Source organism: Pagrus major, chromosome 15 (genome assembly GCF_040436345.1).
Source record: "Pagrus major chromosome 15, Pma_NU_1.0".
In the NCBI taxonomy this organism is placed as follows: Eukaryota; Metazoa; Chordata; class Actinopteri; order Spariformes; family Sparidae; genus Pagrus; species Pagrus major.
The window spans coordinates 21117944-21262122 of record NC_133229.1 but is presented as its reverse complement, the minus strand read 5'-3'; the positions used below and the strand labels follow the sequence as shown (position 1 = coordinate 21262122).

The 144179-nt window shown below is 40.8% G+C and overlaps 5 protein-coding genes across 8 annotated transcripts; 2 read left to right on the top strand and 3 right to left on the bottom strand.

Annotated features, from left to right (window-relative positions):
* Positions 1–6715: 6715 nt before the first annotated feature.
* LOC141009042 (amine sulfotransferase-like) lies at positions 6716–9004 on the bottom strand. The gene is made up of 6 exons (XM_073481451.1): positions 8851–9004; positions 8392–8606; positions 8142–8268; positions 7852–7946; positions 6915–7089; positions 6716–6834 (listed from the first exon to the last, which is right to left on the bottom strand). The coding sequence occupies exons 1-6, from the start codon at positions 9002–9004 to the stop codon at positions 6716–6718; spliced, it is 885 nt and encodes a 294-aa protein (XP_073337552.1).
* Positions 9005–49112: 40108 nt separating this feature from the next.
* LOC141009843 (atlastin-2-like) lies at positions 49113–70121 on the top strand. 2 transcript variants are annotated; one of them, XM_073482568.1, is made up of 15 exons: positions 49113–49272; positions 56153–56313; positions 57607–57819; positions 61437–61568; positions 61666–61770; positions 61863–61913; positions 62013–62069; positions 62976–63068; positions 63290–63428; positions 63513–63640; positions 63923–63979; positions 64101–64172; positions 64274–64705; positions 66176–66190; positions 66438–66641. In XM_073482568.1, the coding sequence occupies exons 1-15, from the start codon at positions 49200–49202 to the stop codon at positions 66573–66575; spliced, it is 1866 nt and encodes a 621-aa protein (XP_073338669.1). In that variant the 5' UTR covers positions 49113–49199; the 3' UTR covers positions 66576–66641. The 2 variants fall into 2 exon arrangements, with proteins under 2 accessions (XP_073338669.1, XP_073338668.1); XM_073482567.1 differs by lacking the exons at positions 66176–66190; positions 66438–66641 and adding an exon at positions 66964–70121 and having other exon boundaries at positions 49117–49272.
* A 1202-nt stretch (positions 70122–71323) lies between these two features.
* On the bottom strand, positions 71324–112800 carry LOC141009589 (equilibrative nucleoside transporter 1-like). Of its 3 annotated transcripts, none has more exons than XM_073482258.1 (13): positions 112747–112800; positions 85706–85796; positions 85499–85580; positions 84396–84577; positions 83225–83364; positions 81215–81349; positions 80183–80280; positions 79769–79850; positions 77999–78084; positions 77728–77836; positions 76277–76362; positions 74467–74666; positions 71324–73425 (listed from the first exon to the last, which is right to left on the bottom strand). In XM_073482258.1, the coding sequence occupies exons 2-13, from the start codon at positions 85732–85734 to the stop codon at positions 73314–73316; spliced, it is 1341 nt and encodes a 446-aa protein (XP_073338359.1). In that variant the 5' UTR covers positions 85735–85796; positions 112747–112800; the 3' UTR covers positions 71324–73313. The 3 variants fall into 3 exon arrangements, with proteins under 3 accessions (XP_073338359.1, XP_073338358.1, XP_073338357.1); XM_073482257.1 differs by lacking the exon at positions 112747–112800 and adding an exon at positions 96351–96425; XM_073482256.1 differs by lacking the exon at positions 112747–112800 and adding an exon at positions 86319–86403.
* Positions 112801–117648: 4848 nt separating this feature from the next.
* On the bottom strand, positions 117649–120821 carry LOC141009419 (uncharacterized). The gene is made up of 2 exons (XM_073482043.1): positions 120587–120821; positions 117649–119450 (listed from the first exon to the last, which is right to left on the bottom strand). The coding sequence occupies exons 1-2, from the start codon at positions 120759–120761 to the stop codon at positions 118450–118452; spliced, it is 1176 nt and encodes a 391-aa protein (XP_073338144.1). The 5' UTR covers positions 120762–120821; the 3' UTR covers positions 117649–118449.
* Positions 120822–123629: 2808 nt separating this feature from the next.
* Positions 123630–143593, top strand: adss2 (adenylosuccinate synthase 2). The gene is made up of 13 exons (XM_073482499.1): positions 123630–123885; positions 130517–130619; positions 133688–133756; positions 133852–133902; positions 134048–134114; positions 137452–137559; positions 138769–138850; positions 138931–139057; positions 140314–140468; positions 140811–140935; positions 141222–141319; positions 141595–141744; positions 142892–143593. The coding sequence occupies exons 1-13, from the start codon at positions 123658–123660 to the stop codon at positions 142942–142944; spliced, it is 1416 nt and encodes a 471-aa protein (XP_073338600.1). The 5' UTR covers positions 123630–123657; the 3' UTR covers positions 142945–143593.
* Positions 143594–144179: the final 586 nt, after the last annotated feature.

Here is a 144179-nt window from a genome sequence, read left to right as displayed (position 1 = left end):
TCGGAAGTCAGCAGCCCTGTCCTGCAGGCATTGTCCTCAGTCCCTCCCTCCTTGCTTCCAACCATTCGTCTCTTGTTCTGCTCATGCTCCTCACCTAGTCTGTGCTCCATGGAGCATTGCTTTTTGATCTCAGTGGGCTTCAAAGGAGTCTGGGGCCACAGGGTTTCAAGCATTGTGCACGCAGACTGCCGGCTTTATGAACAGCCTATCGTTAGCATTGTATTACCACGGCCTTCGCTCTTAGTGTTGAGGTGTATGTCCACAAAGCTGCATGCAGGACAATTAATGATTTAGAAGAAAAGTAAAACTAGCTCTCTGTTCAAGATAAATCATCCATTATCTGGACATAATTAGATTTTTCTGATCTGATAATGAACTGGAGTACAACCAAGAGTCTGTCACACTGGCGTTTTTTATTTGTGCTACCTGTGTGTGAATGTGTGTTTATGTTTGCGTGCTCTGACTGATGGAGCTGCACAGTCTGTTCATCAGGCTCTGGGGGTCTGCTGATGTGTCTATCACTGACAGAACGAGACTATGGATTACCTCGCTCATTAATCACCATCAACGTGGCAGCTCGCGCGCACACCCGCTCACTCGCGTAGACTCGTGTACCGTTGCGCTGGCGCAAGCTCACACAAGTACACCTTCATGCAAACACACACTCGCACATTAATCTCTCCACACACAGACAGAGTAGTTGTGACAGCTACTGGCCACCAACCTGTCCGCAGCCTAATCTCATTAGGGTCCTTCTGGCATCTGGGCCTGTTCTGCTGAGGGATGCTCTATGATGGAGTGAAGAAGACAAGGCGTTCAAGCGTATAATAGATGTCTAAATCATCTGGCCTCAGCCAGCGGGTCCTCTTGCTCTTTCATGTGATGCTCTGGAAGCAAGCAGGGGAAACCGTGAGGAACACGTGAGATAAAGGGAGACAGAAATGAAAACAGATACCAGGAATTTGATCTTAAAAATTTAAAGTTTAAACTCAAGTTGTTTAAACAAGGCAGCAAACACTTGGCAACAGAAACATGTAACCGTGCTTGGCGGAGTCACAGTGACACTCATCACACCTGTCTGCCACTCTCCAGTCTGCTGCAGGCCTGGCCTGTCCTGTCTGGTCCTGGAGTGCAGTGTTGTACCTGTCAGTGTTGTGCAGATGGGCTCCAGCTCCCCCAGGTACCTGGGCTAAATACCCGTCATTAATCACCACATAAAGCCTCCCCAGCGGGAGATGCCCCAGGTTAGACCGCATCAAGAAATAAATTGGCTGAAAAATGGCTCTGGACGAAAGCTCCATCCCTTGAGAGGAGAGGAGAGAGGAGAGGAGAGGAGAATCTGAAAGCCGCCTTCTCAAGCCCACTAAGTGATCTGTCAGCGAGTTAAGCGACATCATCATTCACACGGCCCCGATCGTGTTCCCGCGGTGCTGACAATCTCGGCTGTTTGCTTTCAGATTTGCACACATTCATCTTCTTTATTTGCCAAAGTGGCTACGCTTAGACGGAAGGCTGAGCTTTAACACTTCGAGTGCGGCGGCCTTCAGGTCCATCAGGCTTTGAATAAACACTCCTTCAAGAAAGGAAGATAACATGAAAGCATCAAGAGAGGAAACACAGACGGGGAAAAGACGAAGACGGATGGAGAATAGTAATGGGACAGGAAGTTCTGAACTCAGTGGTAATTACTGGATTCTTTGCTTTGTCATCCTTCTTTATTTCGGGCACATATGGTTAGACAACACAAGAACTGTTATTTTCTGACTTCGGATACCAACCTTTCTAGAATAATCCATATCAATCTTCCTGCGACCCACCTTGAGGGTCATGACCCAATCTTAGAACAACATTGCTTTAGGGCTCACACTGATTTAGGGGCCAATAACATCAGAAAAGCTAAATTGCGACAGTGCCCTCTGTGATCGGTGTCCTATCAGCAGAAGAGAGACCTGTCCTCTCTCAGCAGTTAATCAATCAATCAATCAAAATGTATCCCACACACGTTTTTACAGTGAAGACGCAATAAAATGTGCAACAAAAAAAAGGACTACAATCAAGAGCGTAAAGAGAAAGATAAGTTAAGAAAACCATGAAAATAGAAGATAAAAGTAGATAAGAGCTAAGATAAGGTCAAGGACGTGTTGTAGTCCAGTAGCCCAGACCTGTCCACCTCAGAGTAACATGTCTGTCCAGTCCTATGATTAATGACCACAGGGATTCCCCTGGTCAGCCACTGAACCTCTGCTCTATTGACACTGCTCCACCCTTCATCGTGCTGTTCTGCAGCACCTCAGGGCCTCGCAGAGACTTCAGTCTGCACTCAACCTCTCATCAGACATCCTGAAAATTAAATATGTGCTCATACAGCGAGCATCAGAGCTAAACTGATTACATATGTAGCGATAACTGGTAATTCTACTTTCTGCTGATTTAAAACACATCTCTCTGCCAGTGATGGAAAGTATACATCTTCTCAAGTACTCTACTTAAAGGGCAACTCCAGAGGAAGCTGCATGTAATCTGATAATCTTATTGCCTCCAGTGATGTCACTCAGTGACTAAGTTGCATTGTGGGTAATGTAGGCACCAGGTTTTGAATAATGTTGGACAGTTTAAATACAAATGATTAAAATCAGTACAGCAGAACCAGAAATATCACCTGTTATATTCCACACACTCCTCTTCAAAACCTGGTGCCTGCATTACCCACAATGCAACGTATTTACTGAGTGACATCACTAGAGGAAATTCACACACACATTCCTACACCAATGGCAGAGGCTGCCATGCAAGGTGCTGACGTGCTCATCAGGAGCAATTTTGGGGTTTAGTATCTTGCTCAAGAGTGCTTCCACTTGCAGCCAGGGGGGATCCGGGGAATCGAACCCGCTCTACCTCTTGAGCTACATCCGCCCCACAAAATCTCTCTGAAAACTGTTTAGAGTTCTTAACTTTTGATTTTCTTCGTAAAGGTGGAAAACATCTGCGAGGACCATGGCAAAATGAGGTTTAAGGACAGGAAGGTCTTCGTAAAACTGTGTTTTTTTTCACGTGAAACGATCCCAACAACAAACGAGCTGATAATTGTTCTATATTTTACTGGAGGAAGATTCTCAATTCGGGACTTGAACTTGTGCTAAAGTATTTTTACATTGTTGTATTACTACTTCTACTTAAGTAAAGCATCTGAGTGCTTTGGGGTCGGCAGTAGCTCAGTCCATAGAGACTCGAACTATGCATTTTACATTCACTCCTTGTTGTTTTTCATGTAATTGTTAATAAAATAATTACATCTGCTTACTGTTACATTGTAGTGCGCTATAAACTATTTATTAAACATGCTCAAAGTTCAGACTTAATTCTCTGAATGTTTCAGAGGCTTATTTGTTTGTATCACTTAACGTAAACTGAACATTAATGCACATCTAAATGTAAATGGAAGCACGACTCCCTGAAACTGTTGGAGTGACTTAACGAGAGAAAACTGCAGAGATCACAGCAACTCCCACAAGCAGAAATCCCACCATAATTCAGTGGCAGCATTGAGCTGAAACATGGCCTTTACCTCGACGTCTCTGCACATCTTGTCTCCAACACAACACACACTTAAAAGGCATAGCAGAGGACCACAGGCCATTATGTATTTTAAAAAGAGGGGCATGGTGAGCGGCCAGGTTATGCTCCTCTATTCTTCTTATTCTTCCTTCACCAGAGCGGTCGGTGTCAGTAGGAGATGGCGGGACAATGGAGGTGATCTCTCTGATCTCAGTGCTCCTATTGTGGCTCGTCATATTATTAATGTTCATCTCTGAGAAAAGCCACGGCCTCTGCCTCGCTGCTCCTGCGTCGCTTTCTCTCTGCTGGACTTTCTCTCTTCTCTCTGTCGTACTTTACCTCCACGCAGCTCTGACATCTCCGTGCTGTATTCTCGCTGTTGAACACAGAAACCCCCAAATAAAAACTACAAATAAAAAGAAAACTGAAGTCGTTATCAGGGAAAAATTGCTCGTTTTTCCAAGCAACGTTCATACTGTAATAATAAAACAGCGCATCAGACATATAGAGTCTCTGATAGCTACAATATGTGATGCTGCAGAGATGCAAAATTATCTCTAAATCCCTTCCCAACATGCCTTTACTTTCATTCCCAAAGTCTTTGTACTACTACAATTGTGCAAAAACAGCAACACTTTGAAGGTATGTTGCCCACTCTCCTTTCAAAACACACACAGATGAGAAAAGTAGCTGTCGCTCATTTATCAGCGGTGCCGTGGGCTGCCCATTCCTTGCTGTGCCGTGTTTGGGGTCAGGCTTCCTTCACTGTGGACTCAGAGTAATTATTAACCTACTGGGATTGTCCCGCAGTCCTGCGGTCATCTGGGACTGCTGAGTGTCAATCGGGAAAGGTCATGACAAGGCGACACAGTGATGAAGAAGGAGCGAGAGAGTGAAAATAGACTGACTGATGGATTTAAGTCCAACTGGAAAATTAGAGCACTTTCCTAACAAGAGGCGTGGATCATGGATTACACACTTCTTCTCTCTGTGCAAACATTTAAAGGATAAGTCTGGTTATGTATTTTTTCTTACTGTCAACAAATCTCATGAAAAGAGTCACCTTTTTCTCTGTTGATTCTCGTATTGATCACTGATCAGTTTTCTGTGTTGTTAAAAAGTAGGGCTACACCAAGCCCCCAGGAAGACCCCCGGCTTTGAGGCCAGTTTTCATAGAGGCCAAACCGTGTAATTACATCGTAAAGTGACGCACTGTGGCCCAAAAAGACTTTTTCCCATAAGCTAAGATTGTGAAAGAAGCGTCACAACCCCCGTGAAATGACTTGTTTCACTGTCATAGCTGGAGCCATTCGGTCCAGTAAAATTAGGAATGTCTAGAAGAGCCGCATGATTCAATTATTTTATCCCCATTCAAGTTAGCCGGGTGCTAAACCAGAAGTTAGCCAGCTCGGTCAGCGGAGGCCTGGAGTGCACAAGGTGGAAGATCTTGGTATTTTCATAGCCACTTTTATCTTGTGGCTTTTTTTGAAAAAATAATTAAAGATATCATCTGTAGATTAATTGATAATGAACATAATCATTACTTGCAGCCCTAATGGCAACTTAATAGTAAAAAATCACCTATTTTTTCTGTGCTCCAGAATTAATGAATTCATTATCGTTATCACTTTATTGTTCCCTTAATAACGTTCCTAAATATTCAGGTTTACTTTACCAACAGAGTTTTAAACATTACTTTGAGGAGTCTATAACCAGTCCTACCAAAACTAAACATAAGAAAAAATGACAGAATCAATGACATAGCTCCTGCTTCCCTCCCCTCACACTGCCAGACCCCCTGTGTGTGATATAACCTGGGAAAAAGTGCTTTTATTTATCATGGGAAGAGTAGGACATGGACGTTCTCTACATAAAACCACCTCAAACTGAAGGTAATTTATACCGCTGCTGTGGCATTGTGGCCTACAGAGCCTTTGTGAGGCAGCGCACAACACATCTTCTAAAGATGTTTGGGTTTTGTGGGGAATAAATCGTGCAGTTCGTCTGCGACCCGGCTCTATATCATATTCGGCTAGCTTGTCGGTGCCACTGGGGTGGTGAATGGGCCGCCAGAGGCCCAGCCACTAGCGGGTGGTCTGACACAGAAAGGTTAAATATGGTTCAGCCACGGACGCTCTCAAAGGGCCTCGCTGTTAAAAAAATAAGTTATGTGGGTTGTATGTCTTCACGCAGTCAGGAAATTGACAATACTGGCGCAGTGAGGCACAAGGCTGTCCCAGGGCTGAACTTCATGCTTGACCGTCCAATTGAAAAAAAGAGTCACAACATCACTTGTTTCCGGCGGATTTATTGACGGCTCATCAAAGCCCCGGCTAGACGAGAGGTGTAAAATCAACACAATGACCGTGCGTATATAATGGTTATATTCTTCAAACTTCTTTGTACTGAAAACTGTGAAACAAACTTGAACTCTTCAGAGAGGAAAAATGAAAGAAAATGCAGGAAAATAAATGATTGAAATATTAACGTAGTACAAGCATCAACTGGTGCTTTAAATACCAGTCAAGACAATGGACTGCTGATCTATTGTACCACTTGTATGGTTAACTGATCATTTATTTCTGCTTTTGTATCAGTGTCAGTCCAATTTACAGATTTACGCTCATCAGCGGGCAATTATCTTTTAATTTACCACAATTATTCTTTTAGGAACTCTCTTTTCTTTCTCTAACTACTCTAATCCTACAACTAAAGCTAATTAATTAAAATAGTATTTCAATTTCCTACTTCTTTACAGTATACTTCCACTTTATACTTTATTTATTTACCAGTTATTTTGCAGATTGCATGCTGCATCAGAGCCAAAGTAGCACATTTTTACATGAATTTATTTTTATATTTAGCCCCATTCACTTCCATTTTATAGAGTTGCCAAGTGGGAGGAGTTATTTTGGGCTCTGCTTGTGCTGGAAATAAAAGTCCCATTGATTTTTCCGATAAAAAGGTGATCCGACAGCGATTCGCAGCTGGATCAGCCTGAAGTTGAAGGTTGTGTACATAAAAGGGCCGGAGGAGGCATTCGCTAAGAATTAAGGTGTTGAGAAAAATGAAAACAAAATTAAACAGAAGAGGAGACTGTTTTTGAATCACTATTTCTGTGACCCTGAGCTCATGTTGAGGTCGACTCTCTAAGAGGCGGTTACTCGTTGATCTCCCAGGTGCAGCTGAGAGGCAGGTCGCTCATCCTGTCCTTGAACACACTGTCAAAATGTTCGTTCTGGGCAACTGTGAAGACATTCTTCCAGTCACCTGCTTTACCTGTTCAGACATAGAAAGAAAGTCAGAAATGATGTGTGTCTTTGCTGAGGTACAGAGGAGACATCAGCGTGGAGACAAACCTTTGCGCATGGTTTCCTTCTTGTAGCGGTTGATTTCAACTAAGTCCTTGTAGTTTGCTTTTGGGTTGGTCTTCATGTTTTTGAAGGTGGACATCTCCACAACACGATCAATGGCTTCATCTGTCAAGTCTTTTCCCAGAAAAGCACAAAGCTTCACAACTTCCCCTCTGAGGTCCTGAAACAGATGTTGATTCATATTTAAATATGGCATTATTTGCTGAATTTATAAAATTATGTTAAAGGTTCATTCTGCAGAAACATCCACTTATGAAGGGCAAAAATGTCTGAAATTTGACTTCCTTTTCTGACATTTAAAGGTGCTATTTTTGGGATTGTAGCATTTGGAAGGAGACTAAAAAATCTACTTTTTTTCCACAAATAGCTCCTTTAAACTGAGACCACATTATTCAATAACTCATTGACTCCATGAATAAACATAAGGAAAATAACGCCAGTGACAATATTCAAGAAAAAATACATTTTACAAAATGGCTGCTACAGGGCATCAAACCGCATGTTGTCGATCATGTAAAACTCACTAAATCATGTAATTCAACCCATTTGTAATCTACTCTTCCCCCTATAATAAAGCTAAAAGTAAAAGCTTCATATGAAATCTTGAGTTAATGTGAACATTTCTCATAACTGAAAAGACTCATTTCTTCATAGTTCTTCGGGAAATACGTCAAAGGAAGTAAAGTGATGTCATCCGTGTGATTTTTATTCCAAAATAATAGGCTTTTGTCACACGGTAACACGACTCCAAGGGATGATTACTTTCACTGTATGTTTTATAAATTTATAAAAAGGCTCGGGACAGAAAAATGGATGTTTACATTGAATGAAGCACAAAAATCTAACATCTGCATCTTAATCATAAATTCTTCTCATGTTCAAATGTCCTATTTACTTTTAACAGAAAAAGTAGATATCCGACCTTCGACATCTCCTCATACTGCACAAAATGGACGTCCAGTTCGTCTTGTGCTGCGCAATATTCTCTCACATGATCAAACCACGATCCCATGTAAACTGTTGAAGCAAAAATGTGAATGTCAGTGATAAATACAACCGCAAAAGGTGAGTGAGAGGTTTGGCGTATGTGAAGATGAAGGAAATTAGCTTGTGTTTTCCCCTTTGAAAAGACAAATAAAATCAGGCAATCCACGTACAAATGCAAAAAAAAAAAAAAAAAAACAGGTGTGATCGAGCTATCCTGTTACCTACCATCACCATCCAGGAACTGCTGATAAAAATCCTCAAAGCTCTCAGGTGTTTCCAGGAGGACCCAGCTATGGGCAAAGTGATACATGGACACCAAGATATCTTTGGGGTTCCTCCAAACATATACAACCTAAAGGAAAAATATGTGCATATGTCTAATTACAGTGTTATTTTAACCGCTCAAGAAAGGCTTCTTTATTTGTGTATTGGGTCACAGCTGGATGCTTGACTCAAGGCTGGAATAATAGTAAACTGATACCTTGACTCGCTTTTCTTTCACTCCGACAGGCAACATGTCAGGGGGGAGATGTGAGCCAAAGATTCGAGGCTCAGGCCTTTCTCGGAAAGGGTCGTCTATCAATCTCTCCTCCAGCCAAGGAATTTTAATCCTGTTGGTGGCATCTCCTCCCCAGCCAGGTAGCGCAGCTTCCATGATCTGGACCAGGATCTGCTGCATCCACACTGTTCCTACAAATAAAAAAAAAAATATCCAAGCACTACTAAGCATTTCCGATAAAGCAACACCCACCCCCCTGCACCAGAATGAACCTGAGGGGGCTCTGAAAAATTGCAAGGGGAAATTTATTTCATAAAACAAAATTCAAAACATAGAATAGAAACATCTCTGTAACGCTCATGCCTCGCTTTAATTCCAAACTAATCACGTGTTAATCTTTGTTGTACTTCACAGAAAATGATGCAAGCAACTGACCTGACTTGGGGTATGTGACGAGGAAAATATCAGTAGGATGGATGTCATCATGCAGGAGGGCGTCCAAGTCCTTCGGTAGCATTATGTCCTTCGTCAGAAAGTTTCTCCTTCTGTGCCTGAACAGGTAAGGGCTAACGTAGTCCAGAGAATCCATGGATGCTACAATGAGAGCAGATTCTTGAAAGTGTTTTTAGTCTGAATAGTCTGTACTGTATACTGTATATATATACAGTATATTTGATTTAAAACCTGGGAAACAGGTGAAAAAACTTGCTTCACAAGCCACACAAGCCACACCTTCACATGACTGTTTAAAGCCAGAGGATGTGAGCACGCTGCAGCTCTTTTTTCTCACGTTTATATGTGTTTAAACAAGTTTGTGGTGATGCCAAAGCAGTGAACAGCCTCATAAACACATCACAGTTCGCAATGTTTTCATTTACATCTGTACAATAGCTCCAAATTATGCGCTCATGTCGTTTAGCCATCATTTCCACACGACAGAACAGCAGTGGAGGCTTTCATCTGTTCAAGACACATTTTCGGACAGCTCTGCCCGTTGATAAAATACAAATATGTGAGTAAAAAGTAGAAGAGAAATACTGAAACTAATCCCTTTGTATTGATCCAATTGATGCTAGAATCGATCTTTAGTAGGCGGACGGAGTATAGAGTGGTGTAGGGATGACGTATTTGTGTAGGATAACCTGGAAGTTAGCATCGCCCTGGTTCCCTGGACAAAAAGGGATTTTTTAATTGTGATTTTGGATTATTGCCGAACACAAGTCTATGATACTTGATCTGAATCCACAAGTTATAAAGTTAAAGTTTGAATGGTTTTTATCTATAGTCGGCCTGTAAAGACGGGCTAGTGAGTAGATGAGTCTCCGTGTTCGGTGTAATTTCCCCGAAAGCTTCTGTTGTCTCATTTTGCCACTTGTTAGCAACCGCCATTTTTAAGACGCGTAAGCACTTTATAATTAAATTGTGGGACATTTAATGACGTATTTTATGTCGTAGAACAAAACATGTAAATATCTTAAGCCGGTGGTAACCACAGACCTTATTTCAGGCATTTAACCGAAAACTGAAGAGGGAGCTGAAGGCGCAAAAACGCTAACCGATATCCGGGTCTAAGGATGACAAACTACACCACTCTATTGGTAGTATCAATATTTTTGGACCCCTAAGAGAAAACACCTGCAGTGTGTTGTCTTCCAAACGGCTCTGTTGATTGTCGGCTCCCCACTCCCAAACATGAGGTATATCCACTCAAGCCGTTCACCACCCTCCCCTCAGGCAGGCTGAGTTAGGGTTGACTGACAGCTTTTCACCCCCGAGCTATGGACAAACTTCTAAACCCATGTCACTTCCTCACCTAATTTTTTCATTTACATTTCAAAAACCGTATAAGTTGTGTTTGTCTGTAAAGTATCAAAGACTTGTGTTTGCCACAGAGCTTTTTTTCTGCAATGATCCAAAATCAAGTGTAAAATCAGTGTTTTTTCATCCGTAACTTATACCTTACTTATACTCTCTTCTCTCTTCACAGTTTGCTTTGGATCTATTGTTAATAGTGTTGCATTTTTTTATATAGTGTTGTAAACAGTTTTGATCCTTTGGATAGACGTTAGCTAGCCAAACGCTAACATTAGGTCGCTATGGCTCTATTTTACACTCCACTTATAAGCCAAATATGCAATTGGCTGAAGTACATGATTTTGGGAAAGTAACCAGAAAAGCTCCGACCTCATCCCTGGATGAATAAGAAATGATGTCCCATAGAGCGCTAAAGTCACATCTCTTCTGGTTTGCTCCATGGGACCTTATTTCAGAAAAACTTCTTTGTAGTGAACAGAGAGAGACAAATCATGTTTGATCCTGCTTGAATTGTGACCTGAACTACACATATGATGTATAACTACACATACCAAAGTTTTTCTGAGGTTAAGGTCCCATGGGGTCCACCGGAAGGGGCCGGATTCAGCTCTCTATAAAAAGCAAGTGTTGGGCTGATTTCTGCTTTATGCAAAAAAAAAAGCTAAATTTGTAGGTTGTATGGGTTGTTTGCCTCTGACTTGACAGTGTAAAAGTTTTGTTTTGATATTTCCAAGAGTGGAAAGAGTTGAGAAGTGGAATGAGGGTGTGTTTTTGTTTTTTGTCCGGTTGGGGTGGGGGCGTTCTGAGAAGCAGTGACCAGGATGGGAAGGAGCTTCAAAGCCCGGGGAAGAGGTCCCTGGCCCCCCACTGCAGCCTTGTTCACATGAGAATCAATCTGGTGCCAGTGTTTGATGTGAACCGCAGATAAAAGAAAGGAAACAAAGAATGACAGCGGGGAGATATGGAAAGATGGGGCACAAACAGACAGAGAGATTAATGAGTAAGGCAGATAAAAAATGTAGAGGTATGAAGAAGATGCTAGAGGCAGGGACTAGGGAAGAGACTAAAAGGCAAACAAAAAATCCACCCAACTTATAGAAACATGTAAGTAGGAGGTCAGAGTGAAAGTCAGACATCCGCATCACCATTAATCTATCTTAGGAGGAAAAAAACAGCCACAGCATCACTGGTTTCCGGTGGATTTACTGATGGCTCATCAAAGCCTCGGCTAAACGGAGGCGGTTTGTTTGACCTTCCAGGTGCTACAACTACTTCACTAAAATTTTAATTGCTTTCAAGGATTTCCAGCACCCATGAGCCCAATAATGTGACGCAGTCAATGCGTCAAATTTGGTAGCGATTGATTAAAGTTGGCAGAGTTTGATACAAAAAAATCTAAGTTTCTAGACATTTCACATTCTATCCCATATTTCCTAAACCGTATTATTTTGAGTCATTGTCTAAAATCTGTCTTCTTGTTCAGAAAGAATAGAAGAGTTGATAAAAAGGTCTCATATAGTCATCTGAGCTGCCTTCATTCATTACCTTTGTTCTGCCTTTAAGGGTTAAAAAGTTAAAATGTTAAGTTAAAGTTCATACATTAAGCATTGAGCAGGTTTAAAAAGTCTATATTCTTTGGTTGTGAGAAACCGCATCAGAGTGAGTGGTCTTTTCTTTGGTTTAGAGAAACTGCGTCGGAGTGAGCGCTCTTTTCGTTAGTTCCAGCTATGTTGTGTTTTTCCGATGCATGCTCAGGTGAGCACACGCAAGCTAAACAGACTACTGAGATAACATTGTTGGAGTTTTTGACGCTTTTGCCTTGGAGAATATTTATCTGTAAGTATTATTTGAGGACAATTGTCAAATAATTGTGTATTTCCGCAAGGAATTTATTATGTTTTCCGACAATGTATCTGCTAGCTTTCAACAGACGCTAACTCTTTTAATTTTGTTAATTGATGGATGCTAATTGAAATGTACTTATGCAATGCTTTGCTTGTCCAGTGTTTAAGTAAATCGTGTTTATATCTCTGTATGATTTTCAGTTTTACGGATTGGATTGAAATAGAAGACTCCATTAAAGGACAAGAAAAGTCAAGCCTTGTGGTTTTTTGAAGGATTCTATCCGTTATCTGACTGTCTAGCTTTGCATAAGCACACGGCACTGCGAGGGCAGTACAGTAAAAAGATAAAACACGGCGGGCTCAAGCATTTAAACTCAACAATCAGCAATCATGAGTCTACGCTCAGGGAAAAAATATCTTAAAGATACAACTACACAGCAAGAAGAAGCTAGTGGGGAACAACAAACAGAGGTTGTAGATCAAGCAACCAAGAAGAAGGTGACTCATCAAGCACGTGATGCTAGGTCCCAGTCATCTAGAGCATCCACTAGATACTCATCAACAGCCTCTTCAGCCACAAAAGCCTACGCTAAGGCGAAAGCTGCTCAGGCTGAAGTAGCCTTCGCTGAACGAGAGGCTGAGATGATGAAGCAGAAAGCTGAACTGGAAGCAAACCTGCTGAAGCAGAAAGCTAGCTACGACGCTGATCTCCATCTTCTCCAGTGTCAGAGAGCTGCTGCTGCAGCTGACGCTGAGGCTACAGCCTTTAAGGAGGTTGAGGTTGAAAGCGGGGAGCGCAGCCAGCTTCCAGATGTGGAAGAAGAGCCCCTGAGTACAGTTCGACGTACTAGTGAGTACATCCTACAACACTCTGACATGTTTATGCAGGAACAGCCTTTGGAACCCACAGTTGTGGTGAAACATGAAAGAAAGATGGATAAACAGGAAACACTGGATACGCCTAGAGTTTTTCATGACATCCAAAGAAACACACAGCAAGTTTCCAAAGATTTGAAAAAAGAGCCAACTAGGAATATGGGTCTGAGTGACACTTACCCTCATGGTACTCAGCACGCAGCTAACCATGAAAGCAAGTACGTACCTGAGCCTAAAGGCACACAAGACTTTGCAAGATATCTCATCAGGAGAGAAATGGTGAGTGCTGGTCTTCTGCAATTCGACGACAAACCAGAAAATTATTGGGCGTGGAAAGCCTCATTTCTAAGTTCCACAAAGGACTTGAATCTGTCAGCCAGAGAAGAACTAGACCTGCTAACCAAATGGCTGGGAGCTGAATCGTCGGAACAGGCAAAGAGAATTCGTGCAGTGCACGTCCTCAATCCCAATGCAGGCGCTGCCATGGTTTGGCAACGTCTCGAAGAGTGTTATGGGGCTCCAGAGGTCATCGAAGACGCACTGTTTAAAAAGATTGAAAACTTTCCGAGGTTGACCAATAGAGATACTGTTAAGTTGAGAGAACTAAGTGACATTCTCCTTGAACTGGAGTGTGCTAAGCAAGATGGTGCACTACCAGGGCTTTCATATTTGGATACAGCTCGAGGGGTGAAACAGATAGTGGAGAAGCTCCCTTACAACCTCCAAGAGAGATGGATCAGTTTTGGAAGCAAGTACAAGGATGATTACAGAGTGGCCTTTCCTCCCTTCTCTGCCTTCTCAAGGTTTGTCGAACAACAGGCAAAGATAAAAAATGATCCAAGCTTCACTATAACCCCCAACAGCAGTCATGTCTCTTCCAGGACTGAAAAGCCTACAAAGTACAGTGGTAGAGGGTCTGTGGCTGTACATAAAACTGACATCCCTGTAGAGTCATCAGGCATTCAAGCCAATACTGCTCTGAAGAAGACGGACGAACCTGATCGTCAGTGTCCGATACATAAAAAGCCCCACCCACTGAAAAAATGCAAGCTCTTTAGAAACAAAACTCTAGAGGAGCGCAAATCATACCTCAGAGAGAATTATATCTGCTACAGATGTTGTGGGTCTACTCAACACATGGCAAGAGATTGTAAAATGACTGTCAAGTGTCTTGAGTGTAACAGTGACAAACACATTGCAGCTCTGCACCCGGGTCCTCCTCTTGTGACTACACTGAGTGTGGTGGACGACAGAGATGAAAGCGGGGAGCAAGGTGAAAGCCCACCTTCTCCAGTCACTTCTAAATGTACAGAGGTTTGTGGAAATGCAGACGGTGCACGGTCTTGTTCCAAAATCTGCTTGGTGAAAGCTTACCCTGAAGGGAGAAAGGAGAAAACTATCAAGATGTATGCGGTGCTAGACGAACAAAGTAATAAGTCTCTCGCCAAGACAGAGTTTTTCAGTCTCTTTGAAGTAGAAACTAGCTCCGCTCCGTACACCCTGAAAACCTGTGCTGGGAAATTGGAGACTTCAGGTCGGAGAGCTGCTAATTTCATCATTGAATCTATAGATGGAAAAGTAAAGCTTGCCTTACCCCCTTTAATAGAGTGTGACATGGTGCCAGACGATAGGACAGAAATCCCCTCCCCAGAGGTCGCACACTATCATCCCCACCTACGGTCAGTTGCTAGTAAAATTCTACCTGTGGACCAAGATGCACCAATCCTCCTGCTCTTAGGGAGGGACATCCTAAGGGTGCACAAGGTACGTGAGCAAATAAATGGGCCCCACAACGCACCTTATGCACAGCGGTTAGACCTAGGCTGGGTCATTGTGGGAGATGTGTGCTTGGGCACAGTACACAAACCATCAGAGGCGAACGTTTACAAGGCAAACGTCCTGAACAACGGCCGCGCATCCTTCCTTAGACCGTGTCCAAATAGTATCCACGTGAAGGAAGACTATGGTGGTATGATGCAGCATCACAGTGCAGCCTTCCCTGCATGTGCGGTGAACACAGGTCTCCATGTGAGTACAGACAACCTAGGGTGCTCTGTGTTTGACAGGTTCAAGGATGACAACAAACTAGCACTGTCCGTGGACGATAAAGCCTTCCTAGCTATTATGGATGCAGAAGTCTACCAAAATGAAGAAAATAGCTGGGTGGCTCCTTTACCATTCCGGGCTCCTAGACGACGCCTTCCAAGCAACAGAGAGCAAGCTTTAAAGCGTCTCTGCTCACTTCGGAGAACTCTGGAGAAAAAGCCAGAAATGAGAGAACATTATATCAAGTTCATGCAGAAGATGTTGGACAATGATCAAGCTGAGCTGGCTTCACCTTTGGACAAAGGGAAAGAGCACTGGTACTTGCCAACCTTTGGTGTGTATCATCCCAAAAAACCCAACCAGATACGTGTTGTTTTTGACTCAAGCGCTGAATGTGATGCAACCTCACTCAATGATGTCCTCCTTAGTGGACCAGATTTGAATAACACTCTGCTGGGAGTTCTCTTGCGGTTCCGTAAAGAACCAGTAGCTCTTACAGCAGACGTGGAGCAAATGTTTTATTGCTTTGTTGTCCAAGAAGAAGACAGGGATTATCTTCGGTACCTCTGGTATGAGGATAATGACATCACCAAGGATGTGACCGAGTACAGGATGAAGGTCCATGTTTTTGGAAACAGCCCTTCACCGGCTGTGGCCATCTACTGCATGAGACGGGCAGCGCAAAAAGGTGAACAAGACCATGGTTCGGATGCCAGACAGTTTGTTGAGAGGCAGTTTTACGTTGACGATGGTCTCGCTTCAGTTGCCACACCTGAAGAGGCAATAGACCTTCTCACACGAACCAGAGAAATGTTGGCGGAATCCAACCTACGACTGCACAAATTGGCATCAAACAGTAGACAGGTGGTGGAAGCGTTTCCAGTGGAGGACCGTGCCAAGGATCTGAAGGATCTGGACCTCGGAGTGGATCCTGTCCCTCTTCAGAGGAGTCTGGGCCTGTCTTGGAATTTGGAAACAGACAGTTTTACTTACCTGGTGTCCTGTGAAGAAAAGCCATACACTCGAAGAGGTGTGTTGTCAACAGTCAACAGTTTGTTTGACCCCTTGGGCTTTGTAGCTCCTATAACAATGCAAGGGAAAGCACTTCTCCGGGAATTGTCATCTGAAAACAGCGAGTGGGATGCTCCTCTCCTCCCGCAAAAGGAGGCAGAATGGAACTCATGGAGAGACTCTTTGAAGGCTCTGGAAGACTTGCATATAAAGAGGTGCTACATACCAGTTTCGCTGTCGTCAACACAGACGAAAGAACTGTGTATCTTCTCAGATGCTTCCACAGTAGCTATAGGAGCGGTGGCCTACCTGAGAGCTACAGACACTGAGGGACAATATCATGTCGGATTTGTCATGGGGAAGTCAAAATTGGCCCCTCGCCCTGCTCACACCATTCCGCGTCTGGAGCTCTGCGCAGCTGTGCTGGCTGTTGAGCTATATGAACTGATCAGTGATGAGATGGACATCGAGGTGGACACTGTAAAGTTCTTCACTGACAGTAAGATCGTTCTTGGCTACATTCATAACTCTACAAGAAGGTTTTACCTCTATGTCTCCAACCGGGTAACTCGGATCAGGCGATCTACACAACCCAACCAGTGGCACTATGTGCCAACAGATCTGAATCCCGCTGACTATGCAACCAGGTTTATGCCAGCATGCCAGCTCCAATACAGCAGCTGGTTGTCAGGGCCAGCTTTTCTCTACCACAACGAAGCAGCGGAGACATCCGTCTCTGATATCTTTGCCCTGATTGAACCTGAAGCTGATGATGAGATTCGTCTGGAGGCTACTACTCTGGCAACCAAGGCATCAGAGTTTCAGATGGGCTCCCAACACTTCCAGCGATGCTCAAGCTGGAGAACACTCAATCACACTATAGCCAGACTCATTCATGTTGTGGCATCCTTCAAAGGAAAGTCAGACAAGACTGAAAGGAAAGGTTGGAAGTGTTTTGGAGAAGCATCCAGCATAAGTGAGCTTTTAAAAGCCAAAGCTGTGATCATCCGTTCTGTGCAGAACAGTGTCTTTAAGGAGGAATTCAAATGTCTTGAAGGCAAACAGACCTTACCCAAGCAGAGCACACTCAAAAAGCTAAATCCAATTGTGGATCAAGATGGTCTGCTTCGTGTCGGAGGTCGTCTTTCCTGTGCCGACCTGTCAAAAGAAGAAAGACACCCACTGATCATTCCAAACACCCATCACATTGCCACACTACTTGTGAGACACTTTCACGAACAAGTAGCTCACCAAGGGCGACACATTACAGAAGGAGCTATCAGATCAGCTGGATACTGGATAATTGGAAGCAAGCGTCTGGTGTCTTCTGTCATTCACAAGTGTGTTACCTGCCGCAGACTGCGAGGGAGGTTGGAGGACCAGAAGATGGCTGATCTACCTGCTGACCGACTTACACCTGAGCCTCCATTCACTACTGTCGGCCTTGATGTCTTTGGGCCGTGGTCCATCATGACACGTCGGACTAGAGGAGGATATGCAGACAGCAAACGCTGGGCTGTGTTGTTTACGTGCATGTCAACCAGAGCAGTGCATATTGAGCTGATTGAAACCATGTCAACAGACAGCTTTATCAACGCTCTCCGGAGGTTTTTTGCGACTCGTGGTCCAGCCAAACGTCTGCGGTCTGACAGAGGGACCAATTTTGTGGGAGCTTGTAAGGAATTGAATATGAACACAGACGACACAACAGTCAGGAAGTACCTCCAGGAGAAAGGCTGCTCCTGGATGTTTAATCCCCCTCATGCTTCCCACATGGGTGGCTCCTGGGAAAGGCTCATCGGAGTTGCCAGGCACATCCTGGATGCAATGTTGCTTCAGGCAGGACCAACACGTCTCACACATGAAGTCCTGAACACTTTCATGGCAGAAGTCATGGCAATCATGAATGCAAGACCTCTTGTAAGCATATCCACTGACCCAGATATGCCTATGGTGCTCACTCCAGCGATGCTCCTTACTCAAAAGATGAGTGCAGTTTCAGCCCCCTGTGGAAACTTTGGCACGGCACAGTTGTATGGGAAACAATGGAAACAAGTCCAGTGTCTTGCTGACACGTTTTGGAAGAGATGGAAGGGAGAGTATCTGTCTACACTACAGAGCCGCAGGAAGTGGACAGAAGACAAGCCAAATGTCAAAGAAGGAGATGTTGTCTTGCTGAAAGACAGCCAAGCCCACAGAAATGAATGGCCAATGGGACTAGTTGTTAAGACTTTGCCAAGCAGCGACAACAGAGTCCGCAAAGTAGAGGTGCGGATCGTGAAGGATGGGACAGCTAAGGTGTTCTTAAGGCCGGTCTCAGAGATCGTAGTCCTTCTTTCAGAGACTTAACGTGTATTGTTTCTAGAAGGCATTCCCCTTTAAATGTGTGTATATCTGGAGTGATATAATGTAATTATATCAAGCGGGGAGTGTTCTGCCTTTAAGGGTTAAAAAGTTAAAATGTTAAGTTAAAGTTCATACATTAAGCATTGAGCAGGTTTAAAAAGTCTATATTCTTTGGTTGTGAGAAACCGCATCAGAGTGAGTGGTCTTTTCTTTGGTTTAGAGAAACTGCGTCGGAGTGAGCGCTCTTTTCGTTAGTTCCAGCTATGTTGTGTTTTTCCGATGCATGCTCAGGTGAGCACACGCAAGCTAAACAGACTACTGAGATAACATTGTTGGAGTTTTTGACGCTTTTGCCTTGGAGAATATTTATCTGTAAGTATTATTTGAGGACAATTGTCAAATAATTGTGTATTTCCGCAAGGAATTTATTATGTTTTCCGACAATGTATCTGCTAGCTTTCAACAGACGCTAACTCTTTTAATTTTGTTAATTGATGGATGCTAATTGAAATGTACTTATGCAATGCTTTGCTTGTCCAGTGTTTAAGTAAATCGTGTTTATATCTCTGTATGATTTTCAGTTTTACGGATTGGATTGAAATAGAAGACTCCATTAAAGGACAAGAAAAGTCAAGCCTTGTGGTTTTTTGAAGGATTCTATCCGTTATCTGACTGTCTAGCTTTGCATAAGCACACGGCACTGCGAGGGCAGTACAACCTTTATTTAATTCATCATGCTTTCACAACAATAGACCTTATTAACACGGCGGCCATTTTCCTCCAATGTCACGCACAGGGAGGGACACTTGAATGCTGGGATGATGTAACGCTGCCATGTTCCAGGTAACAAGTCGTTTAAAAATGGATAATCTGACAAATTATCATTTTAAAGCTTCCCAATTGATCAGCAACTGAAACGATGATTGACTGTGAACATTTGGAGGCACATTCGACCATATTTTAAGGTAAAAAAAAACCTATTCGACAACTCGCTAGCTGATGTTAGCATTCAACAACTTGAACAACATTATTTAGGTCCCATATTATACTGTTTTTCATCAATTTCACACAGCTGTCAGAGGTCCAACAACACTGTATTTGAAATGTATTGCCCCAAACCCATCCGTGGTCCTGAATTTCAGCTGTCTAAAAGTCGCTCAGGTGAGCTCTACTGACAGCAGGCTGTTTCTGTGCCTGCACCTTTAATACTAATGAGCTCCGTCCTGCTACGCGCCCCTCTCAGGGAGAGGATGCCGCTTACGCTAGCGGTAGCATGTGCTAATGTTTACAGTGGGTGTATCCTATGGCTCGCCGAGATGTTGTCGTTCAACCATACCAGTTTGACCCAGAATCGGACCCAGAAGGAGAGGCTCAGAAAAATACAGACTCTGCGGCTGCAGCAGGACTCCCCAACACAACCGCCCGGCTCCCATCCCCCACTGACCTGCAACAGGTAACATCTAAAAACAGCTAGCGAAAGCTGTGTTTGTCTCCAACACAGTCTCCAAACTCTTGGAGACTGTTCGCATAGTCTCTGTCTCCAGTCTGCACGTTTCCAGACTTTTTACTGTGACAACCGAGCTCCCTCGTAATATTATTAACATTAAACTCGCTTCAAACGCCATTGCATAGCGGACCGAAGCGGAGCTAACTAGTTAGCCAATTTCAAGCTGACTTCACCATACTCGTAGGCAGGGGCGTCGCACCCGTGGGGGATGTGGGTGTTTTAACACCCACACTTTTCCCGGTTAGAGGGTTCAACACCCACACTTTTTCTGCAGTTTTTCCGCAGTTTTGCACAAACGCCTTACTACAGTCGCTCAGTTTCTCTGGCCGCTCTCTGTCTGCGCTCGCTGCGGATGCCTCCTCTCCCCCTCCCGTTGTTGCTTCAAACATGACACCGGCTTTCAGTGTGACCGGCTGATGATTGGCTGTTCTGCCTTAAGTCCCGCCTCTCTTGTTGTGTTAAATCGTTCAGCTCATGCTGAGAAGGCGGGAACTAGCCATAGATATACATAGACGCTTCACTGAGCGCTGAATCGTACGTCGAAGTCAGTGGAGTGAACTTTATAAAGCTCCTTCTACAAAGTGCTACAAGTTAATGCCTCTCATTTACCCATTCACACACGTACGAATATATCTGGGAAACAGACAGGTACCAAAAACAATGTATGTAACGTTCTCTGATGATTATAAACGTTAACTACTCCTTATGTTTAGTAAACAGGTAGGCACCAAACCCACGTATGTATTTTTCTAATGTTTTTATGAGTGTTTACAGCTGCCAATGTATGTAACTCTGTTACTGTGATGATAAATATTGAATCTGTGTCTATAATAACCAGATCCTGACATGTAAATGTGTTGTCTGTGGGAATAAGCTGTACATATTTTATTTTTATTTTTATTTTTAGATCTATATTTCTATTTTATTTTATATTCTTATATTTCTTATTTCTGTCTGGACAGAGGGAAACACAATTTCAATTCTCTGTATGTCTTGTACATATTGCAGTTTTGACAATAAAGTCGACTTTGAACTTTTGAACTTTTTTAAAAAGCACTGATGTTTACATTACATTTTACATTTAACTGATTTTGATGAATCGTTTATATCCAGTGATTTTAACTAGTGATGGTATACTCGATTCCTTTTACTGACTCGAGTTTGTATGAGTCACTCACTAAAGTGAATCGGGTTTTCAAGTCACTTGAGTCACTTGAGTCAATCACCCAGAGTGTGCGCCACGGAGTGCGAGTCTCTCAGGTAAGGGAGGGGCTGTACGAGCTGGGAGGGAGAGCGAGTGAGCTGTGGGCCACGAGTTGCAGCAGCCGAGTCCTGAACGGTGTGGAGCAACAAGATGGTGTTGACATGCAGTTTAGAGAAAGATTTGAGCAGGAGGGAATGCAAATGTTAAGGCATCTGGAACAAGTTCTCTTAACTGGAAAGACCACATCCATCCCCCACACCTTTGAAAAGCTTGCTACGCCCCTGCTCATAGGCAACTGTAAATACTATCAAAACGTGGCGACACTTACCTGTGGCTCGGGTGCAGTTGCTGGGTCCCGTATGGTTGGGACTGATCCTTTTTACGAGGGTCGGTGTCGAGGCAAAGCCAGCTTTGTACTGACCCTTCAAAATGAAATGCAACCACTGTCTCTTCTGTTCTTCTGCAGCTGGGACAGAATATAGGCAATTATGTTGATTTTTAAGCAGCTTTCATAGGAATTAACACTCAAACTAGAATTACTGCCTTACCAGTCAAGTTGCTGTTCCTGAGCTTTGGCATTGAATAAGAGATTGAGAGAAGAATGGCGGTAGGTGTTTGCAGCAGCTCGGCAGGTACCGCTGCCACACCTCTCATAAAACAAACTAGGAGACCGCCTGATCGTATTTTATGTATAATTTGATACACATTAAATGTGCGCGTCATGGCGGTCGGGTTTGAAATGCATCAAAACCGAGGAGTCATCAAACCTGATTGTCTTTGCCCTGTGCCTGTTGGTTCTCACAACCACACAAATGTGGGGAAACTGCTCTGCTGCTTGTGAACGCTCTTCTCTGCACGTCACCTCACTGGGAAACCTCGCCGTACCACTTGATTCGTGGAAAAGTGGGAACTGAGGTTGCTATGAAATTGACTAAGGTTGTTTAACAGAAGGTTGTTGATGTTCTATTGTGCACTGTCCCTGTTCAAATAAAAGAAATAATAATAATAATAATAATACCGTTTGATTACATCCTGTGTGTTTCACTTCCTGTTTTTGAAAAATGTCCCAAAGGTGTGTGTTGATATTTCTGAATTATTTTACGCCTTTCTGAATCATATCGCATCAAAACAGTATCGAATCAAACAGTTACGTTAGCTAGAATGTGGTTGAATGCTGACGTTAGCTGTTGTCTAATGGAAACTAATCGGTTATCAAAACTGTTGTTTTACATTGAAATATGGTCCGATGTCTCTCTGGATTAAACCGTCAACAGTGTTTACAGTTAAAGATCAATCAGGAAGCAGTGAAATAATCACAGTTTGTCCGATTTCCTACATTTATATGCACCCTAGAACACAGCAGTACAGCATTCGAGCTTCCCACCCTAATTGTGATGTCAGAGGAAAATGGCCGCTATGTGAATATGGTCTATAGTTTTAAGCAAAGCAGTAATTGCTGCTTGGACGTTTTGCCCTGGGCATCGCCTGTGAGGCTACATACAAGCAGCCCTCACCCTCCTATTTGTGGTTGTTGTTCCTGTTTCCTGTTTGGTTGTCAGTCATTTCATTTATTCATGCTTGATATTTATGCTTTTTATTACAATTTATCATTGTGAGCATGTACTTTAAGCATGCTGTCTGCATTTAGGACTGTTGTGAATAAGTACAGCCTCACAGGGCGGCCAGCATGGCTGCAGGCTGTGCATGTCCCTGCTGATGATAGGTAATTGTTGCACATGTAATTAAAGGCACACCTTAATGTAAAGTAAGAGAGATTGCCTCTGATGTGGCAAAAGTAAATGTTTTGTTTTGACATTTCCCAGAGCTGACAGAGGTGAGAAGTAAAAAGAGGGTGTGTGCGTGTGTGTGTGTGTGTTGGGGTGGGGGGGTCCGAGAAGCAGTGAACAGGATGGGAAGGAGCTTCAAAGCCCGGGGAAGAGGTCCCTGGCCCCCCACTGCAGCCTTGTTCACATGAGAATCAATCTGGTGCCAGTGTTTGATGTGAACCGCAGATAAAAGAAAGGAAACAAAGAATGACAGCGGGGAGATATGGAAAGATGGGGCACAAACAGACAGAGAGATTAATGAGTAAGGCAGATAAAAAATGTAGAGGTATGAAGAAGTGCCAGAGGGAAGGAGGACAGTGATAAAGCACCTGAACAAGACGTGCACAGACATGGAAAGAGGAGGCATGAAGATGCTAGAAACACATTAGGGAAGAGGATAATCAAAAACTGATTGACAGAAACATGCAAGTAGGTGGACAAAGTGAAAGATGGACACAGTCTTTCCGTCAGACGGACACGATCCATCAGTCAGTCAGACGTTGAAGGGCAAAAGAAGGTTCAAAGCCAGCGTGGTGGACACCAGTGCAGCGTCTCCTCGCACCGTCGCCCCGTGACGCCAGGAACTCGCATTAGCATCACAATGCAAACTGCATTATCATCATCTCCATCACCATTATCATGAAAAATGAAAATCATATTGAGTTCAGAGCAAAGCCTTCAGCCAGACAGCTTTCGATAAAGGATTCACCCCTCTGGAATGTGGAGGTTCTCTGTCCACGTCTCTGGTGATTTGAAGCTGTAAATTCAAAGGAAGCACTCAAAAAATACTCTCATACTGACACTAAAATGCTAAGGTACTGTGTCAAAGGTAAGACAGCACAATAATGAATCAGAAACGATCTTTTTAAACCTGAGTCCCACACGATCAGAGCGAGAACTCCCCCCTTGCTGGTCCATCAGTCGGTCGTCATGCTCCTCATGGAACAGTGTAGGAATGTTGTTTTATTTGTACTAAGTTGAACAGAAAAGTCAGAGCTCTGTTATCACGGGACAATGAGAGGCGGAGAGAGCAGCTTTTGGGTCTTTTCTTGTTTTTATCTCAGTCGAAACAGGCTCTGACATTGTTGTTCTTTCTGCTAATTAAGCTGTTAGAGAGAGGGGCTGGTCTGACAGGGCCCTGCTTGGCGGGGAGGCAAAGAGTCAATGGGCCGAAGCTGAACAGGAGACATTTATGGGCTGCCTTAAGCCATTGTTTCCCCCCACCGAGGATCTTTTCAGGCCGGCCGCCTCTGTCTCGGTGACCTGTACAATGAGAAGAATGCCACTCCGAGAACCCAGAGCCGGCCACAAAGAGCAGCCCCGCAGAATGAGGATTTCACGGCACTGGGACGAATCCGGACTCTGCCAAGATTCCACGGATAGTTCTCACTTCTCCTGATCATCACACGCTCTGAGTCACTGTTTTTATCTCACAAAGGTGGAGAAATGCTTCGGTTGTAGGTGTTTTGCATTAAGTGGCAGAGGTAAATGAATAATAGGGGCGGAGCAACAGTGAATTCAAAGCTCAGTGTGTGAATGCATTCATGACGAGAATGGCACATAGTAGATCGCAACAGTCCCGTTTGATCCGTTCATTTGATCACGCCTAATCCGATGTCAAACTCAACAGCCCTGTATCACTCAACATTTGAGTGGGCAATTAAAGGGGCACTGTGTAGTTTTGGAGAAGAAATTCAATCTCAGAATTTTAATATTTACAATATTAATGAGGTAATAATACAAACTCTCAGTCCCCCAGAACAATGTTTGAAGCTAGAAAGGTGGCAGGGTCCACCAAATATAAACAAACAGTAAAACAGTATGAAATTGTGTCGTTCTTTAAGATCAGTTTGTTTATTCGGTCGTGAAAATGAGGAGAGTTTGTTTATTTAGTTTGTTAATGCATAAATAAATCAGTCAATGAAGATCTTAGAGTTTCTTCTCCAAAACTACATAGTGCACCTTTAATTCAATCAAGCCTAATCCAAATCCACTACATACGCCTGATTTTTTTCATCAAGATCCTGAGAAATGAATGAAAATGTTGAAAAACGCTCTGGCTCGCAATGTTAAAGAAAGTGAGGGAAAATTCCTGTAAATGTCGCTTTAGCCCGATCGGCATAAAATGTTCATGGGTTCTACTCTGGACCGAGACTCATTCTCCATCCAAGTTTCGTGGAAATCCGTTCAGTAGTTTTTGTGTAAACCTGCCAACAAACCAACCAATAAACGGACACGGGTGAAAAAATAACCTCCAATAATAACTAAACTGGATGTCTTCTAGACAAATTTTCTATTAAATAAACATCCATGATGGGTTATTTTCTACTGTCAGAACTGTGAAAAGTTTCTTTTCCATTTCAAAGAAGAAATTTCCAATTAATATGCTCCAAAAATCAGATTGGGGCTTTAATCAACTCTTACAGAATGGTGTCTCTAAGTTTGTCCAGCAGCAGTTGTTAGAGCCACCTGTTCCTGTTACTGAAGCTGTCGCCCAGCCTTGCAGATTAAACAGGTGAGATTAAGGCAAAGCTCTGGGCAGTTTGCAGAACATCCCCTAACACAGGCTACAAACACCCCTTCTGTGAGTGTGTACGTCTGCGTTTGTGTGTGTTTGTGTGCACGCTCTGGTCCATTTGATGGTCATCCAAGCGTCTCTGTGTGTTTACTTGGACTGCGAGGCAGAGCCTTCCTCTCTCGCCGAGTCACACAGCCCCGTCGCTGGCCTGAAGATGAATTTGTGATCTGCTTATTTGTTGCAGAAAACTTTCCCTTTTTTTCAGATTTTTCTAGCGACTTAAAACAAACCATTTCTGTGTCAACACCACCTGCTTATGTCTTATCAGCGTGCCAGTTTCTGCTCCTTTAGCAACTGCCATGTGTTGTCATAATGTAACTCCATTTACCACAAAGTGTTGAACGACACTTTCAGACGAGCCAGTACCTCGCACAACAAAGCGGCCCAATTATAGAGCCATTTATGTGTTTGTCAGGGGCTTCAAATGGGCACTGGTTTCTCGGGGTAGCCATATTGGCGAGGTCAGGCACAGCATCTGAAAAGGCAGCTTTATTACAGAACAACCCATCCCTCTCTTAGATGAACACCCAAGAAGAAGAAAAAAAATGACAAAAAGAGGAAGAAATAAAAAATGACAACTTTGTTCTTTATAACAGTTTGGCTGAGCCTGCCTGTCTGGCTGCTCTGCGGAGCGCAGCAGCATGTGTTTCAGGGATTGTCCTGGAAGCGGGAGTGCAGAAACAGCAGGGAGCAGAAGACAAACAGGCAATTCGTGACTCATTAAACACGGCGACGGTGGCCAGCACAGTGGAGGGGTGTGAGGACCCGCGTTCCAACCGGGCGATAAACCCCCCCTGTACCAGCTGGAGCAGGCATCTGTCAGCCGCACACCGCACCACGCCACGCCACCGATTATCAGCAACAAGCCATATCTGAGTTGCCGGCCGCAGCCATTTTCAAACACCCTACACTTACATAACAGCCCTGATTGGCTCACATGGGACCCGCAGGTCCACTGACAGGCTTCATGTTGGACAGTCGTTGCAGGCCGAGTCATGGAGGGAGGCAAAGCAAGTCTCTCTCTCGCTACACCAGAGGTCAGCTCGTGTCATTTTGTCATTTTATTATGAGCAGCAGGTTGGCAGTTTGGTTTGGAAGGCCCTCTGCTAACATGGCCCATAACACCAAAGCAAGGAAAGGACACCAAACCCAGAATAACAACCTGCTCCCAGGGCAAGAGAAGTCCAGGTAATTTCAACTATAAACTCACATACTGCACATACAGCTGAGACTTACTAGGCCATTGTCCTTTTATATGTCCTTTAAAAAAACAAAAGAAGTGCTAATACTATTGCACTGGGTGTGGGTTGAGACCCAGCTGTTTCTGAACTGGCAAACCGTGTGTGTAAAATTGTTGTAAAAGTATGGAAATGTTACATATTTCAGTGCAAAACAGAGATAAAGCAATATCTTAAAGGTCCAATATGTAAGAATTTTAGCTGAAAACATAAAAAATTGACTTAAATTATAAAGAATGTGAAGAAATAACAGCCTTGACATTACGACGTCTATGTATTGTGTTGCAGAGATATCTATTGCTTGTTCCGGCACTCTCTACTACAACTCTCCTGTACTCCAAGCTCTTAGTCTGAACTACTACATGCACGGCTAATCGAGCTAACTAGCTAACAGCAGCTACACTTAGCAGCAGTTGGCATTCATCAATTCACAGGTCGACAGTTCATATTGCTAACTTTCCCAATACAGCATGATCGTTGCGGTGTACCAGCGACAGGAATAGCAGACCGTTATCGTTACAGTTTGGTTGGGTTTAGGCATTTAAATTACTTGGTTAGGTTTAGAAAAACTCTGTGGTTTGGGTTAAAATAAGTACGTTACTTATGTGACTTAAAGGTGCAATATGTAAAAATAAATTGTAGTTTCTAACATTAAAAAATGATCAACAGAAGAAATAAAGAAATAGCAGCTTTTGACGCTATAACATCTATCTTCAACACACCGCTAGATGCATGGCTAACTGAGTTAACTAGCTAACCGCAGCTACAGTTAGCAGTTACTCTGGTGATATGTCTTCCTACCTATGCAGACTTTGTCGCTCTTCATGCAATTTCTCCTGACTTCCAACTTTGCAACCATATAATTATTTCAGCCACTAGAGGTCGCTGTCTTTACTCAAATGTAAATGTGGGTCATAATAAGCTGCTACCAAAAACACCAGACAAACTTAGCAACTAAATGGTGAACATAATGGAGCATTTAGCTGCTTTGGCCAAACATTTCCTCCAGGAGTTGGTGGAGACCAAAAACAGAGCTATAAGGAAAATAATTATTGGATTTATATTTATCAATTGGACAAAAAGATGACAACAAATTATGCTAACGTTCCTACTTGTTTGTTGAATGTATAAATAGGCAACTGTTTGCTCACAATTTTGCTTTAATATCCTAAAAGATGATAATATGTCAGTGTCTAGTTTACTGCAAGAACTCAAAATCTTAACAGGTATACTTTCAAATTTTTAGTCAAAAATATCTCAGTGTACTCACAATAGCCTAGGAAGTAGCATTTCAGTGAGATAAATACTTCTCAATTGCTTATTTTGAGCAAGAAACACCTTGTATTCATTGTTTTCTTACTTATTTTTCAGTGGAATTTTTCCAGTGCTGCCCCCAAGTGGCCAATCAGTCACTGCAGCGTCAGCAATTGCTAAATTCTTGCTTCTTCCAAGCTGTGATACCATCTTTAATCTGTACACAATTTCACACAGCAATGAGGTTGAAATATTCCTACAAAACAAGAGTGATCGATCGTAGACTCCAGTTTCTTTAACAACTATTTATTCCTCCATCTGTCTCAATGAGATGAAAAAAACGAAAATATTCTCTCTGATAAAATGAGGTGCTAAACCACTAAGACAACATAACTCAATAATAACTTATGACACTGTGAATGCAAGGTAATCAAATTCCTCCATCGCCTGGAAAAGCTCAACATCAGCACAACTTTGCAACGAGGTAAAAGTTTGCTCTCAATAGAATTTAACGAGCTGCTAACTGCCTAATTAAACGCTGAGAGCAGATAAAAGCATGAAATATAGATAAGCTGGAAACGCTGCCTATAGCTCTGCGGTCCGTGCCGAGGAAGCTGGTGATGTCTCCTAAAGCCACAATCAGCAGAGCGACTAAACCGCGCCTCGCCCTCCACCCGGTTGTGAATGTTTAATAAGAAAATGAAGCTAAACATGCTGCCTCACAAGCCATGAATAACGCTGAGTCGTCTGCCAATGGAGCAATGTTAAAAAAGTGTCTAACTTTCAATGAAAAGCCAGCGTTAATGTGGTGCTTTGGAAGCCCATGGCACTTTCCAGGACTGCGGGATCGGGGGCTTTAACAGCGCTCGTGGTGTGACAGAAGGGGCCTCTCCCTCTCCTCACCAGTGGTAGCCAGGGTTGTAATTCTGACTTTAGCAGTCTTTACGACTCCCTCTCCTCATTTCTCTGGAATATGAAAACATCAGCATATGGCCGCCGACAGCACCGAGGCTAAGGAGTCAATTTCCCCTAAGTAACATTGGGACGGGGGTGACATTCATTTCCGTACTGCCCCCCTGGCTCAAAAAGAGGACAGAGGAGAGACAGAAAGAGAGACAGAGCAAGAGGAGACAGATGGTGAGACGCGCAAGGACGGAGAAATTCAGAGGGAAAGAAAGAGACAAAGATGGTTTGACTCTCATTTTCTTGTAGCAGCAGGTCTTCATTGCCGCTCTGTCTCAGTGTGTTCAGTGTGCAGTTCACAGAGTTTCATGTGGCTACCAGGAACAGAAAATCTGTCCATCAGCTGCCAAAGGTTCCAGCTCTGCTCCGTTCCTCTGAGCGCTCTTAAAAACCCGCTGTTTCACACCCATGAATTACACTATTTATGGCCCTGGTTAAAATGGGCAGTTTCTGGGCACGCTGCATGTGTGTGCCTCTGTTTCTGTGTGTGTGTGCCATGTGGCAGATGGGAAGCAATATGGCACACCTCTGCCCAGACAGATGTGGCACAGCACATCACAGCGAGCTGGGAGAGGGATCGCAAACCTCAGGAACATCTGGACCTGTGGCAACCTTCACCCTCAGCCAACAAGCTAACTTTACCTAGCTGCTGAGGACCTGGGAGGAGGGAACACAGGCTCCTAACATGTCACCAGTCCCTGCGATCCCTCACATCGCATCTTCATCTCCAGCAGCATTTTGACTGACAGATGAGGAATCCCACCTCCCTCAGTGAGGGTTGTCAATCAATTGCTCTGTGGAGTGGAGCGCTGAGGCCTGTCCCAACATGGGCCTGTCATGGCCTGCTGCACAGGAGAACATTCCCACCACTCAGGGGGCAGCCTGGCCGGGGCAGACTGGGGCTTCTAGGAGGGTTAGGGTGGTGAGAAAAACGGGTAGGGCAAACCCAGAGAGAGATGATGGTGATGAGGACAGGAAACAGGGTTGTGAAAGGCGATGTCAGGCGATGTCTGAGTGTGTGCTTATGTATGGCGATGTAGCGACAGGTAATCAAGTTCTGATGTGATCCAAATCCATGGAAGTCTTTTCAAATCAAGCTAGGATCTCAGGACTTCTGGAGACCTGGATAACGCCAAACAAGCAGTGTGGAGCCGTTTTCTGTTTTTTCCTGAATTTTTATTTTTTGTTTGTTTGCGTAGCTGACAGATTTTTTTAAATAAAAAAAGTTGATGTAACCGAAAGACTCCGATGATCCCGTGACTTGTGGCATTTGTGTTTTTCAGAGAAATCTCTTCACAGCTATTGTTATGAACTTTGTTACATTCATGTCCACCTCAGGATGAATCATAATCCTCAGCTGTACTGTGCGTTTCATGCTAGTTAATTGTGACCTTAAAATGGAAAAAATCGAATCGAATCGAGGATTTGAAGAATTGTGACACCGCTTTAGCATAGTCATACCTATATTCATGCTAACATTAGCAAATAGCTCGAAAAGCACCGCACTGCAGCCTCACAAAGCTGATAGCGTGCCTGTACAATCTTAAGTCTTGCTCTTTAATGTGAAAGATCACTAAATATATGATATAAATATAATAAAATCATCAATAAATATTTTGGGAGTCCCTTGAACACAGTAAAAGTTGATGTAAACACGCTGTGTTCATACTTCTGACAATGAGTAGATATATAGAAAACACTAAAACAGGCTTTAATGTTGGAAAAACGTATTTTTACCAAACTTATTGTGGAAAAGACATCGGAAGCAATTTGTTGATAAAGGGCTCTAGCATGCCCCTAATCACGATGCATTAAAATAATTATTATTATTGACGCTGCAGTTTAATGAACCCAAAACTGTGGAAATGCAAAGTTTGTCAAATCGACTGGATCTGAAACTAATTCTGCGATTTGAGAAGAAGAATAAGCGGTGAAGTCATTTTGAAAACAAGTTTCCCTCCTGCCAAGACTGTGATGAAACATTAAAAGTATTTCAGTGCAGTGTGTTTCACAGATAATATTCAACATTAGGTAAACCATAATAACACACTGAAGCTCAATTAAACAATCAGAGAACAATTTCACAGTAGAGCAGGCAACAGTTAATTAGCTGACTTTCCAGGGTGAGAATAAAGCAAACAACTGTGTTTTGGTTAACTGTAACATACAGGACAGAGAGACGGGACAGCAGTGTGAGACGGTCAGAAAAGTAAAAGCTGTTTTCGTGATTTTTTGCATGAGTAATTAAATTGTTGTGTTTGCCTTTTCCTCTGTGACTTCCTGCCGTCTTATTGTTCTCTTTTTCGGAATAGACAAGAGAAGACCAGCTCTTCTGATTCATTCTGTTTATCTGCTGCTGCCAAACCCACTCATGAACAGCTCTTTTGATTCTAGATTTGTTTTATATTATACATTATTATTTATATTATCTCCTCTTAGCTTAGCTTACATTTCAGACACATTAATATGGATTCACTTACACATGCAGATTAACTTCCTCCTTAAGAGTCATTCAAAAAAGATTGACTGTACCGGTCCTTACATTACATTACATGCAGAGAGTGCAGTATTATTTGTGTTGTTTGCACTGTAGGTATTGCATGATCATTCAAGTACATTGAAATAAAAGAGCTAGAATCAACACATGCACGTACCTAACGACGAATAGGTTGATTGCCAGTCACTCGCTAAACAACATATATCACAGTTCCCAAACCCACATGACCCTCGCAGCACATGAGCGACAGGCGTAACAAACCTAAATAAAGTGACTTTATTTAGAGATGTAACTTAACGACGCTAGTAAGGTGAAATAACATTTTTTTATGTAGATGATGAGAAGAGTCTTTGAGGAATCCTTTTAACACCTTCTAGGTTTACAAAGAGGTGTTTATTTTTTTAGGAAAATCTCATGCCTTGCTTTGTGACTCGGTTATACGGGTGTTACATGAGTGGCACAAACTGTGGCGAGGTCGTTTGTTGCCTAACTGTTGCTACGCTAAAGCCTGTTTAAAGCACAACTGTTAGAGTTCGTTGGACCTGAGAGAGTTTATTCCTCACTGTTTAACCAACGAGAGCTCCTGATGGTTCCTGTAACGTGTTTTCAATGAGGATAAAGTTGTCGACAGTTGATAGAAGCTCTGTCAAGCTGATTCACACAGACAGAGAAAATCAGTCCGACTCATCCATATTATTACGTCAACCCTGCGTCTTGCTGCAGACCCCCAGTGTCAACACAAGTCCTTGGACAAAATAACACAATCAGTCTTAATCACAGAGTTTTTCTACCCGTGTAAGAATTAAAATGTGTGCATAAAGAAACAATTCGAAACAACAACAGATTGTCGATTGATTAAATTTTCTCTCTGCTTTTGTTTTCTTTTCCTCTGCAACATCAAAGATCGCGTCGTTTAAAGGCATTTTATTATTTCCTGTGCCATTAGGAAGCTCCTGTGGGAATAAAAACAGACATATGTTGGACAGAGATGTGCTGGATGCCTGTAGACTGCAGCACAGATGTCCTCCTGTTCCCACAAAACACAGTCAATATGGACCCCATCCTCTCGCTTCACACCAAAACATTGAAACTCTGAAACAGGAAATCTTTCCATTAACGGTGCGTCTTCATATGAATATATCAGTTAAACACCCTCTGCAGTCCGTTTGTAATATCCTAGACATGTTTCACTTACAGTAACATAACTTTATTTGTATATCAAGTGAGTAAATCAGTCTCTATCTCATTTCTGCATCTGAATTGATCATTTTTTAAATATATTTTATGTGATTTGGAGGCATACATAGATTTTAATGAGAAGGATTTGGCATAACATGTAAACAGACTGTATTATAGTTTTATTTCTTACATTGTTTAGCTGTGTTTGTGTGAATAAATAGTGAAACAACATTTTCTGCATCCTAGAATTGTAAAGTTTAGAGTGATCATGTCTAAATATTTTTAACATATTTTAGGGGCTTGTGTCATTGGCTTGTATTTTGGGTTCATTTGACAAAATGAGAAGTCAGACTTCAGACAGAAAGTCCCTGTGGTGTTTGTATACAAATCTTAAAAGTTGATTTTACTTTACCTCAAAATTACCAAGTAAATTTAAGATGTACAAGCTAAAAGTCAGTAATCAGTCTACTTTACTTTGTATTTTTTAAGTAATCTGTTGCTGTAATTTCTTTTAAGTAAAGTCCTTTTGTCATATTTTACAGTGTAATATCCCTTTCTTAATTCTAACATTGTAATCCTGTCAGTAATCCCCTTCTTTACTGAATGTATCTGTAATCTAATTACATCTTTTTTGTCTGTAACTTTACAAGAATACAGTTACCTTTTTTTTGTATCCTAATTATGTAATCCTGCTACATGTAGTCGATTACTCCCCACACTGTAAAATCTGACAAAGTGAAAAAAAACTGAGGAATCTGATTACCTCAAAATTACAAGCCTATGTCCATTTCATAGAGTCCTTATAGCTGGACTCTAAATACTTTTTAAGTTATGAATTTTTTAATTTAAAAATTAGATTTTTTTTAATTAGATTTTTTTGTTTGTGACCTAAAATCTGAGCGACAGATTAGCTCAAAATTATTAGTAAAGTAGACGAACAGTTTTAAATTGTTAAAACGTTTTAGCTCGTACAACTTAAATTTAATCATCTACTTTACCTGAGGTCAGCAGCCCTGACTTTTTTAAAGGGGCACTATGTAGTTTTGGAGAAGAAATTCAAACTCAGAACTTTAATATTTACGTAATACAAAATCAAAAATATGTATATTTTCCATAAGTGAATAAACACTGTTTGAGCTAGAAAGGTGGCAGGGTCCGCCAAATGTAAACAAGGCAAAACATTTGTTTATTGAGTTTATTCAGACATAAGAAAGTCACCTTTTAAATTTTTCAGTGCAAGCCTGCTTATAGCTGAGTATAAATGAATGCATAGAGAGTCAGTGAAGGCATACACACTTGTATAAGTCAGAGTGTAATCTCACATTACATTACAGAGAGAAATCCAACCGACAGACGCCTTCCTCCGCTCCCTCTCTCTCCTCTCTCTCAACTCTTTGAATAATTAGTGATGTGTGTCAATATTGTGGTCCATAGTAACCATATGGTGGGTGCAGGCAGACAGGCCATTGTTGGGAGCTGTGAAATATTGTGTATCCCTGCGAGGGCTGGAGCCAGCAGAGGCAGGAAGTGTTGTCGGGACTGACAGGGACATTGTGCGCTTGAATGGGCGAGTCCTCGGTGGCAGGGAGCACCGCGGACCCAGACAGAAAGTCTTGACCCTGGCGAGAAAGGCTGATTAGGCATGGTGCTGCAGGCCTCTCCTTCATCCACCCCCACCACCTCCACCGACAACCCCTCTCATCCACACCCCCCACTGGAAGCCGTTAGAGCCCGAGCAGAATACAACAAGGCCACTTAACTCAGCGGCGCCTTTTCACTGCGCACATAAAAACACTCATATATTCATGTCAGGGGTGGAGAGGAGAGGAGAGGGACGGGGTCTCGGGGCTGCTCAGTCAGTGTGTGAACTGATGAGAGTGTGTGTGAAACCGACAACTGATCTGATGCCTCTTAGGTGGAATATTTTCTTTCAGCAGTCCAGACGCACTTTTTAACATGCATCAAAACTAAGTGATGTCATTAGCGTGCTGTGTAGAGGACAGATTGGAAATGATGCTAAGCTTTTGTTTTACAGTCCTCATATCGCCACAGTATAATCACACAAACACATTAGTTCAGATGTAATAGAAGGAGGCCAACATTATCCTGTCACATTAACAAGCTGTGGAGTGCAGGAAAACCGAGCAGCCAGTGCATCCTGACGCTACACAAATCCTTAAAATACCATCTAACACCCCGGCAAATATCCGACTCTTAACTCTGCAAACACTTAAATTCGGGGAATCCTTCAAAACGTCGAGGAGAGACATTTCACTGGCAACCATCTGAGCTTTATGGCAAACATTTTATTTGCTAATTTGCTAATTTATTTAAACTTTATGTTGCAGAGAGAAAGTCCACGTCACTCACAAGATTACTGAATAAATCAATGTTGTAATTAATGATGCGTTTAAATGATTACAGGCAGTAAAGGTTAAGAGGATCCAGCAACTTTTAAAGTTTTAAAATCGAGCTCTGAAATGATGCTAATATGATAATTTCACCACAAAATTTACTACATTTTGGATTTTTACGAAGCAGCCGGGGCTCAGTTGTGTATATTGTAATTACAGTCGGGGGACTTATTTCCTTCCTGCAAAACAAGCTGGGTAGCTTCAACAGAGGAGCGAGTTCATCTGGTTCAGCTTCATTTCATCGTCCTCTGAGTCTTCTGCTCCTCTCTGCTCCATAACTGCCTGATCAAATACGCTTCCATCCGCGTCCCCTCTCCTCCTCGTCTCTCCATCCTTCTCCTCTTTCATCCCGTCCTCCTTTCCCCTCTCTGCCAATTATCTCTCCGTCAGTCTGTCACACTTTGTAGTCTAATAAAGGCGTCCTAAATTGATGCCCATCCCGCCTTTATCCCCCTGATAAAGCACAACAATTAAGGCTCATGTCTCTTTGCTCAGGGCCTTTGATGGCGCACAAAGCTGCACCCAGAAAGAGGGAGAGGTGGTGGAGCTGCACTCATGTTAGCGGGCAGTGCTCCGTCTCTCTTTCTCTCTCTCCAGTACATGAACACACGATGCAGGTATGAACAGATGCATGAAGACAAATGTGTGAGCAACATGCATATTAAAGGTTTAGAGTTGTCTGATGACTTTAAACTGGACTTGACATAATTATAAAAGACTTGGAGCTCAACTTTAACACCAGTGACTCTGGACTTCACTTGGACTTTAGAGCTTTGATTTGGATTAAGAGGTGAGCTGACAGATGTCAGAAAAAAACAACAACTCTTTAAAACTTCACAAACAATATCCACGAAGAACAGGATCTGATATGAAGGAGACATTATGCTCATTTTTAGGTTCATCATTTTATTTGAGGTTACTACAAGAATGAGTTTACATGCTTTAATGCTCAAAAACACTAAAACAGAGCGTTTCAGACAGACACCCAGTATTGGCTCCTGTCTCTTTAAGGTCCCCCCTCCCGAATACCCAGTCTGCTCTGATTGGTCAGCTCACACATGCCTGAGCCAGCACCGCTAACGACAAAAAAGCAGCTGTGCTAAATAAATTCTTACATGCCAAACTAGCTGCTTAGGTTATACAAATGCGTGACTCGGTGACGTAGCGTGATGTCACAATGTCACGGAATTAAATGCGGACTACTGACGAGGCGTTTCAGGAGCAGTGTTTTCTGTGGGAGAGAGGAGCTTCTGTTGGTGCGGATTTGGACCTTTTTACCTTTCAAGACATTTAAATGCACAAGAACTATGTAACACACTGAAGGGAAGGAAAAAAATCATTATATGTCTCCTTTAAATATGGAATAAGCATCGAAAACCCAGCTGCAAACCGCAGCTGTTTCTGCACCTTTACCTGCGTTAATATGAATCAGCAAGTATTTTAAACAATCTTTTCATGTTTATATTGCTTCTTCAAACGCACTTCGAACGCAGCTCATGTGTCCTGCCTCAGTGTCATGTATCACAGGATCACCAAAGTCAAGATACATCCTCTGGGAACCATTAATGTCTGAACAACACTTGGTGCATCCAACAGAAATGCTGAGCACCTCAAATGACTTCACAAATGTTCATTGCAATCCATCTAGTAGTTGTTGAGATATTTCAGACTGAACCAATGTGATGGATCGACTGACTGCATGCCACCAGCGTGGCTGAAACAATACCACTGAAGATAATCTATTATAAGCCCGATTCTCACGGGACTAGTATCATCAGGGGGCCTCATTTGATTTAGAAATGTAGAAGTCTGTTATTTACGTATATTTACCGACATAATCTCCAGCAAAAACAATGCCTCCGTCATTTGAGAAAGACGTCAAGCTACAGCCTAATTTTCATCCAAACGAGATGCACAAATTACATTGTTCTCTAGATGCAGCCAGCTGTCAAGCCAGTGTGCAGAAACCATCTACAAAGTGCAACACGGAAAAAGGGAAATATTCAATAATGTGTCACCAAAATCACTTCATACATCTGTGGTCTCCGGTTGGTTATTAAAACTGAATTTGAATTTGCATGTGAGGAGTGAATTTGGTGTCACTGTAGCTGTTCGGTGTTGCACTTTGTAGACAGACCCTGCACCGTCTGGCTGAACTTAGCGAGCTTTGGTTGCTCCCGACCTTCTCTGTCATCCTTTAAACATCAGTATAGCAGATCACACTGCTGAGCAGTTGAATGCTGTTCAACATGTTCTGAGCCAGGTTCAAAATTTCGTAACTGTTCAGTTGTCTGACAGCAGAAAACAGCTGTAAGTCAATTGACTTACAAGTCTACAAGTCAACATTGAGCATGTCTCCAGGGTGAAAGTCCTGTGTTTGACTCTTCCAACCTCCTCCCTACATGGACTCTTCATTCTCCAATAATAATTACTGTCTAACATTAATGTAGATATGGGTTGTAATAAGGTATGCAGCAGATTCTGTTGTTTAGGTATGAGGACGTGTTGTTTTGGGTCTGTTTTGCAAAAATAATAATACATCACGAGTAATTTCCTGCTCAAATAAGGATTAAATAAACCCTGCTGCTTACTTCCTGCCTTTGCTTAACGAACAACCGACATGTCAACGAGAGATGTGTGTGAAAGCAGTGATAATGATGTGAGTTTATGTAGTGTGATAATATGACAAATACAAGGAGATTGTGTCATTATATTCCCAGTTGTCCTGCTGTGAAATGTGAAAAACTGACAAACTCCTAACTTCCTTTTTGTGGGGAGAAACCAAAGTTTGTGTTTTTTAGGAAAAGAGAAAATTGTTTGGAAATGATTGATAAGACTCTTGAAACAGCAAAATGTGGTAAACAATCATATTTCCTCAGGGTATTTCAAATTTGGTTGATGAGAATTAAAGCATAGATAATTACTGAGTGAATGCAAAAACATTTAGAACAAAAAAAAAAAAAAGAAAAAAGGAGAACGTTTAAAAAACACAGCGTGATTCCTGCAAGAATGTTCAACATGTTTCCTCTTTGTTTATTGATTTTTTTTCTCTCTTTCTTTCCTTTGGTATATGCCATGACACCAGGGGGTACGCTGTGAATTTGAATAGTCGGTGGAAGTAAATGGAAAGGTGTGAAGGAAAGCAGAAGACACAACGTCATTTAAATCCATCTCCGGTCTGTGAAGGATTCAGATACACAAGAGTAGCTCTGCTGCTATGGTAGACAACTGAAATCAAATCTGCACCCTGTTATTATACCGCATCTTCTCACCAGAGATGGATCTGAGGAGAAGTGAACACAGTGAAACTTTTCTCCTCAAAGAAACACAAAATAATATTTGTCTGAATCATTCAAATGTTGGATTAGACATAGAAAGTTGAATTTATCTTACCTACAAGACTAGTCCGTGTCGTTAAGATTAAGATTAAGTGTCGTATTTCTTTTTTTTTTACATTGAAATTAAAGTTATTTATACAGGTATCTTGTATTAAATGTACTTAAAGTGGAAACAGTTAGCTTTTCCAGCCTGTTCTCACCCCAGACTCATCAAACAGCAGCCTGGTCAAGCCTTGGCTTCTAAGTTTGATGCTGTAGTTACCCCTCGAGTGTCACTTCTAGACACTAGAAGAGCCACTCTAGTGCAGTATTATAAAGAGCAAGAAAGTCTGAGTCAGGAGATGGATGGGGTGTTCAGGTGGGTTATTCCTAAGACTTTACCTCCAGAGACCTGAATTTATTTTGATTTTATGTAACGTAAGTAAATGAACGTACATAAATGACATAAGTGACATACGTAATTATGTTATGTTACTTATGTTAGCATGCTTTTTTAAAGTCTAACTGGACGTTGCATATAATGTATAAGTGTTAACTTGACTGTGGAGCCTTCACATCCAAAACTTACGCTACAGGGTTAGATATAGCGTCATACTTTGATAGTGATAGTTAGTGTGATAGTTCAGGTCTTTTGATGTGGGGTTGTATGAGGTACTTATCCCTAGTCGATGTGTTACCTGCAGTCGATGACCGTCAGCTCTCCCCCTGTGTGGAGAAGCAGCACATAGTGCTGGCTGGAAGCAGAGCATCGTACTGCTGTAAACCGAACCACCAGCAAGATGTATTCGAGCCACCTAAAATAAGTCTCCACTATGCCGTCAAACAGCATTTTCCCAATGGGACTGTATTCCCTCAACCAAACGTCCGTATTCCTACGCACAAGCAGAATGTAGTGCCAAAGAAAAAGGCTGTTTGACGGCAACGTAAAGCACCAAAAATGTTCAAAAACATAGCGTACACTTAAATGTATATATCATTTTTGGTTGGGACTTAACACAACACCGGCGCTCTCCATTGAGTGAATGCAGTAGCGGCACTCTCCATTGAGTGAATGCAGTAGCGGCACTCTCCACTGAGTGAATGCCCATCAGTTCACTCTTGTTTTACCTCGGTTTCTATCACTCTCCCTCTTTGCCTTCTCTGCCTCCTCCATCAGCTGGGTTCTTCTTTCTTATTTTTCTTATTTTTTCTTATGAGTGTCCACACTTATTCCAGTTGTTCCACCGTTACCTGGAGATGGCTACCAAACAATGCCTCTTAATGTTTTTCCGGTTGCCTCTCCCTGTTTTGGTTAGCAATGGCACACTCGCTTCCTTTGTGCTGTAATTTGTCCTTCGTTTTTGAAGGAAAAATTAAGCCCAGCGGCAGCTGAACAGCAGAGTGAAAGGGCGGTTTATAGGGAACCAATCTACACTCAGATGTCATTTTTTTTTACACTTTTCAATCAGTATTTACTTATTAGATAACAAAGTTTTGCAAAATTAGAAAAATTGAAAAATTATACATATATTTATATGTATGCTTATACTAGAGCCCGACTGATATATGGTTATATGCAGAAAAAGATGAGGATGCTTGAGATAATTTACATTTATGAGAATATCAGTTATTTTTTTTATTATCGCCGATCAAAGGAATGTATTGGAAAATCGTTATTTTGACTCTGACACAGCATTTAATCTGCAAAGTAGATCGTAACTAAAGTTATCAAATAAATGTAGTTGAGGAAAAATGCAATATTTGCCTCCAAAATGTTTTGGAGTGTATAAGGTAGCAGAAAATGTACCTCAAAATTGTACCTCAGTAAAGTACTTGAGTAAATATACTTAGTTACATTCCATCTTGCATACAGCGGGTGGTTTGGTCTTATGGCCAGGCTGTGGTCACTCTGTCTGTATTTTGTTTTTTCTGTTCACAGATAATCTCCCACTGAGTGCCTGAAAACATTTAGGTTTACTTTGAGTTTTTGCATAAAATGCTCAGTGGTCAATGTGTTTGTCTTCTTTATTCGATTGATCCACATTTTGTGAGTGCTGTGCTGCGTCTGTGTCCCGTCTGTCCCTCCCTCCAGCAGCACCAGCTCAGCAGTATAGTTACCTGGGAGGCAGGGCCCTGTGAGTGAGTAATGCTGCTGAAACAAAAGCCCTGACAGCAGAAGTGTGGAGAGAGTGATGAGACCCCCTGCTGGTGTGTTAGCTGGCCTGGCCTCGGAGACTCCTCCCCGGCTTTCCCTTTCACACTCCTGCCCCTGAGGGCTCGGAGTCCTGGAGACACCGGCATCCCGGAGAGGCCCGGGTCCTGGTTCACCAGTGGTCACCTCGTATGGGAATGTTGTAGCCAACTTTTGCTCGATTCCAAAACAAATTTCTGATTTAAGGAGATATGGACTGGATGTTTAAAATTATTATCAGAATGTATAATCTACTTTTACATATACTTTTGATACTTAAGTACATTTAATATCAGGTACTTTTAGACTTCTGCTCAAGTACAGTTCGTATTGGCGACTTTCACTAAACACAATATCTTTACTTTTACTCAAGTATTGTGGGTTCTGATGATGCAGTGTTGTGGATTAAACCCCCCAGAAGTAAATATAATACTTGAAGGTAGCTTCACTTTGACCAGCAGCAAAATCAACATGCCTCTTACATGAAAATGCATCAAAAATAATATTTAGATAACACAAAATTTCACTCTAAATCAGGAACAACTCGCATGACATGGATTACATTTTGCTGCTATACTTGTGTACATTTACTCAGTATTTACTAGTATTTTTACAGTGGGATTCTGATACTTTTACTTGAATAAATATTGAATAATTAAGCTTTAACTTTTGAGTCTAATGACCATTTCTCTGGTTGTTCTACACTCTCAAAACAAGCTTTAAAACACACTATATGGGACTTAATATTTCAAGCTTTGTCTGAGTACGAGAAGTACAAGTGTATGATTAAGTTTGCTTATAAAACATGACAGTCGAAGTATCTCTACACTTATAAGAACACCAAAAAACACTTATCAATTACCTCCAAATACAGAGCCTCAATGAAAATGTCTCAAAAATAACATATGGGACCCCGCTTTCTGTGGCTCTGACATGGGGTACCACAACACCACCAACTTCCCCCGGCTCCCCCGTCTCTGCCAGCCTCTCGTGGTTGCCAAGGTAAACGTCACGGGACCATGGGATCGGCTGCAGGCTCGGAGGGACGCCCGGCTGTGATGGGGCGCGTGACATGATACTCAACAATCAGACGCCATGACAACCTGGCAACAATGCTGTTGATTCAGCAACCCAAACCGTATGGAAAGCTGGAGAGAGGGGACGATAAACATGTTGCTGAGTGGAGGTGATGGGACGGGATGAGGCTGTGTTTTAATACCTGAAGTCTCTTCTCTGTTTCTCTCTCTGCGTCTCTCTTTGTTGTCCACACTTTTACATTTAGAAAGTAAAAGACATATATTTAGGTTTTTGAAATGTCTTGCAAATCTTTACTATATAATACAGGAATAATGTTTCATCAGAAAATGGAGACACCGGTCCTGGAGTTGGAAACACAGATTTTGTGTTTTATCAGGATATGTTGTCTCCTTTCCTCGCTTTGCTTCACAACAACCTGTTAAAGAAACAAAAAGGATGAATAAATTATTTACAATAAGATAACCATTACTTTTATGTGCATATCCAGGAAGACTTACCTAAAATATTAAGTCACAGAAGAAGTTTTTAATTTGTTTTTTTAAGTTTCCATCTGTGTGCAGCATCGTAGCTAAAAATCAGCTTCACCGTGTTTGATACTGCTTCTTGAAGAACCCGTTCTGTTTATATTCTTCAAACAGATCAGAGATGCGTATTGTCCCCAGGTTGTTAAGTGACTAATAAACCAGCATCACCACTAAAATCCACTCTATAACTAACAGGAAGCCGGTTTAAAGATTTAAGCTCAGGGGTCATGTGTGTCTTGTTAAAACTCTGGCAGCAGCGTTCAGACTGTGCTGAAGGTGTCTCATGGTATTTTTTGGGGAGAACAGAAAAGAGATCGTCACAATAGTCCACTCTGATGCAAATGAAGGCATCAGGGACTTTCTGTATAGGTCTTCTGGTTTAGTCATTGTCTTATTGTGACTGCTGAAGCTCAGACCTGAGTCTAAATGACAAATGTCATTTTAGAGAAAACACAAAATACATTTGAACAAGATCAAATTTGAGGTCCTGATAGAGTGAAGACAGAACAGGAGAAACAAACAGATAACATCAATGTAAGACTGCGAATGATTATTATCTTTACTCTGTACTTGCCATGAACAACCTTTACTTTGGCATGACTGGCTTCACAAACTCGACCAGGCTTGCACTGCCACCATGTGGCAGCAGTGGAAAGAGATAGTTTTCTAATATATTTCTGTACTCAGCAGTGTCCTGGAGATATTCTGTCTGTCGATAAGTACATACACAGCCAGATAACCATCACAAGTTTACACATTTTTGCCCAAAACTTGTGAACCTTAGGGGATTTTCTTTTTCTTGGCTCTGCGGCTGATTTCACATCTTTCTGAACAGAAACTCGTCTACTCTGAACAAGTAGATTTCTGCTATTGCTAATCTATCTAAAAACTTTAAAGGTTTTCAAAGCTTTTAAATTTGTTTCATCACCATATTTGACCCATGATGATCACGTATTGTCTCATTAATTACGATTGTTTGAGATATTATAACCAAATTTCAAGCTCCACCGCACATTCTGCCTCTACAGTGTGTAAAACGTTCTGGTCATGTCCCAGTCAGCAGATGAAATTTGTCTTGATTGATTAAAGTGCACAGGAGTTTATGAGATAGTGCTTAAAACTTAGTCACAATCAGCAGCACAATAATTCATAATGATGAGGTTTTACAGGTTATTAGTAAAGTTTGAAGTAAAGTTGTTAAATAAACTGTGTTGAAAGCAGCTGGGGAACCTTATCGTGTGCATGTAGACTGTTTTCACACACAGACATATGTACAGTATGTCAAACAACGTGCTTTGACCCCACTTATTGCCGTTTGTGGCTGTATTTGTTTCTCCAGCAGATGTACTTCATATTACATGCACTAGAGGGAGTCCTCTACTCAGTCTTCACCGCTTGCTGAGGTCAAAAAAGATGTACAGTAAATGTTAATTCTGTCCAGACTGACTGCACCATGAGGCCAAGGGTCCTGTGTCCAAATATGACGTGGATTTTGATGGGAGGGAAACATATAAATAGGACGCACGGGGGAAATTCCTTGAATGAGGTCCCACGTAGAGGAATTTGCACTCCTCCGCACCATCCAGACACACATCTGGAGTTCAGACCTGGTTCTGTGGTTCTGTCACTGTTCTGTGACCCTCTCTCTAAATTTACCAGAGCTCGTCATCACGTGTGTCTCTCATATTTCTGCCGGCCGGTGGGACCAGCTAAGAATAGAAGAGCACTGACACAGATTAACACGGCCGGTCTTGCTCTCCCTCTCACTCTTTCAAAAAACCAATTATTTTCCATCTGTCACTCTTGCGGGCATGAACTTCCTTGTCGGTCTTGGCCTTTAAGTGTGTTTAACCGCTCACCTCATCCACTGTAGTGTATGGAGGAAGGGGGAGGGAAGGAGATGACCACAACAACGCAGACAAACCAGAGAGTAGATACTGACTGGAGGTTTTGATCTGTATTAGGGGTACATTGGTTGTATATGGGACTTTCAAATACAGTTTTCAAGTTTACAACCACCGATTTTCCTTCACACAAAGCTTTAGCGGTGACTTTGAATGTGTAGCAGCACAGGAAAAGACGAGAGAGTCGTTCAGTGACTTCTAAATGTCACATGTAATCCCGGGATGGAGCAGGATCTCCTGCATATGAGGGGTTGTCCCTCAGGAAGAGACTGTTGATCCAGCACTCGTCAGACACCCAATCACAGTCAGCTGACTCCATCCTGATTGGCTCATGTTCGGGGTTACTTAGGGTGAGCTTTGAATGAGTCTTCTATTTCTCTCCTCCTCCATCTTTGTCTCTTTATGTAAACTGTGTTGATCTGTGTGTGCTTGGTTTCGTCCGGGTCACTCAGTTTGAGGTTAGAGTTTTAATGTTACAACAGTAGTTTTGTGAGGCAATGCTACTTGAATGAGTGTTTAGATCAGCTAAATGCCAGAGCAAACACACCTCACAGGTGCAGCTAATGCAAACAGACCAAACTGAGGCTAACAAATCATTAAAGGAAGCAATAAAGCTGCCGATGGACAAGTGGATGTTGGTTGCTCAATGTATGGAATGGATATAGAATTATGACACAATCTGTGTTTGAATTGGTTCCTTGTTATCCTCGCTTTCACTTTGTTATTTTGCCACTGGGCACGAAAATTAATTATTTATCTGTGTATTATTAACATGATATCCTAATTACACAGGCCAAGGAGGTTACATTTTCACCTGTGTCTGTTTGTTTGTTTGTTTGTTTGACACCAGGATTACACAAAATCTATTTCACAGATTTCCACGAAACTTGAATGAAGGATGGGTCTCAGGCCAGAATAGACACCATTAACTTTTGGTGCAGATCCACATGAAGTGATGGATCCAGGCAATGTTTTTCTGAGCTCTGGTGTTTTTTGAGGGAGAACAATTTAATGCAGGTTCTAGATCTGGTGAGCTTAAATTGTGGTTAAGGAGTTATGGGTGGTTTAAAATTAAGAGTCATACACGGCTATTGAGTTTGATATTGGATTCGGCTTGATTGAATTAACTATTGAGCCTCGGCGGATGTTTCATGTCTCCTTTCTAGACTATTGTCTATTGAAATAATTGTATTGTTGGTTGTTGCCACTCTGACAAAAACAGAAAGCGATTCGATCACGTCAACGACAATATTAAATAGATTGCCATGAAATTTTGTACTGACATTCAGAGGATGAAGTCTAATGAAACTGATGATCCTGACTTTTTACCCTTGCACCACCATTAGGTTGACTTTTATTGATTTTTATATGTCTCGACAACTATTAGATGGACATTTTAGGAATGCGGTAGAGACGTGTTCCCTTAGATGAATGTAAGAGATGTGTTGTAATTTGGTGACCCCTTACCTTTTAATGTAACACACTCAAAATTGTCCAATACTTTGATTTATGACCAAACGCCTGCAAAACGTATTCGATCAGCCTCAGTTGTAGCCCACTCAGTGTGTTTAGTGCTGATTAGCAAACTAAAATAATGAACATGGTAACACATCTGGTGCACATCAGACATGCATTGTCTTTGTTTACGTTAGCATGCTGGATAGAATAAGATAAGATAAAACTTTATTAATCCCTCATCGGGAAAATGCACGTGTTACAACAGCTTTAGAGCCATAGGCAGAGGGACAAGAACAACAGTGACTGAGTTATAGATACAAATGCAAAACAGAACAAGCAAGACAAAATGGAATAATATAAAGACAAAGTGAAAAAAGTAATAATGATAATAATAAGATAATATACACTATTTCCCTTTTGCTTACAGATATGACCAAGGATGTTGGTGTTGCTGGTGTTGGCGTTTACCTACAAGCACCACTGTGCCTAAATACACAACCACAGTACCATTAGCATCAAGATAAGACTCTTATCTCAAGATAAGACTCTTATCTTGATCAAATCACCACATACTTTATTGTAATGTGTTTATTGATGATTTCAAACTCATATCTTCCCCAACCAGCAAACTGAACACCAGGCCTCCACAGCCAAGAGGAATCTGACATAGGATTACAAAGGCTTGAAGAAAAGCTGCTCCTATTTATGCATCTCCGTCAGCAGATAGTCTTTCCACAATGTCAGTACATAATGTCGGACGTGAACAGCTGGGTAAACACATGAAGCTTATCCTCTGAGGTGAAGAGCTTTTACGACTTTTTGTCATAATCGCTCAGAGCAGTTAAAATGCCATAAAGCTGGTAAGTGGAGCGCCACTGCAGAGCAGATATCTGAATAAACACAGGAGAAAGGTGTTGTCTTTACTGTGGGCAGTCCACCTGTGAAAGCAAAAGTAACCTTCATCAAGGTAGTGAGTAAACAGAGGGAGGAAGTGTGGTTTAGTATACTCTGACTACTGGAGGCCACAAAAGGTATTGGGTAACGTGTGTGAATATATGAATGAATATTATATTATGTGTGTCATATATAAACAAACCTAAAGTCTACAAACATACTAGTAGCTCTGAGGCTCTTAAGCACAGCTATGTCTTGAGCTCAATGCTTATGTCAACATCACATGCTCAAAGAGGACAATGCTAAACTAGATTCATAAGTCATAGAAGAGATAATTCTGACTTTTCATTGTGATCAACAGATGAGAACCAGGAGAATATTAATGTCAGATTTGAGATACATGCTCTTGTTTCGTATGACTGAACCCAAACAAAACAGAGCAAAATGAGCATAGGCAGTCCAGAGACATATTGAGGAAATGGATCAAATTTCCTCTGAGATTCCTATCTCATATCCTTCGGATGGGAACCAGCATTGTTGATGATGATGAAATAAGTGGATGGGATACACGTGACAGACGTCTAGACAAAAGAAACATGAGGCCCAGTAGCATCAGCAATGGGGAAATGATTACGATGCTGTGGTCATAAGAGTGACGCTGCAGCTTCAAACGAACCAAGCAGTTTGTAGAAGAGTAGCACTAAATAGAGAGGATGGTAAACTATTACCTGGATTCAGTGATCATTTAATAGCACCAAAACCACCAATCTAAACAAAAATGAATAATAAACGAACTGCAAATAAGGTCAATTATGACTCATTCTGTAATGAATTTTTGATCCATGGAGGTTTTATGTTTGTAAATGATTTAAAACTGAGTGACGTTATCATAAGTCAAACGGGCTGAGCAGGAACTCGGGCTGTATAACCAACATTTTTTCAGGCCAATGGACCTCTTAGCTGATTGAGAGACATTAGCAGTTGTGGCATGGCTAATGTTAAAAGCTCTGCAATGGTTTCTGAGGTGGAGGGTATATCAGAGTCTTCTGCTCTGTAAGTAACAAAACAATCCACTGTGGCTCAAGAATGTCTGTATGCTTGGATAACTGAATTTCAATAATATGGTACTCAGTTAACCGACTAGTTTGTCATTATGGATAGGTCCCGCACAGTGACTTGGAGTATGGTTAGGTTGCCAGACAGCAAAATGGATTGATGGTATTGAATAAACCAGAACCATCCCACCACAATGGAATGAGCTGTGGCCCAGATTTGGGCCAGTTCTGGTTTATTCGGTTCACTCTTGGCTGACATCTGGCCAGGGTATGGCCAACCATCATTCCACGCGGTATGTGGGCCAGATGAAGGTATCTGGTGTAGGCCAGATCTGCACCACAACAATTTTGCTATCTGGGCCTGCACACATGATTGCATGAGGAATTATTTGTGGACTATTATCAGTGTTGTGTAAGTTAAATAATTTTTTTTTGTTTTTAAACAAATGTATCTTTGGTAATAATATGTTGGATTCATGCTAATGTGTATTTTACACAATACACAATAACTTGGCAGCCCCCCTGCAGTAACTTTGAAGACCTCTAGGGGGCACGGACCCCCTGGAGCTAGACACATTTTTAGCGAATGTGCCAGGTGAGAAATTCTCATTGGACTAAATAGCAGCCATCTTTGGATCCAGTAATTATTGCTATTCTAAATCTTTGGGTTTGACTGGTGCTAAGACTGTGAAAAAACACAATTATAAAGACTACACAGCCATCAGTCACATTAGTGACGTCATCTCGTCGTTTAAACCTTGGTCCTGTATATTAGCTTGTTCGTTGAACTAACTAACCGAAGTGAAGAGTTTATGGTTGTTTTTTAAAGAACCCATCCACACCAACATGACCATATCAATATAGGCTCTGTGTGTTTAATATAGCCGAGCCGATAAGTTCTTTGTATAGTCTCTGTGTGACTGAAATGAGCCGTATGTCGTAGGCCTAACAATGAAGCCTAATCCTTTTGAGCGAGTGTCATTATAGGCTACATTATAGAAGGTATAGGTCTGTTGTGTTTCATATGACTAAGCCTACAATTCAAAATATTTATTCCTATCTCATAATACATCAGACTTTGATCCTTTGTCTGCCTGCTTATCCCCGTGTCCAAGGCCATTTGTTTATTTATAAAGATCTAGGCTATTTAATTGTTCTATATAGGTTATTTGGGCATTTTGTTGAAAGTAACTAAAAAGTAGTGTAAAGTGGAAGTAGTAATATTGTAACGTAATATATAACTTTAAAATGAAAGTAACTGGTAAGTAGATGAATGATAAATGCACATTATAATAAGACGTAGTTCACCGAGCGGTTTAAACTTTATTTTACTTTATTTACGAGAAACTGAGACTTTCTTGACTTGGAAAATTATCTTTAAAATTGACAAACATATGTGTGATTCATGGCACAATTCAAACGGGATCCAAAAAATGATTAGTTTCCCTCCTTCACCATACAAAGTTTTTCAAAATAAGGTCGCATGCGGTCCACCGGAAGGGGCGTGGCTTCGGCTCTGTATTTTCTTGCAGGGGTCCAGAATCCTTTGCTGCGCCCCTGAGTCCAGACCACGAACTACCGTCAAATAAACGCACTTTTACATATGTTGAGGCAATATAAACTTACAAGGATGTGTGCCCTTTAAAAGAATATGACAAGAATAAGTGTTTGCTCCCGTGAAATTATAGAAATAGTTCGCATAGCATCGTGGGGTGGCCGAGCCAGCTGCGGCTGAAGTTCAGCAGACAGCGTGAGAAGAAAAAAGCTCCTTTGACGTCAGCCACGTTAGATTTCAGTAGTCCAAGATGGCGGAGGTGAGCGGGTTGAGGAGCAGAAATCACTTCGAGCCCAACTGCAAAAGCCGAGTCGTCGACGACGGTAAACCTTTGTTTATTTTGTCTAATCGGTGTGCGAGAGTTAGTCGACCTCGGCGCTGACGAGGGGGAACTGAATTTGGAGGTGTTTCGGTGTTTCTGTCGTCTTTTGTCTTTGTGAGTCGCAAACTCTCGCTTTTCCGTTAGCCAGACGCTTCTGTGTTCAGTCGGGGGGGACCCGCGGTGTCCTGCCAAATGTGGTACCCCTGCCAGAATATGTCTCCTGCAGCTGACAAACATAGCGACAACACGGTCCAAACTGTATGAAAATGAGCCAGAGGGGTATACGTGCTCATCGGCGTTTGTTTTCTCGCTTTTAAAAACATGTTTTCCCTCCGAAAGCTGTTGTTTGAAACCGATTCTGACCCGGATACGAACTCGACCGGGACACCTGTCGGTGGCTCATTTGTCCCGGGCCGTCACTTTCACCTGGCCCGCAGAGAGCCAGCGGGCTGTCCGGGGTGTTTGGTCTGTAAAACCCGGCTGTAGCTGCACAGTCACCGTGTGTTGGCTTCGGCTGCACCGGGTTTGAACTTTGAAACAGTCCGCGTTACACCAGTTTCCTGCAACGAGGTTTCGGCGTAACTACTCAGAGCACACACACGCACACACACACGTTAATCTTCTCATCCTGCTAATGACTCGGATATTTTTAAATACTCTTTAATTAACTTAGTCTGTTCAGTATGCCAGCAGACCTATACACGTAAATACGAAGCTAATGTTGTCCTCTGAATACAACTAGATACGCGAGGGCGTGTGTGCCTCGTACAGCCAGAAAAGTAAAAGTCATTGTAAAACGATAGGTTTACACTATTTGTGTTTGTCCCCGCATCACTTAAGTTGAAAGTGCTGTAGAAGTGGATCTTTTATTGGCCTGTATGAACAGGAGGTGTGACTAGAGCAAGTTAAACCTGTTTCAGTGTCTACATGTGTGCCTTGCTACTGCTTTAAGATGGACTTTAAAAAGTATGAACCTATAAATCACAACAAATGAACATTAATAAATCATGGGGTAATAATTTAAACCCAGAAATATGTATTTTTTCCCCCCATAATAGAGTAAACAAGCTGTTCTCAGAGGAAAGTAATGTCCCCAGAACACTGTTTCAAGCTAGAAAGGTGGCAGGGTCCGCCAAATATAAACAAAGTAAAACAGTATGAAATTGTGTCGTTCTTTTAAGATCAGTCTGTTTTATTCAGTCATGAAAACAAAGAGAGTTTGTCTAGGCATAAAAGAAACCTTTCTCTTCTGATTAAAATGTACATAGTGCACCTTTTTAACACTGAATATCTCTATCAGGATTCTTAATACCACAAAGCAAACAACATATATTGGCAAATTAGTAATGATCCATCCATCTCTTCACCTGTGACAACAGTGCTGTCTTTAAATTGGATTTAAAGCAGTATGTTGTTATTTGTAGTGCTGCAAGTAACAATTATTTTCATCGTTGATCCTTTTCTTGATTAACCGATCAGTTGTTCTGTCTATAAAATGTCAGGTGATTAAGTTAAAAGCTGACAATCGACAAATTGCAGCGGCTCGACTTGGTAGATAAGTTGATTGGCATCAGCGACAACTTTGATAGTCGATTAATCATTACATTTGTTTAAATTATGAAACATTATCTGGTTCAAGAAGCCTCTCACTTGTGAATATTTGCTGCTAAAAAACTCCTTTGGGTTTTGGTCTGTTGGTCAGATGGGACAAAGCAATTTTGGACATTTTATAACCAGAAAACTAAAAGACGTCTCCCACACTGCAGGGCTACAATATCCAAATTATTTAATGCACTGAAGCAGTGACTGTCTGATGAAGAGCAGGTTTGTGTGAAATGTCACTACTTTCTCGTTTCCTGTTTTGACTCTGCTCATTTTTTACTTGGCAACTACCCCTTTTGGCTTTGAAGTGTCATATTTTCGCATTTTATCATCCTAGATGATTATTGTTTTCATTTTCACCATCCTAAGAGAAAAACAATCTGATACATTTTTCCTTTGCTAGTAGAACAGCAGAAAGTGAATGGTCAAAATAAATTTACTTTGCACACTCTCAACTTAGGTTTATTTTTGTATGCTTCTGTAAACTTTGTATCGACTGGTAATCAAATTGTAAATTGTCCTAGGCTCATTACTGAAATATGATCAGGAGCCACTTATCATGATAACCCTTATGTCAACTTTCATACAGCTGACTCTGTGGCAACAACATCACGAACTGCAGCTGCTTTAATGTGCACTTTGTCCTCAGATCACAGACTCCCTTTGGTCTGCCTGCTGCAATAGAACATTTGCCCTCCTTGACTCTTGTCCAGGGAGGCCGTGTCAGGTTGTCGTTTGGCGCTGGTGTGCAGGGAAGTCAGTGTACCTGCATCTTAATGGGCTACAGTGAATTCCTCGTTCTCTTTTAAAAAATCTCGCCTCTGCATTCCTGTAGTCTCGACATTATAAACACATGTTGCTTGATCCCATAAAGAATAATTTCCGGGGTTATTTGTAATGCATGGCCTGGATCAGAGGGTGTTGAAATCCCCACTTTCCAAACACTTAAATTTCCAGGGTTCTCCCCTAGGGTTGAAATAAAAATTTGAAATGTCGTAAACCTGCAAAATCTTTTCATAATCATGCTTGCAGTATACTTGTCACTGTCTAACTTACAGTAGTCTATTTTCCTTGCAGACTTAACTTCACTCCCAGAGATGTGTACATTTCTTAATTCCTACACTAAATCTCTTGAAAGAGCATCTTTAAAGTATAAAACCTCCCATGTTTAGCCAGCTGCTTAAGTTAAATGGACCACAGCCTTATCAGAGTCTGCCTCAGATATAGTGCAGGAGTCCAGGGAAAGGAGAGCTGATTTGGGACGCAGTGGTGAGATGTAGGCTAGCTTGCGTAGACACTCTCTATTCTTGCCATGCATAGTTAAAGATAGACCCTCAACAGAACTGGAGGGATGCGAGACTGAATATACTCGTGTTTATGTGTGATGTACCGTACAGACTCGTCCCTTGGTGACTTTGTGTGTTTTGTTCATTGGCAGGAAAACATGTAGGCCAGTTAACATCTGCTCAGTGCCTCCATAAGATAAGAAGTAATGCAGCTAATTTTAGTTCTGCCTTCGTTTTCTGCCAGCTGAGGACTGGGGCAGTGCATTAGCCACTTTATCAAGTGTGGTTCTAGTGTGAGTGTAGCAAATGCGCATATCAGCAGTGCTAATGGTTTCTGGCTGTAAACCTTCCTCACATGCTTGCTTATTGTGTTTTGTCTCTCATACACATTCTGCTGCAATACAAACTCCTCGCAGTCCCAGCAGAATAGTGTCTTTGTGTGAGTCCCCTCTGTGGCTGCAGTCTGTGCCACTTCATGCTGCTGAGTGCTGCTCTGGACTTCAGGAGAACCTGCACTGCCACAAACTGGGAAAATGTGCAGGGCTAATTTGTGTGCTGAGCAGATTACTGTATCTGCTTTGTGCTTGCAGCAACTCCTCCAACACTAGCACAGCATTGCTGCTGTCCTCTGGGAATTTGCAGGACCTCCAGGTTGATCCTTCAGTGCCCCATTTGCAGATTTTCTCTTGAGCAAGAATATCACTTAATTTTCCAGCGCCTGGGAGTCAAACAAGCCTGCATTTCCACCTCTTTAAAAAAGTACATAAAATAAACAACACAATGACTCCATTTTACACCTAAATTAGCAGGTATCTCCCTGGGCAGTTATTTCGGACTACCAGACCAGGCCCATATCTAAATGAATTAGGAGAGAGCTAGAACTTCACTTTATATGCTCACCAAGACATAAAAACTGCATTTATAGAATCACCAGTCAAAACTGATTTAAAAATGCTTAAAAAGTTTTTTGACTTTGCTTAGGTTTAAAATGCCTCTTTCCTATAAGTTATACTTCTCCTGTGCATGACATTGTCAGCTCACTTGAACAAACTTAAGTTTAATGTCTAGTCTCTGAATTATCTCACTTTTCTTGGTAATCCTGTGTATTAGCGCGATATCCTCCTCTTGCATGCTTATTAGAAGTCAGTGTCCAGCCGCACCAAAGTCTTGAGACTGTCGACAACTCAACTGGCTGATATCTTTCTTGGTTCGGCTGCTATAAAGCAGACAATTGGCTTTTGAGGGGAAGGGGCGGGATATGTGTCATATCAACCACCATCTCTGGCGTTAGACTTTTCTGGACAAAACACCCAAGTGGTTTGTCTCTTTCTTAAAATGTCTCCGACATCACAAACACGGCTGAAAAAGGGAAGTGTAGAAAGCAAACTGATGGCCTGTGACAATGTGACACAGGTTAATTTTTGTATCTTTTACTTAAGCCTCTTTCAGACTGAGTGATGTTCGAGCGTTTATTGGATCAAAGATGGATGGAAAACTATTTACATGCCAGCAATTGCGACTAAAACCCGCGTCATAGCATCGTGGCGGAAAATGGATTATGCATTTGGTTTGGTTTTATAGTTGCAGCATTAATAGTCTGATTTGTTGATGTTTTTCACCAAAATATCACTGTTTTTTTGGCGTAGACCGGCAGATTGTCAGCACAGTGTTGATTTTTCTGATAGAGAACCAGTTTATTTGTTGGAAATGCTCATTTGAAAATTCATTATGTACCAGTGTACTTCTTGTGAAAAAGGTGTATACTCTGGCAGTCTTGTTTTCCAGCTGTGGTTGTTGGAAATGTAATTTATGTGCTCAATGCTAGACACAACCTGGGGCCACGCAGTGATGACAAGCTTGTAATAAACTTGTTTGTACAGCATAAGATGTTCTCTTCTTGTGCCAACCTCACATGTCATGTCTCAGACTCCAGCAGCCAGGACACAATACAAGTTTGAGAGGTTTTTCTCCACTAAACGCACAGACTTGGAGACATTTGAAGTAAAAAGAAAAGAAGAACCTACTGACTTTTAACGTCCAAATCTAGCTTCATCTTCAGATAATTATCAACAGAGCTGAAATGATGAATTGATTACAGTGTACAAGGTTGATTTATTTATCATTCCACAACATGGTTGTACATTGAAATGGAAGTTGTAGTTCTTCTTTGCTATTGACAAAACACAAATTCTGTAAATTGATGAATAATTTTGGACTGTCAGTCGGACAAAAAAAGGAATTTAAAGATGTCCCCTTGTCCTTTTTAGGAAATCAATCAATTAAGAAATAACGAAATTATTATTAGTTGCAGCTCTAATCGGCATCTGTGTGCTTTAGTAGTGAAGGGTAAATCATTGGTCTAAACTCTTACACAACCTTACGGGGAACATCTGAATGAGTCTTCATGACGGTTGGCTGTATTCCAGGATGATGTCCCATCAGAATGTGTTCTCACTTGCTGGAGTAGACTACATAACTTTCCCATCAGCTGTATTGTTTTTCTTTCTGTTGGATATAGGTGGTGCATCCAAGGTGTGTCTATGAATCTGTTGGTTTCCCGAAACCTTATTTGAATGTGCTGAGATACACTGGTGCTACAGCTCAGTCCAGTTGAATGGCTAATCACTTGAAATGTTTGAGTGAGCAATGCTTGATACTTGCTGTCTGACCTGTTCAGTGGACTCTGTCATGTATCTGGCCAAGGGAGTGTCGTATTAATCATGCACCAGTGGTGTCTGTTATTTTTACTTTGTGAATAATGCTTCATAGAGATCTGAAAACTACTCCATTAAAGGGAAGGGTTATTAGTTTTGTTTTACATTTCTTTAAATTGAAAATATTGGAAATGCAGTTTTGTCACATATGATGATTAGTGCTGCAATGATGACTCGATTGAAAGAATATTATTTAATCCCTTTTTTCCTTTAAAGAATAAAGAGCCAAAAAGCCGACTGATACTAGCTACTCTGTGACCAATACCAATATTGGGGAGTAAAAACAACGTAATATCAATATATTGGCCTGTATTCTTATAAACACAGAACATAAACCTTTTAGACTTGAATGTGGTTATCAAACACTCATGAAAAAGTTAGGTACTGATATTTCACAGTTTAATAAACAATGAACGTCACTAGGAATTTAATCATTATAACCGATTGCAAGCATCTTTGCTGCATTATGTTTTGTATAAAGAAAAAAACACCATATTGGACAATAAATACAGCGATATATATCCGCAATAAGCCAATATGGTCCAATCTGACCGATTTATGGGTTTGGCTATAAATCTGAAATCTTTGGTTGTTGTTTAGACAAAACAAGACATTTGAAGATGTCACCTTGGGCTTTGGGATTTTGTGACATAGATTCAACAGAGATTATAGACCAAACCATAAATAAATAATAGTAATCGTTAGTTGTAACCCTGAAAATAATGCTGCCAAGATAAACTACTCATCTGCATGTATCACAGTGGATGGTTGAGCACACGTTCTTATTCTGCAGTTGTGGCAGGAAGGAAGGAATCTTGCAGTTCAAGAGGAAACGTATGCTTTAGATTAAGAGGAAAGAATTTCAGTGACAGAAGAAAAAAGGTGAAAACACTGTCCTGCTAACTTTTTTCCTTGTGTCCCTTTTGCTGCCCCTTTGTGGTTTTCAGTGCAGGGCTATTTTCGAGCTTGACCTAGATGTGTGGACCAGAATGGATTACAGTATTTAGACCAGCACAAAATGCTGGAAACATTCCTGTATATAATTTGACCACATGGAGAGGTTTTCACTTTCTCTTTAACGTCTCAGAACAATAGTCCGTCTCCCACATGTAAACAAATTTATGACAATGAAACCTCTTCCTCTGAAAAGTGTTTTTTGGTCTTGCTACATAACTCTGAATCTACATTCCTCTGCTTCTTCTCACGTTACGCCCATTGACTGAACCCTTATCTAACCAGTACAATTTTATCTTTTTCTGCTTTGTCCTGTTATCTAAAGGCTTAAGTGGCGTGGAAGATGTCCCCATTTTTCGGCATAAGAAGAGGCCTCCTATAGCCAAGCCCGAAGACCTGGATGATGAAGTGCTTCCCAGGAACAAAGCCTCAAACAAAATTGCGAGCGTCACCTCATCGCTAGATGAAGAGATTCAGGAAGAAGAGGTAATGTTTTACTGTATTTCCTGCACGTTCCTGTCTATTGACAAGAATGCACCATACCACATTGATGTAGATATGACTCTATGTTCCTGTTTCTCTTTCTACTTTCCTCACTGTGTACTTGTATCTAGAAGATTTAAAAAAAAAAAAATGAGTCCAAAGTATACACAAACATTTTGACAATCCAAACAAATGCTCTCCATTTACTATCAGTTAAATTATTTTCATTATGTATTGATCTGATGGTTATTTTCGTAGTTGTTTGGTCTTAAAAACACCAGAAAATTTAGAAAATGGTCATTATAATATCCCTTACCTTCAAAAAGTGACCAAAGGTATTCAGTTACACCAGCTGGATCCAACATTTGTGTAGCTGGAGGCATAAAATGTTTGCCATTTCTGCTTGAAAAGTACTTTTAAATGATCCAAATGGTTGCAAATTATTTGTCTTTTGATCAACTAGTCGTTTAAGCTTTTTTGTGCTTATTAAAAGACTGAATTGACAAATAAATGTGACTGTTTCATTAAGAACTGCCAAGGGAAATATTTTATTTATGCCGTAAACAAAGCAGGTGTCAAATCTCTACTTTATGGTGGTAAACTTTAAAAGACTTCTCACTAAAGCGGTGCTTTCAGCAGAGAAAAGAAAGTTTCTGTGTTCTCTATTACAAGACAAAATACAAATGTTATTCTGTTTTGTGTTATTTTACATGTGTAAATCTAAAAATGTACACATGAAAAATACACAAAATGGAATAATATTTGTAATTTCTCCGTAAGAATTAAAATACTTAAAAAAAAACAAACTCACCAACTTTTCTCTACTAGCGAGTGTCTTTGGCTTTTACCACCATAAAGTAGTGATGCATGTTTATAAAGACACCAATGTTCAATCAAAATACAATGTTGGAAAAGAGAGACAAAAATGGCAGAAAAAAAAGTTTTTATTAAAAAAAGAAAATTACAAAATTTTCCAGGAGGATTCTGTGAAAAGCAATCATGTTTCCCGCCTCATCACTTTGTCCTGAAAAATGAAATGAATCGTAAAAAGCCATATGTATGTGAATGTTCATGTGATGTGCGTTGTGTGTTAGTATGGATGGAGATTAATTCTGAAATGGTGCAAAAACACTGTCTGGATGGAGATAGATAGTTCCCTCTTTAACTGCTGATCTCAGCCTTGTAATTTTCAGTTCCCTCTCTCCTCCGCTAAAACTGCCTCATCACCACTGTAATCACTAAAATGTCTCTTGAAGCCAAAAAAAAACCTGATTGATTGCAAACTCATGTCTCCAGGATGCGGTACAGGAGGAGAAGGCGAGGCCCATCCAGATCGTGCTGGCCAACGAGGATGAGCACAGCTTTGAGCTAGACGCCGCAGCGCTGGAGAAGATCCTGCTGCAGGATCACGTGAAGGACCTGAACGTGGTTGTCGTGTCTGTGGCCGGGGCCTTCCGCAAGGGCAAGTCCTTCCTGCTGGACTTCATGCTGCGCTACATGCACCATCAGGTGAGAGAAATAATGTGGGATTTCTATACTTTTTCTAGACATACAAGTGTACATATTCCTGTGGAGATTGAAGGACAAAAAAAGAGCTTTCAGTCAAGTATCACATGATGTCAAGTGTTCTTTATGTGACGCTGCATATTGATCAGAAAGTTTGTTATCAGGACAAAATAATATCCATCAGATTTTAACACCATGGGTGGTGGTAGCACTTTCAATTTGAACAAAGGAGCCAGTCAGAAATACTAACAGTAACCACATAGTGGCGATTAGATGTTTTATCATGTGGATGCCACAATATTGAAAATTTACGAATTACATTTTTGCAAAGATAAAGCATTTATTTTACTTGCCTGCCACAGAAGTATGCGTATAGTATGGCTCTAACTAGCAATTTTTTTTATTATTGGTAAATGTGCTGGTTATTTTCTCAATGAATTGTTTGGTCCACAAAAGGTCTCAAAATACTGAAAAACATTGCAATATGCTATTGACATCTTCAGATTTCTTGTTTTGTACAACCTACAGTTCAAAACCAAAAGATTTATTTGATTTACAATCTTAAAAGACTATGAAAAACGGGAAATATTCACATTGAAGAAGCTGTAATTGGTGAATTTTAAAGTTGACTGTAAATGATTAATCAATTCATACTCACAAATACTACCAATCATAGTGTAGCATTAACTATTTTACTATAACTGGTGCTGCAAAATTGCTCTAAATATTATTGAAATTGCAATATCGCCAAGTGCAGTATCCAAATGCAGCTGCAGTGTTTTAAAATATTTCAATGTGTGACAAAATAGCGTTATAATAAAGTACTGTAGAACAAATGTAGTTCTGTAGAAGTAAAAAAAAAACATGTTGGTTTGGTATAAACCCAACAAATTTCCCATCATGTAGATGTAGTGTCCTCCAAGTGTCCTTGTAGGATGTTGACTGCCACACTGTTTTTGTTGATGTCAAAAAGAAGTAATCTGGAAGTTAATCAATCGCAAAGGTTTTTAAAAAGGCACAGACGCTTAGATGGTAACTTTATCAACTTAGAATAGGCCAGTGAGGCTGTGATCATGACTAGAAAATGCACTCTTATGCGGTTGCTCTTACATGAGTCATCTATTAGTCAAATTGGTGCCGTACATTTCTCATAACTTTGACATCAGTCCTGATATATAAACACAATTTTAAACAATTATGAAACAGGTTATTGGTCCTCTGCGACCTGAAATTCACATTGTGTAACATTCACAGTCAGTAGAGACTGTGAAAACAGGTGCACTAGATGAACCAGTACAGCAGATGAGATTACAACCAGTGCTGGCATGTGTGCCCGAATGAGACAAGCAGAGACGAGTGCTTCCTGTTCGGTCTCATACTGAGATATGTACTCAACCAGGTGAGGTACAGCAAGGTGTATGAATAAGACAGGGTGGTGCAACTGGGCTCAGACTCAGACAGACTGTAGTTGGGGAGCTCGAGTTTATGGTGATTCATGTAATGTTTCATCAAGAGTTTCAGTCTAATTACCTAATGTTCTCGTGTGGTTTCTACTGGCTTTGACATAATGTCTGTAAATGTAAATAACATAAATTAGCACATTACACACACACACACGCTCGCGCGCACACACTCTTAAGTGCGTCCATCCGACAACTGTGTGACTTGCACCGACACAAGTATCAACAAGTAGTCCTTCAGACCTCCTGCCAGCAGCTGGACACACAGAAACGGGCAGGATCACCTTACACTCACTTGGACATACTCTCTCTAACACAACACACTTTAACACACACACCAGGAAAGACAGAGGAATTTTTTAGCCTTTCTCACAGCTGTTGATCGGCATGAACATGGGCATTCATGCGAGTCTGTCAGGCCTGCATGTGTTCACATTTTTCGACAAACACTGATGCTATTGTACCAGGATGTGGTTCTTTACTATACAGCACTCCATGTTACAGATAGTGTTAATATTATTGGACTGCAGGTATTTGTTAATATCAGATGACCATCAGCTCTGTCATAAGATGTTGGTCCGGCGTTCAGCACAGACGTCATGTTGTGGTAGCCGGTAATCAGTGTTCATGTACACTTTGCTTTGCAAATCAGGTATTTGCTTGGGAGGCTTGTAAACATGTCCTATTTGTGGTCAGTTGATGTCCTCAGACAAACAGGGTCACAATGTGCTGCTCGTACTTTGAACTCTGAGTGGGTAAATCATAGCTGGACAATGTTTTTAAGTGAGTTACATTAAATCCTCTGCTACGAGAAGTGTTGGGTAAGTTACTCAGGAAGTGTAATAAGTTACTTTTTACTTATTATTCTGTTAAGTAATACTACTTTACTTATTCCTTGATATCCAAAGTGAATTTCTTGCGTTACTTGTTATATTACTATATTACTTTCACATTGTTAACATCTCCTCCAGGATATAACTCACCCAGCGAAGAGCTTCTTTACATCTGGTCCACTTAACTTCTCTCCACAGCCGTGTCCTCTATGTCCAAGTCCACTTTCTGTTGTTTGGCCTGGGTTCATGCTGCTTCTCTGGCAGGATAGCTTCAGTGTCAGCGCCGTTGTTTTCTTTGACAAGTTTCTCTTGCTGCCGTATCAGATGCTTCAGTAATTAACTTTTTTTTTATTTTCGGGGTTGAAAAGTGTTCTTTGCATCTTTGACTGAGACAAACTCAAATCAATGACGGTACTTCCAGCTGTTGAAAGAATACCTCTCCTCCAGAGCCCCTGAGTAGAGAGAGTCGCGATAACAGAGGTTCAAAATGTCAATCGTCACATGATTTAGGAGACTTCAGATATTTCCCATTAGTTCTAAGCACACAACTGAACTGCATGAATACAGAGAGACAGAAGTACAATGTTTGGCAACTTTGAGTTAATACATGATTTATTGATTGATTGATTGATTTATTGATGGAGATGGAGACTTTCTCTACTCAATACTTTGCTCTCTCCCTCATCCTCCATCCTTCAGCTTTTTGGCTCGTAGCCGACGTGACCTGCCCTAACAAATCTGGCAACGCAGCGTAACTTAGTTCCTACTGATTTGGAAATTGTAATCCATATCACTACTCATTACTGGGGAAAGTAATAATATTACAGTAATGAATTACTGGCCAACACTGGCTATGAGTAGGACATTTTTCTTGCTGTGTTTACGGTTTTACTTTGTATTCCGCACTGTAAAATCATTAGGATGGTTGTATAACTTGTAATGAGTGTGATCCTATTGACAGACAAGGAGTCCAAAACCTTTACCACGATCTAATCATCCCGGTTACTTTCTCACATGACATTGTACTATAAGATGACAGGTTATGTAATACTTTTTTCTCTTACACTACAATACATTATTAAAAGACAGCTCCTCTTGAAAAATGAGTTTTCCCCCCAGGTGCTAACATGAGCCACATGCTGGTGGACTTCAGTTCATTGACCTCCTTCTTTTTCACTCCTCCCTCCCACCTCCTCTCCGTCTCTCCCCTCACACTTTACCCTCATCTGTCCTATCAATCCATGTGGATTTCTTCATCTCTTCTCCTGTTTCTCATTCCTCTCATCTCACCCCCTCCCTTTCTCCTCCCTCTTCTCCTCTGCTGCAGAGAGAGTCGTGGATGGGAGGTGATGACGAGCCCCTGACAGGGTTCACCTGGAGAGGAGGCTGCGAGAGGGAGACCACAGGAATTCAGATCTGGAGCGACGTCTTTGTGGTTGACAAGCCTGATGGCAGCAAGGTACACGGTTATCAAAAAAATCATACTATTAAGCCCTGAAGTTGTTGTCACGTCTGGTCAAATTTAAATGTACATTCATTGCATCTCGCCCCGACAGGTTGCTGTGCTCCTCGTCGACACTCAGGGAGCATTTGACAGCCAGTCCACCATCAAGGACTGTGCCACTGTGTTTGCCCTCAGCACAATGACCAGCTCTGTACAGGTGAGACTTTAAGGAAGAAAACACGTTATGTCTTTTCTCTCTTAAAATGTCAACATTTATGTCTTACTTTGTATTTTTGTCTTTGTTTTCAGGTGTACAATCTCTCTCAGAACATACAGGAAGACGACTTGCAGCATCTGCAGGTTGGTGTTATTTATTCTCCTCACAGGAAGCGGCAGCAGCAAAGTTGTTCCACTAACTTCTGTTTTCTGATCATAGTTTTGTTTTTCTCTCTTGCGTAGCTCTTCACAGAATACGGCCGGCTGGCAATGGAGGAGATCTACCTGAAACCTTTCCAGGTACTGGCTGCTGCTGTAGTCTGTGTGTACATGTATGAGGGTTTCCACTCGTCATTAAAATGCCCTAAAAGTCCAATAATATGAATATTAATGTATCTTAAATATGATTATAACAGGTCTTAAAATTGATTGTATTATGAAGTAAACGTTACTTACCTCATTAAGACCTTAACCCGATTCCGTTAATTACCACTAATGCAAACTGTGTAGCACAATGTGAAATCTCTCAAGTTCAACAATATCCAGCCTTGTGTTCACACACATACTACTGTTGTGTATACACCATTTTGTGTAGTCATGTTCAATTAAGTGTTTATGTTGAATGTTAATAAATTCATTTTCTTGTAAGTAATTGACTTAAATTTTGCTGCATGTCCTTCGTACTTTTTTGCCAGTGTGGACTTAAATCACACTCATAATGGTCTTAAAAGGTCCTGAAAGTTAAATTAAAGCTGAAGTAGACAATTCTAGAGAAAGACAGTTGCTTTATTGAGTCTCATTCCCAGATGAGTTGCCCGGCGTCTCAGCCTGACTCAATAATCAACTATCTTTCTCTAGAATTGTCTACGTCAGATTGAACTTGTTGAAACCTGCAAAAACCCTGATTAATGCAGTGTAGAACGTTTGTATAGTCCTGATTTGTGAATGTTACCATTGGACATGCAGCCTGTGCATAAAATCTACCAATTCAGTTGAATGTGTGGCTGCAAGGCGAGTCATGCATTTTAAATGAATATTATTAGGAGATTATTAAAGTATCAGTAAAACTGAGAGATGTTTCGATTACAGTGTAACTGAAAACACGAAAGTTATGGAAAATCAGGGATCAGAGAATGGATCAGTATGTAGCCACTTCACCATATTTATCATGTTATTAATATAAAGTGTCTCTGTGGTGTGTTTCAGTCCCTGATGTTCCTGATTAGAGACTGGAGTTATCCTTATGAACACAACTATGGTCTGGAAGGAGGGAACAACTTCCTGGACAAACGACTGCAGGTGAGAATCAGTTTCTACCCTGATATTTCTTCACATTGTTGAAGATCTTTGAGCAGCCGGTCACACAGTCACTGTTCCTGTCAGACATGCCACACCTCACAGACCTACTCAATATCATTGTCTGTTAAGGTGTGTGCAAATTTGCTTAGCGCTTCAAGTGTGTACACATTCACATTCAAAGCACACTTTCACTGTGAGAGTCTGGTTGAATGCTGATTCAGGTGAAGCAGAACCAACACGAAGAGTTGCAGAACGTGAGGAAGCACATCCACTCCTGCTTCTCCAACATCGGCTGCTTCCTGCTGCCTCACCCTGGCCTCAAGGTGGCCACCAACCCGTACTTTGACGGCCGACTGAAAGGTGAGGAAACGGGAACATGTACTCACAATCAAGAGTGATAGATAAAATACACCGGACCGAAATGTTCATGATCGTGTGTTTCAGACATCGATGGGGATTTTAAGAGGGAGCTGGCCAGGCTGGTGCCGCTCCTCCTGGCTCCAGAGCGACTGGTGGAGAAGGAGATCGGCGGCAATAAAGTCACCTGCAGGGATCTCCTGGAGTATTTCAAGGTCCTGCAGGATTTTATTAAAGTCCAGTGGCTTTTTACACTGATTACTCTGCCTCAAGGGTAGAATTAATCATTTGATAAAGAACCAACAACTTTTTTTATTTAGTAAAATTTGAAAAAATGTCATATTATTTTGTTTAAATTTATGACAATTTCAATACTTTTATCATTTATTATTGTTTATTAACCTTTTAGCTGAGGTTGTACAGATTTCAGGAATACGAAGCATTTGAAGACACTCCAAGAAATGACATCACAATAATCAAAAGTACCACTCTTGCAGGCTTACATAAAGATCTACCAAGGGGAGGAGCTGCCTCACCCAAAGTCCATGCTGCAGGTTTGTAATGTCTCAAATCTGAGACATCTTATCAAGAATGAGACTCTCTTTTAGGTTTTATTCTGACCTCCTGTGGTCAACAAAGCTAGCTTGAATCTCATCGTCTTCTCCCGCTTTTCAGGCAACGGCAGAAGCCAACAACCTGACTGCTGTGGCCGGAGCCAAAGACATGTACAGTAAGAACATGGAGCTGGTAAGGACACGTCTCTCTTTTACAATCATCATGAATCACAATCAATTCAGTTTAAGTCAGTCAGTCACAACGTCGTCTTGTATCATTTCCTTCCCTTTCAGGTCTGTGGTGGGGATAAGCCATACATCGCCCCGGCCGACCTGGAGCGCTGCCACGGGGAGTTTCGCGAGCACTCGGTGCGTTTCTTCCGCTCCGTGAAGAAAATGGGCGGCGATGAGTTCTGCCAGCGCTACCAGAACCAGCTGGAGGCGGAGTTGGACGAGGCCTACACAAACTTCTCCAAGCACAACGACGGCAAAAACATCTTCTACGCAGCGCGCACACCCGCCACGCTTTTTGCAGTCATGTTTGTGACCTACTTGGTGTCCGGGGTGACGGGCTTTATCGGGCTGAGCACCTTGGCAGTGCTGGCTAACCTGGTGATGGGCATGGCGCTGCTGTCGCTCTGCGCCTGGGCATACGTGAAGTATTCTGGAGAGTTTCGGGAGATAGGAACGATGATAGATCTGGTGGCTGAGACACTCTGGGAACAGGTGGGTTGTCGTCCGTGTGAGAGTGTGTGTGTGTGTGTTTGTCAAGGTTACTCTACATGGTTTTGCTATAAGGGCTAAACCATTTAAATTGCTAAATTTGTATTGGTTGTTGATGTTATATATTAAGTTTGAGTTAAATCAGGTACTTTAAGCTCAAACAGAGGATGTCGGTCACTATACAGATGTACTTGGCTATGGAGAAAAATATGTCTTCTTTACATTAGGGCTGAAACTAATGATTATATTTAGTTGGCATTTATTTTTTGGTCTGTCCATTGATTAGTCCACTGATTGTTTCAGCCCTTTGTAGTTGCACAGCTTGTCCACCAGAGAGCGCTAACAAGTTTATTTTTTAACTGTGAAATGCCCCATTTAACACATACAGTATACTTCCTTGTCACATTTGATTGATAGCCATATTTAAGTGATTCCTGTCATGTTCGAAAAACAAATATATTGTTCTTGGATTATTTTAACATTTAAATATCAGATTCTGCCCCAAAAAAACATTATTAGTCAGGTTGCAGCACTAAATTTAGGTCCGATTAGGCCATCAGATTAGGTAATTTCCTATTGAACAAAACGTTATTGTCAGTTTACTGACAACTGTTCCTGTGCATACCAGTGTTTCCTCTACATTCATTCAGGAGTGGTGGACCTCACAGTAAGAAGACCGCCACAGTTATATAAAACGGGAAATTGAATATTAAAATCTAGATAACGAAATTAAACAAACAAACGGAAAACACAAACAAGCTCAAGGCTTGACGCATAGAAGTACCCTTAAATCACACCAGCAGGGACGGATATGTCTGCCACCACTGCTTCATAAAGATCTGCAGCGATAACACTGCATGTTGTGTAATGTTGGGGTGGACATGAAGTTTTCCAAATTCCTGTGTTTTGGTTTTTGTTCTTTGTTTCTTGGTGTGTTACATTGTTTGAGACATAAACGTGATCTGAATCGAGGAGTAGTTACATTTCTGAAAACTGGGAATCAGTTAAAATTGAAGCTTAAGACGAGATTCAAATAATGTTTTTTAAGTAAATGACGTTTTTTTTATTTCTTTTCTTTTCTCCAGGAATACAATAGTATATAGAATAATGCATGTGTATGTCTGTTGATGCCATTGGTTTCTGTTTTCTATATTTATTTGACTTTTTATTTTTAGGTGTTTAAAAAGCCTGAGAAACAAAATTTCTTCCATCAGTTTTTGTTTCCTTCTGTCTCCTTCATGTTTGATTATCTTCTGTGTTTTCGCATCCCATCATCCATCAGTTTGTTTTCACCTTTCAGCGCGCTCTCTCCACACTGAAACTCCATCAGCACCTCCTTTTTATTTGCTCTCTCTTCATTCCTCCGTCAGTTGTTGACCTGCAGACTGTACTCAGCCCTCATGTCTCCTCTGACTTCTCCCTCCTTCCTCTGTTCTTGTCTCTCCTCCTCCTGTCTCCTCCACTGCTTTACAGAAGACGATTAGAAAGGTGAGAGGTGTCGCGTCACATTTCTCACGTGATCTTCTGTCTGCCTCAACATCATTTCCTGCATCTCCTTTTCCTTTCTCCTCCACCTCCTGCTACCAGTGTCCCTGTCTTCTTCCTTCTTCCATCTTTCTTCCTCAATCTGTTCCCAAACTTCTGGCTCGATCTTGTTTTCCTCCAGTGTCTGTCTGTGTGCCTGTCAGTCTCGTTCCTTGTTTAACTCTCCCGTTCCTCCCTGCTGTCCTCTCAGGTGTTTTCCAAACTCTCGGAGCCGGTCAGGAGCCGCCTGGCTTGGCCCGTCTCTCTCCTCCCTTCGTTCCCATCAGGAGCGACACTGGGACTCGGAGCTCTGACTCCTCTCAACAACAACTACAAGAAGACTAAATAGCTGCTGGACAAGCGGCGGACTTACAGACTGTTACACTTATTTCTCATACTGAATCTTCTGCAGTTTGCTGGCTTCATTTATAGTTAATTTTCAGTCCGATGGTGCTGGATTCTTAGACTTTAACCTCTGAACTTCACTGAATGTATCTGAACACGCCAGGACCATCTCAGGATCTCAAGGACTTGAAGCTCAAACGGTTATTAATCATCCTGGATTTCTTTAAATCTTGTTTTGTGTGAGACGTTTCCGTTGGAGACCACTTCCTGTTTTTGTTCCTTAAACGTTTCTCTTCCCTAACCTACTTTCTTTCAGTTTCTTTGTCCCCTTTTCTCGACTGTTTCACTTCATTCCTCCTCTCACCGAATCCTCTTTGTCTTCTCTCCCGCAGGTTTTGAAGCCATTAAGCGAACATTATATGGAGGACAACGTCAGACAGACGGTGGTTAACTCAATCAGAGCCAGCTTGACAGAACAGGGCTCGCAGCACACCAAGTTAAAGACTCACTGACGCTCTTCCTCCTCCTCTTCATCTCCTCTCCCCCGTCATGTTCATCACCCTCCTGCCCACTCACTCAATGTGTTCAATCCTAGAACTGTGGAACTAGTTCAACACCAAAGCTGACCCTCTCCAAACACCCTTCATCACATCACTGCCCCCTTCCTTATTTGCTGTTGTGGACCTGTAGGCTCGCCGTCTGCCCTGCTCTTCATCGCCCCCCAGTGCCTCGGAGCAGAAACTGCACTTTCACGAGAGGACCGAGCAGAGAAAGCCGGCAGCGTCGCCTCTTGCCAAAACAGGACCTGAAGGACTGTCATCTTCTCGTGTGCCATGCTGCCATAGATGCACACACTGACATATTTGCTGTTAGCAGCTAAACTCGCTTCAGGATTGAGCTGTAATTCAGGGACACCGCCGTGGGCAGCTGTAATCAACAGTGGATGCAAACTAAAATCCTTTTCTGTGCATTTAATGGTTTTGTCTTAACAGGCCAGACAGTTCAGAGCTCAGTCGACTTCCTCTTCGGACTGTTTATTAACGTTTCCTGCAAGCACAAGTAGCGACAAATCGACTCAGAACACTAATAACGAGGAGATTTTTGTCCTTTTTTTGGTTGTTTCAGTAAAATCAGGAAACAAATATTGATTCTACTGAATTGAAAGTAAGAGGGAGATTATTTTAACCGTCAAATGTCGATCCTCTCCTGGTTAATTGATCGGTCTTCTTCTCCAAATCCGAACTGAAAACAGACGAGTGCAGGAAATCAAACAAAACTGAATTTTTCTTCTTCTGGCGTTTTAATCCACCTCGTGGCTCCGATTCCTCAGTACGTCTCTGCGTGTTTCCCTTTAATATTTCCTGAAAAGAGCTGTAGGACGTGTGATCTGCTTTTAACGTAGAGCTGACGTGTTTTATCTGGCCTTTAGTGTCTCGTAGCAGACTGTTAAGAGCTACTGTGTTGTAGCATTAAGCTAGCTAAGAGCTTTTAGAGCTCGGGCCTCTGTAGCCAGGTAGCCAGAGAGGACTGTCATCTTGAACCATTTTCTCTTCTACTGCCTTTTCATCAAAGCTGCCGTTTCCCACCACATCTTTAGGAACTACAGGTTGTTAGTTTGATTCTTGGAATTGTGGATGTGGATCCTTTACATTTTGGAAAATATGGCGAGAGTTGGATGAGAAGATTGAGTCTGCTCATATTTGTTGGGTGATTATGAAGCTGAAGCTAAAGCTAGCAGCCAAGCCTGTTAGCTTAGCATAAAATGCTGCAGGCAGAGTGAAGCAGCCGCAGTTTGACCAGTAGTCAAAAATCTGATTAAAACAGGACCTCTAAAGCTCGATAATTAACAGTTTATATCTCATTTGTAAAATAAACAAAGTGTAAAACCACAAAAACTTTGTTTTTTGTACAAATTACACAGACCTCTTACTTGGTACTTCTCAAAGTGTGGTCCGGGGAACCCAAGGTGTCCTTTAGGGGGTTCTAAGAGGTCCCCAACAAAAAGGGGACCTCTTAGAACCTGAAGTAACAAAAAAACAGAATGTGTGACTGAAACTTTTATTATGACAGAAAGTGTACGAAACTCATGACCAAAACAAAGTGAAGCTCATGTGCTGATGTTGGCGCCCGCCATAAGGTTTCTAGCAAGAACATTTAAATTAATTAAAAAATATATATATATAACAATGTTTATGCTGTTTTATTTATGTACTCTGTAAATATATACCATCCTTAATTATTATTTTTCACAATTTGTGCACAGCAGGCAGAGTCACTTTACGCAGGAAATAACTTGATTAAGAAAACATGGCTGATCGTTCCATTTTACTTTACAATGCCATAAAACAGGTGCTTTGATTTGGCCCGTGGTCCGATGTTAAGTTTCAGTTTGGGCATGCCTGAAACAAATACATATAAAATGGAGGCCAATGATCTAATTTGTGTCAGTTAGGGGTCCTTGGAAGTGGAAAAAGTTAGAGAACCGCTGAATAAGTGGGTGTCAGAGCCTCAGCTTTATGCTAAGATGAGCGAACCTGCTTTTAGCTGTAGCGTCACATATGGACATGAAAGTGTATCAATCTTCCCATTTAACTCTTGGCAAAGACGCGAGAGGCCGATCACACAGACACCGGCAAAACCATTGTTTCCCTCTGGTACGGCGTGCATGACGGGCGCTCCTCTCGAGCGCTGCGTGTCATGTTTTTCTAGCAGTTTTTAGAAGTTGAAATATGCTCAACTTTACAGCGCAAGAGTCGCACCAGATTTCCCATTTAGTACACTGAGGCGCTCCACGCCGTTTTGCCCAGAACATGCTTTTCCACGGTATTTTTAAAGCGACTGCACCTGAAGAGACCAGTCTGTGTGTTCGGCCCCAAAGTGAGCATATTTCCAAAAATGTTGAACTACTCCTTTAACTGACATGAAACGATTCTGCCCTCCTCCTGTAGGGTTGTGTAAATCTAAATCACTGGACTTTTCGCTCTCTTCAGTGAAAGATGATGGGTCAAGTGGTGAGCGACTCCACAACAGGAACCTGACTTAATGTTATTCAGTTAAATGGACTGAACCTTTCCCCCTTTTTATCTTTACTCTGTTCAACAGCTGCATCACATCTGTCTGAGCTCTTCTGCATCGATTCCATCCACATGATTTCTCACCTCAAGCGCCAGTCTCGTACTGTACAGTCTCTCTCTCTCTCTCTTTGTGTTCACATATTACAAACCGGGCATGTATGTTGACTTAAATATTTAAATAAACTTTGTATACATTTTATAGTGAATCGGTTGACGACGACTGTTTGTTCTTCTTCTCTTGATCGACTTTAACAGTCTGTGGTTTGTTTAAGAATGATAAGTGGCTGCTGTAGGTTTACACTAGGCTTCTTCTCTGTTAATAGAAACATGTGGTGTGAATACTCTGATTCTGATAGGAGAATTTTTTTTGATTGTGACGAGTGGGTTGGAGACAATGTCTGTCTGCCTTTTAAAGATATCTCTGGTAATTTATTTTTGAATAAAATGTTTACCTTAAGAATAAATCATCAATTGAAGTCTTTTGGCTCCCGGTTGTCTTGTTTTTTGTAGAAGGTGACACTTTATTTAGTCTGAATCAAATTCAATGTAGAAGCAACAAATGTTTTAATTTAACTGTTTCTCTTTCTTGCTTTGTTTTTTTTTTTTTTTAAAGTATTTGAATATTTACTTCAAAGTCAACTGTTCTTTACTAATGTTTAATTCTCGCATGTTTTAGGGCAGCGGCTCTCAACCTTTTCAAGTGGCGACCCTCCAGAAAAATCAGGTTGTTATTCACTACCAGCCCTCAACTTAATTACACTAAGTGTTGCTGGAGTTTTGTCCAATGTGGACTTTTCTCTCTACTTGATGGACCTTTTTTAAAGTAGGTGAAGTTGTGCCAGAGACCCTGCAACATCTTCAAAGTGCCAAAATGGGGAAAACTTTTTTTTCCAGTGAGATCAGAACTCATGTGAACACACCGACTATTACAAACACATTCAGTAAAATCTGTTAAAGTTGTGTAAGATTTCAGAAGAATAAATACGAAGAGTGAGGACAAAAAAATGGACTGAAAAATTAAGGGAGACGTGGAAATAAAGACTTTCAATGCGTCTCAACTAAAATGTTGCATAAATACATTTTGATAGTTGTTTTAAATGACTTCTCATTACCCCTCGTTATCGTTCAAAGTGTTTTCGAAAGTTGTGTTTGCTGTATTTGAAACCAGTGCCAGAAAATGTGATTTAGTGAACTGAGTGTAGTCTGGGGCAAGTGTGGTAACAGAGTTGGTAACTTGTGGCTTATTTTAAGAAATGTGATGAAACAGCGGAGAGCGGCTGTGATGGGAAACCTCATAAGTCATACTTGTTTGTCCTCTTTGTGTCAAATTGTGACATTTCAGAGTGTTTGAATCAGTGGCTTTAATTCATAAAGGTCACTGAGAAATTACCAAAACAGAAGGGGAAAGGCTGCATTTTTGTGACTGATACGGAGGCGTATTCATGTGTCCCTCTGGATGGTTAACTTCATTATTTAGTCACATGCGGAGGCAGCACAAGGAAAAGATCAGCGGAGGAACGCAGCCATTCAGGTGGATCAAGTACAGATCTGTTTGCATCAGCAGAGTGACCTAAAGACGCTTCGGTGTCTCCAGATATTCTTTATTGCCAGATTATGTCTAACCTGGAGATGTCAAGAAGTGCGTTTCCAAAAATGACCAACAGGAGGAGCCAGATTCTTAAAAATACAGTTTTATTTTATCACAGAACTGTTTTCAAGCTGCAATACAAGGAATATTTTATTGGCTGGCGCCGTACTCCCATACAAACAAAACACAGTATGGAGGTGCAGACCAATGTGTGCTTTTTACAAACATACGGCTGGTGTTATGAATACTGTGTACACGTAAAGCAGACTTAAAAAAAAAAACAAAAAAAAACTTCAGAAGGCCACAAAAACGCAAAGAAAATATAACACTGACGGGCAAAAGGCCTTTAACTCCCCGAACGAGACTAACTGAGCGAGAGTTTGAAAAACAAACAAAAAACCAGGGATGCACGATGTATATCGGACCGATAATAGAACATTTACATTATCGGTTATCGGCAAATAATGAAATTATAGCCGATAACACAAAGCCAAATTGCTTTAGTTGACTTACCAAGTGCAGCTTTTACACACAGTATGTGGCAGTATGCACCTTTAAAGTTGGTTTGCCAGCTGCCGACAAACACAGAAGAACAACAACAATAATGCTGCTGCTGCTTCACCTGTGTAGAGCCACACAACGTCACTGGAGGGGGACGAGGGAGATGAGTTTAACACAATAAATCTTATTAGAGCTATGAATAATAAATCATCCATCTTTGCCTTTTTACCCTCGGGGCTGCATTAACTACAGGTTATGAACTTATTTCAAAAATACGGTATTGGTAGGGAGAAGCAGGTAATTATCGGTATCGGCTGAAAACATCCATATCGCGCATCCCTACTAAAAACTACTGCTGATATAAAACCTATTTTCCATGAGAACACGTTTAACTATGAGAAATGTCTCCAAATCTCAGTCACGATGGCACATTTCATGTCACTGAAAGCTGCATATTTCTCTTCTTGTGCTGCGTTCAAAAACACATTATGGCAAAAAATCTGTCCAGGAAGACACGAACTGTAAAAACTTCACAATGTGGGATCAGAAAATGAAATTTCTACTTCTATTTGGCAGATGAGGACAAACTGAAACAGACTCCAAAACTAATCTAAAACTACAGGAGAGACAAAATGTCACTCTCTACGACAATGAATATTCAGCTGTTAGTGGCCCAGATTATTGATTAAAACCTCGTCTTTAGGATTAAAATCGTCCTTACATTCTTTATGTAGCTCACACACACTCTCACACACACACGTGACCCTAGTTAATGCTGAAACTAGAGGGAGCAAAGCAGTTTACACGCAGCCGTCTGATGGGTCATGACCTTCATCATTTCCCCACGTTGTCTTTATGTATTTGGTTTGATCAAAAATAAAAGCTGCAACAGTTCAATGTGATGTAACGCTCATTATTTAAAAAAATCGTCGAGGGTCACAGTTTACGAAGAGATGGGTTGTATTTGGAGGTTAACGTAGACGAGCCGAACACCAGAATCGAAGAGCCTCGTTTATATAAAAAACGTGTTTAGAGTTTATTTACACACCATCAGAACTTCATTTGATTACTAAAGAATGTGATTGTTTCAGAGAAAGTGAAAGACGTGTATAACTTAACAACATAAAACTATATTGCGACTTTTTAAAAATTTTGTGCAAAAGCTCATTTAGTGAACGAGGCTCCTGGATGCTTCGTGTGCAGTCCGTCTTCATCAACAGCGTCTGAGCTCATCATTTGGCGGTTTCTTCGAGTCTACTACGGCGGATTTCTGTTAACACTTTTGGTTTTGATTTGTTTGTCGATTTGCTCTCTGCACGCTTCAATTTGTGTCAGAGAAGCAACCAGCTTGATCAATGGCATCAATTGGAAAAACAAAAAAATTCAGTAACATGTTTCACTGTCTGAGACGAGTCTCTACCGCTCGCGTCAGAAGACCAAGGTCGTTTGGTCTTCTGGGCTGTGCTGTCTCCACTCAGCTGGAGGTTGTTGAGGAGCTCTCCCTTACAGAGTGATAACAGGGAAAGCGTTGGAGGGCGGTTGGTCTAATCTACGTCTACTGAAGGGTCTGCTGGAGATTTTAGATCATGGCCCGGAAAGCAAACGAGGCCGCAGCGCCCAGCGCCAAGCCAAGGGACAAGAAGAAGGCCATGATGGCCCCCGCCGTCTCTGCCTCGTGCTGTGCCACCTTCCTGTACAGAGACAACACAGGGACAAAATTCATCAGGAGGGAGCGGTTCATCATTACACACAGTGCTGTTATTGGTGAAGTATAGATAGGGACTCACTTAAAGGAATAGTTCAACATTATGTGAAATATGACTTCACTTTCTTCACAAGAGTTGAATGAAAAGAGGCCGTCACTGATGTTCAGTGTTGTCTGTGGGATTTATTTTACATATTTTATATGTTTTATGTTCAAGTCTTTGTATGTTCTGCGTTTTTAATACATGCAAGACACACTTCTCCTTGGAGACAGCACAGTAAAATTAGGCAGGGGACACTGCTGCAAGAAATCTCTGTCTGTCTGTCTGTATGTTACTTGTATATCTCGAACGTTCATCTGATCTACTTCACACTTGACGCCTCTCTCTCATCGGTGGTTGTGGTCTGACTCGGAGAGTACCGATGTAATCATCCAGATTTAAATTGTAAAAATCACTCATGTCTGATATTACCAGGGCGGCCCTGATGGGCCTGTGAGCAGTTCTGGAGGCTTCAGACTGGACCTGTAAACCCCTCAGTTTATGCCGAACAGCGTGTTTTGAATGAGCACTGTGATAGTTTGTTTAATTTGTTTTCAAACAAAACATCAGTGTGGTTTTGGTTTTTAGGGGAGTTACAAGCTGCAAGTTGCATGTCATCTTGGACAATGGCTCCCATCCACTCCATGACGTCGTGGTCAGCCACAGGAGTACATTCAGTACTAGACTGATTCCACCAAGATGCACCACAGGAAATCATTCCTCGGTATCAAACTGTTCAACTCCTCGCTCTGAGTGTCAGACACTCTGAGTCAATAGGACGACTCTGGACGCTTTGTTTCTCAAATAATGTGCAATAATTAGGACAAATAATGTGCAATAACCCATATTTCAACTGTGGCATTATGCTTGCCTGCTTCCAGTTTTTATGCCAAGCTAGGCTAATCAACTCAAGGGCTCTATCCCAAACCTAAAAAAGAGAATTCCTCCCACAGACATGAACATACAGTGAGCGTTTGAAGTACTTACTTGGGTCCAAAGCACATGCAGAGACTGGCCAGGTATCCGTTGGAGAAGGAGAAGAAGATCATGAAGATGATGTACAGCGCGTCGTGTGCGAACCACACGGGGAGGTAGTAACGAGGCTGGACGTTACACAGCATGAAGAGAGGGATGAAGACGACTCGCAGACCCACCAGGACAGGAAGCCAGATACTGTCTTTACCCGGCTGGAGACAAACACAGCAACATCAACAACAGAGACAAACATTTAACTTCAGCTATTAACAACACTGTAACATACTTTTGGATATTTTAATTTCTCAGACACTTTAAATACATAAATATAGAGTATGTGTGTCCGTACTGATTACTGTGGTTGCTTTGGTGTATTCATATACATGTATGTAGAGAAGTGTGTGGATTTTTGGAGATAAATCTTTATTATACATGTATTTTTATTGTATTTAAATTTTTTTCTCTTAAAGTTGTTAAAGTTCCTCTGAAGAGATTTACGAGCTCATTTCTTAACGTCCTCTCAATGTATTTTAACTTTAATATCTGGTATGGTTAACAACTGTAACTTAGTGGGAGAAACGGGTTTAAAGACACGAGTGACCAAATGACCCGGAGTCACAAAGAACCTCAGTGAAAACGGTCACGATCTTGATCAGCGTCGTCTTATGATGATAAATAAACTCACATGGTGCTGGAGCAGCTGACTACCGTTATCTGCACTAATGTACCGAGGAGCCGCACTCAAGAACAGGTCAGACTGGTTTAGCTGACTGTACTCTGCACAGTCTGCACTGAATGAATTGATTCAATTTGGATCGCAGGAAATTGGACTTGGGAATTTTCTCTAAGAGGTTTTAAGAGATCTGAGTTCATCCCGTGAAAAGATGAAGCCAACTTTCGACAGAGAAAACTGATGATTACTGTATCAGTGCAAAGAAAAACTCTCTGACACACTCAATCCCTGGAAAAATAAAACAATGCAAACTAGCAGAATAGAAATTCGTCAGAAATGAATTCCTGACAATGGAAACAAAGCTCAGGGGACTTTTTACCAGATGTACATGAGGGAGCAGAGTGAGCAAACCTTCAAAATAACCACAATCACAACTCTCTGACCACAAAACCACTTCCTTTACACAGCACGCGCACACACGCACGTACACACACACACTATTCTCCAAAACAAACCTCTGATCTCAGCAACAAAACTCGTCTCCTTTATTTTCACACAGACGCTGAGTGACTGATGCGTTTCCTCCATTCCACTCATGACTCATTGATTTATTCCCGTGTAAACATTTTATTTGGCCGAAGGGTCTCATTAAAGTGTAAACAAACGTCTCTGCTGTCCACAGCACCGAACGCCCGCCAGACAACAGCAGATCACACTAAATATTATGATGCCGTCTTTTTAAATGGACTCCATGAGGCAAAAGTGTTTATGAAGAGGACCTTTCTTATTGGACAAGTTTGTTGATCGGCCTGTGAAAGGTAGCAAAGTCGGTCACCGTTAGAACTACAAAAGTAAATGTTATTTATACTCCAAATGCTTTTGTTTGACTATTTTTTGTATTGTTGTCTGATGGCAATGGTCCAGAAAAGCGCCTTATAAATATAATAAATTATTATTATTTTACAGGTGTTTTTAGAGGAAGCAAATAACTAAGGTAACTGTCAGGCAGGAATGACAAAACCTGCAGAAAACCTGACAGTTAGTTGGGACCAAGCCTGTGAACTACTTAAGCTGGCTCTGAACCCAAAGAGGAAGCCCAGTCCTTCCGAGCAGGTTAAAAAGACTGGGCCCTGTTGTGTTGTTACTGACCCACATACAGACGGCCGTCAGACTCCTGCCAGCCCAGTCCATCATGTTGAAGAGGAGGAAACACGATACAGGGATGAAGTAGTCTTCTGAAAATGGAGCGAGACAAACAAGTTGTTGTTAGCAACAAGACTGCAGATCTAAATACCCGACGTCTGTAGGTTTGAAAGGTGGAGCTAAATAAAGTTTGTAGCTTTCTCCTTCATGGAGGAAGGAAACTGTTGTCCGCTTGGATTCACAGATTCAAAAGTAGACCCACAGTCTCAACAGAGAATCAAATCATCCTTAGAGACGTCTTAAACTATGTTGGTGCTGTGATTCATGAAGGAGAAAGCTTGAAAACTTTTCTGAGCTACACTGCCAGCCTACAGGGAAGAGAGGTTTTATTTGAAGATTTCCAGAGGAGATACTTCTGTGCTTAAACTAGTTTAAACTACATAGATCTGCAAGCAAAGCAACAGTCAAGTCCAATTTAGTGCATGACAAAGAAAAGAAAAGGAAAAAGATTAAAGTCCAAGACTGTGGTGACACATTTGTGCCTCGCAGATTTTATCACTGTCTGGTGGAGTCATTTCTTACTTTTTAGTTCACAGTAAAATTATATAAATTAGTTTAACCCACAAAGAAAGCAAACAATTTTGGGTGTGCCTGACTCTCCTGCATTTATTTTGTTTTCCTACCCGATTCTGGCAGTCAGTATCACGTGTCATACATCATTTAATTAAGGAGAACCTGAAGTTGGCTGGCTGATTTTGAAGTCACAGTTTTACATTTGCTTTGTCTGACAATGGATGAATTTACCAGAAGTTTAAAAGTTTTAGACTTCCACATGATTTTTTGTCCACATCTGACCTTTCATAAGCAAGTTACAGCCATTTATTATAATATCATGCAAGGTGTATTTTAGTGAAAGACAGGTAATCTATATATTTCATTTACTGATCATGTAGATGTGCCCAACAAAGTTCAGAAAGTAAACAGAAAAGGTTATAGGAAGATTATTCGAAACAAAAGTGTTTGTTTTCCTCAGAGAAATATATTATCTACTGATAAAGAACAAGAGGAAGAAACTACATTTACTACGGCGTCTCTGAATGTCAAAACAAGTCATGTGTGATACCACTGAAAAGCTGAAAAACTCCATTGTACATGAGTTAAAAGCCTATGGTTAGGATTAGTGGTTTAAAAGTTACTAACATTTTAGTACAAAAGCTATTTTTAGCCGCTGGTAGTCGTCGGTTAGAGGTTTGAGGGTTTGAGGGTTGAACTAAACACAAAACAACCGCTGTTACTGTCTGAGGTCAGGAGTTTAGAATCTTTCCAGACTAGTAAATGTCTCAATGGGGGCAAAACCCTGGCAGTCATCCCTCTCAAAGGAGGGATTATCAAAGTTTCTGTCTCACTAACTACTTTAGCAGTGCAACTTTGTACGGATTTTAGATGTGCAGACTCACCCCAGACGCCTCCATCTGCTACTGTGGACTTGACCTCGACTGTGACGGCTGGGAATGTTCCGATGGTGACGGTGAAGATGAAGCAGACGGACAGAGCCATCACCCAGATCTGATTACAGAGCACAAGACAAAATAATCAATATCATGCAACCACTTTCATCTAAGTCATACATGTAGAAGGTAAAAAAGAGGTCATGTAGAGGAAGAGGAAGTAAACATCTACAATTATTACTGGTTAGTCTCAGTGTGTGTCATATCAGCTTCTGTTCACCTGTTTGAAGATGTTTAACACAGACACGCTGGGTTTGGGTTCATCATCCATCAGACTCACCACCGGTCGCTTCTCTGCAGGACTTTCTGCAAAATCAGCTCTCTGTCATCATGTTGGTCAAGTGATACACAAAGTAAGACCATCATTCCCCCATTTAAGTGGGTTCTAATTGTTACGTAACACAGAGTTCCCATTACACGCTCACAAGCCAGTAATTAATGCCACACAATCACATTAGTCAGTCGAGTTGTCGCCAAAACACAAACTGAAACACACATTTTCAGTGGGTTTGGCTTCCATTAGCAGTGTGTAGTAAATAGAGCAGGCCTAAGAGAGAGAGACGTCGAGATGAAGGCACGTCTGGCACAAAGTGACTCGTTATGACAGCGTTCAAATATGATAAAAGCTTCTTTTTTTCCAGAAGTATGAATTATTCTCATTTTTTAAATTGACAATTTTAGATGACTCACAGTTGGAGCTCTTTCAAGGCTTGGAGAGAGATGAAACTCTCTTGACTGAATCACCCGTATAACAGATGAGTAACTGTGTTAGAAAAACGTCTGGGTTTTCGTCTACCTCACCACAGAAAAATGTAGCAGAAAGAAGTAAAGTGCAGTTCCAAGGATGATTTCTATGAATAAATTTTAAAAAAGCTTGGATCACAAAGGTTCAAATTTTGTGTGCAGCGCTTACTGCAAACACAAGCAAAAGATGACTACTGACAGAAACTTGATGATATTCAGCAGATTAAAATAACTAGGCATAGAAACACCAGACATACAGAGAAAAAAATCCTCAGACAAGAAAAAAATACAAAACTGAAGGGCAAAAAATAAACACAAATTATTAAGTCAGAGGTTCTTTTCTTTTTAAGACCTGAACAGACAAAAGATGTTGAAGCAATTTCTTTTATAGCCAAGACAGAATTTATGGAGTCCTAACGTATGTCAACATTCAACTTTAATGAGTGTTGCCTGCTCAGCGTATGAAGAAACCACAGCACCTCAGCCCTTGGCGTTTCATGCGGTGACACAAAATTAGTGTCGACTGTTGAGATGTTGTGAAGGAATCAAAGGAATTTTCAGGTGTGCTACGTGCAAACAAGTCATCTGGGACAACTGACGAGAACAAAAAGATGACACGAAGCCAGGTGCCAATGTTTGAAGCTAGCTAACATAACATTAGCATAACGTAAAGCTTCTATTGATGATGGAGACCCTCATTGTCTAAAACTAAATTAATCAAACAATTACACATTAATTGATGTTTGACTCCTGTGCGTAACAATTTTACCACCACTCTTGGATGCACCACCTGCAAATTTATGGTAAATTAAAAGACAATTTACAGCCTTAATTTCCTTGATTTTATTTTAAGACTTTTCATAATTTTAAAAGGAGCCTGAGAATCTTGTAAGTTATTCAAGTGAATAACTTGTGTTTATGTTGAGGATGTCTTTAAAACAAAACTGAAATAAGTGGGAGGGAAATACTTGTTGAAGCAGCTGCTCACCCCACAATCTAATTGTGGAGGGGATCTTGGTCCTTGTGGGTCATACTGCTCATATGGTCACAATATCAGCTAAAAATGTTTGGAAGAATTAAGATTTTTTTTTTTGCATGTTAAAACCAAGATCTTCTGTAATTTTTAATGCCGAAGTCAACCTACTACAAGAAAAAAGCTTGTGTCCACAGCTTCATCTTCCATAATTATACATTTTTGGAAACTGGACCCTATTAATCTGAGCAGGCCTGTGAGCACTGTTTGTACCTTTTCTGAGCAAGTCCATCTTGTTTTCCTCATCAGCAGAGGGTCTGGATCCACCACTCTCAGTATAGTACTGGAAAAACTCCTGTTGACGAAAACAAAATCCATAATGAGCCAATTTCATTGACCTGGCGGAGCAGAGACGAGGGTACAGGGGAAATGACATCATGTTCCCTGAGATGCTGTTTATTCCCACTGAATGGGTTTTCCATCACCTCACAGAATTCAAAAAAGTAAAACGACTGAACTTTTATAAATCATTTATCTAAAAGCACTTATCTTAAGTTTACTGGGAGCTTTCCAAAAAGTTAATAACCGCAAGATGGCACATACTTCAAAGTGGTTTAAAACAAATACCTCCTGATAAAACATATTAGAAAGAACACATTTTTAAGTTCAGAGAACATGATGTCTTACCATCCTGGGCAGAGCGAGGTAGGACATTATGGCCAGCAGAATAACAACACAGGCTGTGATGAAGTAGCCAAAAGCGCTGTCCTGCAGCGCTGAGCCGCCTACAGACAAAGACAAGACACATTGAGTCATGAGTGTTTTTTAAGACATCATAAATATTGATTTAACTCTACAGTTTTTCTTGTGGGCCACAGCTTCAGCCAGCATTCCTCTTTTGAAACTCCAAATGTTGGATTATATAATCATACTAGGGCTGAAATTAATCATTATTTTCATTATCGATTAATAAACACTCAAAAAAGACAAAGAAAAAAACGGTAAATCCACAAAAATAACAAGTATGAAACCAACAAATGTTGGACTATGTTCCTTAAATAACCTAAATGATTATTAAAACAGTTGCTGGTTACGTTTCTGTTGCACTACCAATGTGTTTGAGGCTAAACCAGCAGTAACTCGGCACCAACATGAGAACTCAAGGAATATCTGATCATCAATACTACCATCAGGTTGAAGTAAAACCTCTTCCAGTCTCAACAGTAAACAGACATTGTTTATGTTTTCTGTACAGTGAACATAGTGTAGCACTGTCGTCGTAGCACCATTGTGAAGTTCTCTGTAGACTCTGAAGTGAACTACATAATCCGGTCTGAGTCATGTCGTCAAGAGGAAACTCTCACAACACAAAGAAGAAGACATAAGGACTTCAAAGCCACTATCTTTGTTTTCATAATTCTGTCCGGGAGGTCAAAATTAAAGAGCAGCCAGTATCATTTCTTATCAATCATTACCCATCTGGCTGACCTTTTACCAAAACAACATTTATCACTGAACACATTTAATATTGAATAATGTTGAAAGTGTGTTTGAAACTTTCACTTTAAAGCTTAAATAAACGTATTAACTACAAAATTGTACGTCATATGTCACTATTTTCATTGTAGTTTTTACAAATTGTAAATTTTCTTTCGATCTATTAATATATTAATCGTTGCGGCTCTAACGATAAAAGAGGTGAACTAGTCCTTGACATACTGGCCAGTGCGCAGATCATGGAGAAAGCAGCGAAGGCGCCAGCCAGCCCCTGTCCGCTCATGATGGGAGTGGTGTAAGAGGCAGGCAGAATCCCTGCCAGCCCGAACAGACTGCCCTGAAGGATCGCCCCGAACGCTGGGGAGGAAACACAAAACAAGACGAGGATATTAAAGAGTTTGTTACCTTAAAGAGTAAATGTGACACGGAAAAAACACTCCACAGCAACACATAAAGAGGTCCATGAAAAATAATTGCTTTCACATACAGAGAGAGATGACACCCCTTCTAAAAACATGATGCACACTTATTGTTTTACATAACTCATAAGTACCATTTTCTTGTCTTTTCTATGTATCTCACTTTACACAAAGTTTTGGCCAATAAGCTTTTTCAGACAAACTTGCATCACACCAATGGACCACTTTGGAAGTTAATTACTATAGCTGCAGAAATCTTCTAACAAGTGAGGAATGTGCCGACGTCGATATCAAAGCCTCAAGGTCACGGCGTCCTCCCCTCCAAATCAAACACGATGGGCTGTTCCCTCATGTAGACCTGGGGGTCAGGACCGGCCCAACGGGGATAAGGAGGGGGGTGAGCTTATCCCTGCTGCTCAGTGAGTCATTGTAAATAAACAAAGGCTGTGAGATTGCAGACTGTGTTCTGAAGCTCAGTGTGCTATGAGAGAGTGGAGGATTTTCCCAACACAGTGGATGCAGAGGATGATGATCAAAGACGGAGAAGACACATGGAAATAATAATTTGCATGAGGAAATGTGGCAGAGGCAACCCTTAAAGTAAGGCACTCCAATACAAAAGCCCTGCAATACATCTTCCCTTCATTAAGATTATAATAAAAATGCAGCCTACTGTCAGACTGACTCCACAGTTTGAGAAATCTTGAGACAATGAAAGGAACAAAGAAATTCATATTAAAAAAATCCACTCTAAAATTGAAACGCTTCGGCAAATACTTTCAACAACAACAGAACATTACAACCTTTCTTAAAAGCAGCATTAACTGCAGGTCTTTTGAATTCGACTGCGTCAGTCTTAGCTAGATGTAACTAATAACGTGGCAACTGAATGTATATCAATAACATGGAAAAGACAGGCACCAGTGAGCGCCAATGACTCATTGATTCATTTAGGTATCATATCAGACTTTGCGTCCCAAAACAACAAATTTTAACTTCTAACTTCCCAAGTTTTTTTCTTCTAACACTTATTTTCATGAAGGGAAAAGGTTTGGTGATGTGCCCACTGACAGCTGTTTCCAAGAAAAAGGCCTTTGTAAGATACCTATTAAAATTATTATAACATAAAATTATAATGTGTTAATAAGGCCACAATACACACTCTTTGTGGCTGCATATAGCTGCCACTTATGTGAAAATGATGGAAAGTCTATTAACACTTACAATATTAGTATATAACGTTAATGTTAATATGCACCTCATTAGGACTTATATGACCATATTACCTTTTAACATGTTAATTACAAGGAACTTAATATAAAGTGTTACTGGAAATTGTTTTATTTACATAATCAATACATAATCTAGAATTTTTACAGAAAACATGAAGAACTGATGATCAGGGAGTAAAACTATTCAAGCACACAATATAAGAGACGTAGAAGATCATCTTGACTTGTGCATACCTGAGTGTATGTGTAACTAAGCCTTTTATCGAAGGAATGTCACAGAGAACCTCCATATAACAGGGTGCCAGCTATTGCTGTACTCAGAACAGCTTGGCAGGAATTTGACTTATTCAATTTAGTTTCCTTGTGTAACAGAGCCTTCACGTGGGTGAAGCGTATTGGTATAAAAATGGCGACAATTGTGGATGAGAGCAGTACAGGTTACAGTAAGCTGACTTGCGCAGATAAAAACTAAAAACCCTTCCATTTCATTTTGTTTACCTTTTGATTTTGCATTCTGAATTACTTTCCTCGCTCTGACAACTAAAATATAAACAATACTAGTTTTATATTTAGAAACTCACAGTTGATGCAGATAATTTTGATCATTGTGATGGTGAAGAAGGGCAGTGGGGCTACGTCAACCTTGACGAAGATTGCGGTTAAAAGGAAAACCACGAAGATGACCGTCAGGCTGCCAGATATCCGCAGCTTCTGAGGAATCCTGAGTCACACAAAAAAAAAAAACAAAGAGAAATGAAATATAATAAAAAAATAAATGTTGGGCTGAGTCCAATCATTGAAAACAGATGTTGAAAGTAAATGTTAATATTATGTTCAGGGGAGCAAATATCCAACTGCTTAGATTCATTAGAGAACAGAGAAATGTTCAAAGAAAGAAGAAGAAAGACAGGATACAATCTTAAAGCTGACAGAAAGAAAATATTGCGTACTATGCAAAAGTTGAATTATGATTCATTTTTCAACAGAAACAAAGGAGAAACACTTTCCAATAATGAGGCAAGAGGGTCAAGTTGAGATCCTCCCAACAGGAAATGGAAAATAGAGTGTGTTGCGTCATTTCATAATGAGCAGTGCCTTGCTCTTCACAAAAGGAAACGCTAAAATAATAGAAAACTTGAGGAAGCGAGGGACAGCAGGAGAAAAGAATAGAGTTTGCAAGAGATGCAGGGAGAGGTAAAGAAGTAGATGGGGGGAAGTCGAGAACATAAATAGCATTCCTGGGTGTGTTTGTGCAGGGGAAGAGTCGGCCGTGGTCAGGGTCCACCCCAGATCTCGCTCAATCCGACTGTAATTAAAGCAAACATGCTGGAGGCATACAGACATACGTTCACATAACAGGATTATGTTACCTGCAGTAGCATGGGGTTGCCAAGGGGTGCTGATAAGCAGGAGGGTAGACAGAAAGAGCGGGAAAGTAAAGGTGTAGAATTCTCCTTGAAAGAGTTCATCCTTTGAATGTGATGTTTTCTCTTTATAATACATTAACTAAAATTCAGTCCTTCTAATCTACTCAAAATACTGCAGCATATATTGTCTCAAAAGGTCACCAAACCATCTTAAGACCGAGGCTTACATTCTTACTGTGGTCCCTTCAGCTCGGATTGCTCACTTGCCATCATGCAAACACTGTACATATTTTCCCCCATAGGCTTTAACTCAATGCTTCCTGTAGGTGGAGAGGTGTTCATACTAATGAATAAATGTATGTCCGTATGGAGCAAGGGTGGATACCTCTGGTGTATGAAGGAGTTGAGGCAAGTAAAGATGAGCAGAGGGACCATGGCACAGAGCGTCATCACATTGTTAAACTTTGACTCCAGCATATTGCGAGTGTCAACGTCCACCAAAGTCCCATTTGCCGTGTGATTGGAGGTGGCGTCTTCGGTCGAGTCCTTCAGTCTGCTTGTGAAGTACTAAAGAAAAGGATTGAGGAACGCACATTTGTTATGATGGCTACCAGCTCTTGGAAGTCAACAGTAACAGTTGCACCAAATGACTAATTAATGAATATGGGGTTTGTGCTGTATGAATTTAAATTGCAGAGATGTAAGCAGCATATAGTCTGTTTCATGACCTAGAACTTTATTTTTCTGTGACATTTCAGGAAAATAAACCATCTACCAAATAGAAAGCCAATACTGAAAGGCGTTTCTAATACTTTAACTTTCTAACCAGTTTAGAAACTGGCAACTGAGTGACTGTTGAATGTAGTACAGGGAACTTTTAACTGATTATGAAACGGTCTCAAGTATTTAAGTAAAAGTGCAAAAAAATGTACTTAAATACTGTAATTGAGTTAATTCATCATTATATTCCATCACTGTTTCTGGACCATGTCTTTAAAGTGCATCTTATATATAAAAGTGGTTTTCCAACTCTTCTTTGTCAAAATAAATGAACTCTATAAGGTATTTGAGCTTCAACAAAAGTCCTCCCTCAGGGTGGGTCAGAATAAACTCCCCCAGGATAATGAAACTGAAATTCCACATTTTAAGAAGTTAACCCATTAAGCTCAAAAAGAATGGCTGGAGATTAGAGAGACTAAACCGCTGCCATGAAAATCCACCTGGCTGGAGTCAGGTCAGCCATCCTGAGTGAAACCAGGTGGTTTTGGGAGAAAATGTAAATAAACAATCTTTGTTTTCTCTGACTGAGGTGACCTTCCTCTAAGTGGAGCCAAACCTTTTAATTAACTTGTCTCTCACCACAAGGCCACCGACAGGGCTCTTCCTTTCACTTCTATCCCTAAGTTGTTCCTTGGATTAACTGCATTTGGTTGCAAATATTTTCACATTCAGACGATTACAACTTTCTTAAAATGTTACTTAACTTACTATTGTTGCCGTCATGAAGAAATTCCATGGTAAGAGGGTTCCCAAGCCGAGGATGAAGAAAATGATCCATACTGCATTGTATCTGGGAACAAGAAAAAAGGAAGTTCACATTAATGAAGTCATTCAACTTCATGTCAACAGTTTATTCACTGGAAATCATCCAAATCTCATTTTGTTGATACAGCAACTAAAACAGATTTCTCTTACTTGTCCCGAGGTGCGTTGATGGCCGTCATGGTTCTCGTTAGACTGTCGGAGTCACGTGCTCAGTCAGGGGTTAATCAGGGTGGCACCAGGTCTGAAGTGAACAGATAACAAATACATATGCCAAACGTGAAAAACATTTAGAGTTTGACATCAGCAGCCATGTGTCTCTCCTTTCTATATTTAGATATTTGAAAAAGCAAGTTCATTTATGGGCCAACAAAGCAAATAAACAACCAGTTGCATTATTAAAATGATACAACTAACCATTTAAACTAACAGTGTCAGGTTTAGTTTAAAATCAGCTCCAAATTCACAAGAAAACTTAATGTTTTATTACAGAGAGCAACAAAACCACAAGAACAATGAAGGGTTAAACAAACACTGAGGTCACACTCAGATAACAAAATTCAAAGAAGAGTGCCGCTTTGTGGTTGTTGTGTAACAGTTGTGAAATTCACTAGATTAGCCTCACATCAGTCAGAAACACACTCATCACCTCGCAAAGCATGTAATCTCTTAAATATGCTAAAAAGCATAACAATTATTCAAAAGCATGACCATTTTTTGCCCCTACTATCATTTAAGGAAAACCATGACGTGTAAATTTACTTACAGCTGAGTAAAGGCTCCTCTTTCCTCTGGTCAGATGCAACTAACGCAAAGGCCAACCACGCTCTGCATGCTTCACTATATACCATGCAGAGGTTTAGTAGGTTGACACCCAACTGTCTGCTGCTGCCAATTGGACCTGCCCTCTTTGCATCTCGGTGTCCATCCCACCCTCTTCCTTTTACCTCAAACTCCCCTCTCTCCTCAACCCTTCCTGCGCATTTTTGCATTTACATTCCAAGCATATGTGTGACAGTCTTTGGCAGATACCATGCAGAACAACTCCTTGTTTTCTTATCATTTCAAGCAAACAGTAAATAGAGCAAAAGTTAAGTTTGCAGTGCTCAAAAAAGAAGCAAACTGAACAACTAAGAAGAGGACATGAAGGATCGTTTTTATATATTATTCCACAATGTTCTTGAGTCTCATGCTTTTGCATTTCCATCTGTTCCACTATCTTATTTTCAATCTCTACACCCACGCCTTCTTAATTTCTCCCTTCATTTCCCTCATGTTTCCCACTGCCTACTAATTTCTCACATCATTTAATCCACTGTTCCTCTTCAGCGTCTCTATCATTATTATTTTCATGTCCCCTGGCCTTTATTGTGCATTTCATACTTTCTTGTCCTACTTTCTACCAATGTCCTTTTATTACCTCCCATCACTTCTCTGTCAATTTCTCTCTACTCTCATCTTCACTCTTAACTTCTCCCTCCCCTCTTGTCCTAGCATCTTTTCCCCAGGATCTGATGGAAGACATGTGCTCAGATGACTGTGTGACACCTTCTCCAAACAGAACAAGTTCTCTTCAAGACGCCCCCTCCTTAAAAAACACAGAGCAATTTGGCATCAAATCAAGCTAAACAACACAAGGCGAAGTTTAGGCTGTCTCAGTAAATCCATGGATCATGAGCACTTGGATGCAACAGCTCTAAATAAAATGCAAAGATTGATTGTCCACAAAAATCATTTAACTACTGGTGATAGCACTATGAATCAATGTTTGTATGAGTAGGTTCCCATTTTGTTCGTTTTCACCAGGAAACACGCAATGGTTTCATAACAATCCACACTTAGCACCAAGAAATGCAGCAATGCTTCAGCAAACACAGAGAAGAAGACTGCTGTAAAGATGGATGTAAACAATCCAGATTTCAAACTTTTCAGATCAGCTTTGGAAATGTTTCATGAGGAAGGACATGCATTCAACACGTTTACAGTTGGCCTTTAACTAAGTGATGCCTCCTGATCCATTCATAAGTAAAGCTAAGGACAGGCATGTATGATTAGATTAATTCACAGTTGAATAGATTGTTGTTGCTGCTGCTGACTAACATAACATGACCAATCCCATGTTTGATCTGGCTGGTCATGAGTGTGCTCTCAGCAAGGACAGAGACTGCTCTATATGAATGTGGCCACACACACACACACACACACACACACACACACTATAGCCCACTAAGTATTGTGTATCTAAACTATACCGCTATACTATCTAACTCTAAAAAACAGTCTCATGAGAAAGGTCTGTATGGCATGCGAGGTAAGAGAGACATGGGACTTTATTTGGTAAACAACAAGTCCTTATGTGCTTCTTTACACAGAAATTTACCACAAGACCAGGCACTGTGTGAATGAATACTTGCCTACAACCTGTACCAACTTTCTCAGGTGGAACATACTGTAACCTGTACTAATGTCTGCTGAAAATAAATTAAAATAAACCTGGCATTATGCACATAGGATTTCTTTGCTACGTTTTTTCCTATTGTGCCAAACCGCGACATTTGTGTACACTTAGACCTCTACCGGCCTTGTCATCTAATTTTTTACAATCTCAGATGACAATATGGTAATAAAACTCCAATGTCAATATCGGCATTCAGTTGGTGGTTTAATCGCCAGAAATACTTCTAAACCAAAGTAGCTCTCAGTATCCAACTCACCCTGTGTTTCTTATTTCCTCCTTTTCGCCCTCCCACTGGCTGTCATGACACAGTCAAATCCCGCAGCATACTCCAAAATTTATCATAGCCGATGGTATTACAGTCACAGTTTAAAAACACACTGGCTCTGCCATGGCCCAGATTCCTGTAAGTACGCCTCTCTCAACCTAACGTGTCATGAAAACGTGCCAGCTGGCGTTAGTCGTCTGGTGTTGGTATGGTGCCCACCACTCACACTCTGTGACACAGGCACTTTGTAGTCTGTAGAGTGGTACAAAACTCCGGTTTGGCATTAATCTGTCACTTTAACTAGCTGGCCTCTCAGCGACACCCAACTCCAACAATCGGCCAGTGTTTCCAATTAATTAAATGGACCCACAATGCCGTTTGAGGTCTTCTTCCTTCTTTTTTGAGTTATCATTATCAAACTGTTATCATGCCATACTTAATACTGCTCGTTTAATACAGATACCTGAATAAAGAGGGACTGGTTTTTGACCAGTTCCCTGACATCAACAAGCAGGTGCCAACAGACACACATTGTGGGTTTGGTACTGATGGGGAATGAATGACCATTTTACTACTCCATGCAAGTCTTTTAGAGAGAAATTAACATGCAAATTGCCTTTCACCATGATCGATGCTATGACTTGCACTGCCAACCGCCTTCCCCTGGCCTGTAAGGAAGCATCATATTATGTGAAATAAATGGTAACCTTCCAGGACAACCTCCAGGAACTACACTTGTACCTCCAACACAGTTCAAACCGGACGACAGCAATAAGAGCAGCAACTACAACACTGGGACTGAGACTTGAAGGTTAGTGGTAGTATTTACAGCAACCTGATGCCAACACTAGCATCTCTCTAATGTTTGGTTCTCATCACGATTGAGACCTTCAGACACATCAAGGATGCAGGTGAGGATCCACTCCCTGGGTTCTTCCTGTCTAGACTCTACTAAGATCCTGATTACTCCCTTGGACCTGAAGCCTTCATCATCCATCGTGAGGAGGAAAGAAACAATGGGGGGCAGGGTGACCTGCCACGGAAGGCACAGTGGAAGATTTGCGAGACATCAAAATGTTTTTTGTTTGTTTGTTTTTCTCAGATTGTAATATGAAAGTTGTTGGGTCTTAGATTGATGGTGTTCGTTGGTTTGAGGTTCTATAGTTTCAAATAAAGGAGAATCTGAGGCACTCTTCCAATGAATTCAAATGCCTTCATTCAAATGGCATGTTAAAACATGACTTCGGCCAACATGGCTCCGTAGGGGGACTCGTGCATACAATGCCAAACTCATGGTTAGCATCGTGGTTTTCACTCAAGTCTAAGAGTGCCTTACACTCTCTGCTGTATGAAAAGTTTCAGGGTTTTATTTTTCTTTTCTGCTAATTGTAGGTTGACAGTCCTTAGATCAGTGACCTGATACCGCCTAGAAAGTATCATGAGTGCCTTCACCATTTTGGGACCACAAGCAGTCATGTAGAGCTGCAATAGTTAGATTGAGTAGTTGACAATTAATATAATATATTGAGGATATTAAAAGTTTAGCAATTAAATCTCTGCCTTTCTGCTGCACCACTGACTAGCAGGTCAAAGTGTCTGCACAGTGTGGGGTGGAGGGGATGGTGAGAACCTACACATTAGGCTGTCCCAGTGAAGCCAATTGCTGCCAAGTGAAAAAAGGTGGTAGGTAATCTCATGTTTAATGGAGTTGACAATCGATCTGCAGCGGTACCCGGGCTAACGACTGGAATATAGGTGACAGGGATTGAAGTGCTCAAGGAAGTGGATATAAGAAACGTAAAGAAAACTGGAGGAGAAAAAACATCTAAATTTTTTTTCTTATATCTTCAATATGGGTACTTTTTAATAGAAAAGGTTAGGAGTGCATTTTTCTTGTCTCACCAGCATACCTCTCTAACAGGGTCGCCTTTATTCCCAGGCTGGCACACGGAATAGTTTGATGCTGGTCATATGATGAGGCGAAGGAAGAATAACCCCTTTCCGTGAGGTCATTTCCCAGTACTTATAGAAGGCAGATACTCTTATCAAAATATTTGTTATCATAACAGATAACAGGGAGGTATTTCTTTTAACACCATCAGTGGTGACATTCCAAATTCATCACTGCAATCTTATAAAAATGTACAAAACTTCAAAATGCATAGCTGAAACTATCAGCCAGTTTCTCTACCACTGCCCTCCGGATGTAAAAACCTGCTGGTTTCCATTCAAGCAATCTAATTAGAGATCATTTTCACAAATGAGATACAACCTAAGCACAATTAGCTGCAATTAAGTGGCTGGTTGCAGGACTCTTAATTGAATTTCTCACATCAGTAGCTGCAAAGTATTGTATACACAAAACATTAGTATTAAGGGCGCTTGAATTTTCTTAACGTCAATTCAACATGTCAAACAGAAATAAATGGATTTTGTAGAGACAACGTACTCTGCACTTTCCACACAAAAACTTTGAAATTGTGCATGTTACCTTCTTCAGTGCTCACATGCCACACAGGACATTTTTCTTAAAATCTGCAGTGCTAAATCTAAAGAGACAGGAGACACCACTACAGTGTTAATAACAACAGACAGAAGATTTATTATGTCACTGCACTGGAACAACCAATCTCTGGGTAGTGGGTTCAAATGGCAACAAGGCATTGGAGGACGTCACATGATCTAAAAATGCTTCCTATGCACAACTCGTAAAAACGATGATTGATGTGCCGCTCACATCTGTGCCTGACAACCAAGTTTCCGATTTCACATCGTCCCTAAAATGACCAACACACACACACACACATAAAATGCAGCTTGCTCAACAGCCTGGGCGAGAACATCCGAGGATACTTTATAGTTTTGTTGCAGTACATTGACTTTTACAACCCTGATTCTCATTTCACACTGCTCTTCTTTCAAGGACAGCATTAATGACCCTGTCCTCAGTCTGTCTGAAGAAAACAGATAAAAAATTTCATAACAAGTCCAACAACAGGCAGACTGTTAGCTAATCTTAAAAAAGAAAAGATGCAAGATTCTCCAAATATTACATCACTGAGCAAAGCTTGAAATTGTTTTTGAATTATCAAGAGAGAATAATGAGCAACAGGATTACAAATACCAAGCTGGATTCATGCCTCTGATGTAGTAATCAAATTATAGTTAACCCTTCATCATCTTGTCACCACAAACACTATATAGATTTGCCGTGCTCAACATTATCAAGCGTTGTTAGGAATTCATTACATGCCTGAAGTTATCATATTCACATCATTTCACTGGTATTTTGTGATATTAGACAACAGTGGGAAGGTTTGAACTGGAAATTGCTTTCATAGGTCACAAAATATAAATTTGTCTATCAACCAAGTAATTGAGCAGTGCAGCCATTACAGTATCAAGAGTCAAAATGATCATATTCAAATTCTCCAATGTCGTGATAGCAATCAGTCTAGGATGGACGAAGACAACAAAAGCAAAGCAATAGGGCTCTACAAACAATTATTTTTTATTATTGATTAATCTGCCATATGTTGTTTTGTTTTTTGTCCAATTAATCAATGATGCATTAGGTATATATCATGTCAGAATAGTAATAGTGGGAGGAAAGAATGGCAAATTTTCACAAATCACAACTTCCTGAAGCCCAGGGCAACATCTTAAAATCGGCTGTGTCCAACTAGTAGTCAGAATTGCAACAATATTCAGTTTACAATGATATAAAACAGAGAAAAGCATAAACTACTCACATTTGGAAAGCTAGAATCAGAGATTGTTAAGCATTTTTTCTTAGTTTAATTGGTTATCAAATTGGTTGGCAATTAATTTTCTGGAAATCAATTGATTGTTTCGGCTCAGTTTTTAGCAAATAAAATCCCATCTTCAAAATCAATGATCATGCTTTTATGAAGACAGCAGTATTATTAATAAAGGAGTCACGATTCCCCAAATCCACAATATGATTTGAATTTTGATCTTAAAGTCATACAGCGGTACAATCCAGCTTTACCATTAGAAATGCACATTATAAACTACTTGTACTGACAATTCCCAAATCAGCTTAAGGCAAAGTGCGCATTACAGTCTGCATTGTAATTATATTCATATTTTCAATGAACAGCAGAAAATCATGCATCTACACCTGCTAGCACAAGTTAACAATCACTAATCTAATCACATTTTGGGTCAGCTTTTGAATAAAAGTAGGACACGTATTGTCGATGTGATTTATAGTATTTGCAGCCAATCACCCTGGCAGCAAATGCTATGTTTCTGAAGCATTTAACTTCCTATCACGTGCACACACTGTGGTTTGGTGGGAAGCCGATCTCACAGTCAGCAGCCGTCCCTTCAAACAGCTTGTCCACACAGGCCTTTAATGTCAGCCAATGGCTTTTCATGAGTGGCCAAATTAAATCCTATTGACAGAAAAATAAATAAATAAAGATAAAACGACTCCTAAATTCGAAAGCTCATTTCAGGGAACAGAAGGGCCCCGACAGGAGGCCAAATACGCGTTCACCTCATCACTTCTGCATGGACAGAGGCATTTGTGTATTTCAGAGACAAACCAGGCAGCCTAGGTAACACTGTCGGGGTCTTATTGCTCTGATTGAGTAAGAAACATAGAGACCAATATAATTAACTCAAACAAACCTCTAATAACACTGATTGGACCTTTATATTCTGGCAAACTGGGGTCTGAAAACCAATCGAAACAGAAAACCTAGCTTGGCACATGTTGCTGTTGTCACTCAGGCCTCTGCAAATTCGTTAATCATCAAGAAATGACACTAAATTGATATTTCACAAATTTCAAACCCCTAATGAAAATGTTATCATTTCAAACAAGACATTTAACTTTTTTTCTTAGTGGAAAAAGTGGCACAACCTGTAGACATCAAGTCGGCCAACTGGAGTAGTTTATTACATTTAATCTTCATTGTCCACCTTGAACAGGAAGCATTGTGGCACCGACACCATTGCAAAACATCAGATCTTTTTGAGGAAGCACAAGCAAGTAAATAAAAACAGGGTGCAGCTTCACTCCAAACAATACCAGCTTCCACTCGATCACATCTAATGAATTCTCTACCTTTGCTTTCTGCTTGTTACTAAGCCCAAACAAACAATCTATGTGTAGTGTATGATTTATACCTAAGCAACTTCCAGACATACAGGGGAGAGCGTCATGCTTTTGTAAAACTGGGATGTAATCAGGCTAACAAAAATAATGACAGGAAAAGGGACTTTCGTGGGACAGTAATTAGAGCAGCCTCAGGGTAAATCCTGGGAGAAAACTCTGGAAAGAAAAAAATCTTTCATGCCAAACGAGGGAGGGAGCATAAAAGGTCTCCAAATCCATTGTCTTCACCCTGACCCGCCCCTTTACGCTGTAATCATTTCCCGCCACTGGGACAAAGCCCATCTCCAGCTGCCTGTCTTTTTAGTTGGTTCAAGTGGCTGATGATGAACTGGCAACTCCACTTATCTCCATGACTATAATACAGTCAGCACTGATGGGTTTAAATGAGTGAGACGAGAGGGATCATGAGTCAGTTTAGCCTAATCTTATCTTCCAGAAATGATAATTGTTTTATTTTGCCAGCGTCAGCACCAGTCACCACAGGCAACATATGGGAAAACTTAGCTCCCACTCTTATAAAACAGATGTTCCTGTGCCCCAGGGGTGGGTCGATGCTGTTGTCCCATCAGCTGTCGAGTCGGAAACAAAGCCACCATTCTGGTGTGCTCTTCTCCTTGCTTCAGGGTCAGCAGAGTCACAAATAGCACAGACACGTGTGAGATGGACCCAAGCCAGGAAAACACTCACTCACTCTTAGTCAGACAGATCTCTCATCATTGAGAGGAGTTATAGTAAGCCTGGAATAAATGTAACAAGACTACAACAAAAATATCCCCTGAAACCATTAAAATATGATGCAACCTTCATGACAAAAGTAAGCAACAGCCCATCACAGGTATTGTCATTGTAAAAAAGTCACTACTCAGGACCACAAGGACATTTAACCCTTTCATTTGGAAGTCATTTAAATAATTGTTTAAATAATATCGTTTAAATAATATCTTTGTCATTTCGAGATATGGCATCATAAATTAAAAATGGTGGAGGGAAGACGAGACACACCGAGTACCTCTGGAATAATGGTTAAATCTTCTTATGTTTAGAAAACCAGACAGGTAAAACAAAAAAAACACCAGTGCGGTGATTAAAAAATGTTTGGTTATAGATTTTTGCGCTCTTGTACGACGGAGCCCCATATTAAACAGCAATATTAAATGTCTTCAGATTTTAGCTAAATATAGTTCAATAGGCAGAATCTAGTAGGGTAGACTGATTATCTGGGCCAATATTCAGCTTTTTCCTATTATCGGTATCAGAGAATTTTCTGTCAGATTGCAGATAAAATACACCAATTTAAAAATGTGTTACTTTGGCTCTGATGCAGCATCCTCTCTCACAATGTCCTGCCCACAACACTTTCTGATTGGTAACACGTCATAATTATTAGCCTATAAACAATAAAATAATCTGAATCTGCAAAGTAACTAAATTCATCAAATACATGTAGTAGTTAGGAAGTATAAATAAGGTGAAAATGAAAATACTCAAGTAAAGTACCTCAAAATTATACATAGGTTTGTTTCATCACTGGTTGTTCGAAATGTTGACAAAGATTTTTATTTTTACTGCAGATGAATAATGGACCCAAATATCAAATTTCAGTCTCCCTGATTACTAATGATCAGTATCGGCCCTGAAAAAGCCATATCTGTCGACCCCGAGGAAAACACCCTTTGGTGCATAGCGTCCACTGCGTTGGCTAGATGAATTTTGACTCACAGAAAAAAAGATGTCCAAGAAAATGTTACTAACATCCGTATAAAATTATTTCTCACACTTTTTTTAACCAGTTTACAGTGATTCCTGGACATTGGTCTATATACAGTGGATGCATGGTTCTTCAAAATAAGATTTTTTTAAGTTATTGGCATGATTTTTCACTTGTTTATAAGTAGGGAAAAAAATTATTACATTGTGATTACGTGAAATATTCATGCTTGAAAGAATCAAAGTAACTAAAATAGTATTATAGTGACCCACATACACATATTTGGCACAGATTCACCTGGCAGCAGGAATGTTTGTGCCCCCTCTTAAAACTACACATCCGTTTTGACTCATCACTATATCAACATACTCATAAAACTTCACCAGTCTTTTCTTAACTTTCTCTCCTGTCACGTCATGTGGTGCAGACAGTGTCTCCCCCATGAGCTGCCAGTGAAGTTTCATCAAAGCTGCCAGTGAAGCACGTGTTTTCCCCTCAGTCATGATGAGCCACATGAGTTTTCAATGCTTGCTCTATATTTAATGACTTATAACGTTAACCATTCATGAAGAGCTGACTGGTTTATCCCCATCCTAAAAATCTGGCAGAAGGTCCAGCGTTTAGGGCTCTACTTTTTAAACACATTATCACAGATATTATCCCATATTTTTAATAACATGAGAATTAAATAAAATGAGGCAAAATGTGAGGAAGTCAACCAGTGAATACAACCAGACTTTTCAGTCTCGGTTTTCTTGGTTTGAGCGACTATCTGTCCACAACACTGTCGCTAACTGCGACCTGCTAGCTTACACAGCCCCATCACCGCTGTCTGCCCGACCGGACTGACCACGTTTGACGATGGCGGTAAATTTAATTCCCGGCTCTAGTCAACAAAGGAAGCATGCTTGCTGGAGTCCAGCATCAAAACACCGGTACCCTTGTCTTCACAGGTGTCTCCCGGGAACAGTCTAAGACATTAAAACGAGCCACAGACCCGTAAAAAATGAGCTAAATCACGTCACAACATCCGAAACAAGGCAGAATTACAGCTAAAAGAGAGTTAACCGTTAACGTTGTTTTATCAGCAAACTGAGCTTTGACCGTCGGTTTTAAAGCAAAAACTCATTCGCACGGCTGCCGTTTGTCACAGATAAAGGTGATAACAGACTGACAGTAACGCTGAGTGAGTTAATAGAGCTCGCTGTGATGTCCTACCTTGTCATTAAGTCTGTGAAGTCGTGTTGTGTCTGATCCAGTCTGTCTCCTCAGAGCTCAGGCGAGCAGCTCCAGCCCGTGCTGCCTTCAGGGGACCCTTGTAAAAGACTCAATCCAGCCGCGCAAGCGAAAATAGCACAAATATCTGTGCACGTTTTAAGCCAAAAATTAAAAATAAATAAACACATGGGTCGTGTTTAAAAACTCAAGAATCATTAATTCAATAAAAATACATTTCTTTTACAGATAATCATTAACTTTCCCTTTATTGCAGTATGCCATCTTAGCAAAGTAGTGATGGGATTTTCGGCTCCTTTGCGAGATCCGGCTCTAACGGCTCTTCTTGATGTGGAGAGCCGGCTCTTTCGGCTCCCAAACGGCTCACATACGCATTTTTTTACATTATTAATTAATTAATAGTGTAAACCTAATTTTACGTCATTTTGTTTCATTATTGACATTGTTAAGCACTTATATGAGTAAAAATGCAGCACAACAATGCTTTATGAATAAAACTTTTATTTAAACCAATTCAATTATCACAAAATAGCACCACTTCCATAAAAATAACTTAAAAAATAAATAGTTAAATATAAATAGGGCCTAGAAACACCCACCACAATACAAAAAAGTAGGCTGTCAAAGCAGCTTCATAACAGAAAAGGTGCCCCAATACAAATATTAAATACAGTGCTATTAAATTAAAGTATAAAACTATTAACATGTCACAACGTGAACAACACCAGTTTTGAACCACTATAGAGTTAAGGAACTTACTGTATCACTCGAAGACTTACAGATTGGCGTTCGAGAAGGAGGAGGGGAGGGGGAGGGGAGAGAGAGCAAGGAGGCACCGCAGGGTAAAAAAACGACGTGGGAAACAACAGAGCACACGCACAGTACAGGGAAGTGGAGAGACAGCGATATACTGAAGAAAAAAAAACGGCTCCCAACAAACGGCTCTCATTGGAGAACCGGTTCTAATCGTTCACGGCAAAGAGCCGGCTCTTTGAACCGGCTCGTTCGTGAACGACACATCACTATAGCAAAGGAAGATAGCGTCAAAACTAGAATATATTAGTGAGGCAAAACACAATAAGGAGCGTTTATTAAGTATAAGTAGCTGACATTATATGCATACTACATATGCGGTGGACAGATTTGTTTTCTGGCGATTAAACTGCCCTGAACTCGCAGTGGTGGAACTTCCGATTGTGTTAAAACCTCTCACCAGCTCGTCACTAGAAAAAGGGAGGGAGACTTCATACAGGGCCTATTTTGTGTGGGGCGACATTAAATGTCATCTGCTACCCATGACTGTCTGGACGTGCAGCAGTCTGCCAGTCTGTTTTTTAACCATCTGTGGTTATGAATAATCTCATTATCAAGATTTTTTCTAAGGATGTGGCACATCAGATATGCAGGAAGCACCAAATCAGTTATTATTATTATCATTCAGCAATCACCAACTGGCACCAGACGACAACAACTATTATTAACATTATTTTGTATGTTTCTAAGTTGAGCTGTTAGAGGCCCACTAAACACCACTGGGGTGAATGGTGTGTATAAAACCCTCTAAAATTACTAAGGATTGCCACAAATCATTCCTGATCACACATTCGCAGATGAAAACATTCAACATGTAGGATTTCTCAATTGTTAGTCGACATTTCTTGATTTTTTTTTTAACTAATTCTGCTTGGAAAGGTGATCGGGACAAAAATGGTCATTTCAAAAAGTTGTGGGAACAAGTCCTCAGTGTCCCCAATGTAAATGACAACTATGATAAAGGTCATACTGATGGAAAGTTCAGTTAAGTTTCATTGTCGACAAACAACCTAAAAAACCTATAATGGCTCCATACTGCTCATCCGGCATAATCCAAGCCCGTAAATCCCAAATCAAACAGTTGAGCTCGTGCATAGATGATGTGCGTGAAACAGCTCTTAGTTTAGCAGCTACGATGAAGATTGCGATGTGGATTTCAATGTAAAAAAGGGTGTAGATAACATCTCAAGGCTTCAGGAGACTTGGATTACACTAGAAAAGCTGTATGGAGCCATTTTATGTTTGTTTTTGGTTGTTTATTTACATTTTAAAACAAGTCCCCATTTACTTCAGCTCCTTAGGAGGATGCTGCAACGCTGTTTTACTGTGAAGCTCAAGAAACTACAAAACTTCATCCAACTCTCCATCGCCTGGCATGAGGGTGAGTAATGATTGAATTTTCCTTTTTGGGTGAACTTATCCTTTAACACAGGATAATAACATGGCAAAATATCTGACAGAAATCACCTTCATATCCTCTAACGGTCTTTTACTAAGGAGACACATTTGCTGGCTGCTTGACTCGCGTTATTTGTGGGACACACCTACAGAAAAGGAAACTGCTGCAATCCATTTGCTGATCTGAGGTGAACTGCACAGCACATTTCCGCTCTTTTTAGAGGTAACACAAAAACACCACGATTAAAAACACTCTTGGTGCGGCAGTTTGCATCAAATCCCCAAAGTTACACGACAATAAGTGATGAACAGAGCCGTGACATGAATCATGCAATTCCTGCACTACTCAGACTTAACCACAGTGTTTTCCTGAATGCAAAGACAGCACATGTATTCCTGAGGGTCAGTGCTGGCTGTGTTCAACAATCTGAAGACAAAACAACACAATAATAAGAAGGTCAGGGTGTGCCTGAGTTAAACTTGTCAAACTGTAATTAAAGCAAGAGTTTTCCATGAACAAAAAGCAATTAGAAATATTGTTTTTATTGTAATTTAAATGACTGACCTCAGAAATTAATTGATGCTATTATGTAGCACAATGTCTGCTGTATATCTGGCTAAAACAAACACATTACAATCCTCTCTTCGACTGACTTTAGAGTACAGCTTGTTTTCTTAAGTGTCTGTGAGAAGTGACACTAACGTATAATTTCATCATAACACTTGGGCCAGTCTGAACCGCCGTGCCGAGGCGTTGTTTACAGTCTGTTTTTGTGCTGTATGTGAGTCTGGACACACTAAGAGTTGGTCTCTTCTGTTTGCTCATATAGTCGTGGTAGGTACGCAGTCATCCACACCCTGTCTCCCCCCTGTCTAAAAAAAGCCTGCTGTGGTTATGGACAGAAACCATGTGTGAAGAAGCCGCTAGTCTGGCTGTTTCCTCAGCGAGGAGGAGCTGAGGACTGAGGGACTTCTGTCTCTCTCTGCTGGTGTGAAGATACAAAACTACACTTTATTTCTATCAGTGGGCATACAAATCTCTTTATTTCCTGTAGCTGAATATGTCTCTCTCTCTCGCTCTCTCTCTACTCTCTGCGTTCCTCTGAGGCTTGTTTACTGGCTTGTGTAGCCAAAGGGGAAAATCAGTCAGAAGCCTCTCAGTGCAGCCTTGACTGGATTTTTCCATGGTGAATGAAAATAGAAGAGGGAAAGTGGTGAAACAGAAACAAGAAAAGAAAGTGTATGGTTTCTATGAGACTGAATGGAAAGACACTGAACATTTATGAGGAAATGAGAAATTTGAATGGAAATGAGAAGAATCCAAAAAGATGCGTGCAGATAATAAAGAGCAAAACAACTGCCAAAACAGCCTCAACTGTTGCGCAACAGGTGCACTGAGGTTGTTGAGGCCACCAACTGATTTCTATGAGGCACCTGTGTGACAATATATCTGCAAGGTTGGCATTAACATACGCCTTCAGTGACCACTTGGGATCAGATCTCACTGTTCACAAGTTCATTACACCAAGAAAGAAATATCTTCATGTTTAACATCTCCTGAATTAAAAAGAAGGCCAAAGTAATTCAACATTTTTTGCAGATGGTGTTTCACAAAGTTTGTAAAGTTTCTCCAAATTCAACAACTCACAAAATTGAGCAATTTTTAAAGGGAGACAAATAAGTTGTCTATATTGGTGGTATTTGTAAAATTTGACATCAATAAAAATCTTCTTCTTTTGTGACTTTATTGTAAATGATGAAATCAGTTGAAAAAGTGTGTTCAAGCAGCTGCACTTTAAACACAGAAGCAGACGGGCTGGTACAGTCGTACCACAACAAATTGACACTTTTTACAATGAAAGAAAAAAATTACTGCCTTGTACTTAATGCCGAATTAACAAGAGAACATGATTGATTATGAATTTGTCATAGCAAAGTTTCACAAATTTATAAAGTTTCTCCTAACTCAACAGCTCATAAAATTTAATGATTTTTAAAGGGAGTCTGGGCACCATCTCCATGGGTGTTAAAGAAGTTGCCGATGTTGGTTATTGTTTACTGTATTTCTAAAATTTGGCATGTTTACTGACATTAGAATATTATCTTCTTTCATAGATTTAGTGTAAATTATCAAACTGTGTTCAAGCAGCTGCATTTTAGACCGAGAAGCAGACAGGCTGGTACAGTGGTGCTGTGACAAACTTTTACCTTTTACAAGGAAAGAAACATATAAATGTATTGAATTTAATGCCGAATTTACAAGAGGACATGATTAATGTTGAAATTGTCATTGCAAAGTTTCCTAAGTTTCTTAAGTTTCTCCTCACTCAGCAACTCTTAAAATCACGCAATTTGTAAGAGAGTCTGGGGATTTTTCTGTTAGTTGAAACGGACAGTGAATCCATTCTTCTGGTTGTTGTGGCTTCTTCTTGTTGTTCAATGAGGTCAATGAACGTTCCTTTTTGTTGCGCGGTTGTAGATATTTCTATTGTCAGATGAAGATCTTATGTCATCAACTCCTTCACTTCCTGCTGACCCCGGACAGTTCCCTCTCATGCCATTTTTAGAACAGATGTTTATGAGCAAATAAACATCATACGTGTCTAATTCAAGAATATCCTGTGAAGTTTGTGGCATAAGAGGCGAGTGTAGGGAGAGGAGGAGGCCATGCCATGAATGGGCTGGAAGTGGCTTTCTGACCACATACTGAGATTTAAGAGGACAGAGGTAGAAAAAGGAATTCCAATGGATGGCCTCTTCAACCCCTAAACGGCTCAGGAGACACAGAGAGAGTGAAGTAAATCTCGTTTGGGATTAAGAATTTGGAGGCCTGGCTCCGTTATGGGAGGATTAAGGCTCGGGTTGAAGCGATGAAGACAGGCAAACAAAGAAAAAGTCCTCAGGGAGGTCTGTGAGAGTGAAATCCCTCCTCATCTTTACCTTCGTAGCCCCTTCTTCAAATTCCCAACAGAGTGTGAGAGGTCTGCAAGGTTCACACACGAGTATGAAATCCCTGTCACGATGGATGATCCACAAATCCACAAAACATTCCTCTCAATCCAGTGGTGCATTTAGGGACAAGAGTTAAGAATGAGACAGCCCATTATGGGATTCACGGCGTTAGTTGGAGTCCAGCAACTTCAAAATTGGCCTTAGTCCCGAAATTCTGCATTTGTGGTCTGCAACCACATTCTTGTCTGCAACCATGGAAATCACCTCAGATCCTCCAACACAGACTTTTATTTGTTGAGTTCACCCCTTCAATCTTTACAACCCTCATTTATCAGCAATTTGGCATGTGCATAATGTCGACAAGGGATTAGATTTTGGATGCAAAGTTATCTAAAAAATGAAGCAACCTTGCAAAATACATTTTAAATTTATTAGCCTATAATCTGTAGCTGAAATGTTTATCGCTCTTTGGATTGGAGATGCATCACTCACTGCTCTGTAAACAAAAAGCCTGATAACATCTTTTATGTTAACCCTATTTATCGTTAAACTAATTATGTACTTCAGCTGACAGAAGTGTAAACAGACCTCGAAACAAAGTTTGAGTTCGCATCAATCATTTCTTTCACTCTTCTTCTGCTCATTAAATTTAGGAATTATTCAACATTCACAGCTCAGATTCTGTTCAGTGTACGAGGAGGACTGTGTGAGCGTGCATTCCTTTCATTTCTGCATTCCCGAGCTGTTATGCTTGAATTGAACATGTGTATTGACAGCGCTGTCCTGATGACAGGGCTGGTGTTAAAGGTTAAATCCACACTTACTCACGTGGGCAGAAAGCTGCTTCTGTCTATAGGGGTTGAAACTTTGGCCGCATCTCAACCAGTGATGTCACAAGGGGTTATTTTTCATCATTAATTAGGAAGTTAAGGTCTCAGATAGTTCATTTAACTTCTCTGTGGCAATTTGAAACTCACTGTTGAATCACAAGTGTCTATTCTGTCATTCCTAATTAGATACTCAGAGTATGTGTAACCCTCGTGTGCAGAACAAAGCTATGTTCAAATACGGACTTATTACATCCGTCAAGGAGGTTTTGTTCTCACCCGTGTCCGCTTGTTGGTTTGTTGGTTTGTCAGCAGGATTATACAAAAACTACCGGGCGGATATCCTCAAAACCTGGATGGAGGATGGGTCTCGGGCCAGAATAGACCCCTTTAACTTTCCAGATAAAAGGACAGATCCAATTTGTTCTCACTTTCTTTAACATTGCGAATAGGGATGTCGCGATATTCACGATAATTGTGATATTTAAAAAATGACATATACATTTTATCGTGACAATGATGCACATATGATAATATAATTTGATTAATCCAGTGAAGGTGTTCAGTTGTGCGGTTCTTTTGTTTACACTTTTATTTTTTACAGTTAAGTTTACAGACTCTCTGTCCACCTCCCTACACTTGTACTTTGAGGATAAATTATTTGCCAAAAAAGAGAAAAAACACAGTAAACAAAATTAAAGATAGATTTGATTGCTAGAATTTTTTTTTTTAAATAGATATCGCAATAATATCTTGAAATCTGATATTGTGACAACCCTAATTGCAAGATAAGGCGTTTTTCTACATTTTCATTAATGTCTCAGGGAGTAATAAGTGGATCTAAATGAAATAAATCATGCATATTTTGGTGGCTGGTATCTATGAGTGAGCACAATTCCATTTCTTTCTTTTTTTATCGACTTATTGTTCTTCCAACACACAACATTTTCTTGTTGTTCACTCAAAAGAAAAAGCAGCAACTTAAAGTTTTGAGGATCATTTTTACCTTATTATTTCGTTATTGGCCTGAAATTATTTCCAAAGCCTTTGCGGTACACTGAAAATGGAAAAAAGGTGATAACTTGTTACGGTAAGCTGCTGGAAAACAGGTTTTGACCTACAAAATTGCCCAAGATCATAATGATAACCCTGCAGAAACAGATTGGGGAAAATGCCAGCAGCCTTAACTTGTGAATGAACAATTACAGAGGAATTCACTTGTTTCTTGAGCAGTTAAACATTAAATTTTGCTAAATGTTCCTGGTTGTTATGCTGTTATCAGTCATGGTACAGTCTGTACCAGCATGTGGTGTTCAGGGATTTTAGGGGTGTGTCAGCTCATTCCTCTGCTGTACATATGAAGCATGCACATATCAAATTTACCATTCAGCGTACAGTGTGTGTGTGAGTACATGAACGAAAGTGTGTGTGTGTGCAATCAGATAAGTTTTGTTTGTGTACGTATGTCCCTGTATACATAACATCATCTGTTAAATCAATTCAGGAAATCTGAATTCCCTGCTGACAGACTCAGCTGTTAAAATACTTCTGCTCCTCTGTGTAAATTCAGCCCCTGAACATCTAACGATCTTGTCTTTTCTTTATTGATTTTTCACTCTGTGTAAATCTGTTAAAAGATAATCCACATCAGTCCTCATCCGGGTCCATCGTTTAATCTTATCTGAGCCTGTCAGCCATCCTGTTATCCTTCCCTGACGAGGAAAATCATCAAACAGAGTTAACTGAGGGCAAGGTCTCAGTTTTTTTTAAAGATTTTGGAGCCCTGCCATTACCATGTTTTCTATGGCGTGGTTATGTCCATTTGACATCCTGTTTGCCCATCTGAAATCCATTACTCAATTGTTCTCTCGTTACTCCTGCGTGAGACGGCACCGCTGATATTTTCCAGTCTTGTGATTAAACCTCGACTGTTTGCGGGCCGCTCCTCTTGTTTGCTTGACTCTTCTGATCCTGGGGGCCATCTGTTAAAGCCATCAGATCCACAAAGACAATACTCAAGGTTATTATTGTAGAAGGAGACGTATATGAAAAGAAAATAATTAAGTGATTAATACAATGATGTTAACAACTCTTCCTGATGTTAGAGGTCAACTATCCTATGGAAGGTGGCTGATAGTTATCAGCACTTTTTAAATGGACTGTTCTTAAGTAGCTCCGATGAAAACTGTCCTGAGTGACCTGTCGCAGCCCAATTTAATTTTGTATTTTTAATTAATGTGAACACCTCAAGTCATCTCAAGACACATCTCGAGGGGAAAATATCAGCATAGATATCGCTAGATTAACTGATTTCTCATCTTTCTTTTTCATTCCTTTTATTCTTGTTCTTCATTTTCTGTGATCTTACCTGCTTTGTGGCTTTTATTCCTTTTACCTGTAATGACTCATATTGTCTTTTTATGTTTTTACATTTTCTGTTCGGCCTTCTTGTTTTAACTCACCTTAGACGAGGCTTCCTTGTGTTTGGCTCGACTGTTGAGTGTTTATTCTGTATTATTTTCTTGAGTTTCCTGCTTTTGCTTGTTTGTCAAAGTACTTTGTAAACACTGTTTTTAAAGGCGCTATATAAATAAAGTTTATGATTGTCATTGTACAGAAGAGGTTATATTTCCTGTAGTTTGGGTGGACTAACCCTTATCAGTAACTTTACGATGAAGGTGCGCTCACACATTTTTCGTCTATGTGATTTATTCAAACCTAATTCTGTTCCAAAAGTATTTTCAGCAGCTGTAACCAGATCGCTCAGCTGCATATGGTTCGCATGATACTGACAGGATTGAGATGCATCTGCCACATGCATGTCCCAACAACTGTGTGTGAAACCTGTCACAGATCAGAGACGGGTTAAACTCCACGTTTCTACTGACTGAGATCCAACAGTAACTTATAATATCCCTATTACAGACATTTGGATTCCTATAGAAAAAAGGTAACAAGCTGATTTAAAGTCAAATGATGGTTTTATAGTTTTCACTGTGCTGTACTTACTGTGTCACTGCATGGCTGCAACGTCATTATACAACACAATGAAATGTGAAACCTTACTTTACACATGGAAACCTGACAGTGGTTGGTATTTACAGAAGGTTTTAAATGAAGAAGAATGTTGTAAGGCCTCAAGGTTACACAACACATAGCCTCCTGTAGATTAAGGTGTAAAAAGTTTTCTTTGAAATGAAATCTCGGCTAACTCCCTCAATTTTACACATTAAAGTGTGTTTACAGGTCTTGGTGTGAACTAGTATAAAGCCTTGTGTGGCTCCAGAAGAAGCTGCATGGAATCTGAAAAATCACCTCAAGTGATGTTACTCAGTGGCAAAGATGCATTGTGGGTAATGTAGGCGCTAGATGAAAAACAGTCCACTGGTCTAGCATTGCACTCCTATAACAATGTAGGCCTAATTGTTTGGAAACAAATGATTAGAATCGATACATGCCGTTGTTTTGTTCAAACTTGTAAGTGCACCTGGTTGTTGCGATGTCGTTCAGTCAACGTTGGTTTTGATCCACTTCATGATCAACAAGTTTCCTCCACACCTGCTGTTATGACAACTGAATCGTGGGTGAATCATAACGAAACAGAAAGGTGAGGCAGTCCAGTGTGCGTCATTAAGGTGATCTAATGTTGACTAACTCTTAAGCGTTTCTGAGGAAAGATTCTGTCCCCAGTACATTCATCAGCCATTCAGTGGAAAACTTTAACTTTTACATGCAGCTTTGTCTGGAGCCACTAAAGGCTTTATTCTACTTATTTAACATATGCAGTAGTACTCCACAAGACCTAAACACAATTTAATGTGTAAAATTGGTGGAGTTACCCTTTAAGTCTGAGCTCTGGCAAATGATTAACATTATCAGTCAATATGTTTCTGATTATCTTTCAAGTATAATAAGAAGTTACAAGTTACCAGAAGTGATTTCTTAACATTTTTACAATTTACCATCAAAAACAAAGAAAAGCAGACAAATCTTTAATCTAAGAGGCTATAAGTTGTCTTTAACCACGTCAGCCTCCAGCTACTCTGTCATGTTTCTGAGCACTGAGCAGGTCAACCAGCTCAGCTGACCAAACTTTGTGGAAGTTAAATTGTGGTTGTCTAGAAAATGAAGCAGTCTAGTCAAAACAACACAGACCTCAAAAACAGGCCGCATCTCTGTATGCATGTTCTTCAAAAAAATGTACCAAGATTCAGTCACAAGACTTGAGAGTAATTTCCTCTCTGGATGTAAAGTAGCTTAGCAAGCAGACTCCACATCAAACAAGAAGTGCAGCAATATCTGCAGACCTGAATCAGACAAACACACACATCTTACCTTCAACCATGACTGAAAAGTTTTATAAAGGCAGTGACTCTGCAAATCTTACCATTTTTTTATTGTCCTCCTACTCATTTGGCTTCTGCTCACAAAACACAAATCTCAATATCAAAATCATCCCTGACCAGTGATTTCTTTTTTTGGAAAACCATCCCAGTCTCACTCAGCAGAATATAGTCACAATTTTAGCCTCATTCTTGCTTTTATCCTCTTCCAGCCTGTTCTTTTAGCTGCATCCTGACCTGTTTTAACCTTGTTCCTGCCACGCCCAAACACCTGACTGCCTCGCCCACTTGCTCACCTGTTCCCACTTACTACATAATCCCCTACACATACCGGCGCATTTGCACCTGTTCCCAGTCAGCTAGGCTATGTTAGAGATTGGATGGGAATTCACATCTGCCTGCCTGGTGTCTTGGACCTCTTCCTGCTTAAGTTTCTTTCTTTCTTTGCCTGCCAGATGTCCTCCTCTCTTTTGACTCTGAGTAAAGACCTTTTTCTATCAATATATACTTATTCTTTTGGGTAAATAGTAAAAGGCAACATCACAAACCTCTGTCAACAAGTCCCCCATTTGTCAACCCTAATCTTGACTCCATTCAGCAGCAAACTTCTGCAAATCACACTCAGATCACAGGCCAGTAAAGTTAAATATCTTCAACACCAGACAAGACAAGCTCCTTGACAGGAGGATGAACAAAACGTATCATATCTCGCATGAGCTTTGACTAAATGACAAAAATGTGACCACAGTTCCAGAACCGGGAATTACATTCATGATTTTTTCCACGAGGCTGATGTTCAGTGCCAGTGGTGGAAACAGTGTGAACTCTGAGTGGAGAGGAGGAAAGTGAGGGTGAAGGTCAGGGTGGAGAATTCATGGACATCTAGCATGTAAGACTTTCCTGCATGAGACCAGAGTTTGTGTCAGTTAACGTTTGCCTTTTCCTCCTTCATAAACAGCCTTTTTTAAAAATCTATCTGTAACCACAATCTTTCCCTGAACTTAACGATACTGTATGCTACGAACAGACATTGTAGAAAACAAGAATCTTCACCCTTCTGTTTGAACCACCACTGTTGTAAATACAAATCCCAGGTCTGTAACAATCTGTCAGACGTAATGTAGTAACTACTAAACAAAACGCATTACATCATAACAATGTTATGTGTTGAAAACTTGTATGTTGAAGTAAACATGTATGTAACGCTGTGATCCTACCCTCTCACTGAAGTTGCCTAGTGCAGAAACAAGTGATAGAGACAGAGACACCAGACACCGTACCATCAACACGATTTTAAAGCTGTTATCTTTAGGTTAAAAAAGAGTTACATAATGTTAATTAATCGTTTTGTCTATAAAATCAATTTCCCAGAGCCCAAAGTAACGTCTCCAAATCGTCCAACAATCCAAAAGCCAAAGACTCTTCATTTACTATCATATCTGTCAAAGAAAAGCAGCAGATCCTTACATTTAAGAAGCTGGAAACAGCAAATGTTTGACATGTTTGCTGGAAAAATTATCAATTGTTGCTCTAAAACTGTGTTATAACTCCAATAACAGAAATCCCATTAGACTTACTTGGGATTTGAAGCGCTTACATAGAGAATCTGAAAATCTCTTTAAGCGCAAAAGCTGTGATGTCACGTTCAAAAGAGTTTCTCATAAAATATGAAAAAGTCATTAAATGTCACAAACTGACATCAGGCTTAAACTTTGGCGCTTAACGGAGAAGAATAATGAAATTGAATGTAGAGGAATAATCCAACATCGACGTTCTGGTCTGTCGAGGTTACAAGCTCTGAATCTGGGCCAATCAGGACCAAATGGCAGTGACCCAGAACCACCACATTCCCACAGAAGCTCAACAGATACACAGTAACACGCTTGTATGACTCCTGCAAAATACATTCAGGCAGAATCAAGAGACCTTTTCCGTTATCTGTGAAAGAGTCAAATTGTTCCTCTTGAATATGAGGTTCGACTATCAGTCAGAGCCTCTTTGTTCACACACTTTGGTATGAAGTCATCGAGGATTAGCAGCGCTGCTCCTAAAACGCTCTGTGCTTCATTATGTGTTCACTCTGAAGCAGTGCATGGATAAAGAAAAAGCCGCTGGCAACAATGACAATGTTGGGATGTTATTTAACAGTTTAAAATGGCAAACACATGTACACATGTTTGAGATTATTCTGAGGAGTTTCCCTGAGCCAACATGGGGACGTCATGTAATGTTCCTTACCCGAACATATTCTTTTATTGTGAAATACTCAGTATACATTTTTGCCAGTGTGCTGAATAAAAACCTGTGTGAAAATGTGCTGATGAAAGCCAAACTAACCCTAATTTGCCTCCTCCAAGTGCAACAAACTGATAAGTGTGTGTGTGTATATAAGATGCTTTACTCAAGATGTAAAAACAAACCGAAGCTTATTTACTCATGGAGAGTTAATGAGACCACATTCCAACGTGTTTAAACTAAACTGAACTGCAGCAAGAATTATTTTCTGAACAAATATGCTCAAAGTATGTTACTTCAGGGATTTTTTCTTTCAGAATACAGGAGCTCTCCCGATCTAACCATCCCTTTCTCTGCCCTTCCCTCAGTCTTTGACTCCTCAGGTCATTTTACATAGGAAGAATAAATGTTTCGCAATGTGCATTTCTGAAAACCACGGATATGTTGAAACTTAATGTTTTATGTTGCAACTTGCAACTTTCTTCTTGTTCATTTTTCAGTTTTAATGTTGTGACAATGCTGCGCTTATGATCTTGTTAGGTTCAGGCACAAAAACCTCTTTAGGTTAGGGTTAGGGAAAGATCATGTTTTGGCCGTCACACGGCAGGAGATGTTTCCACGTCTCGTCAAAAATATCCAGTTTTTGTTGCAACAAGCTTAGGAAATTATCCCGAGGTATCCTTAGAAATATCCATTGGTGCATGCTTACATATGAAACACAGGCTCGAACGGTGGTCACTGGCTTGGCAACGTTTCTCGCTTGTAACTACATCACCATCCCCTCCAGCTCCTGATGTGAAAGTCAGGTCATAAACATGCAGTGTGAATGTGTTATTACAACTTTTGTACAAACGCTAATATGGTACAAATGTGAACTTATTAATGGTTTGCAGAAACGTTAAGAGACTGAGACTGATGGGAACATTATCAGTCTTTGGTAAGACATTTCAGTCTGGACCAACGTGGTAGACCGACCACCTCTGCCATCCATAGAGCCAAGATGAGGCACAGCTTCTTTTTCCAGATTCTAAAAGATTTTCTACTTTTTCTGCTTTTATATCATCAAGGTTTGGACTCTTGGCCAGACAGAAGCAATCTGAAGACGTCTTGTTGAGCTCGAGGAAACTTTTTCATTATTGGGGATTTATAGACTAAACAATTCATTAAATAACTGAAATACTAATCACCAGATACATCGACAGTCTGCTGTTGTCTGCCGCCCTGCTCTTGCTTTGCCCTCAGTAAATCTCCCTGATTCATCAATAATGATGACCTTGTGTGCTGGAGGGCGTCTGGCTATAAACACAATGACGCCTTTGACGCTCCAATTTTCTGGTCACCTGGTTTCCCTCTATCATGTTACCCCACTGCATACTGATGAGCTGCAACCCTGCGACTGAACTTTCTAATTATAGTCAGTTAGTCGTCACAGGACACAAGAGAGAGATCAGGTGATTGTGAGAGGAGCAAACAGGGATAGTACAGCTGTTTTATTGTTAACAAGGAGGTGACGGCTGATTGCAAAGCTGGTACTGTCTCACTTTATCAGGAGGCACGGCTGCGTTTAACTTCTAGCCTGTGAAGTCAGTTAGGAGTTATTTCTATGCACTTCTGCTACTCGAGAAGATGAATGATTCTGCAGATAAAGGCCAGTTTACTAATAGCAGGGAGAAGAACTCAACCTGTGAAACAGTTGGAAGAGGTTTGTCAAGTCTGACGATGTCGTCAGGGTTGTACGGGTTTGGACTGAAACGTGTAACAGTACGCCTCAACACGACCTGGAGGTTTGGAGACTGAAAGACATGGACATCCACCTGGCAGTGAGGGCCTAATGAAAAGATGCTATTATTAGATGCATTATCGGAAATGTAGGCCAAGATATCACAGCCTCTGCTGCTTCGATTTTGATCCCTCTTTTTTAAATCTCTGTCTTGTGAGTCCCTCGTCATTATAAACGTGCAAACCTAATTGCTAAAGCACCCTTCAACTGTTTTGTCACTCAGATGTCTGAAAACTTGCATATTTTGTCGAAACAAAAGTTCAAACGCAAATGAGTTTAGCTTATAATGTCATGAAAAAGAGGAAAAGATGCAAATCTGTATACTGCAGAAGCTTGTACCTACAACTGCTTGACATTTCATTCTGATATAAAAACATGATCAGGCAATCCTATAGATTAAACGTGCCTCGTCTTGCCTTGCCTCGAGGGTGCAGGTGCGATGTATGCAGTTAGACACAAAGTATTTTTTAAATAAAAAAAAAACATTTACTCAAACAAGCAAATTAGATTTTGTACAAAAGACACAATGGCTTGCTGTAACAAGAAACAGACACCAAGGGATCTTAATAAGCGGATACATTTTTAGATTTAAGCCGACTTTCATGTCTACTTTACGCAAATTGGTGGCATCCAGCGCAACTCACTGCCTCCAGGAACTCCTGAAAAACTATAAAAACGAAAATGCTGTTGAGTTGAAATGAAGACAGCAACTGCATGGCTTATTTCTCCCCTAAATTATCCTCAGACACACATTTCAGTCAATTATTTTCGGAATATATGAGAAAGTTTCCAAAAACGAGCCGCAACGTTGGTCCAATTTGAAAACTGGGAGTAGACAGCCCACAAGTGGTGCTCGTCCAATCAGGTGTTGCCTGTAATTGTTTGCATGGTTGGGGGAGGATGTTGCTTGTTTTGTCAAGCATGCTGAGAAGCGTTGCGACCCCTCGAATCCAAAAACGCCCCTGTGGACACGAACCATAGGCCTTTAAATACATCAAACCTTGCACATCAGCCACGACAAATTTCCAGTCAAAGCATGATCTTTTCCTAACCCTAACCGAGTGTTTTTTGTGCCTTAACTTAACCAGAGCATCAGCACAGCGTTGTTACAACTTAAAGTTGCAGAAACATTCACTCCCAGCATTCATCCAGGCGCTGGGTCGTCTGAACACCTTGAACTTTCTCCTCTTTACGTGCCTGACGCTGCTCACTGCATGTGAAAACTGACATCAACGGAGCGGCTTATCACCGTGAGAATAGCAGCTTTCTAAAAGCCACAGGCTGGCTGATAAGCTAACAGCTTCACCAGTTATGAAACACGCTCCACCAACATTGCATCAAGCACACCGAGGAGGGAGGGCTCTGAAATGTGTGTGTGAAAACATAAGTGTGTACATGCTCCAGTAGTGGTTTTTAGCTCAGTGGGGTCTATTCTCGGAGCTCTTTCATGATGCCCCCCGCTGTGTGAGTGTGTGTGAGTGTGTGTGTGAGGAGGATCTATATTCTCACACTGTCACCTGCTGTGATGGTTCAACTCAGACAGTGCCCAAGTCTCAACCTTTGGCCCACAGCAACTTTGAGTCCAAAGCGAGGTCAGCTTTCAACTTCCTCTGCAGCTATAACAACACGCAGCGTGCAGAGAGATATATTACAGGTCTTAATATAGAGTATTAAAGCTGCAGCACACACGCATGATATCACATATCAAGTGCAGCCATCAGTAAATACCTCGAGTCACACATCAACCTGCGCACTTGCAGCTGTGCGATGCGCGCGTCGCGTCCAAAAAGCGCACTGCGACTTTGTGACCATTTGACCTTGTCACCGTTTTACCTGGCGCTCCAGCACCTCTGAAAGCAAACATCTGCATTCACCGAGCAGAGAACAGCAACGCGCACTTCCCAACAAGCATCCCATCCACTCTCCTCCCCCGCCTCCTCCCCCGTCATGGCTCAGTATTTTTGGCAGGCTGTGTCAGCAGTCTGAACGCCGTCCTTCACTCTCTGTCATCAGGAGAAACACACACTTACCCTCACGCAGCCGGCCTGCGATGCCCTCACATCTGAGCAGCACGTCGGTTCTAAGGCAGCAACCTTCATGCATTCATCCGTCTGTTTTTTTCCTCTCGTCTCTTTCAGCAGCAAAACTCAACTCAACGCTCCGCATTCACGCAGCTGGCACAGCGAGAGACGGGCTGCGGGGCTGCAGGGGGGAGGAGGGGGGACTCACTGCTTTACAGTCCGACAAATAACAGGCCAGCTGGTTACTTTGAGATTTTCACAAATAAACCAGCAGATTATAATCCTGTTAAAGCATGCGTCAGAATCCAGAGCCAGGTACTGGGTCAGAGAGAGAGAGAGAGAAGGGGCATAGTTAAAGGTATGGAGGCTCATTTCAGCCAGGTAGAGATAAAAAAAAAAAACTAAAAAAAACAAGAAAACAAACTTACATAAACATACAAACAAACAATAAATAAAACACATTCTTTTGAGGGAAAAAAATTGAAATTATGACATAAAAAGGTTTCAATTATGAGTAAAGGTCATAATCATGAGATCAAATGTCAAAATGAGATAAAAAAAAAAAAAAGGTGAAAATCATGAAATGTAAATTTGAAATTATGAGCTAAAATGTAATCATTATGAAATAAAAAGTCAAAGTCATGGGATAAAAAAATCAAAATGAGATCAGTCATGAAAATAAGTTAAAATTTTTGAGATAAAAATTCTAATTTATGAGAAAAAAATAGTCAGAATTCTGACATAAAAAAGTTTAAATTAAGAGTAAAGGTCATAATAACGAAATCAAAAAAGTAAATTATGAGATAAAAAGTCTACATTATGAGAAAAGGTCTTAATCATGAGATCAAAAATGTCAAAATGAGATAAAAAAAAAGGTGAAAATCATGAGGTGTAAATTTGAATTTATGAGCTAAAATTTTGTAAATATGACATAAAAAGTCTAGATTATTAGTAAAAGTTACAATTATAAGTTAAAAAGTTGAAATTTTGGGATAAAAAGTCAAAAGTAGGACATAAAAATCCATCAGTCATCTCCTAATCTTTACTTTTTTGACATGACTAACCACCACCAACCACAAAATAATTTTAAATAAAGGCTAAAATTGCATCATTTTCTTTTCTTCTTAAATACAGTTGATCATACGTATGTTTAGATCCTGACCTCCCATGTGTGGTTAGCTTTAGAAGAAGAATGTTTCTTTCTTGCCTCAGAAAAAAAAATGACTTGGATTAATTGATTTGAGTCTGATATCTGCCAGTGAAACAAAGCTGCATCCTTATGGGAAATCTGGTGATGAAGAGACTGCAGACGGATGACTGAGTCGTATTATCTGAAAATAATCTAATGACCACAGTAGTAGTGAGGGAGGAAGTGAGTTGTGCAATGCTTTTTTTTTTTTTAAGGAAATGACATTTAAAGATCGGCACCAACAAGCAGGTTATTTTGCAGAACGCAGGAAGAGAATTAAAATGTCAGAAGCTGCTGTGGTTGTGACATTTTGCCAAGGAATGAGCTCGATGCTGTGCTTCTCGTCCATGTTCCTCGCTGAAATCATTTTGATAAACCACCGCTGCATAAATAAAGTGAGAGCTGACAGGCGAGGCATCACTTGATCCGCTTATCAGATCCGTGAAGGTCAAGTGTGTGGAGGTACGTGAGGAAACAAATGTGTTGGAAAGAAAAACCTCCCAGCAACAGCAGCAGCAGCAGTCATTGTCCCTGCTTTTAATAGCAGACCTGCGGGACACATTAAAGCTGCAGCGTGTTGGGATTAGCAATAGAAAGTAAACAATAAGGCAACAGTATCATCTGGAGTCGCTCAAGCTTTTTTCCACAAAACAAACTGTCTTTGGATTTGCACCATGTATCTGACACATCCACTGCAGACTGCAAAATAAAAAAGAAAAGGATTTCTTCATCAAGACGTGTTATCACTGCTCATGTTTCTGCACTCTGTCCGACTCCCACATTAAACAGATGTGTCAAAACGATATAAAAGTATGAAACTGTCTCTGGAGGATGCCCACCAGATGTTGGCTGTCCGCCTCCACTCTGATCCTGTCACATCTCCCCCTCTGCACCAGAAACTCCCTTTTGGATCCGCTCCATCCACACCTGGCTGGAGATCTGGATTCCCTTCAGATACTTTGGACTCACTCGGTGCTGCGCAGAGACTTCATTGGGTGGGTCGGAGAGTAACTCAATGACCCAGTTATGCAACCGAGGGCCAGAGGAATTCCTGATGATTGAAATTCTTCGTAACAGCTCGTGGGTGCAAAATGTCACTTCTCACATAGAAAAACTGCCAAGCTAACCCCCCTTCTTGAGCCTGACCCACATAAAGAAAATCCCCACAATTCCCTTGGGTAAATTTCACATAATCTAACTTCACAGAAGATTAACCTCTTGCCCTTTTTTCTTCAGAAAACTATGGGCCAGTTTTCTTAAATCGCCATATTCTGGGTCAAGTACATACAGAAGAATTTACGGTACAGTAGTCTAACCCGATTTGTAGATTTAAATTATTGGATCCCCATTAAGGCTAGACATGTGGGAAACTGTTCCCAAGGATCTGGTAGTGTCTGCTGGTGATCCAGGGGGGTTACATAACCAGATTAGAGTAGTTGGTCTTAGTCTTGAGGGCCAAAGAGGCCCGATTACCTCTTTGGCTCTACAATCTAAAATCTGAATTGCCTGAAGCAGCTTCCCAAACTCTCAGATTCCTGAATGAGCTCCTGTTTCTGGGTGAGATTTTCAGGCCGCCTGGGAGAGAGCCAAGTCGAAAGTTTTAAGGTCCTAGAAAGTCATGGGTGACTGAGTGTGAGGATGTAATTTTGTGGCTGAAAGTGAGAAGTTAATTATCAGTTCAGATAAAATCTTTGAACAACATTGGACGTGCTCCCCACAGAGTCTGTGGTTTCATGAAATGAGATATGGACTCGCAACAGTCTTCACTTGGCTGCCCTTGAACTGAACGTACCAAATGTCACGATGATAACGCAAACATAATTTGTGTATAACTTATAAATACTTTTTAACAGTTGAGTTGTGTCAAAACAGTCAAAATGCAAAAGTTGGACGAGCTGCAGTGACTCTAAGGAGCCCTCGCTGACTTGCCGGATAAATAAAGGCTCCTGTAGTGCCACCTGCTGGTAAACTACATTCCTCTCCAGAAAGTGGATGGTTTTTGTATTCGTTGTTCATTTATTTATTTATTTTATTTTCCTATTTATTTATCTTGTTTACAGAAAGCAAAGCGGGTATGTATGTATATATATGTGTGCGTAAATATGTAGTTATGTATGGTGAGGGGTTAGCAGATGCTGGTGAATTTGGTTTTGGAGAACACATTTCTCAGACTTTTAATATTTACAATACTAATGAGGTCATTATACAAACTATTTATTTTTTTCCATAACTGAGTAAACAAGCTGTTCTCAGAGGAAAATAAGGTCCCCAGAACACTGTTTAAAGCTAGAAAGTTGTCAGGGTCCGCCACATATAAACAAAGTGAAACAGGATGAAATCGTGTCGTCCTATAAGCTCAGTTTGTTTATTCAGGCATGGAAACAAAGAGAGTTTGTTTAGGGATAAAAAAATATCAGTCAATGAAGATCTTTCTCTTGTGATTAAATTTTTTCCCCAGAACTACGAAGCATAGAAGTAGATGTACGCTTCTAACATTACATTAACATTATCAATGTTATTTGTTTGGCTTCTTTGAAGCATGGGACTGCGTGTATACTCCTCTCTCATTCTCACCCTCTTTGTTTGTTTGTGTCTTGACTTTAGGCTACTGTCAAGGCTTGTTGCAGTTTACCAAGTAAGATGAAGCTTATTATTTTTATTATTCAAGCTGTCCCTTTATGTTTTTATTTTATTTTTTAAAGGCAGTGGGCAGAAATGGAAAATAGTTTTGTTGTTAAATTGTAGGATGCAGCCTTCTATCGGAGCTCTACACAGTTTTTCAGTGTGATCAGAGACTGTTTGTGCATTCACCCAGGAGGTGAGGTCACATGTGTCCCTGAATGTGACTCTGGAAGTGATGAAATCCCATCAGATTTAGGGCTTAAATTCACATCTGCATTTAGATCTGTCTGTCTGGGATTGGATCACCCACAATGCATTTTAGTGCTGACATCAGCCTCCAAGTGGGACAAGGATTGCGGTCGTTACGCAACATCAACTTCTGGGCAGAAACAACCTCATGAATCACTGAAAAACACAATGCGAACATGTTTGCTCTCATTTTAGGCCTCTGGTCAAACTGACCTCAAATTCTCCACAAGACTTTGAAAACATGCCTTCATGTAACATTTTTGTTGACCAGTTGTTTCTGTGAGGGTCGAGGAGTTTGGCAACAGGAAGCATTCCTCGTGTACGATGGTTTAGTGCGGTCTGAACAAAACCTAGTCAGCAGAAACAAAGTGATAAAAACGTTTCCATTTGTTTAGACAAAAAGGCTCTAAAACCTTATCACACCAAGGACACAAAAACTGACAGAAATTCGACCTGAACGCCCATTTCATATGATTTCACCCCAGAGTCCCCCATCCGACAAGACTTTATTGGATGAGACGGATGAGATCATTGTTGGGAAAAGAGTACCCACAAGTCAAACTTGAGTCAAAGTAAAGATATTATGTTAAATATTACTTTGGTAAAAGTGAGAGTTGCTCATACAAATAAACGGATTTGAGTAAAAAACTTAAAGTGTCTCATCAGATGTTCTTAAGTATCAAAAGTAATTTTCTGGAGACAAACTACTCGATTGAACTTTATTCTTAAATCATGGTAAAACACAAAAAGTGCTTCCTGCTCCAGTTAACTAATTCATGTTATTCACTGTTTACAGCAAGTCTGAGCTAAACCACAAAAACAGCTAACACAGATTTACCGTGCGAAAGAGGAACATACAGAACAATTCGGGGTCTGCCGACAGTGAAATTTCAGACCTAAGTTACTCCTACTCACCAAATAAGAATCATTTTATGATTCTTTTTAGGATGAAAACCAGCTGCAGAAGTCTTTTCCTGCTCCATTTTGGTTTTCTTTTCATGTCAATTTTAGACATTTTAACGAGAAATTAAGAACTTTACGAAAAAACAATATGTACTTTTTGAAAATGAGAATACATCTCTTCATACAGATGAAGGAATTATTGAATCTGACAATGAAAACATGGAAGTAAATCATTGTCTCTGAGTGGCTATTCCTGCTGCTATGAGCACGTGAAAAGTCATATTATCACAACAGAGCTACTTTTACACTTTACTGTAAGTAGTAGAGGTGCAATGACTAATCAATAGTTGACTAGTCGATTGAAAGAAAATTACAAGGCAACTATTTTGATATTTGATCAATCGCCAAGTTGTTTTTCAAGCAAAACTATCAAACATTTGTTGGTTTCAGCTCCTTAAATGTGAGGATTTGCTGCTTTTCTTTGTCCCTTATGATACTAATGAAGAGTCTTGGACAAAAGAAGCTATTTGAAGATGTCGCAATTGAGATGGGATTAATTATTCAATTAATTGTGAAAATAATAAATCAATGAATATAATGGTTAGCTGCAGCGCTAGTCGGTAGGTGTAAGGCGCTTGATAAATGTGAACTAGAGGAAGAACGTTTTTACCAACTTTTATGTTGGCTGGTTAAAGTTTCAGTTTTGTGCTTAGAGGTTTGATCAATCTGGCCTCCCGTGGATGACAAGGTCAATATTTCTGAGCGTGAGTCCTCAGGTGGTATTTCAGGTGTGTGCTCTGTAGAAACCCTCTGCCACAGACGTCACAATGGTGCGGTCTCTCTCCTGTGTGGGTCCTCATGTGCTTCCTCAGATGTCCGCTGTGGGTGAAACTCTTACGGCAGAGAGAGCAGCGGTAAGGCTTCTCGCCTGTGTGAATTCTCATATGTATCTTTAAATCTCCTTTCCGGCCGCACTCTTTCCCACAGACGTGGCAGCGGTGCAGTTTCACCCCGGCATGGCTGGCCATGTGTTCAGTCAGAGCGTTGGTACTGCTGAGGTGTTTCCCACACATGTGACAGCAGTTTGAGCCCTTGTGTGATTCGAGGTGCACATTGAGACTTTCAGTAGACTCAAAGGTCTTTCCACACACAGCACAGAGGACATCTGCGTCCTTTGAATGAATGCGAACAGCGTGATTTATCAGGTGGCGATTGGAGGAGAAAGATTTGTCGCACAAATAACAACGATAGTCAGCTGCAACCGAATTTTGACGACAAAACTCAGTGAAAGCGATTAAAGACCTCTGATTTAGATCCGTCTGTGAATGGTTTGTAAAACTTACAGCAGGTCTTTCGTTTTCCCTTCCATCTTGGACTCTTTCATTCTGGATCAGAGTTTGTGAAGTTGACGCGAGAGGTAGATCGAACTCTACAGTTTGAACTTCCTGCAGCTCCTGAAACTGCTCCTCACTTTCATCGTTTTGAGGTTGTAAAGGCGGTTTCATATCCTCCTGCTCATTTTCCTTCCAGGCAGATGACTGAGGTAGATATGAGTCACAAGCATCATTAAACTCTTGAACCTCTTCTTCTTCTTCTTCGTCCTGCTGCTCACAGGCCCAGAGTTCATGATCTTCCTCTTTAATGTGTCGAAGCTCGGGGGCAGTCTGACAGATGCTGCCGCTCAGCTCCTGCTCACAGTGCTGCTGCTCAGGGGGAGGTTCCTCTTTGCACATGGTCAACTGAGGAAAGTCTGGGAAATAAAGAGAAAAAAATTAAGAGATATTGACACAAGTGACTCGTTTCTCATTCGAGAAACCAAATAAAATCTAACCATAGTATTCAAGTTCATGTTTATAAATATTGCATTCTCTAACTTTTGTTTAATGTTTTCTGTTCTCTCAAGCTCTAAGCTGTGTCGCTCTGTGTCCCTTTTCTCTCTCGAGCTTTCTCCTCCTTTTCATTCAGGCTCCTTTCAGCTGGACCACGGCCCCCCCGGGAAAATCTCTCTCTCCCGGCTTCCGCTACTTCACATATTGGCGGATCTGGATGGTAATACCCCAGGGCTCCCATGGATCATGGCTCTCTTCTGTTTTACTATGTCCACATATCTGTATTTAAATCTTTTTACATTCTGATGGGTATTTCTTTTGCTTATTATCTTCTGTGGCCTGTCCTCTTCCAGGTCACCACGATGGAGAGGAGGCCGTGTGGCTCGGTGACCACTTGGCGATGCCTCGGTCTGCTCAGTCGTCCTCCTGGATCCACAGTCTTTACATATATTTTATATAATTTACTTGTATTAGATATTCTGTACATCCGGGGAGAGGGATCCCTCCTCTGTGGCTCTTCTGTAAGGGTTTTTTTCTCAATATGGCAAGTTTTTCCTCACTCGAATCAAGGGTGTATGGGGAGAGGATGTCAGACACTGTACAGATTGTAAAGCCCACTGAGGCAATGTGATTCTCATTTTGGGATGTATAAATATAATGTATTTGATTTGCTGATTTGGAAAATGGAGGAAATGAATGTTTGACGCATTACTGTGTAGGGCATCTGTGAAAGTGCGCTGCACTGGCTCATGTATGACTCAACACACATTTTATTTATGAGTTATTATTAAACTTCACAATCTTTAAACATTTTCCTTATAGTTTTATACAACGACTGATGCTGCAATTATTTTAAAAAACAAATATATGATCAAAACTCTCAGCTCAAGAGATTTTTCAGGGCCATGAAAAAAAACAACAGTCAAATAAATCAATAAGTGACGTTACAGAAAGCAAACATACAAGTTAACAGCGATTTCCTCTGTGACAAGAAACTTCAGGCCATTTATTCCAGTCTAGTCTGACACTGACAGGTGAGAAAATAAAATAAACACACCTGTCCTCTGGTTTGACTCCAGTAGCAGACATCTGAGTCGTTCAATCTCCAGTTTGGAGCTGGAAGCTTCTTCTTCATATTTTACGATCGTTCTCTCAAAAACCTGAAGTATTTCCTCCGCAGCGGCCGTCAGTCGCTCGTTTACGACAGCTCTGAGTAGCAGCCGGGCAGACATTTTACAAAACTACTGTTTTATGAACGTGAATGACCGCAAGAGGAGGTCCTGTATTGTCAGTTTTTGAGTGGTGCTAGCTCAGAAGCTACGGAAGTGACAACAAACCACCACCGAGGAAGAGAGTGATGACGCGTCAGACCTCTGCTGCCCCCTGCAGGACGACAGCGGAACGCACAGCAGGAAACTTAAAACACAAGCTGGTGGGGAAATATTACTAAAAGACCATGTTTATAGTTATTGTTCAATAATCCTATCCTTTAAAAAGATGCAAGTAATTTGCTCATTATTTTAGCCAGTTTAAAATTCATAGAAAATTATTATTTTTTAATTACATATTTATATTTACACTGTGCAACATCACTGTGCAGACAGACAATTTTTCTAATTTCAAAAGTACATTGCTACACATCATGTGTGAATTACAACTATGGGGTGCAATTATTCTCCTTGGTCATATCTGTGAGTAAAAGGCAAATAGTGTAAATAGTCTTATTAGTATTATTATTATTACTTTTTCACTTTATATTAATCTTTTGTCTTCTTGCCTTACATTTCACATCAATAATTCGGTCACTGTTGTTCTTTTCCCTCTGCCTATGACTCTTAGGCTGCTGTAACACACGCTGTGGGATTTATAAAGTCTTATTGTATCTCATCTTATTCTTGAAGAAATAATCTGTTTACATTGTTTTTAAACAATCACATCCAAGCACATATCTTCAAATATTATCAAATTTTAAAAATATGTAATAAAGAAATAGCCAAAATTGTATTAATTTTTTACCTGTATTGCTCCACAATTACCTTCAATTAAATTATACTTTAAATAAAATAGAAAAAAATAAAAGATTGTATGACCTTAGGGCATGCGTTGTAGCTGGTGTGGATTTATATTGGACCACATTTGTCTGACAATTTCCTGTGACATCAGTTTGTTAATGAAAAAACCCTTTTTAAGAGGAGAAGCCGGAGTCGTGGCCTGTGTCCAGTGCTCCCAGTGCTCCATCTTGTTCACCTACTTGACCATCTGTCCCACGCTTAGCTCAGAGGAGATGAAAGGACAGTCATGATGTGAGCTGTACCTGGCACTGTGTACCTCCATCTGCAGCAGGGAACAAACAGGCATAAACAGCAATAAAAGTCTGTTGTGCAGTCATTGTTATCGGTGTAACCAGTCAAATTTAGGAGCTCTAACCTATGGACATAATGCTCCATAATGTAAGCAATCGGATACATTTGCATGCATTCCTGATCACCACTAGAGGGAGTCAAATAACTCCAGGTACAAATTATCCAATACAGTTTAGAGCTTCAGTAAGAGTTTTACATGCTTGCTGCTCATTGAGAGAAAACTGAGCCATGTTGTTCAGTTCTGACTCAAAAAACAGTCTTAAGTCTAAGTGAGAGCAAACCATTCTTGCTCAGAACCCAGAGAAACCTTTTTAAAAACTGTCTACTGTAGGGAGAACAACATAAAATCTACTGTTGTTTATGTTTCGGTGTGATTTTAAATTGTTCTTTGCTTTTATTGTTTGTTTTGGTGTGGACCTTGAGGCGACTAGCAACCATTTTGTGGATCCAAATAAAGAATTTATAATATCCATGTCCAGAGACCAGACCTCCTCTTCTCTCTAACTATGCATGAAAAGTTCAAGTTTATTCAGTATATTTACCCCAATACTGTAACAAAACACTGATATCTGAACATGACATCTGGCGTTCAGTTTATTGAAGTGACTATCTGCTTTTATAACATCCAAAATGTGTTGTGTCTTTTCACTGAAAGGTGAACGTGTGTTGCTGTTAGTTTAAGTGAGAATAAAAAGTACCCAACTCTTCTATAACTATGACTGCTGCTTCAGATCACCACAGGATATTGATCTTAGTTGTGTTAAGTCTTTGGGTCATCACAGCTAGATTTAATATGAGCAGATTGATTATATTTGTTGTGGAAACAAAAGACACAAACTGAAAATTATAAACATGAAATAATCAAAAAACAGGTTTATTCATGTTACTGGGTGTTGCATCACCTCAGTGGTGAACAGTAACTAAGTACATTTACCCAGTACTGAATTTGATTAGGCTTTACTTGTACCTGAGTATTTCCATTTTCTGCTAAACCTTTACTCCACTAATTCAGAGCTGAATATTGTACTTTTACTCCACTAAATGTATTTAATACCTCTAGTAAGGCTACTAGTTACTCTGCAGATTGATAATACAAAATATAATCAACACATTACACATTAATGCATCGATAATTATAATTCAATAATATATTTTGCATTATTCTGAAACAGGCCATTCAGCATAATAAGTATTTTTACTTTTTGAAGCTTACTTTGAGTACAGAGTTGTAAAACGTAATCAAAAGTCATACTGTGTTAAACTATTACTTTGGTGAAGGTAAAGTCACAGCTATAAATAATACTCGAGTAAAGTACCTGATGTTAATTGTACCTGCTTCTACACTGGTGTATGTCAGGCTGCTGTCAGGCTGCTGTCACCACCGCACCTCCTTCAACCTGAACACACCTCCAGAAAAGTGGGAGTGTCATCTGAGATTATAGAAACAACCAAGATGACTCCCTGCTATCGGATTCAAGCAACCCTTGTCGACTAGGTCCATAAATTACCATATTAAACACGTGGAGGACAGTTATTCATTTCACCCGGATTAAACCTGGCTGTGGTTTATTTGCTTGAGGTGTAAATCTGCAGCTGTGTAGTTTTACCAGGTTTTTCTCCTCACGCGTGTGTGTGTTTCTTGTAATTTCAAACACTTGTGCGCATGTGCGAGGCGCGTTACTTCCTGGCGTCTGGGACGTTGCCGTGGAGGGACTCCTCCTTGTCCTCGGCATCATCTTGGGTGCAGCAGCAGCGGGCGGCAGCGATGTGCGACGGGGCGCACAAGTGTAGTCAGCCAGCAGCGACGGAGGCAGCAGAAATGTCGGAAAGTGGGAGTCAGGAATCCGCCGAAGCCCCGAACGGCAGCGGCAGACCCAGACCGCCCGTCGGCAACAGAGTGGCCGTGGTCCTGGGGGCTCAATGGGGCGACGAGGGGAAGGGAAAAGTTGTGGACCTCCTGGCGCAAGACGCGGATATGGTGTGCAGATGTCAGGTCGGTTAGCCCCCCCCCCCCATGCTGCGTTCACTTGTCCGCTCCCGGTTAAGCTAGTTACCGGAAACCCCGCAGGTAGCTAGCGGCTGCTCGCGAGCTAAAACAAGTCAAAAGGTGTCAGCTCCAGCGAGCTCGCGACAGCGTGCTAGCTGACCGACATCTCTGTCAGTGTGTTTGTGCTCGGTGTTTTTGCTAATGTCACCTTGAATTCCTGCTAGCTGCTTAGCTCCTCGGACACCTTTTTAATGCTGTGATGAGTTGACTCCTGTCGTGTGCACATGACGTGTAGCTGGAGGTGCGTCTGGCTAGCTGAAGTGACCAGGTGCATCTCTTTTTCCAGCCAGCGTTAGCTTGACAGTCAACGTCGTTAGCAGGAGGACTTGTTTGATTTATTCTGTATAACAGCTCATTATGTAATAAGTGTAATGTTATTTTACTGTATCCTCACTAAATGTTACTACACTACTTACATACAAGTTATAAAGAACCTTGAAAATGCTTGAAAAGTGCTTGAATTTGGTTTTATAAAAGGTGCAGGAACCCTGACAGGTGGTGTAATATACTGGCAACAATTGGTCAGTCATTTTTTTAAATTTTTCAAGCTAAAATGTCAAACTTTTGCTCCTTCCAGCTTCTTAAAATGTTTTTTTTTGGTCATATGTGATGGTAAATTAAGTGTCTTTGTGTTTTGGAAGCAATCTGAGGTGGAGCCCGTCCAATACTGGATTTTTGGGGCTGACGCTGACTGATGTCGATATATTGGTTGATATTCTTATATAGACAGAAAATAAAAAAAAACATGCATTTCTTTTGCAATGATACCACTTAACCAGGAATTTAATCATTATGTATCACCCCGAGCATCCTTTTCTGCATTACGTTCAGAAAAGGGTTTATATCGGCACATATCTGAGAACATACTGATATCTGTAATAAGCCAATATATACATCGGTCGGGCTCTAATTTCTCTAATTCGTAGACGTCCTCTGGGCTATGGGAAACTGTGAAGAGCATTTTCCCCATTTTTTTGACATTGAAAACTAGAGTTGCAGCCTTACCGTCAGTTCAGCCAATTATCTGTCTGTGTATAAGAATCTTTACTTTTCTTGTGAACACACTGATGTCGTCATCTTGCAGGCCGCACTTAAACTTATCTATACATGCACCACACACACACTGTCTATTTTTGAGGGCCCCATACATACACAACCTTATCATTTCAGACAGGTTGGGAGGGGACGTACATGGCGCAAAGCAAGGCACCAGAGTACGTACATAACACGTGGGGATTTGCTTAAGTATGTCAGATTGTACAAAGAGTTGTAGCTTCCTTGACAAACCAATGTAAAGTCAGGATTTGAGGGGTGTGTCAAGTGTGTGCTTTGGTTTTTAAATAGATATGAATGATCTTCTATAGGTGATGGCACAAGCAGTATGTCTAAAAATAATGGTTTACCAGCTAATGGCGAGTATATATTCACCTTCAGTATCTCTTTTAGCATGTTGGCTCAGTGGTGCAACTCCTGGCACTTTGAGCTGAATTTGCATGCAGCCTGGTTTCCTCATGCAAAACTGATTGGATCGGAGACTCTGAAATGCCTTGAGTTGACTTGTGACACGGCCGGGGATGTCTGTACTTTCTGTCTACTGTGTATTTCCAGGTTTCCCATGTCTGGTCTCCTTGAACAGGAATAGGTGAGAGACATTGTGTGAAGTCAGCAGAGGGAGGACAGAGCTATGGTGGCCCAGAGCAACGTACTTAAACCACATCCACTCCAAGAAAGCTGAAGTCCGGCCAGCTGCTAGTGGACTGGTCATATTTGGTCTACTGGTCTCTGAAGCACTGTGTGTAGCTGTATACAGTGTTGAGTCAACTTGTTTGGACTTAAAATGATAATAACCTCATGTTTTGTTGGTAGAGATTGTCTGGGCAACAAAACACATGAGAGCATCTCAGTTTGGCTGTGTTAGCTCAACAATTTGTACTTCCTATTTTAGTTGAAATGACCTCAAACCTCCACAGCTTCTCAGTGGTTTAGCAGACACTTTGCCTGCTATAGACTGCAAAGCAGGGGGTCAAGGCAAAATGGTAAAGCCATATATCTGATTCTGAGTTAAATATCTTTTGGTTTTGGAGTGTTGGTCAGACAAAACAAGCAATTTAAAGGCGTCACTTTTGCGATAATGAAAATAGCCTCCTTAATAATGGAGACAATCTTGCTAATCTTTTGACTGCACGTGTTAACTCTGTGGAGTTCAGAGGACTGTTATTTGTCCGTGTTGATAACAAGTTGACATAACAAGGATTCTCCTCCCTAGCCTCTGAGCTTCCTCGGTCCTGCTGTCCTGCCAGGAGACATGTAAAAATAGACCGATATCTGGCAGTGGTCCTGCACAGAGTCCCCTCCATACATTAGGGTGTGTGTTTGTGAGTGAGCTGCGTTGATCTTTTTATAAAATGAGCTTCACCAGCAGTCCTGCTCGGTGTCCCTTACAGACCTTTAAGATCCTACAAATCATAGTTGGTTACAAGAAAGGAAAGAAGGGTGTGTAGCTGAAGGGGCATCTCAGGAGACTGATGGTATTATTGTGGAATATCATATATCCTTAACATGTTTCACCAAGTAAACAGTGCACATATTTGCTGATTAGCCTCCTTAAAGGCTCCAATATAGATGATTTAGAGCGAACACTGGTTGATTTCACCACGGAAGACAACAGAATAAAAGTCTGTGTTTGTTCCAGTTAATAATTTCTAGCCACACATGAGAGGTATGAATGTGTGCCAGCTGATTTAATGATATTACAAAGACAGTGACCACACTCGATAGATAATAAATCTCCCATATATATATTTATTATGTTTAATGAAATATCTGTAATAAACGGTCACAAAATAATTAAGTTTGTTTACTTTGTTATTGCATGAGCATTGCACTGGCTTCATAGTTAAGTACAGGAGTCTCTTCCAGTGTTGCAATCAATTTGTTTTATATACATCATGTTTTGAAGCTTTTCTCACATTAAGTTTAGTCTCACTTGGCGACCAAATGAAACACACCTTACCTTGAGTAAACTTGTGGACTGCTTTTAACATTATTGAAAACATTTGGTTATGTAATGCAGGTACACAACTCAACAAAATATATAACGTGTAGTTGTTTTCAGACATTTTAAGGCAGGATTCTTACATCTTATATCTTTTAAAACTATTGTCTTGACATTTTAGAGTCAAAACAATCAATTGATTAATCAAGAAAATTAATCAAGCTGGAGAATGACGACAAGTTGTTGAACTTTGATAATACTGAATTATGTCGGTAAAAGGTTACAAGGTTTACTGATGAACATTGCTGAATGTAATGCTCTTAAAGCTTTGACTTATAAATTTTTATTATCAAGAGAATGCCTCAAAAAACACTGAATGTTTGTAACTGCGCTTTTGGCAAATTGTGCACTTTTTCTGGGTGGAGATGAGAAGCATAGCTGAAACAGACTGAATTGCTCTGAAACAAGCTTTTCAAGTTTAACAGTTTATATTTCCTGTTTGGAGGAGTAACTCTGAGGAGCCCAACCATGTTTACACTGTGGCTTTTCTCAGTTATTTGTATTTGATTGCCAGGAGACGCTTTATTTGGCGTGTCATCAGGATGTTTGCTGTTCGGTGCACTTGATGGCTTCACTTTAGAGATGTTCAGTGAAATAGGGTTTGGTTTGGCTAATAGACTATTGTGTGTCAAAAACGTGTTATGTCATGTACAAAACTGAAGCCAGCCAAACAGAAATACCTGCAGGTCAGTTTACTGGAAAATAACTCGGGCCTTGAGTTTCACGCTAAACAAATACTGAAAAAGGCAAGGTGTGGTTGCCAACACCAGGGCTTGAAATTAAGACCTCAAATCTATTCAGGAGGTGGTTCCTGTGCTCACCATGGCACCCTGCTGCTCAGAGACACAATGTCAAACACAACACGTCTTTGATGCATGATAATGGTCATACGTGTTGACACAAGAAAGGTAACGAACATTTTCTGGTTCCAGCTTCTCAGTTACATGGTTGTAAACTGAATCTTTGGGATTTGACATTTGAAGACATGACCTTGGTCTGTGGGAAATTGTAACAAACATTTTCCACTGATTTCCTACACTTTATAGATTAATTGAGGTAATTGGCAGATTAATCATTTATGAAATGATAATCACCAGTTGCAACCTTCATAGTAAATACAAAGTCTCGTTCTATAATTTTGGTTTGCACAAATATTCAGTATGTTGCCGTCTGCACACAGTTTGGTGTTACATTAAACATTTTGTTTCTTCAGTTTTGCTCCTGATGAGTTAATATAAGAACTTTTTATGTTCGGAGGGGGACGGGACAGATCGTAAATGTATTTAAAAAGGAGAGGCATCTGCCCCCCTTTCCATCTGTTCCCCCCTCACCACCTTCAGGGTACTGCTGTGGCCAGGAATAACCCTGTGTGGTCGAAGCACATGCTGGGCTTGATTTATATCCACAGGCTACAGCGTTAGGAACACATCCTGGTCACAGGACCAACTAAGTTGAGTTGGCACCTCAGGTAGTGAGCAGTGACGCAAGCTGCAGAGGCATGAGCAGATCTGCAGCTGCCTTAGCATCCTCGCAGCAAAAAATAAAAATATTTCAAATGCTTTATTCATTTGCTCCTCCCTTTCTCACCCCAGTTTTTTGTGCTCTGCCTTCTTTTCACAGCTGATATCATCCTGGATTTTTTTCCCCCCCATCTGTGTGTCAATGAGCTGCACAGTATAACCCCTCAGACTGAAACGTAACACGGGTCAGATTGTGACGTCCTCGTCCTAGGACTCCCTGTTCCTCCCCTGGGCTCAACTTTAGCATCTTTATCTCCATTGTCAGCTGTGCTAAATCATTTGCAGGTCTAGATTAACACACAAACATTGTCCCTATTAATCAACCAATCAGAGTGGTTCAAAATCAAGCAGCCCATTGGCTGGCTAAGACACAGACAAGAGAAGTGTTGGCATTTTCATTTCTCCAAACTTGCTTGCTTGTGTCTGTCTGCTGCTGCCTGGAGTCTTACTTTAGGTGAACATTAGCCACTGAATCATGATTGTTTCGCGTGGGCAACTCTACATAGCAAAAACCATTTCAGTTTTATTGTTTTGTTAAATGTCTTTAATCATTTCAAAAGTGAACTTGACAGGTCATATTATGTAGGTCTCTGCCAAGTGTTATGTGAACTATAAAGTTAATGTCAGCCAGTCGTTTTATTTAAGCACACAGTTGTAGCTTGTAACAGGATTGTGGGGCCTCCGAAAAGACTGGAAGAACATATATTTACTTTTATAGTATTTTATAATTGTTAACATGTAAATACACAATATAGACAAAAAACCCAACCTTTTCCTTTCTGTTTATTATGTGTGAGGTCTTGTGCACTTGCACGTCATGGTACAGCGGTTATCACTGTCTAACTTCATAACTGCAAGTGCTTCTCCTGTTGAGACTGGAAGAAACTAGAAAACATCCTGTCTGACTTCATTGTCTCTATATTTTACTTGAAAGCACTGGTCAGACAAGCTTATGTATTAACAGCACAGTGAACTGCTCTCTCTATTGCTAAATGTCGAGCTACCTCGTCCAGCAGGCTCTCTGTCTCTTCTCCCCCTTCCCTTCTGCAATCAAACCACACAAGTAATTATCGCCAGATTTTCACAATCATGGCTTTCCAATTTATGCAGTCCTGTATTGCACCAACAGTGTAACATCACATATCATGTAGTCCTATATCTCGATGTGTTTTAGCGTCATGTCAATCTATTCCCTCTTTACTTTTGTCACAGCTCTGTTCTGTTGACCTGTGGTTCGCAGCTATACTATTAATACTTTCTAATAGTTTCAGGTCCTCTAACAACACTGTATTGATATATTTGCTGATCTTTTTGCCAACCAATGTCTGAAATTCTTCCTTTTACTCTTTGGTAACATTTTTTGTGAATGAACAGAGCAGAACAGGCAGGCTCATCAATGCCAGTGTCAATTTTATGAGCATGAATTATGCTAATAAAGAAAAGTGACAAACACGCACCTCCACGTGAGGGGAAGTGGCTGAAACACGTTTGTCCGCTTTGACAAGGAATCCAACTTGCAAAACAAAACAAGCAAGCCTCACAGAAAAAAAGTGATTCCTCCATGGTTTGTTTTTGGCTGTTGTTTTATCATTGCGCTTCATCCGTGCCAAAAAGGACAGGCGAGCTTGTTAGAGGGTTGTAAAACAAAATCATACCTCCAGCTAGATGTTTTTTTGATGTGGGAGCAACACGTTTTTACAGGACGTAGTTTTGGGTGTAGAACATCATTACATAATGTTTAATCCATAGTACCAATAATCCATTTTACTTTTCCTTTGGTTTAAACTGGAGTGAGACCTTTTACTGAAGATCTAAGTGCAGGAATCTCTCAGCAACAACACAGAACAGCGGCCATTGGTTTATGTACGATGCTTGTTGCTACTTGCCAAACTATTCATCCTGCCTTCCAGCTCAGCCAAACAAAGTCGCACAGTCCATTAGTCTCATGCCTGTCTGTGCTTCAGTTTGCCTCTCCTCATCGGTCTCTGTCTCCTCTCTGCAGGGCGGCAACAACGCAGGACACACAGTGGTGGTCGACTCGGTGGAGTACGACTTTCACCTCCTCCCCAGCGGCATCATCAACCCCAAGGTCACCGCCTTCATCGGTGCGTAATGCACGCATACACACACGCTTTGCTCACACACAGTTACACACAGGCTATCGTTCCAAGGCCATCTCCCCTCGCTATTTTCTTGATGAATTGATCGAGACTCCTTTTAGCGCGGCGCTCGTCATCGCCGGCTTAACAGCCTCCATTTCGACGACTGCTCCAGTGAGTGTGATCAGCTTGACTCGGAGCCAGACTGCAGGCTGCATTGCATCCATCCTCATCTGCATTAACTTCGTTAGCTAATGGCATCTTGCTCTTTCTTTCTGGCTTTCAACCCTCCACAGATCTGCACTTTAACATGTATGGCTGTATGATCTGTCAATACGTAATCACATTTCCTTGATGTATGACAGATATGTACTCAGAAATACTTGCAGCATGATGTGTCAAGTATGACATTTACTTGGGCGATGGTGTTGCAGTAAATTTTGCACTTGTGCCACTCATATTTATTTTCATCTCCCAAGTTTTTATAAGTTTATTTTGAATTTTTAAAACAAGATAAATCAGACAAATATGGCAAAAAATATAGTTAAATTGCAATCATGTATATATTTTTGTCCTTTTTTCTACTTCAAGGAGCTACATCAACCACTTACTTGTGTTTTCTCGCCGTTTTTCACACCACTTTTTATTCCGAGAAGTTTTTTCTGAGCTGTTCTTGTCATAAGGCAGCCAATAACCGCAGCAGTAGATTCTATGAAGAGCATTTTCATAACAATACGTTCAATTTAGTGGGGACTTTTATTCCAAAGTCCCCAGCGGTACCATTACTGTGTACTAATGTGAAGGCACCTACTCTCTCAGTTAATTCATGCTCTGCACATTAAACTTAACAGGAGGCAAAGGCTTTAAAATGGAGGTGATTATTTTTATGTTCCCCTGTAGACATGGTCAGAGTCTCCCTCTCTGAGTCTGAGATCGCAGTTTGGGTTTGTTGTGCTGTTGAACGTGTTAAGATCATCTTTCAAAAGACAGCAGGCTGGACTGTCACTCATAGTTGGCATTCTCTTCTCATTGCTGTCCATTAAAAGCTTCAAAAGGATTATTTCACAGTGGTAAGAGACCAAACTGGCAATATAAAGCCTTGGCATCACTTTCTTGGTGATGCTGTTTTTGTCTATGTGGATATTTGTAGCCATGCTGGCAGCTTGGTTTTATAGATGGCAGTGTTGGTCTGTCAGCTGGTCTACCACTCTACCCAAACAACAATTGGATGCGTGGATGCAGACTATTGTCTTGTACATAAAGCCATTGATAACTTGCCCCATTTCTGACCAGCGTTTTCTCGATATAAAATACAATAAAACTAAAAAAAAAAAAAAAATAGAAAGTTAAACTAAGATATTACTGCTATCATACTTAAAACACTAGACAGTTTTTACTGTGTCTGCTTGTCATTTCGCAAAGAAATCTAGATTTCTCTTGCAGAAACTTGGTCTTACTTAGTAGTACTTACAAGCATATTTTCTGACACTGAGCAACAAACAAACCCTGATCATTTGTACACAGAGTTATTATAATCATTCCATTCTCCCAGAGTAGAGACATGTTTCTGTTTATTTTACCATCATTCTCCTCCCTGTGTGTTTAAGTACATTCATGGCCTCCAGCAGTGGGAGCAAATCTGTGTTCAGCTCTTCTCAGTTCTTGAGCTGCAAATGGTTTATATCTGCATCTCGCACATTTATGCCGACAGCGTCACTGAAACAGTGTTTGTTGGTTTATATCCACATCTATTGCATTTAATTTGGTCAAAGTAATTACCTTACCTCTTCCAGTTAATGCAACCCAATTTAAAAAGATAATTAGTGCGAGCTGTTTGAGTACTTTGCGAACAGGCTCTGACAAATATACGGTCTTAAACATCACAGTGAGGCTGCAAGTGCACACCTCCGCTGCTTTCACATTGTCACACATAGACAAGACGTAACTTATAATTAAGTGATTAAAGGAGGCTATTGTTGAGCAACCTAATACTGTACGAGATGGGTCTAGTAAAATCTTGGTCCGACTTGGATGATATCTATTTGAGGCATGTCAGATTGTGCAACAAACAAAGTAAATGGAAAAAAGTATATCAGAACAGAGGCCCATCATCAGCTCATGACAGAAATCTTTGCCCAAACATAAGAGTCCAGCAAAACACAAAAGGTCCCACAAAAAGTTCTGTATATATGTCGAGCTGCCGTCACTAATCGACTTGTAATCTTTAGTGCTAGCCTAACCTTAACCTGTTAAAGACAATGCTAATAGCAAAGATGGTTAATGTTTCTGTATGTGTCAAGCAACCAGCAAGGAGATTGAATTTTTGGAAGTTTATTTCAACCGAATAACGTTATAACATCACAGAAGTCTCATTGTTCAAAACCAACTCGCTACAAACTCGCTCTGCTTGTACCCACCGTATCGTCTTCATCTCCAGAGAAAAAGTCCTGGTTTGAGCTCACTGCTCTGCCTGTCCTGCCTTGATCCCAGTCCTGCCATATTCACTGGGAGCCTGGTTCCGTTGCCTAGTTGTTCAGCTCTGGTTCTAGTGCTGATTACAGCGCCACTACCTGCCAGAATTATCCCACCCCGGGCCTGAAAACCTCTTCCACCCCACAGTCCAAGACTGCTGTGCTAGCAGTGTAAACACCATTAGTCTCTCTGGATAGCAGCTACAGTTAGCAGCAAATAGTGACTTCTGTGTTGCAACAGAAAAGGTCTGTGTTGCAACCGTCCTCCTGATGCTTTAGTCCAGGCAAAAGATGCAGCTCCCAAATGTTTTTTTTTTTTTTTTAAACTAAGACTCTTCTCATCAACATTTTAGTCAACTGTTAAGGGGCAGCCCTAGTATGTAGGCATGCAAGTCTTTCCCTAAACTTTTTTCAAAAACGGTGTCAGTGTATTTCGGTGTCAATTGGCTGGTTTGTAGATGTGGGACAGAGCAGCTGGTTGGGGTTACAGTCATCATGATATCCAAAGTTTTTGTCTTTTCACACAACCATCAAAAATCTCTATGGTTCCGATTTATCATGGATTGTAAACTTAAACATCACCTAATTATATTTTTTCCGCAGGCAATGGTGTAGTGATCCACCTTCCAGGGCTGTTTGAAGAGGCAGCAAAGAACGAACGCAAAGGAAAAGGTGAGTTGTTTTAAACACACACACACGGTTTATAACGGGTAGTAACCAGACTGTGCTTCAATGTTTGGAGACTCACTGTGTGTTTGTGTGTGTAGGTCTGAAAGACTGGGAGAAAAGGTTGATCATCTCAGACAGAGCACATATTGGTGAGTCCTCGCAGGTCCACCCCTGGACTGTTTTTATTTATGTGTGAATGTATGCATGAAAAAAAAGTGTGTGTGTGTGGATGTGTGAGCCCTGCTTTCTCTGAGGTGTGTGAGAGTGTGTGTCCCCTCTCTCCCTCCTCCGCAGTGTTTGACTTCCACCAAGCGGTTGATGGCGTTCAGGAACAGCAGAGACAAGAGCAAGCAGGCAAGAAGTAAGAAACCTGTTGCTTCAAATAATGGCTGCTGCACACTCATCACTCACTCACACACACACACACACACACACTTTGATTTTATGAGTCACTGCCAACACCTAGTCATCTAGGTGAGTGCGTACACCTTTTGTCTCAGGAATTTCACTCTGTGATTGTGAACTTAACTCCAAACACTGAAGCAGCTCATGGATAAAAAAACAATTGCATAACGTCCTGCATTCCTCAGCTCTGACTGCGATGTTTGCCGAATTGGCATATGACGTTGTCTACAATGAAACATCGTGATGGACGATGACATCGTTGTTTGCGAGTTTGAGGCAGCGTGTCCCCTCAGCGTTGTCGTAAGGCAGCAGTTGCGTATTAGCTCAAGACGGTAGCCGCCGCTGTCTCCCACCGTTGCTCTGACATGAATCTCCAACTGTCTCACCCTGCAGAGTAAACCTGTCTCCCATTACCACCGACATACATCCCTGTGCCAGGTTTAAAAGCGTCCTTGTCTTCACACCACATGTCCATAACTTAGCTTTGTTCAGCCTCATATGCATAAAACAACGTTGGCCGAATAGCCAAGGAAGCTAAGCTGAGAAAACTGTGTATAAAAACAGAATGAAATGGCTGAGAGAAACAACGGCCAGCGGGAAAAGAAACACTGCTGCCACAAATTTAACCGAGTGTCTTGGGTTTGCATAACTGAGCTGGTTTAATAAGAAAATAAACGGGATATGGTGACGTAGTGTTAGTGCACTGAGCAGCAAAATACTTCTTTTCATTTCCTCTCCCCACAAATCACAAACAATAACAACAACAACTCTTGCCCTACGGCAACTCTGAGGGGACTCGCCACTTACTTGTGGTCTCTGGTGGGGAGCCTTTTAAATGACGATGTCACGATGGCCAGGGATTAGTCGACAAGGACGATGGCATCGCTCATTGACCCAACCCTAGCCCTGATTCCGGGCAAGTGTCTATGATGTGTGTGCAACATGGTTTTGTTCTGTCCTCCATGTGGCTTCATTCCCCACCATGAGTGTTAAAGAGCGAAGCCCCGTGCCTGTCTGTTGATGTTGACTTTCTCAGGTTGTGTTTATTTCTAAATGTTTACTTGATTTGACTATGTAGTTAAATGTGGTGTCTTTCTGTCTGTTTTAATTGTGTTTATTGTTGTTATTTTGTACTTTGCTGTGCTGAAGATCCTAAGTCTACACAGGATGTTTTATTGTGTTCTGTCTGATTTCCTGCATGGCTTGTAGAGTTGTGAATCTTCACTGGCCTCACCATTCGATTCGATTACGATTTACGGCTTAAGAGCCCAATATTTCCCCTCACAGTTGGTAGAGACCAAACCCGAGCTTAAAGAGAGTGATTATTGGACTTGAATTCACCAGGTCGCCAGTAATAACTTTGCTAGATCAACTTAAAAAGTGATGATATGTCAATCTGGTGTCCACAACTTGTTCTTGCTGCCCACAGTTACTGCAGGTTTTAAAAAGGTTAATAAAATACTCCAGTAGTACCTAATTATACATTTTTAAGTGTGCAAAGTTAGGAGGCGTTTATCTGAGTTAAGTTCTCACCTTTTACAGGAAGCGCTTTACAATTCAGTTTTTTTTTTTCTGGTAGATTCATTCTCACTTTCCATATGTGCAGAAATGTCTGTCCACAGTCACACACATGCTTATAGCCTCAACACTGCTCTGCCTGGAGGCGTCCTCAAGAGAGGACAGAGGGCAGACAGAGAGGGTGTAGCAGTACTTTAACACTAAGGGACTAAATAAACTGGTTTATTTTTTAGCTTTTTTAAACAATTTAGCTCCTACTCAGTGAACCATGCTTACTCATGTGAGGAATGTTAAGCTGATACTGTCAAGAGTTCAGAACATTAAGCTCAAGACAGACCCGGTGTATTCCTGTTCAAAGCTGGGTTATCTTTACCAGCTCAGCAACCAAAGCCCCAAACACCCAGCCAGCTACTGAGTGTGCGGTAGAGAAAATGCATGTTCACCAGGGGGCCTTAATGGCACAGTCATTCTAAGCTTTCAGCAGATTGTATGACAGGCTGGTGGATTTCCAGCTTTTGCAGTCATGCGTGACATGCAGCTCTGCTGCTGGAAGTCAGAACAGGACAGAGTCGGAGTCAGATCAGAAGAGTGTTGTTTAGCCAGATTTTTTGCCTAAACACTTTTTTTAATCAAAGAAGAAAGATCTAGAAAGATAAAGGAGCAACTTTTTGTCCTGCACTTCTGCGAAGATGCCAAAAGATTCTTATGAAAATGTTTGGTCACAATTAAAACAAATGTAAGTTTGTTGATGCATCTCTCAGATCGTTCACAACACCAATTCTTAGAGTGGCTATAGAAACATCTACACAAGCATAAACAGGTGTTGAATTTCCTTTGTTACACATGTATTAACGTCAGGACATAATTCAGTCAGTCTGTTGATTTTTACTTCAAAAGCCGTGATTGATTACAGATGACAGCCCTGAGATCAGCGCCACATCTGCTTGGAAAACATAGATGTTCAGTTACACTTTGTACATGTGTGCATGAATCCATCTTTTCTGTTTGTATTTTTATTTTGTTTTTACATTTTATGCAGGGAATCTTTTCAGACTTTTTTTAAGTAGCAAAAAGTACTTTCACTTAAGAACTTGTGTTTCATTGCATGCGACTATATCCGTCTGCTCTACTACATTTTAGAGGGAAATATTGCACTTTATATCTGAACACTGCATGTTTTACATTGGCTGAGACTGATGATAAAACTCAGTAACCCCAGAGGATCTTTGGCTATTTCCATTCTGTAGTTTGCATGTACAGTAGGGAAGCAAAGTTTGCTGTGGATAGCCTTCTTTTTAACAAGACTGAGTTAAAGAGGTATGTGTTGAGTGTGTTTGTAAATGGTTTAACTGATGTAACGTGTTATTTGAGTTCTCTCATCTCTGTCATGTTTTAAAGGGAGCATATTGTGTCAGTAAAACGTCTACTGAGTTTCAACTGGCAATCAGTGTCTGTGGAATATCTTTTTTTTGTTGGTGGTGATGTAAAGTGAAGTATCAGTATTGGACTAGTCAAATAGTTTCTTTAATGCATGTTTCATCTGAAATTCAAATCCTCCAAAGCGGCCCCATGAACTTTAAGTCCTGTTAGACTCAGGGATTTTCCTGCACATTAAAACTTCTGTTACTGGGCCCGGAGGTGTTAAAGAGTTTCTCAGTGATTAGATGCATGACACAATGATCTTTGAAACTGTAAATGACATGTTGTAGACTGAGATCACATGCTAATGCTACTTTTATTTTTTTCCCCCTCCCTCCTCTCTTGGCCTCGTCCAGCCTCGGGACAACAAAGAAGGGGATTGGTCCAGTCTACTCAGCCAAGGCAGCACGTAGCGGTCTCAGGATATGCGACCTGTTGGCTGACTTCACTCAGTTCTCTGAAAGGTCTGTGCCAACGTCACAGGATTAACTTTGTCTGGGTTTTTGATTAAATCTGTATTTAACGTTATTTGCCAAGTGTGCAAGATGGCTCTCTAAAGACCATTGTGTGATGAGTTAAGATTAGGTATTAATTAAAGTTGTGAGAAATGTAATTCTTTGTTTCCCAGCCGCGACACAATTGCAGTCACTGTAATGTAATCCTTTGAGGCAACCTCGTACTTTGGCAACTCTGTCAAAGTTACGTCCACTAAAAAGTGCTCGTTTTTGCCACTGACATCTGAGGTTGTAATTTTAAGTGTCGGACAACATTACAGAAACGATTCCTACAGAGATGGATGTATTTGTATAAGGGCAAGATCCTTTTTGTAACCAAAAACACACGTTTCGTTCAAGGAAAGGTCTCATTCACGGAGAAATCTTCCGAGGTGAGTTGTTCCAGCTGTTGCCTCATCTAAGATTATCAAAATCTGTTAGCCATGACTTTAGAAATGAATTCTTACTGGCAGTTCCTCTGAGTAAACTCCAAACTCCTCTTTTCAACTCAGTCACATTTCCACCATCATCTTCCTTCAACAACTCCTCTCTTGCAAGCTTTCAAAGCCAAACTTCTCTATGAACGAGACTTGTGTTTCAGTCTCCATAAGGAATTATGTCCGTAAAGTTGCCAGAAATTTAGAATATCATCAATAGCAACACTTTTAGTGGACGTAACTGTGATAGTCGAAGTTGCCCCAAAGGATTACATGGCAGCCATTGCGGCCTTGTCGCGGCTGCCAGCTGAGGCGATCTACTTTTCCCAAACTTTTGGTAAGTATCAATCACTTACACACCAAAACCCGGGTTTACAAATACAAGAATAGTTCCTGTATTATAGTCCCTGCTCCCCTTCCATAAAATGCTCAAGTTATAAAGCTTTCTGATGGCTCAGGAATCAGGGTTTAACTTCTGACTGGTCACACCACTTAGTGCATTCAAAAAATAGCTTTTTCCATTACTGGTCTAGTTTGCGTAATCTTCACAGGTCTTCAGATGTGGTGGAAACACAAACGGGAGCCTTTATAAGGGCCATCTTGTTCCACAGTCTAGTTCCTGGGGATATGTTTGTGAACTTCCTTTGTTTCCAATCTAATTGAACCATGAAGTAAATCGATGCAGCCCAGTTGGGAGTGAGAGAAATAACTAATCAAAACTGATCAATGTTGGCTGTTTCAGGTATAAGGTATTGGCCCAGCAGTACAAGGGTATGTACCCGACTCTGGAGATTGACATAGAGGGAGAGCTGGACAAATTAAAGGTAGTAGAAGCTAAACAGAAAAAATATTTCTTGAAACATTATTTTCTCCTGTTTGCAGCAATGTTTTTGTTGATTTTTAGGACTATGTGGAGCGGATCAAGCCCATGGTGAGAGACGGGGTGCACTACATGTACGAGGCTCTTCATGGTCCTCCTAAGAAGATTTTGGTGGAAGGAGCCAATGCAGCACTACTGGACATCGACTTTGGTCAGTATATCGCTGTGTATGATGTGAGAGCTTGCATGTGCAAGGCAGTCAAGGACGCCTGGTTTTTAACTTAACTGGTTTTGTATTCTTTTTTTGTCTTTGTGCTAACCTTTTGCTCTGAGAATAAATGTCTTTCTCGTTGCCAAACGCTGTTGAGTGCATTTACAGTGACCCTGTGATGTTGCCCTGAAACACTTAAGCTTTGTGATGCTCTTTACAAAAGCCTGCTTGGAGCTCGGAGTAGAGATGACGGTGAGTTTACTAACTGCTACTGACGTGCTCCAGCATCCAGGCTTGACGTGCACGATCACAGTTGAACCACTTAATGGCACCTGACTGTGCATGAGCACAAAGGCAGTCTGATCACAATTACAGAGTAATCATTAAATCCAGAAATACTGTCAAAGGTTGTTTGAAGGCATGACAGTTGTGTTTTTCCTGTCAGATAATGACACACACTAATCTTCAGGACGTTGTTGTACTGTATGTCACTGTGATAGAGCAGACATGTCATTGAGAGCAGTGACGGCAGTGAGTGGATTAAAGTACAGTCAAGGTTCAACGCTGGTTATTACCAAAAACACCACGCTTGTAATAACTCTGGTGGTATGAGGGCACAGTGTCCTGCAACCAAACCTCTCTTTCTGACTCGCTGTATCTCTTCTTGATTAGTGGCAAATGTCACACTAGCATCAAGCCTTGATTTAATCTGTTCTCAATCTCATTTTACACTAAGACTGTGTGTTCACGTAACTCTTATCAAGACTTATTTGGAATTTGGGAGCATGTACGGCGTCGGCTAAAGGAGGCTAACAGGACATGCTGACTGCTGAAGCCATCGAGCCTGTTCATCTTTGATTACAAAACAGTCCCTCTGAACTCTGGGATGATTTGCATGTTGACAGCCTCCAGGATCAAGGTGTGCCTTTTATCACAGTAGTTCTAAGATCATCTTTGAAGCACACCATTTTTTGAATATCTTCAAAAACGAGGTAAGTGGTTGTCACCTCAGGGACAACCTTTGGGGTAAACAGAAGACCAACCAGTTAAGTTGCTTTAAACATTGGCGAGATTCCTTCTCACAGGCAGCTCAATTATCTAGACACCAGTTGGCTTAAAGCTAAAGTTGCAGCTCGGCCCCTATTTGCATCAAACATTGGACTCTTCCTCTGAGTTTTAACTCAGTGAAATCTGGACACACAGACATGATATCATATCATAAGTATCATAAGTGTTTACTCCTCCTGTCATTGCAGGGACGTACCCGTTTGTGACATCGTCCAACTGCACGGTGGGTGGGGTCTGCACTGGTCTTGGCATGCCGCCTCAAAACGTTGGGGAGGTTTACGGGGTCGTCAAGGCGTACACCACCAGGGTCGGCATTGGAGCTTTCCCCTCAGAGCAGAGCAACGTAAGAGGACACACACAATAACTTAAACACACAGGACATAAAAACATTGTTTGCTTTCAAACAGCACCACCCAGAGGAGGTTCTGCTGCACTGCCACCAATAACGAGCTGCAGTAAACTTAATTTGTTACGGTCAATAAATCTGTCAGTGACACCTGCTCAGGACTAAAACTGAAACCTGAATGCAGAGCCTGATCTTTAATGACTATAGATATTTTTGGTTTCTGAGACTGGTTCATTCGTCATGTAGAATTACAAACATGTACAAATAAACCTTCACAAGTCAGTGAGCAGCAAAGACCTGAGACTCATGAACCGTCTGCGCTCATCTCATTGTCCTCAGGACATTGGACAGCTGCTTCAGACTCGGGGGAAGGAGGTGGGCGTGACCACAGGCAGGAAAAGACGATGTGGTTGGCTGGACCTGGTGCTCATCAAATATGCACACATGATTAACGGCTTCACTGCGTGAGTTCACTCTGTGTTTGTATTGATTTCTGTAGTATTATGTGTGTTTATCAGAGCAGCTTCTTTATCTAAATTTGCATTGAAAGTGTTTGATTTGTCACAAAATTTAACGATGGTTGTTTTTGTTGTCTTATTCCCTTATTTTGTGACTTTTTTTTTGTTGTATTCATAAAAAAATGTTCTTCTCAGAGAAAGATTAGGATTAGTTATAAGATGTTCCATTAAGAAGCTCTGCTGTCTGAGAGTGCACTCTTTAATAACCTCCCTGTTACATTTGTCCTCCCAGTTTAGCTCTCACCAAATTGGACATACTTGATGTGTTGGCAGAGATCAAAGTGGGCGTAGCGTACAAAGTCGACAACCAAACTATACCTCACTTTCCAGGTGAGCCAGTGTGTGAATGAGTGCTTCTTGTGCAAGCCTTAAAATCAATCCAGCTCTTAAAACCTGTTCTCCTCTTTCCTGTTCTCTATTTTCCCTCAAGATACAAGTAGATAGGAGAGCGTTAGAGTACTATAGCAGTGTGATCAGTCTCAGAGGAGTTGAGTCTTCGATCTGTTGTCATAGCTGTTTAATTTCAGTCTCCTGTAACACTAATGGTGTGATATTACGCCCCTCCTGTCCAACCTCAAACCATCCTGTCATTGATTCTGTGCCAGCCAATCAGGAGGTGTTGCATCGTGTAGAGGTCCAGTATGAGACTCTGCCGGGCTGGAAGAGCGACACCTCAGCTGCAAGAAGCTTTGAAGAGCTGCCCGAGAACGCCCAGAAATATGTCCAGTTCATTGAGGAGCATGTGGGAGTGCCTGGTATGACCACACACACACACGCACACACAGTCATTGATACACAGAATACATGAAAAATGATTTCATTCATCAGAAATTTATCGTCAACTAATCGAAACTTATGTCCTGAATTATTAATGTGGTCCTACCAGACACCCATTGTTGGTTTGTGGTCTCGTCATGCTGTTTTAACCTTGTTTAATTGTTTCCAGTCTTGACTATAGTTGAGCGTCTACCCAGTAAACCTGGAAGGCTCTAAATCCGAGCTGCCCCTATCTAGTATTTTCATAATCAATGAATCTCCAGACTATTTTCTTGATTAATTTATTAATAATCTGGTCTATAAAATGTCACATTTTCTATCACAAAAGATAAAGAAAAGCAGCAACTCCTCACATTTTAGAAGCTTGAACCAGAGAATGTTTAGTGTTTTTGCTTGGAAAAACAAAAGACTAATCGATTGTTCCAATAGATGCTGATTAATTTTTCTGATGAAAGAAATGAGCCTGTGCCAAATCTTTCTGAACCTGACACCCGATCTTTAAGGCGGCCCGGGGACAGTCGGACCAAATAGATCTGAGTAAAGTTAGACCAAATCCAAACTGACTCAAACAGAGAGAGCACAGTGGCAGCAGCATGATGCTCACCAGTGAACAAACAGTTTCATTAACTGTGATTTCTCACAGTTCACCCTCTGAGGTAAAAGTGATAGGTCAGGCTGATAGTGAAGTTTAAGAGCGCCCTCTGCTGGACCATAAGGCAAACTACTTCAACCAGTCTGTTGCCCTAATAGACAGTACATTTTGAAAATAAAGATGTTATTACAGTTTGAATACTATTTTTTTTTTCCCATGTTCAAGCAAAAGTTTGACAGCCCTAATGTACAAGTGTATCTTGGCTTTATAATGCTTGTAACCTGTAAAGCATTCGGCCTAAGACATAGACGAAGCCCTTTAGTTAAATATGAACAATATTAGCGCTCACTTACAGCCAAAACTAAGACCAAGCAGGATGGAAGTGGAACAAATATCAAAAATCCCCACGACTGCTATTTAACAATTACAAAGGAAAGGGTTACGCGGATAACTCCCAATTATCTGCATAACCCGACTTCTCTGAGTGTGTTTTAACGTACTGATTAAACTTACCTCTGCTTCTGTTTCCTCAGTCAAGTGGATCGGAGTGGGCAAGTCTCGGGAGTCCATGATCCAGCTGTTCTAGAAGAAGGGAGGAAGCAAAGAGGACACACAGCAGCCAATCAACTGTACCCTTCTGCCCCTCCCCCCTCACACACACAGCCTACCTACCTGTCTCAACTCTCCGACAGAGACATGACCATCATGTCTGTGTTGTTAATGCTTTATCACTGTATCATCAGACTGTCCCACGTTACAAACCGGACCTCTCTGGATCAGACTCCATCAGACTGACCTCCCAGCGTCTCATCTGGATTTTTAACAGTTTTAAACTTTAGGATAACAGTTCCACAGTCAAGACCTTCTTTAATTTCTCTCATTTATATCGTAGCCATCTATTACAGACTTACAACACAGTCAGCAACACCAGCTTGCCATCAGGTCTGAGAGAGAACATGAGGGAACGGACTCGACACACACACAGACACACACACTGACGCAGACATGGGATCACTGCCCGCAGGAAGTGTCCACGGACTTGGTCAAACTTTGTTCAAGTGTATTTTTGTTAATCTATGCTGTGTTTTAAATGCGCTGTGCCAGTCTGGTGTAAATCAATTTAAGAGTTTTAACCTTTGCACTTTAGATGCTTTGGACTATATCTGCTTTATGTTTTATTCTGCCAGGTTTACAGCACATCCTGACATGATAAAGGGATCCTTTAATATTTGTAATGTGTCTTTTTGTGTTTGTTTTTTCGTCGTCCGACAAAAGACTTCTGTTCTCATGAAGTGACATGTTCTCCATGAACCAGAAAAAAGTCAAATCAGTAGGCTGCCATCTTTCTACTTACATTCTCTGATTGTTTATCTTCTTATTACTTTGCAATTTTAGTATAATGTTCTGTTGAAGTGTAAAAGAAGGCATCGGTAACAACTTCTACACATAGAGATGATTAAAGGGGCACTGCGTAGTTTTGGAGAAGAAATTCAAACTCAGAATTTTAGTATTTACAATATTAATGAGGTAATAACACAAACTCAGAAATATTTATTTTTTCCATAACTGAATAAACAAGCTGTTCTCAGAGGAAAATTAGGTCCCAAGAACATTGAAGCTAGAAAGGTGGCAGGGTCCGCCACATATAAACAAAGTATAACAGTATGAAATTGTCCTTTTAAGGTCAGTTTGTTTATTCATTTTATTCAGTCATGAAAACGAGAGAATTTTTATTTAGTTTGTTTAGGCATAAAAAATCAGTCCACGAATCTTTTTCTTCTGATTAAAATGTCTTCCCCAAAACTGCATATTGCACCTTTA

What these genes read in the sequence shown, in the direction of transcription:
- LOC141009042 (XM_073481451.1), bottom strand. Translation starts at nt 9,004, where the DNA reads ATGGATTCTCTGGACTACGTTAGCCCTTACCTGTTCAGGCACAGAAGG. An exon ending in AAAAGCGAGTCAAGGTATCA is followed by an intron (nt 8,269 to 8,391) that starts GTTTACTATTAT and finishes TTTTTCCTTTAG; the next exon opens with GTTGTATATGTTTGGAGGAA. An exon ending in GCAGTTCCTGGATGGTGATG is followed by an intron (nt 7,947 to 8,141) that starts GTAGGTAACAGG and finishes TTGCTTCAACAG; the next exon opens with TTTACATGGGATCGTGGTTT.
- LOC141009843 (XM_073482568.1), top strand. Translation starts at nt 49,200, where the DNA reads ATGGCGGAGGTGAGCGGGTTGAGGAGCAGAAATCACTTCGAGCCCAAC. An exon ending in ACGACTTGCAGCATCTGCAG is followed by an intron (nt 61,914 to 62,012) that starts GTTGGTGTTATT and finishes TCTCTTGCGTAG; the next exon opens with CTCTTCACAGAATACGGCCG. An exon ending in TCCTGGACAAACGACTGCAG is followed by an intron (nt 63,069 to 63,289) that starts GTGAGAATCAGT and finishes ATGCTGATTCAG; the next exon opens with GTGAAGCAGAACCAACACGA.
- LOC141009589 (XM_073482258.1), bottom strand. Translation starts at nt 85,734, where the DNA reads ATGACGGCCATCAACGCACCTCGGGACAA. An exon ending in ACCTCGCTCTGCCCAGGATG is followed by an intron (nt 79,851 to 80,182) that starts GTAAGACATCAT and finishes TTTCGTCAACAG; the next exon opens with GAGTTTTTCCAGTACTATAC. An exon ending in TGCATGTGCTTTGGACCCAA is followed by an intron (nt 73,426 to 74,466) that starts GTAAGTACTTCA and finishes GTCTCTGTACAG; the next exon opens with GAAGGTGGCACAGCACGAGG.
- LOC141009419 (XM_073482043.1), bottom strand. Translation starts at nt 120,761, where the DNA reads ATGTCTGCCCGGCTGCTACTCAGAGCTGTCGTAAACGAGCGACTGACG. An exon ending in GGAGTCAAACCAGAGGACAG is followed by an intron (nt 119,451 to 120,586) that starts GTGTGTTTATTT and finishes TTTATTTCCCAG; the next exon opens with ACTTTCCTCAGTTGACCATG.
- adss2 (XM_073482499.1), top strand. Translation starts at nt 123,658, where the DNA reads ATGTGCGACGGGGCGCACAAGTGTAGTCAGCCAGCAGCGACGGAGGCA. An exon ending in GAGAGCTGGACAAATTAAAG is followed by an intron (nt 138,851 to 138,930) that starts GTAGTAGAAGCT and finishes GTTGATTTTTAG; the next exon opens with GACTATGTGGAGCGGATCAA. An exon ending in ACTACTGGACATCGACTTTG is followed by an intron (nt 139,058 to 140,313) that starts GTCAGTATATCG and finishes CTGTCATTGCAG; the next exon opens with GGACGTACCCGTTTGTGACA.